The following is a 144,179-nucleotide window of genomic DNA, read 5'->3' on the forward strand; positions in this document are numbered from 1 at the left end:
CTCTCTGAAACTCTCTGAAGCTCTCTGAAACTCTCTGAAGCTCTCTGAAACTCTTTGAAAGTCTCTGACACTCTCTGAAACTCTCTGAAACTCTCTGACTCTCTCTGAAACTCACTGACACTCTCTGACACTCTCTGACACTCCCTGACACTCTCTGAAACTCTCTGACACTCTCTGAAACTTTCTGACACTCTCTGAAACTCTCTGACACTCTCTGAAACTCTCTGAAACTCTCTGACACTCTCTGACACTCTCTGACACTCTCTGAAACTCTCTGAAACTGTCTGACACTCTCTGACAATCTCTGACACTCTCTGAATCTCTCTGAATCACTCTGACACTATGTGACACTCTCTGAAACTCTCTGACACTCTCTGAAACTTTCTGACACTCTCTGAAACTCTCTGAAACTCTGTGACACTCTCTGAAACTCTCTGACACTCTCTGACACTCTCTGAAACTCCCTGAAACTCTCTGACACTCTCTGACGCTCTCTGAAACTCTCTGACAATCTCTGGCACTCTCAGACACTCTCAGACACTCTCTGAAGATCTCTGAAACTCTCTGACACTATCTGACTCTTTCTGAACCTCTCGGACACTCTCTGACACACTCTGCAACTCTATGACACTATGTGACACACTCTGACACACTCTGAATCTCTCTGAAAAGCTCTGACACTCTGTGACACTCTCTGAAACTCTCTGAAAGTCCCTGACACCCTCTGACTCTCTCTGAAACTCTCTGACACTCACTGACATTCTCTGAAACTCTCTGACACTCTCTGAAACTCTCTGAAACTGTCTGACACTCTCTGACAATCTCTGAAACTCTCTGAATCTCTCTGAATCACTCTGACACTCTGTGACACTCTCTGAAACTCTCTGACACTCTCTGAAACTTTCTGACACTCTCTGAAACTCTCTGAAGCTCTCTGAAACTCTCTGAAGCTCTCTGAAACTCTTTGAAAGTCTCTGACACTCTCTGAAACTCTCTGAAACTCTCTGACTCTCTCTGAAACTCTCTGACACTCTCTGACACTCTCTGACACTCCCTGACACTCTCTGAAGCTTTCTGAAACTCTCTGACACTCTGTGACACCCTCTGAAACTCTCTGAAACTCTCGGACACTCTCTGAAACTTTCTGACACTCTCTGAAACTCTCTGAAACTCTTTGTAACTCTCTGACACTCTCAGAAACTCTCAGAAGCTCACTGAAACTCTCTGACACTCTCTGACCCTCTCTGAAACTCTCAGACACTCTCAGACACTCTCTGACACTCTGTGACACTATCTGAGACTCTCTGAAATTCTCTGACACTCTCTGAAATTCTCTGAAACTCTCTGACACTCTCTGACACTCTGTGACACTCTCTGAAACTCTCTGACTCTCTCTGACACTCTCAGACACTCTTTGACACTCTGTGACACTTTCTGAAACTCTCTGACACTATCTGACACTTTCTGAATCTCTCGGACACTCTCTGAATCTCTCTGAAACTCTTTGTAACTCTCTGACACTCTCAGAAACTCTCAGAAGCTCACTGAAACTCTCAGACACTCTCTGGCACTCTCTGACACTCTCTGAAACTCTCTGAAACTCTCTGACACTCTCTGACACTCTCTGAAACTCTCTGACAATCTCTGGCACTCTCAGACACTCTCAGACACTCTCTGAAGATCTCTGAAACTCTCTGACACTATCTGACTCTTTCTGAAACTCTCGGACACTCTCTGACACACTCTGCAACTCTATGACACTATGTGACACTCTCTGACACTCTCTGAATCTCTCTGAAAAGCTCTGACAGTCTGTGAAATTCTCTGAAACTCTCTGAAAGTCCCTGACACTCTCTGACTCTCTGTGAAACTTTCTGACACTCTCTGACACTCTCTGAACATCGCTGAAACTCTCTGAAAATCTCTGACACTCTCTGACACTCTGTGACACTCTCAGATACTCTCTGACTCTCTCAGACACACTCCGACACACTCAGAAACTCTCAGAAACTCTCTGGAACTCTCTGACACTCTCAGAAAGACTCTGAAACACACTGACACTCTCTGAAACTCTGTGGCACTCACTGACACTCTCTGAAATTCTCTGAAAATCTCTGACACTCTCTGAAACTCTGTGACACTCTCTGAAATACTCTGACACTCTCTGACACGCTCCGGCAAACTCAGAAACTGTTAGAAACTCTCAGGCACTCTCTGACACTCTCAGAAATTCTCTGAAACTCTCTGACACTCTCTGAAACAATCTGACACTCTCTGACACTCTCTGACACTCTCTGAAACTCTTTGACACTCTTTGACACTCTCAGACACTGTCTGACTCTCTCTGAAACTCTCTGACACTCTCCGACACTCTCTGACACTCCCTGACACTCTCTGAAGCTTTCTGAAACTCTCTGACACTCTGTGACACCCTCTGAAACTCTCTGAAACTCTCGGACACTCTCTGAAACTTTCTGACACTCTCTGAAACTCTCTGAAACTCTCTGACACTCTCTGAAACTCTCTGACACTCTCAGAAACTCTCAGAAGCTCACTGAAACTCTCTGACACTCTCTGACCCTCTCTGAAACTCTCAGACACTCTCAGACACTCTCTGACACTCTGTGACACTATCTGAGACTCTCTGAAACTCTCTGACACTCTCTGAAATTCTCTGAAACTCTCTGACACTCTCTGACACTCTCTGACACTCTCTGAAACTCTCTGACACTCTCTGACACTCTCAGACACTCTCTGACACTCTGTGACACTTTCTGAAACTCTCTGACACTATCTGACACTTTCTGAATCTCTCGGACACTCTCTGAATCTCTCTGAAACTCTGCGACACTCTGTGACACTCTCTGACACTCTCTGAAGATCTCTGGCACTCTCTGAAAATCTCTGACACTCTCTGAAACTCTGTGACACTCTCTGAAAGACTCTGACACTCTCTGACACTCTCAGACACTCTCTGACACTCTCTGACACTTTCTGAAACTCTCTGACACTATCTGACTCTTTCTGAAACTCTCGGACACTCTCTGACACACTCTGCAACTCTATGACACTCTGTGACACTCTGTGACACTCTCTGAATCTCTCTGAAAAGCTCTGACACTCTGTGACACTCTCTGAAACTCTCTGAAACTCCCTGACACTCTCTGAAGCTCTCTGAAACTTTCTGACAATCTCTGACACTCTCTGAACATCTCTGAAACTCTCTGAAAATCTCTGACACTCTCTGGCATTCTGTGACACTCTCAGATACTCTCTGACTGTCTCCGACACACTCTGACACACTCAGAAAATCTCAGAAACTCTCTGGAAATCTCTGACACTCTCAGAAAGTCTCTGAAAATCTCTGACCTTCTCTGAAACTCTCTGACACTCTCTGACGCTCTCTGACACTCTCTGAAACTCTGTGACACTCTTTGACACTCTCTGACACTCACTGACGCTCTCTGAAACTCTCTGACACTCTCTGAAACTCTCTGAAACTGTCTGACACTCTCTGACAATCTCTGACACTCTCTGAATCTCTCTGAATCACTCTGACACTATGTGACACTCTCTGAAACTCTCTGACACTCTCTGAAACTTTCTGACACTCTCTGAAACTCTCTGAAACTCTGTGACACTCTCTGACACTCCCTGACACTCTCTGAAGCTTTCTGAAACTCTCTGACACTCTGTGACACCCTCTGAAACTCTCTGAAACTCTCGGACACTCTCTGAAACTTTCTGACACTCTCTGAAACTCTCTGAAACTCTTTGTAACTCTCTGACACTCTCAGAAACTCTCAGAAGCTCACTGAAACTCTCTGACACTCTCTGACCCTCTCTGAAACTCTCAGACACTCTCAGACACTCTCTGACACTCTGTGACACTATCTGAGACTCTCTGAAACTCTCTGACACTCTCTGAAATTCTCTGAAACTCTCTGACACTCTCTGACACTCTGTGACACTCTCTGAAACTCTCTGACACTCTCTGACACTCTCAGACACTCTCTGACACTCTGTGACACTTTCTGAAACTCTCTGACACTATCTGAAACTTTCTGAATCTCTCGGACAATCTCTGAATCTCTCTGAAACTCTTTGTAACTCTCTGACACTCTCAGAAACTCTCAGAAGCTCACTGAAACTCTCAGACACTCTCTGGCACTCTCTGACACTCTCTGAAACTCTCTGAAACTCTCTGACACTCTCTGACACTCTCTGAAACTCTCTGACAATCTCTGGCACTCTCAGACACTCTCAGACACTCTCTGAAGATCTCTGAAACTCTCTGACACTATCTGACTCTTTCTGAAACTCTCGGACACTCTCTGACACACTCTGCAACTCTATGACACTATGTGACACTCTCTGACACTCTCTGAATCTCTCTGAAAAGCTCTGACAGTCTGTGAAACTCTCTGAAACTCTCTGAAAGTCCCTGACACTCTCTGACTCTCTGTGAAACTTTCTGACACTCTCTGACACTCTCTGAACATCGCTGAAACTCTCTGAAAATCTCTGACACTCTCTGACACTCTGTGACCCTCTGAGATACTCTCTGACTCTCTCAGACACACTCCGACACACTCAGAAACTCTCAGAAACTCTCTGGAACTCTCTGACACTCTCAGAAAGTCTCTGAAACACACTGACACTCTCTGAAACTCTCTGACACTATCTGACGCTCTCTGACACTCTCTGAAACTCTGTGACACACTTTGACACTCTCTGACACTCACTGACTCTCTCTGAAACTCTCTGACACTCTCTGAAACTCTCTGAAACTCTCTGAAACTCTCTGACACTCTCTGAAACTCTCTGACACTCTCAGACACTCTCTGACACTCTCTGACACTTTCTGAAACTCTCTGACTCTATCTGACACTTTCTGAATCTCTCGGACAATCTCTGAATCTCTCTGAAACTCTCCGACACTCTGTGACACTCTCTGAAACTTTCTTGCACTCTCTGACACTCTCTGAAGATCTCTGAAAATCTCTGAAAATCTCTGACACTCTCTGAAACTCTCTGACACTCACTGACACTCTGTGGCACTCACTGACACTCTCTGAAATTCTCTGAAAATCTCTGACACTCTCTGAAACTCTGTGACACTCTCTGAAATACTCTGACACTCTCTGACACGCTCCGGCAAACTCAGAAACTGTTAGAAACTCTCAGGCACTCTCTGACACTCTCAGAAATTCTCTGAAACTCTCTGACACTCTCAGACACTGTCTGACTCTCTCTGAAACTCTTTGACACTCTTTGACACTCTCAGACACTGTCTGAAACTCTCTGAAACTCTCTGACACTCTCTGACACTCTCTGACACTCCCTGACACTCTCTGAAGCTTTCTGAAACTCTCTGACACTCTGTGACACCCTCTGAAACTCTCTGAAACTCTCGGACACTCTCTGAAACTTTCTGACACTCTCTGAAACTCTCTGAAACTCTTTGTAACTCTCTGACACTCTCAGAAACTCTCAGAAGCTCACTGAAACTCTCTGACACTCTCTGACCCTCTCTGAAACTCTCAGACACTCTCAGACACTCTCTGACACTCTGTGACACTATCTGAGACTCTCTGAAACTCTCTGACACTCTCTGAAATTCTCTGAAACTCTCTGACACTCTCTGACACTCTCTGACACTCTCTGAAACTCTCTGACACTCTCTGACACTCTCAGACACTCTCTGACACTCTGTGACACTTTCTGAAACTCTCTGACACTATCTGACACTTTCTGAATCTCTCGGACACTCTCTGAATCTCTCTGAAACTCTGCGACACTCTGTGACACTCTCTGACACTCTCTGAAGATCTCTGGCACTCTCTGAAAATCTCTGACACTCTCTGAAACTCTGTGACACTCTCTGAAAGACTCTGACACTCTCTGACACTCTCAGACACTCTCTGACACTCTCTGACACTTTCTGAAACTCTCTGACACTATCTGACTCTTTCTGAAACTCTCGGACACTCTCTGACACACTCTGCAACTCTATGACACTCTGTGACACTCTGTGACACTCTCTGAATCTCTCTGAAAAGCTCTGACACTCTGTGACACTCTCTGAAACTCTCTGAAACTCCCTGACACTCTCTGAAGCTCTCTGAAACTTTCTGACAATCTCTGACACTCTCTGAACATCTCTGAAATTCTCTGAAAATCTCTGACACTCTCTGGCATTCTGTGACACTCTCAGATACTCTCTGACTGTCTCCGACACACTCTGACACACTCAGAAAATCTCAGAAACTCTCTGGAAATCTCTGACACTCTCAGAAAGTCTCTGAAAATCTCTGACCTTCTCTGAAACTCTCTGACACTCTCTGACGCTCTCTGACACTCTCTGAAACTCTGTGACACTCTTTGACACTCTCTGACACTCACTGACGCTCTCTGAAACTCTCTGACACTCTCTGAAACTCTCTGAAACTGTCTGACACTCTCTGACAATCTCTGACACTCTCTGAATCTCTCTGAATCACTCTGACACTATGTGACACTCTCTGAAACTCTCTGACACTCTCTGAAACTTTCTGACACTCTCTGAAACTCTCTGAAACTCTGTGACACTCTCTGAAACTCTCTGACACTCTCTGACACTCTCTGAAACTCCCTGAAACTCTCTGACACTCTCTGACGCTCTCTGAAACTCTCTGACAATCTCTGGCACTCTCAGACACTCTCAGACACTCTCTGAAGATCTCTGAAACTCTCTGACACTATCTGACTCTTTCTGAACCTCTCGGACACTCTCTGACACACTCTGCAACTCTATGACACTATGTGACACACTCTGACACACTCTGAATCTCTCTGAAAAGCTCTGACACTCTGTGACACTCTCTGAAACTCTCTGAAAGTCCCTGACACCCTCTGACTCTCTCTGAAACTCTCTGACACTCACTGACATTCTCTGAAACTCTCTGACACTCTCTGAAACTCTCTGAAACTGTCTGACACTCTCTGACAATCTCTGAAACTCTCTGAATCTCTCTGAATCACTCTGACACTCTGTGACACTCTGTGACACTCTCTGAAACTCTCTGACACTCTCTGAAACTTTCTGACACTCTCTGAAACTCTCTGAAGCTCTCTGAAACTCTCTGAAGCTCTCTGAAACTCTTTGAAAGTCTCTGACACTCTCTGAAACTCTCTGAAACTCTCTGACTCTCTCTGAAACTCACTGACACTCTCTGACACTCTCTGACACTCCCTGACACTCTCTGAAACTCTCTGACACTCTCTGAAACTTTCTGACACTCTCTGAAACTCTCTGACACTTTCTGAAACTCTCTGAAACTCTCTGACACTCTCTGACACTCTCTGACACTCTCTGAAACTCTCTGAAACTGTCTGACACTCTCTGACAATCTCTGACACTCTCTGAATCTCTCTGAATCACTCTGACACTATGTGACACTCTCTGAAACTCTCTGACACTCTCTGAAACTTTCTGACACTCTCTGAAACTCTCTGAAACTCTGTGACACTCTCTGAAACTCTCTGACACTCTCTGACACTCTCTGAAACTCCCTGAAACTCTCTGACACTCTCTGACGCTCTCTGAAACTCTCTGACAATCTCTGGCACTCTCAGACACTCTCAGACACTCTCTGAAGATCTCTGAAACTCTCTGACACTATCTGACTCTTTCTGAACCTCTCGGACACTCTCTGACACACTCTGCAACTCTATGACACTATGTGACACACTCTGACACACTCTGAATCTCTCTGAAAAGCTCTGACACTCTGTGACACTCTCTGAAACTCTCTGAAAGTCCCTGACACCCTCTGACTCTCTCTGAAACTCTCTGACACTCACTGACATTCTCTGAAACTCTCTGACACTCTCTGAAACTCTCTGAAACTGTCTGACACTCTCTGACAATCTCTGAAACTCTCTGAATCTCTCTGAATCACTCTGACACTCTGTGACACTCTCTGAAACTCTCTGACACTCTCTGAAACTTTCTGACACTCTCTGAAACTCTCTGAAGCTCTCTGAAACTCTCTGAAGCTCTCTGAAACTCTTTGAAAGTCTCTGACACTCTCTGAAACTCTCTGAAACTCTCTGACTCTCTCTGAAACTCTCTGACACTCTCTGACACTCTCTGACACTCCCTGACACTCTCTGAAGCTTTCTGAAACTCTCTGACACTCTGTGACACCCTCTGAAACTCTCTGAAACTCTCGGACACTCTCTGAAACTTTCTGACACTCTCTGAAACTCTCTGAAACTCTTTGTAACTCTCTGACACTCTCAGAAACTCTCAGAAGCTCACTGAAACTCTCTGACACTCTCTGACCCTCTCTGAAACTCTCAGACACTCTCAGACACTCTCTGACACTCTGTGACACTATCTGAGACTCTCTGAAACTCTCTGACACTCTCTGAAATTCTCTGAAACTCTCTGACACTCTCTGACACTCTGTGACACTCTCTGAAACTCTCTGACTCTCTCTGACACTCTCAGACACTCTTTGACACTCTGTGACACTTTCTGAAACTCTCTGACACTATCTGACACTTTCTGAATCTCTCGGACACTCTCTGAATCTCTCTGAAACTCTTTGTAACTCTCTGACACTCTCAGAAACTCTCAGAAGCTCACTGAAACTCTCAGACACTCTCTGGCACTCTCTGACACTCTCTGAAACTCTCTGAAACTCTCTGACACTCTCTGACACTCTCTGAAACTCTCTGACAATCTCTGGCACTCTCAGACACTCTCAGACACTCTCTGAAGATCTCTGAAACTCTCTGACACTATCTGACTCTTTCTGAAACTCTCGGACACTCTCTGACACACTCTGCAACTCTATGACACTATGTGACACTCTCTGACACTCTCTGAATCTCTCTGAAAAGCTCTGACAGTCTGTGAAATTCTCTGAAACTCTCTGAAAGTCCCTGACACTCTCTGACTCTCTGTGAAACTTTCTGACACTCTCTGACACTCTCTGAACATCGCTGAAACTCTCTGAAAATCTCTGACACTCTCTGACACTCTGTGACCCTCTGAGATACTCTCTGACTCTCTCAGACACACTCCGACACACTCAGAAACTCTCAGAAACTCTCTGGAACTCTCTGACACTCTCAGAAAGACTCTGAAACACACTGAAACTCTCTGAAACTCTGTGGCACTCACTGACACTCTCTGAAATTCTCTGAAAATCTCTGACACTCTCTGAAACTCTGTGACACTCTCTGAAATACTCTGACACTCTCTGACACGCTCCGGCAAACTCAGAAACTGTTAGAAACTCTCAGGCACTCTCTGACACTCTCAGAAATTCTCTGAAACTCTCTGACACTCTCTGAAACAATCTGACACTCTCTGACACTCTCTGACACTCTCTGAAACTCTTTGACACTCTTTGACACTCTCAGACACTGTCTGACTCTCTCTGAAACTCTCTGACACTCTCCGACACTCTCTGACACTCCCTGACACTCTCTGAAGCTTTCTGAAACTCTCTGACACTCTGTGACACCCTCTGAAACTCTCTGAAACTCTCGGACACTCTCTGAAACTTTCTGACACTCTCTGAAACTCTCTGAAACTCTCTGACACTCTCTGAAACTCTCTGACACTCTCAGAAACTCTCAGAAGCTCACTGAAACTCTCTGACACTCTCTGACCCTCTCTGAAACTCTCAGACACTCTCAGACACTCTCTGACACTCTGTGACACTATCTGAGACTCTCTGAAACTCTCTGACACTCTCTGAAATTCTCTGAAACTCTCTGACACTCTCTGACACTCTCTGACACTCTCTGAAACTCTCTGACACTCTCTGACACTCTCAGACACTCTCTGACACTCTGTGACACTTTCTGAAACTCTCTGACACTATCTGACACTTTCTGAATCTCTCGGACACTCTCTGAATCTCTCTGAAACTCTGCGACACTCTGTGACACTCTCTGACACTCTCTGAAGATCTCTGGCACTCTCTGAAAATCTCTGACACTCTCTGAAACTCTGTGACACTCTCTGAAAGACTCTGACACTCTCTGACACTCTCAGACACTCTCTGACACTCTCTGACACTTTCTGAAACTCTCTGACACTATCTGACTCTTTCTGAAACTCTCGGACACTCTCTGACACACTCTGCAACTCTATGACACTCTGTGACACTCTGTGACACTCTCTGAATCTCTCTGAAAAGCTCTGACACTCTGTGACACTCTCTGAAACTCTCTGAAACTCCCTGACACTCTCTGAAGCTCTCTGAAACTTTCTGACAATCTCTGACACTCTCTGAACATCTCTGAAACTCTCTGAAAATCTCTGACACTCTCTGGCATTCTGTGACACTCTCAGATACTCTCTGACTGTCTCCGACACACTCTGACACACTCAGAAAATCTCAGAAACTCTCTGGAAATCTCTGACACTCTCAGAAAGTCTCTGAAAATCTCTGACCTTCTCTGAAACTCTCTGACACTCTCTGACGCTCTCTGACACTCTCTGAAACTCTGTGACACTCTTTGACACTCTCTGACACTCACTGACGCTCTCTGAAACTCTCTGACACTCTCTGAAACTCTCTGAAACTGTCTGACACTCTCTGACAATCTCTGACACTCTCTGAATCTCTCTGAATCACTCTGACACTATGTGACACTCTCTGAAACTCTCTGACACTCTCTGAAACTTTCTGACACTCTCTGAAACTCTCTGAAACTCTGTGACACTCTCTGAAACTCTCTGACACTCTCTGACACTCTCTGAAACTCCCTGAAACTCTCTGACACTCTCTGACGCTCTCTGAAACTCTCTGACAATCTCTGGCACTCTCAGACACTCTCAGACACTCTCTGAAGATCTCTGAAACTCTCTGACACTATCTGACTCTTTCTGAACCTCTCGGACACTCTCTGACACACTCTGCAACTCTATGACACTATGTGACACACTCTGACACACTCTGAATCTCTCTGAAAAGCTCTGACACTCTGTGACACTCTCTGAAACTCTCTGAAAGTCCCTGACACCCTCTGACTCTCTCTGAAACTCTCTGACACTCACTGACATTCTCTGAAACTCTCTGACACTCTCTGAAACTCTCTGAAACTGTCTGACACTCTCTGACAATCTCTGAAACTCTCTGAATCTCTCTGAATCACTCTGACACTCTGTGACACTCTCTGAAACTCTCTGACACTCTCTGCAACTTTCTGACACTCTCTGAAACTCTCTGAAGCTCTCTGAAACTCTCTGAAGCTCTCTGAAACTCTTTGAAAGTCTCTGACACTCTCTGAAACTCTCTGAAACTCTCTGACTCTCTCTGAAACTCTCTGACACTCTCTGACACTCTCTGACACTCCCTGACACTCTCTGAAGCTTTCTGAAACTCTCTGACACTCTGTGACACCCTCTGAAACTCTCTGAAACTCTCGGACACTCTCTGAAACTTTCTGACACTCTCTGAAACTCTCTGAAACTCTTTGTAACTCTCTGACACTCTCAGAAACTCTCAGAAGCTCACTGAAACTCTCTGACACTCTCTGACCCTCTCTGAAGATCTCTGGCACTCTCTGAAAATCTCTGACACTCTCTGAAACTCTGTGACACTCTCTGAAAGACTCTGACACTCTCTGACACTCTCAGACACTCTCTGACACTCTCTGACACTTTCTGAAACTCTCTGACACTATCTGACTCTTTCTGAAACTCTCGGACACTCTCTGACACACTCTGCAACTCTATGACACTCTGTGACACTCTGTGACACTCTCTGAATCTCTCTGAAAAGCTCTGACACTCTGTGACACTCTCTGAAGCTCTCTGAAACTCCCTGACACTCTCTGAAGCTCTCTGAAACTTTCTGACAATCTCTGACACTCTCTGAACATCTCTGAAACTCTCTGAAAATCTCTGACACTCTCTGGCATTCTGTGACACTCTCAGATACTCTCTGACTGTCTCCGACACACTCTGACACACTCAGAAACTCTCAGAAACTCTCTGGAAATCTCTGACTCTCTCAGAAAGTCTCTGAAAATCTCTGACCTTCTCTGAAACTCTCTGACACTCTCTGACGCTCTCTGACACTCTCTGAAACTCTGTGACACTCTTTGACACTCTCTGACACTCACTGACGCTCTCTGAAACTCTCTGACACTCTCTGAAACTCTCTGAAACTGTCTGACACTCTCTGACAATCTCTGACACTCTCTGAATCTCTCTGAATCACTCTGACACTATGTGACACTCTCTGAAACTCTCTGACACTCTCTGAAACTTTCTGACACTCTCTGAAACTCTCTGAAACTCTGTGACACTCTCTGAAACTCTCTGACACTCTCTGACACTCTCTGAAACTCCCTGAAACTCTCTGACACTCTCTGACGCTCTCTGAAACTCTCTGACAATCTCTGGCACTCTCAGACACTCTCAGACACTCTCTGAAGATCTCTGAAACTCTCTGACACTATCTGACTCTTTCTGAACCTCTCGGACACTCTCTGACACACTCTGCAACTCTATGACACTATGTGACACACTCTGACACACTCTGAATCTCTCTGAAAAGCTCTGACACTCTGTGACACTCTCTGAAACTCTCTGAAAGTCCCTGACACCCTCTGACTCTCTCTGAAACTCTCTGACACTCACTGACATTCTCTGAAACTCTCTGACACTCTCTGAAACTCTCTGAAACTGTCTGACACTCTCTGACAATCTCTGAAACTCTCTGAATCTCTCTGAATCACTCTGACACTCTGTGACACTCTCTGAAACTCTCTGACACTCTCTGAAACTTTCTGACACTCTCTGAAACTCTCTGAAGCTCTCTGAAACTCTCTGAAGCTCTCTGAAACTCTTTGAAAGTCTCTGACACTCTCTGAAACTCTCTGAAACTCTCTGACACTCTCTGAAACTTTCTGGCACTCTCTGAAACTCTCTGAAGCTCTCTGAAACTCTTTGAAACTCTCTGACACTCTCTGACACTCTCTGAAACTCTCTGAAACTCTCTGACACTCTCTGACACTCTCTGAAACTCTCTGACAATCTCTGGCACTCTCAGACACTCTACGACACTCTCTGAAGATCTCTGAAACTCTCTGACACTATCTGACTCTTTCTGAAACTCTCGGACACTCTCTGACACACTCTGCAACTCTATGACACTATGTGACACTCTCTCACACTCTCTGAATCTCTCTGAAAAGCTCTGACAGTCTGTGAAACTCTCTGAAACTCTCTGAAAGTCCCTGACACTCTCTGACTCTCTCTGAAACTTTCTGACAATCTCTGACACTCTCTGAACATCGCTGAAACTCTCTGAAAATCTCTGACACTCTCTGACACTCTGTGACACTCTCAGATACTCTCTGACTCTCTCAGACATACTCCGACACACACAGAAACTCTCAGAAACTCTCTGAAACTCTCTGACAATCTCCGAAAGTCTCTGAAACACACTGACACTCTCTGAAACTCTCTGACACTATCTGACGCTCTCTGACACTCTCTGACCCTCTCTGAAACTCTCAGACACTCTCAGACACTGTCTGACACTCTGTGACACTATCTGAGACTCTCTGAAACTCTCTGACACTCTCTGAAATTCTCTGAAACTCTCTGACACTCTCTGACACTCTCTGACACTCTCTGAAACTCTCTGACACTCTCTGACACTCTCAGACACTCTCTGACACTCTGTGACACTTTCTGAAACTCTCTGACACTATCTGACACTTTCTGAATCTCTCGGACACTCTCTGACACTCTCTGAAACTCTGCGACACTCTCTGAAACTTTCTGGCACTCTCTGAATCTCTCTGAAGCTCTCTGAAACTCTTTGAAACTCTCTGACACTCTCTGACACTCTCTGAAACTCTCTGAAACTCTCTGACACTCTCTGACACTCTCTGAAACTCTCTGACAATCTCTGGCACTCTCAGACACTCTACGACACTCTCTGAAGATCTCTGAAACTCTCTGACACTATCTGACTCTTTCTGAAACTCTCGGACACTCTCTGACACACTCTGCAACTCTATGACACTATGTGACACTCTCTCACACTCTCTGAATCTCTCTGAAAAGCTCTGACAGTCTGTGAAACTCTCTGAAACTCTCTGAAAGTCCCTGACACTCTCTGACTCTCTCTGAAACTTTCTGACAATCTCTGACACTCTCTGAACATCGCTGAAACTCTCTGAAAATCTCTGACACTCTCTGACACTCTGTGACACTCTCAGATACTCTCTGACTCTCTCAGACATACTCCGACACACTCAGAAACTCTCAGAAACTCTCTGAAACTCTCTGACAATCTCCGAAAGTCTCTGAAACACACTGACACTGTCTGAAACTCTCTGACACTATCTGACGCTCTCTGACACTCTCTGACCCTCTCTGAAACTCTCAGACACTCTCAGACACTCTCTGACACTCTGTGACACTATCTGAGACTCTCTGAAACTCTCTGACACTCTCTAAAATTCTCTGAAACTCTCTGACACTCTCTGACACTCTCTGACACTCTCTGAAACTCTCTGACACTCTCTGACACTCTCAGACACTCTCTGACACTCTGTGACACTTTCTGAATCTCTCGGACACTCTCTGAATCTCTCTGAAACTCTGCGACACTCTGTGACACTCTCTGACACTCTCTGAAGATCTCTGGCACTCTCTGAAAATCTCTGACACTCTCTGAAACTCTGTGACACTCTCTGAAAGACTCTGACACTCTCTGACACTCTCAGACACTCTCTGACACTCTCTGACACTTTCTGAAACTCTCTGACACTATCTTACTCTTTCTGAAACTCTCGGACACTCTCTGACACACTCTGCAACTCTATGACACTCTGTGACACTCTGTGACACTCTCTGAATCTCTCTGAAAAGCTCTGACACTCTGTGACACTCTCTGCAACTCTCTGAAACTCCCTGACACTCTCTGAAGCTCTCTGAAACTTTCTGACAATCTCTGACACTCTCTGAACATCTCTGAAACTCTCTGAAAATCTCTGACACTCTCTGGCATTCTGTGACACTCTCAGATACTCTCTGACTGTCTCCGACACACTCTGACACACTCAGAAACTCTCAGAAACTCTCTGGAAATCTCTGACACTCTCAGAAAGTCTCTGAAAATCTCTGACCTTCTCTGAAACTCTCTGACACTCTCTGACGCTCTCTGACACTCTCTGAAACTCTGTGACACTTTTTGACACTCTCTGACACTCACTGACGCTCTCTGAAACTCTCTGACACTCTCTGAAACTCTCTGAAACTGTCTGACACTCTCTGACACTGTCTGAAACTCTCTGACACTCTCTGACACTCTCTGAAACTCTCTGACACTCTCTGACACTCTCTGACACTCTCTGAAACTCTCTGAAACTGTCTGACACTCTCTGACAATCTCTGACACTCTCTGAATCTCTCTGAATCACTCTGACACTATGTGACACTCTCTGAAACTCTCTGACACTCTCTGATACTTTCTGACACTCTCTGAAACTCTCTGAAACTCTGTGACACTCTCTGAAACTCTCTGACACTCTCTGACACTTTCTGAAACTCCCTGAACTCTCTGACACTCTCTGACGCTCTCTGAAACTCTCTGACAATCTCTGGCACTCTCAGACACTCTCAGACACTCGCTGAAGATCTCTGAAACTCTCTGACACTATCTGACTCTTTCTGAACCTCTCGGACAATCTCTGACACACTCTGCAACTCTATGACACTATGTGACACACTCTGACACACTCTGAATCTCTCTGAAAAGCTCTGACACTCTGTGACACTCTCTGAAACTCTCTGAAAGTCCCTGACACCCTCTGACTCTCTCTGAAACTCTCTGACACTCACTGACATTCTCTGAAACTCTCTGACACTCTCTGAAACTCTCTGAAACTGTCTGACACTCTCTGACAATCTCTGAAACTCTCTGAATCTCTCTGAATCACTCTGACACTCTGTGACACTCTCTGAAACTCTCTGACACTCTCTGAAACTTTCTGACACTCTCTGAAACTCTCTGAAGCTCTCTGAAACTCTCTGAAGCTCTCTGAAACTCTTTGAAAGTCTCTGACACTCTCTGAAACTCTCTGAAACTCTCTGACACTCTCTGAAACTTTCTGGCATTCGCTGAAACTCTCTGAAGCTCTCTGAAACTCTTTGAAACTCTCTGACACTCTCTGACACTCTCTGAAACTCTCTGAAACTCTCTGACACTCTCTGACACTCTCTGAAACTCTCTGACAATCTCTGGCACTCTCAGACACTCTACGACACTCTCTGAAGATCTCGGAAACTCTCTGACACTATCTGACTCTTTCTGAAACTCTCGGACACTCTCTGACACACTCTGCAACTCTATGACACTATGTGACACTCTCTGACACTCTCTGAATCTCTCTGAAAAGCTCTGACAGTCTGTGAAACTCCCTGAAACTCTCTGAAAGTCCCTGACACTCTCTGACTCTCTCTGAAACTTTCTGACAATCTCTGACACTCTCTGAACATCGCTGAAACTCTCTGAAAATCTCTGACACTCTCTGACACTCTGTGACACTCTCAGATACTCTCTGACTCTCTCAGACATACTCCGACACACTCAGAAACTCTCAGAAACTCTCTGAAACTCTCTGACACTCTCAGAAAGTCTCTGAAACACACTGACACTCTCTGAAACTCTCTGACACTATCTGACGCTCTCTGACACTCTCTGAAACTCTGTGACACACTTTGACACTCTCTGACACTCACTGACTCTCTCTGAAACTCTCCGACACTCTCTGAAACTCTCTGACACTCTCTGACACTCTCTGAAACTCTCGGACAATCTCTGACACTCTCAGACACTCTCTGACACTCTCTGACACTTTCTGAAACTCTCTGACACTATCTGACACTTTCTGAATCTCTCGGACAGTCTCTGAATCTCTCTGAAACTCTCCGACACTCTGTGACACTCTCTGAAACTTTCTTGCACTCTCTGACACTCTCTGAAGATCTCTGAAACTCTCTGACACTCTCTGACACTCTCTGAAACTCTCTGACACTCACTGACACTCTGTGGCACTCACTGACACTCTCTGAAGATCTCTGAAACTCTCTGAAAATCTCTGACACTCTCTGAAACGCTGTGACACTCTCTGAAACACTCTGACACTCTCTGACACTCTCCGGCACACTCAGAAACTGTCAGAAACTCTCAGGCACTCTCTGACACTCTCAGAAATTCTCTGAAACTCTCTGACACTCTATGAAACCCTCTGACACTCTCTGACACTCTCTGAACCTCTTTGACACTCTTTGACACTCTCAGACACTGTCTGACTCTCTCTGAAACTCTCTGACACTCTCTGACACTCTCTGACACTCCCTGACACTCTCTGAAGCTTTCTGAAACTCTCTGACACTCTGTGACACACTTTGACACTCTCTGACACTCACTGACTCTCTCTGGAACTCTCTGACACTCTCTGAAACTCTCTGACACTCTGACACTCTCTGAAACTCTCGGACAATCTCTGACACTCTCAGACACTCTCTGACACTCTCTGACACTTTCTGAAACTCTCTGACACTATCTGACACTTTCTGAATCTCTCGGACACTCTCTGACACTATCTGAGACTCTCTGAAACTCTCTGACACTCTCTGAAATTCTCTGAAACTCTCTGACACTCTCTGACACTCTCTGACACTCTGTGACCCTCTCAGATACTCTCTGACTCTCTCAGACACACTCTGACACACTCAGAAACTCTCAGAAACTCTCTGGAACTCTCTGACACTCTCAGAAAGTCTCTGAAACACACTGACACTCTCTGAAACTCTCTGACACTATCTGACGCTCTCTGACACTCTCTGAAATTCTGTGACACACTTTGACACTCTCTGACACTCTCTGAAACTCTCTGAAACTCTCTGACACTCTCTGAAATTCTCTGAAACTCTCTGACACTCTCTGACACTCTCTGACACTCTCAGACACTCTCTGACACTCTGTGACACTTTCTGAAACTCTCTGACACTATCTGACACTTTCTGAATCTCTCGGACACTCTCTGAATCTCTCTGAAACTCTCCGACACTCTGTGACACTCTCTGAAACTTTCTGGCACCCTCTGACACTCTCTGAAGATCTCTGGCACTCTCTGAAAATCTCTGACAATCTCTGACACTCTGTGACCCTCTCAGATACTCTCTGACTCTCTCAGACACACTCCGACACACTCAGAAACTCTCAGAAACTCTCTGGAACTCTCTGACACTCTCAGAAAGTCTCTGAAAATCTCTGACCTTCTCTGAAACTCTCTGACACTCTCTGACGCTCTCTGACACTCTCTGAAACTCTGTGACACTTTTTGACACTCTCTGACACTCACTGACGCTCTCTGAAACTCTCTGACACTCTCTGAAACTCTCTGAAACTGTCTGACACTCTCTGACACTGTCTGAAACTCTCTGACACTCTCTGACACTCTCTGAAACTCTCTGACACTCTCTGACACTCTCTGACACTCTCTGAAACTCTCTGAAACTGTCTGACACTCTCTGACAATCTCTGACACTCTCTGAATCTCTCTGAATCACTCTGACACTATGTGACACTCTCTGAAACTCTCTGACACTCTCTGAAACTTTCTGACACTCTCTGAAACTCTCTGAAACTCTGTGACACTCTCTGAAACTCTCTGACACTCTCTGACACTTTCTGAAACTCCCTGAACTCTCTGACACTCTCTGACGCTCTCTGAAACTCTCTGACAATCTCTGGCACTCTCAGACACTCTCAGACACTCGCTGAAGATCTCTGAAACTCTCTGACACTATCTGACTCTTTCTGAACCTCTCGGACAATCTCTGACACACTCTGCAACTCTATGACACTATGTGACACACTCTGACACACTCTGAATCTCTCTGAAAAGCTCTGACACTCTGTGACACTCTCTGAAACTCTCTGAAAGTCCCTGACACCCTCTGACTCTCTCAGAAACTCTCTGACACTCACTGACATTCTCTGAAACTCTCTGACACTCTCTGAAACTCTCTGAAACTGTCTGACACTCTCTGACAATCTCTGAAACTCTCTGAATCTCTCTGAATCACTCTGACACTCTGTGACACTCTCTGAAACTCTCTGACACTCTCTGAAACTTTCTGACACTCTCTGAAACTCTCTGAAGCTCTCTGAAACTCTCTGAAGCTCTCTGAAACTCTTTGAAAGTCTCTGACACTCTCTGAAACTCTCTGAAACTCTCTGACACTCTCTGAAACTTTCTGGCATTCGCTGAAACTCTCTGAAGCTCTCTGAAACTCTTTGAAACTCTCTGACACTCTCTGACACTCTCTGAAACTCTCTGAAACTCTCTGACACTCTCTGACACTCTCTGAAACTCTCTGACAATCTCTGGCACTCTCAGACACTCTACGACACTCTCTGAAGATCTCGGAAACTCTCTGACACTATCTGACTCTTTCTGAAACTCTCGGACACTCTCTGACACACTCTGCAACTCTATGACACTATGTGACACTCTCTGACACTCTCTGAATCTCTCTGAAAAGCTCTGACAGTCTGTGAAACTCCCTGAAACTCTCTGAAAGTCCCTGACACTCTCTGACTCTCTCTGAAACTTTCTGACAATCTCTGACACTCTCTGAACATCGCTGAAACTCTCTGAAAATCTCTGACACTCTCTGACACTCTGTGACACTCTCAGATACTCTCTGACTCTCTCAGACATACTCCGACACACTCAGAAACTCTCAGAAACTCTCTGAAACTCTCTGACACTCTCAGAAAGTCTCTGAAACACACTGACACTCTCTGAAACTCTCTGACACTATCTGACGCTCTCTGACACTCTCTGAAACTCTGTGACACACTTTGACACTCTCTGACACTCACTGACTCTCTCTGAAACTCTCCGACACTCTCTGAAACTCTCTGACACTCTCTGACACTCTCTGAAACTCTCGGACAATCTCTGACACTCTCAGACACTCTCTGACACTCTCTGACACTTTCTGAAACTCTCTGACACTATCTGACACTTTCTGAATCTCTCGGACACTCTCTGAATCTCTCTGAAACTCTCCGACACTCTGTGACACTCTCTGAAACTTTCTTGCACTCTCTGACACTCTCTGAAGATCTCTGAAACTCTCTGACACTCTCTGACACTCTCTGAAACTCTCTGACACTCACTGACACTCTGTGGCACTCACTGACACTCTCTGAAGATCTCTGAAACTCTCTGAAAATCTCTGACACTCTCTGAAACGCTGTGACACTCTCTGAAACACTCTGACACTCTCTGACACTCTCCGGCACACTCAGAAACTGTCAGAAACTCTCAGGCACTCTCTGACACTCTCAGAAATTCTCTGAAACTCTCTGACACTCTATGAAACCCTCTGACACTCTCTGACACTCTCTGAACCTCTTTGACACTCTTTGACACTCTCAGACACTGTCTGACTCTCTCTGAAACTCTCTGACACTCTCTGACACTCTCTGACACTCCCTGACACTCTCTGAAGCTTTCTGAAACTCTCTGACACTCTGTGACACACTTTGACACTCTCTGACACTCACTGACTCTCTCTGGAACTCTCTGACACTCTCTGAAACTCTCTGACACTCTGACACTCTCTGAAACTCTCGGACAATCTCTGACACTCTCAGACACTCTCTGACACTCTCTGACACTTTCTGAAACTCTCTGACACTATCTGACACTTTCTGAATCTCTCGGACACTCTCTGACACTATCTGAGACTCTCTGAAACTCTCTGACACTCTCTGAAATTCTCTGAAACTCTCTGACACTCTCTGACACTCTCTGACACTCTGTGACCCTCTCAGATACTCTCTGACTCTCTCAGACACACTCTGACACACTCAGAAACTCTCAGAAACTCTCTGGAACTCTCTGACACTCTCAGAAAGTCTCTGAAACACACTGACACTCTCTGAAACTCTCTGACACTATCTGACGCTCTCTGACACTCTCTGAAATTCTGTGACACACTTTGACACTCTCTGACACTCTCTGAAACTCTCTGAAACTCTCTGACACTCTCTGAAATTCTCTGAAACTCTCTGACACTCTCTGACACTCTCTGACACTCTCAGACACTCTCTGACACTCTGTGACACTTTCTGAAACTCTCTGACACTATCTGACACTTTCTGAATCTCTCGGACACTCTCTGAATCTCTCTGAAACTCTCCGACACTCTGTGACACTCTCTGAAACTTTCTGGCACCCTCTGACACTCTCTGAAGATCTCTGGCACTCTCTGAAAATCTCTGACAATCTCTGACACTCTGTGACCCTCTCAGATACTCTCTGACTCTCTCAGACACACTCCGACACACTCAGAAACTCTCAGAAACTCTCTGGAACTCTCTGACACTCTCAGAAAGTCTCTGAAACACACTGACACTCTCTGAAACTCTCTGACACTATCTGACGCTCTCTGACACTCTCTGAAACTCTGTGACACACTTTGACACTCTCTGACACTCACTGACTCTCTCTGAAACTCTCTGACACTCTCTGAAACTCTCTGAAACTCTCTGACACTCTCTGAAACTCTCTGACACTCTCAGACACTCTCTGACACTCTCTGACACTTTCTGAAACTCTCTGACTCTATCTGACACTTTCTGAATCTCTCGGACACTCTCTGAATCTCTCTGAAACTCTCCGACACTCTGTGACACTCTCTGAAACTTTCTTGCACTCTCTGACACTCTCTGAAGATCTCTGAAACCCTCTGAAAATCTCTGACACTCTCTGAAACTCTCTGACACTCACTGACACTCTGTGGCACTCACTGACACTCTCTGAAATTCTCTGAAAATCTCTGACACTCTCTGAAACTCTGTGACACTCTCTGAAACACTCTGACACTCTTTGACACTCTCCAGCACACTCAGAAACTGTTAGAAACTCTCAGGCACTCTCTGACACTCTCAGAAATTCTCTGAAACTCTCTGACACTCTCTGATACCCTCTGACACTCTCTGACACTCTCTGAAACTCTTTGACACTCTTTGACACCCTCAGACACTGTCTGACTCTGTCTGAAAATCTCTGACACTCTCTGACACTCTCTGACACTCCCTGACACTCTCTGAAGCTTTCTGAAACTCTCTGACACTCTGTGACACCCTCTGAAACTCTCTGAAACTCTCGGACACTCTCTGAAACTTTCTGACACTCTCTGAAACTCTCTGAAACTCTTTGTAACTCTCTGACACTCTCAGAAACTCTCAGAAGCTCACTGAAACTCTCTGACACTCTCTGACGCTCTCTGAAACTCTCAGACACTCTCAGACACTCTCTGACACTCTCTGACACTATCTGAGACTCTCTGAAACTCTCTGACACTCTCTGAAATTCTCTGAAACTCTCTGACACTCTCTGACACTGTCTGAAACTCTTTGACACTCTCTGACACTCTCAGACACTCTCTGACACTCTGTGACACTTTCTGAAACTCTCTGACACTATCTGACACTTTCTGAATCTCTCGGAAACTCTCTGAATCTCTCTGAAACTCTCCGACACTCTGTGACACTCTCTGAAACTTTCTGGCACCCTCTGACACTCTCTGAAGATCTCTGAAACTCTCTGAAAATCTCTGACACTCTCTGAAACTCTCTGACACTCTCTGACACTCTGTGGCACTCACTGACACTCTCTCAAATTCTCTGAAAATCTCTGACACTCTCTGAAACTCTGTGACACTCTCTGAAACACTCTGACACTCTCTGACACTCTCCGGCACACTCCGAAACTGTTAGAAACTCTCAGGCACTCTCTGACACTCTCAGAAATTCTCTGAAACTTTCTGACACTCTCTGAAACCCTCTGACACTCTCTGACACTCTCTGAATCTCTCTGAAACTCTTTGACACTCTTTGACACTCTCAGACACTGTCTGACTCTCTCTGAAACTCTCTGACACTCTCTGACACTCTCTGACACTCCCTGACACTCTCTGAAGCTTTCTGAAACTCTCTGACACTCTGTGACACCCTCTGAAAATCTCTGAAACCCTCGGACACTCTCTGAAACTTTCTGACACTCTCTGAAACTCTCTGAAACTCTTTGTAACTCTCTGACACTCTCAGAAACTCTCAGAAGCTCACTGAAACTCTCTGACCCTCTCTGACACTCTCTGAAACTCTCAGACACTCTCAGACACTCTCTGACAATCTCTGACACTATCTGAGACTCACTGAAACTCTCTGACACTCTCTGAAACTCTCTGAAACTCTCTGACACTCTCTGACACTCTCTGAAACTCTCTGACAATCTCTGACACTCTCAGACACTCTCTGACACTCTGTGACACTTTCTGAAACTCTCTGACACTATCTGACACTTTCTGAATCTCTCGGACACTCTCTGAATCTCTCTGAAACTCTCCGACACTCTGTGACACTCTCTGAAACTTTCTTGCACTCTCTGACACTCTCTGAAGATCTCTGAAAATCTCTGAAAATCTCTGACACTCTCTGAAACTCTCTGACACTCACTGACACTCTGTGGCACTCACTGACACTCTCTGAAATTCTCTGAAAATCTCTGACACTCTCTGAAACTCTGTGACACTCTCTGAAATACTCTGACACTCTCTGACACACTCCGGCACACTCAGAAACTGTTAGAAACTCTCAGGCACTCTCTGACACTCTCAGAAATTCTCTGAAACTCTCTGACACTCTCTGAAACAATCTGACACTCTCTGACACTCTCTGACACTCTCTGAAACTCTTTGACACTCTTTGACACTCTCAGACACTGTCTGACTCTCTCTGAAACTCTCTGACACTCTCTGACACTCTCTGACACTCCCTGACACTCTCTGAAGCTTTCTGAAACTCTCTGACACTCTGTGACACCCTCTGAAACTCTCTGAAACTCTCGGACACTCTCTGAAACTTTCTGACACTCTCTGAAACTCTCTGAAACTCTTTGTAACTCTCTGACACTCTCAGAAACTCTCAGAAGCTCACTGAAACTCTCTGACACTCTCTGACCCTCTCTGAAACTCTCAGACACTCTCAGACACTCTCTGACACTCTGTGACACTATCTGAGACTCTCTGAAACTCTCTGACACTCTCTGAAATTCTCTGAAACTCTCTGACACTCTCTGACACTCTCTGACACTCTCTGAAACTCTCTGACACTCTCTGACACTCTCAGACACTCTCTGACACTCTGTGACACTTTCTGGAACTCTCTGACACTATCTGACACTTTCTGAATCTCTCGGACACTCTCTGAATCTCTCTGAAACTCTGCGACACTCTGTGACACTCTCTGACACTCTCTGAAGATCTCTGGCACTCTCTGAAAATCTCTGACACTCTCTGAAACTCTGTGACACTCTCTGAAAGACTCTGACACTCTCTGACACTCTCAGACACTCTCTGACACTCTCTGACACTTTCTGAAACTCTCTGACACTATCTGACTCTTTCTGAAACTCTCGGACACTCTCTGACACACTCTGCAACTCTATGACACTCTGTGACACTCTTTGACACTCTCTGAATCTCTCTGAAAAGCTCTGACACTCTGTGACACTCTCTGAAACTCTCTGAAACTCCCTGACACTCTCTGAAGCTCTCTGAAACTTTCTGACAATCTCTGACACTCTCTGAACATCTCTGAAACTCTCTGAAAATCTCTGACACTCTCTGGCATTCTGTGACACTCTCAGATACTCTCTGACTGTCTCCGACACACTCTGACACACTCAGGAGCTCTCAGAAACTCTCTGGAAATCTCTGACACTCTCAGAAAGTCTCTGAAAATCTCTGACCTTCTCTGAAACTCTCTGACAATCTCTGACGCTCTCTGACACTCTCTGAAACTCTGTGACACTCTTTGACACTCTCTGACACTCACTGATGCTCTCTGAAACTCTCTGACACTCTCTGACCCTCTCTGAAACTCTCAGACACTCTCAGACACTCTCTGACACTCTGTGACACTATCTGAGACTCTCTGAAACTCTCTGACACTCTCTGAAATTCTCTGAAACTCTCTGACACTCTCTGACACTCTCTGACACTCTCTGAAACTCTCTGACACTCTCTGACACTCTCAGACACTCTCTGACACTCTGTGACACTTTCTGAAACTCTCTGACACTATCTGACACTTTCTGAATCTCTCGGACACTCTCTGAATCTCTCTGAAACTCTGCGACACTCTGTGACACTCTCTGACACTCTCTGAAGATCTCTGGCACTCTCTGAAAATCTCTGACACTCTCTGAAACTCTGTGACACTCTCTGAAAGACTCTGACACTCTCTGACACTCTCAGACACTCTCTGACACTCTCTGACACTTTCTGAAACTCTCTGACACTATCTGACTCTTTCTGAAACTCTCGGACACTCTCTGACACACTCTGCAACTCTATGACACTCTGTGACACTCTGTGACACTCTCTGAATCTCTCTGAAAAGCTCTGACACTCTGTGACACTCTCTGAAACTCTCTGAAACTCCCTGACACTCTCTGAAGCTCTCTGAAACTTTCTGACAATCTCTGACACTCTCTGAACATCTCTGAAACTCTCTGAAAATCTCTGACACTCTCTGGCATTCTGTGACACTCTCAGATACTCTCTGACTGTCTCCGACACACTCTGACACACTCAGAAACTCTCAGAAACTCTCTGGAAATCTCTGACACTCTCAGAAAGTCTCTGAAAATCTCTGACCTTCTCTGAAACTCTCTGACACTCTCTGACGCTCTCTGACACTCTCTGAAACTCTGTGACACTCTTTGACACTCTCTGACACTCACTGACGCTCTCTGAAACTCTCTGACACTCTCTGAAACTCTCTGAAACTGTTTGACAATCTCTGACAATCTCTGACACTCTCTGAATCTCTCTGAATCACTCTGACACTATGTGACACTCCCTGAAACTCTCTGACACTCTCTGAAACTTTCTGACACTCTCTGAAACTCTCTGAAACTCTGTGACACTCTCTGAAACTCTCTGACACTCTCTGACACTCTCTGAAACTCCCTGAAACTCTCTGACACTCTCTGACGCTCTCTGAAACTCTCTGACAATCTTTGGCACTCTCAGACACTCTCAGACACTCTCTGAAGATCTCTGAAACTCTCTGACACTATCTGACTCTTTCTGAACCTCTCGGACACTCTCTGACACACTCTGCAACTCTATGACACTATGTGACACACTCTGACACACTCTGAATCTCTCTGAAAAGCTCTGACACTCTGTGACACTCTCTGAAACTCTCTGAAAGTCCCTGACACCCTCTGACTCTCTCTGAAACTCTCTGACACTCACTGACATTCTCTGAAACTCTCTGACACTCTCTGAAACTCTCTGAAACTGTCTGACACTCTCTGACAATCTCTGAAACTCTCTGAATCTCTCTGAATCACTCTGACACTCTGTGACACTCTCTGAAACTCTCTGACACTCTCTGAAACTTTCTGACACTCTCTGAAACTCTCTGAAGCTCTCTGAAACTCTCTGAAGCTCTCTGACACTCTTTGAAAGTCTCTGACACTCTCTGAAGCTCTCTGAAACTCTCTGACTCTCTCTGAAACTCTCTGACACTCTCTGACACTCTCTGACAATCCCTGACACTCTCTGAAGCTTTCTGAAACTCTCAGACACTCTGTGACACCCTCTGAAACTCTCTGAAACTCTCGGACACTCTCTGAAACTTTCTGACACTCTCTGAAACTCTCTGAAACTCTTTGTAACTCTCTGACACTCTCAGAAACTCTCAGAAGCTCACTGAAACTCTCAGACACTCTCTGACCCTCTCTGAAACTCTCAGACACTCTCAGACACTCTCTGACACTCTGTGACACTATCTGAGACTCTCTGAAACTCTCTGACACTCTCTGAAATTCTCTGAAACTCTCTAACACTCTCTGACACTCTCTGACACTCTCTGAAACTCTCTGACACTCTCTGACACTCTCAGACACTCTCTGACACTCTGTGACACTTTCTGAAACTCTCTGACACTATCTGACACTTTCTGAATCTCTCGGACACTCTCTGAATCTCTCTGAAACTCTGCGACACTCTGTGACACTCTCTGACACTCTCTGAAGATCTCTGGCACTCTCTGAAAATCTCTGACACTCTCTGAAACTCTGTGACACTCTCTGAAAGACTCTGACACTCTCTGACACTCTCTGACACTCTCAGACACTCTCTGACACTCTCTGACACTTTCTGAAACTCTCTGACACTATCTGACTCTTTCTGAAACTCTCGGACACTCTCTGACACACTCTGCAACTCTATGACACTCTGTGACACTCTGTGACACTCTCTGAATCTCTCTGAAAAGCTCTGACACTCTGTGACACTCTCTGAAACTCCCTGACACTCTCTGAAACTCTCTGAAACTTTCTGAAAATCTCTGACACTCTCTGGCATTCTGTGACACTCTCAGATACTCTCTGACTGTCTCCGACACACTCTGACACACTCAGAAACTCTCAGAAACTCTCTGGAAATCTCTGACACTCTCAGAAAGTCTCTGAAAATCTCTGACCTTCTCTGAAACTCTCTGACACTCTCTGACGCTCTCTGACACTCTCTGAAACTCTGTGACACTCTTTGACACTCTCTGACACTCACTGACGCTCTCTGAAACTCTCTGACACTCTCTGAAACTCTCTGAAACTGTCTGACACTCTCTGACAATCTCTGACACTCTCTGAATCTCTCTGAATCACTCTGACACGATGTGACACTCTCTGAAACTCTCTGACACTCTCTGAAACTTTCTGACACTCTCTGAAACTCTCTGAAACTCTGTGACACTCTCTGAAACTCTCTGAAACTGTCTGACACTCTCTGACAATCTCTGACACTCTCTGAATCTCTCTGAATCACTCGGACACTATGTGACACTCTCTGAAACTCTCTGACACTCTCTGAAACTTTCTGACACTCTCTGAAACTCTCTGAAACTCTCTGACACTCTCTGACACTCTCTGAAACTCCCTGAAACTCTCTGACACTCTCTGACGCTCTCTGAAACTCTCTGACAATCTCTGGCACTCTCAGACACTCTCAGACACTCTCTGAAGATCTCCGAAACTCTCTGACACTATCTGACTCTTTCTGAACCTCTCGGACACTCTCTGACACACTCTGCAACTCTATGACACTATGTGACACACTCTGACACGCACTGACGCTCTCTGAAACTCTCGGACACTCTCTGAAACTCTCTGAAACTGTCTGACACTCTCTGACAATCTCTGACACTCTCTGAATCTCTCTGAATCACTCTGACACGATGTGACACTCTCTGAAACTCTCTGACACTCTCTGAAACTTTCTGACACTCTCTGAAACTCTCTGAAACTCTGTGACACTCTCTGAAACTCTCTGAAACTGTCTGACACTCTCTGACAATCTCTGACACTCTCTGAATCTCTCTGAATCACTCGGACACTATGTGACACTCTCTGAAACTCTCTGACACTCTCTGAAACTTTCTGACACTCTCTGAAACTCTCTGAAACTCTCTGACACTCTCTGACACTCTCTGAAACTCCCTGAAACTCTCTGACACTCTCTGACGCTCTCTGAAACTCTCTGACAATCTCTGGCACTCTCAGACACTCTCAGACACTCTCTGAAGATCTCTGAAACTCTCTGACACTATCTGACTCTTTCTGAACCTCTCGGACACTCTCTGACACACTCTGCAACTCTATGACACTATGTGACACACTCTGACATACTCTGAATCTCTCTGAAAAGCTCTGACACTCTGTGACACTCTCTGAAACTCTCTGAAAGTCCCTGACACCCTCTGACTCTCTCTGAAACTCTCTGACACTCACTGACATTCTCTGAAACTCTCTGACACTCTCTGAAACTCTCTGAAACTGTCTGACACTCTCTGACAATCTCTGAAACTCTCTGAATCTCTCTGAATCACTCTGACACTCTGTGACACTCTCTGAAACTCTCTGACACTCTCTGAAACTTTCTGACACTCTCTGAAACTCTCTGAAGCTCTCTGAAACTCTCTGAAACTCTCTGAAGCTCTCTGAAACTCTTTGAAAGTCTCTGACACTCTCTGAAACTCTCTGAAACTCTCTGACACTCTCTGAAACTTTCTGACAATCTCTGACACTCTCTGAACATCTCTGAAACTCTCTGAAAATCTCTGACACTCTCTGGCATTCTGTGACACTCTCAGATACTCTCTGACTGTCTCCGACACACTCTGACACACTCAGAAACTCTCAGAAACTCTCTGGAAATCTCTGACACTCTCAGAAAGTCTCTGAAAATCTCTGACCTTCTCTGAAACTCTCTGACACTCTCTGACGCTCTCTGACACTCTCTGAAACTCTGTGACACTCTTTGACACTCTCTGACACTCACTGACGCTCTCTGAAACTCTCTGACACTCTCTGAAACTCTCTGAAACTGTCTGACACTCTCTGACAATCTCTGACACTCTCTGAATCTCTCTGAATCACTCTGACACGATGTGACACTCTCTGAAACTCTCTGACACTCTCTGAAACTTTCTGACACTCTCTGAAACTCTCTGAAACTCTGTGACACACTCTGAAACTCTCTGAAACTGTCTGACACTCTCTGACAATCTCTGACACTCTCTGAATCTCTCTGAATCACTCGGACACTATGTGACACTCTCTGAAACTCTCTGACACTCTCTGAAACTTTCTGACACTCTCTGAAACTCTCTGAAACTCTGTGACACTCTCTGAAACTCTCTGATACTCTCTGACACTCTCTGAAACTCCCTGAAACTCTCTGACACTCTCTGACGCTCTCTGAAACTCTCTGACAATCTCTGGCACTCTCAGACACTCTCAGACACTCTCTAAAGATCTCTGAAACTCTCTGACACTATCTGACTCTTTCTGAACCTCTCGGACACTCTCTGACACACTCTGCAACTCTATGACACTATGTGACACACTCTGACACACTCTGAATCTCTCTGAAAAGCTCTGACACTCTGTGACACTCTCTGAAACTCTCTGAAAGTCCCTGACACCCTCTGACTCTCTCTGAAACTCTCTGACACTCACTGACATTCTCTGAAACTCTCTGACACTCTATGAAACTCTCTGAAACTGTCTGACACTCTCTGACAATCTCTGAAACTCTCTGAATCTCTCTGAATCACTCTGACACTCTGTGACACTCTCTGAAACTCTCTGACACTCTCTGAAACTTTCTGACACTCTCTGAAACTCTCTGAAGCTCTCTGAAACTCTCTGAAACTCTCTGAAGCTCTCTGAAACTCTTTGAAAGTCTCTGACACTCTCTGAAACTCTCTGAAACTCTCTGACACTCTCTGAAACTTTCTGGCACTCTCTGAAACTCTCTGAAGCTCTCTGAAACTCTTTGAAACTCTCTGACACTCTCTGACACTCTCTGAAACTCTCTGAAACTCTCTGACACTCTCTGACACTCTCTGAAACTCTCTGACAATCTCTGGCACTCTCAGACACTCTACGACACTCTCTGAAGATGTCTGAAACTCTCTGACACTATCTGACTCTTTCTGAAACTCTCGGACACTCTCTGACACACTCTGCAACTCTATGACACTATGTGACACTCTCTGACACTCTCTGAATCTCTCTGAAAAGCTCTGACAGTCTGTGAAACTCTCTGAAACTCTCTGAAAGTCCCTGACACTCTCTGACTCTCTCTGAAACTTTCTGACAATCTCTGACACTCTCTGAACATCGCTGAAACTCTCTGAAAATCTCTGACACTCTCTGACACTCTGTGACACTCTCAGATACTCTCTGACTCTCTCAGACATACTCCGACACACTCAGAAACTCTCAGAATCTCTCTGAAACTCTCTGACACTCTCAGAAAGTCTCTGAAACACACTGACACTCTCTGAAACTCTCTGACACTATCTGACGCTCTCTGACACTCTCTGAAACTCTGTGACACACTTTGACACTCTCTGACACTCACTGACTCTCTCTGAAACTCTCCGACACTCTCTGAAACTCTCTGACACTCTCTGACACTCTCTGAAACTCTCGGACAATCTCTGACACTCTCAGACACTCTCTGACACTCTCTGACACTTTCTGAAACTCTCTGACACTATCTGACACTTTCTGAATCTCTCGGACACTCTCTGAATCTCTCTGAAACTCTCCGACACTCTGTGACACTCTCTGAAACTTTCTTGCACTCTCTGACACTCTCTGAAGATCTCTGAAACTCTCTGACACTCTCTGACACTCTCTGAAACTCTCTGACACTCACTGACACTCTGTGGCACTCACTGACACTCTCTGAAGATCTCTGAAACTCTCTGAAAATCTCTGACACTCTCTGAAACGCTGTGACACTCTCTGAAACACTCTGACACTCTCTGACACTCTCCGGCACACTCAGAAACTGTCAGAAACTCTCAGGCACTCTCTGACACTCTCAGAAATTCTCTGAAACTCTCTGACACTCTATGAAACCCTCTGACACTCTCTGACACTCTCTGACACTCTCTGAAACTCTTTGACACTCTCAGACACTGTCTGACTCTCTCTGAAACTCTCTGACACTCTCTGACACTCTCTGACACTCCCTGACACTCTCTGAAGCTTTCTGAAACTCTCTGACACTCTGTGACACACTTTGACACTCTCTGACACTCACTGACTCTCTCTGAAACTCTCTGACACTCTCTGAAACTCTCTGACACTCTGACACTCTCTGAAACTCTCGGACAATCTCTGACACTCTCAGACACTCTCTGACACTCTCTGACACTTTCTGAAACTCTCTGACACTATCTGACACTTTCTGAATCTCTCGGACACTCTCTGACACTATCTGAGACTCTCTGAAACTCTCTGACACTCTCTGAAATTCTCTGAAACTCTCTGACACTCTCTGACACTCTCTGACACTCTCAGACACTCTCTGACACTCTGTGACACTTTCTGAAACTCTCTGACACTATCTGACACTTTCTGAATCTCCCGGACACTCTCTGAATCTCTCTGAAACTCTCCGACACTCTGTGACACTCTCTGAAACTTTCTGGCACCCTCTGACACTCTCTGAAGATCTCTGGCACTCTCTGAAAATCTCTGACACTCTCTGACACTCTGTGACCCTCTCAGATACTCTCTGACTCTCTCAGACACACTCCGACACACTCAGAAACTCTCAGAAACTCTGTGGAACTCTCTGACACTCTCAGAAAGTCTCTGAAACACACTGACACTCTCTGAAACTCTCTGACACTATCTGACGCTCTCTGACACTCTCTGAAACTCTGTGACACACTTTGACACTCTCTGACACTCACTGACTCTCTCTGAAACTCTCTGACACTCTCTGAAACTCTCTGAAACTCTCTGACACTCTCTGAAACTCTCTGACACTCTCAGACACTCTCTGACACTCTCTGACACTTTCTGAAACTCTCTGACTCTATCTGACACTTGCTGAATCTCTCGGACACTCTCTGAATCTCTCTGAAACTCTCCGACACTCTGTGACACTCTCTGAAACTTTCTTGCACTCTCTGACACTCTCTGAAGATCTCTGAAACTCTCTGAAAATCTCTGACACTCTCTGAAACTCTCTGACACTCACTGACACTCTGTGGCACTCACTGACACTCTCTGAAATTCTCTGAAAATCTCTGACACTCTCTGAAACTCTGTGACACTCTCTGAAACACTCTGACACTCTTTGACACTCTCCGGCACACTCAGAAACTGTTAGAAACTCTCAGGCACTCTCTGACACTCTCAGAAATTCTCTGAAACTCTCTGACACTCTCTGATACCCTCTGACACTCTCTGACACTGTCTGACTCTCTCTGAAACTCTCTGACACTCTCTGACACTCTCTGACACTCCCTGACACTCTCTGAAGCTTTCTGAAACTCTCTGACACTCTGTGACACCCTCTGAAACTCTCTGAAACTCTCGGACACTCTCTGAAACTTTCTGACACTCTCTGAAACTCTCTGAAACTCTTTGTAACTCTCTGACACTCTCAGAAACTCTCAGAAGCTCACTGAAACTCTCTGACACTCTCTGACGCTCTCTGAAACTCTCAGACACTCTCAGACACTCTCTGACACTCTCTGACACTATCTGAGACTCTCTGAAACTCTCTGACACTCTCTGAAATTCTCTGAAACTCTCTGACACTCTCTGACACTGTCTGAAACTCTCTGACACTCTCTGACACTCTCAGACACTCTCTGACACTCTGTGACACTTTCTGAAACTCTCTGACACTATCTGACACTTTCTGAATCTCTCGGAAACTCTCTGAATCTCTCTGAAACTCTCCGATACTCTGTGACACTCTCTGAAACTTTCTGGCACCCTCTGACACTCTCCGAAGATCTCTGAAACTCTCTGAAAATCTCTCACACTCTCTGACACTCTGTGACACTTTCTGAAACTCTCTGACACTATCTGACACTTTCTGAATCTCTCGGAAACTCTCTGAATCTCTCTGAAACTCTCCGACACTCTGTGACACTCTCTGAAACTTTCTTGCACTCTCTGACACTCTCTGAAATATCTGAAAATCTCTGAAAATCTCTGACACTCTCTGAAACTCTCTGACACTCACTGACACTCTGTGGCACTCACTGACACTCTCTGAAATTCTCTGAAAATCTCTGACACTCTCTGAAACTCTGTGACACTCTCTGAAATACTCTGACACTCTCTGACACGCTCCGGCACACTCAGAAACTGTTAGAAACTCTCAGGCACTCTCTGACACTCTCAGAAATTCTCTGAAACTCTCTGACACTCTCTGAAACAATCTGACACTCTCTGACACTCTCTGACACTCTCTGAAACTCTTTGACACTCTTTGACACTCTCAGACACTGTCTGACTCTCTCTGAAACTCTCTGACACTCTCTGACACTCTCTGACACTCCCTGACACTCTCTGAAGCTTTCTGAAACTCTCTGACACTCTGTGACACCCTCTGAAACTCTCTGAAACTCTCGGACACTCTCTGAAATTCTCTGAAACTCTCTGACACTCTCTGACACTCTCTGACACTCTCTGAAACTCTCTGACACTCTCTGACACTCTCAGACACTCTCTGACACTCTGTGACACTTTCTGAAACTCTCTGACACTATCTGACACTTTCTGAATCTCTCGGACACTCTCTGAATCTCTCTGAAACTCTGCGACACTCTGTGACACTCTCTGACACTCTCTGAAGATCTCTGGCACTCTCTGAAAATCTCTGACACTCTCTGAAACTCTGTGACACTCTCTGAAAAACTCTGACACTCTCTGACACTCTCAGACACTCTCTGACACTCTCTGACACTTTCTGAAACTCTCTGACACTATCTGACTCTTTCTGAAACTCTCGGACACTCTCTGACACACTCTGCAACTCTATGACACTCTGTGACACTCTGTGACACTCTCTGAATCTCTCTGAAAAGCTCTGACACTCTGTGACACTCTCTGAAACTCTCTGAAACTCCCTGACACTCTCTGAAGCTCTCTGAAACTTTCTGACAATCTCTGACACTCTCTGAACATCTCTGAAACTCTCTGAAAATCTCTGACACTCTCTGGCATTCTGTGACACTCTCAGATACTCTCTGACTGTCTCCGACACACTCTGACACACTCAGAAACTCTCAGAAACTCTCTGGAAATCTCTGACACTCTCAGAAAGTCTCTGAAAATCTCTGACCTTCTCTGAAACTCTCTGACACTCTCTGACGCTCTCTGACACTCTCTGAAACTCTGTGACACTCTTTGACACTCTCTGACACTCACTGACGCTCTCTGAAACTCTCTGACACTCTCTGAAACTCTCTGAAACTGTCTGACACTCTCTGACAATCTCTGACACTCTCTGAATCTCTCTGAATCACTCTGACACTATGTGACACTCTCTGAAACTCTCTGACACTCTCTGAAACTTTCTGACACTCTCTGAAACTCTCTGAAACTCTGTGACACTCTCTGAAACTCTCTGACACTCTCTGACACTCTCTGAAACTCCCTGAAACTCTCTGACACTCTCTGACGCTCTCTGAAACTCTCTGACAATCTCTGGCACTCTCAGACACTCTCAGACACTCTCTGAAGATCTCTGAAACTCTCTGACACTATCTGACTCTTTCTGAACCTCTCGGACACTCTCTGACACACTCTGCAACTCTATGACACTATGTGACACACTCTGACACACTCTGAATCTCTCTGAAATGCTCTGACACTCTGTGACACTCTCTGAAACTCTCTGAAAGTCCCTGACACCCTCTGACTCTCTCTGAAACTCTCTGACACTCACTGACATTCTCTGAAACTCTCTGACACTCTCTGAAACTCTCTGAAACTGTATGACACTCTCTGACAATCTCTGAAACTCTCTGAATCTCTCTGAATCACTCTGACACTCTGTGACACTCTCTGAAACTCTCTGACACTCTCTGAAACTTTCTGACACTCTCTGAAACTCTCTGAAGCTCTCTGAAACTCTCTGAAGCTCTCTGAAACTCTTTGAAAGTCTCTGACACTCTCTGAAACTCTCTGAAACTCTCTGACACTCTCTGAAACTTTTTGGCACTCTCTGAAACTCTCTGAAGCTCTCTGAAACTCTTTGAAACTCTCTGACACTCTCTGACACTCTCTGAAACTCTCTGAAACTCTCTGACACTCTCTGACACTCTCTGAAACTCTCTGACAATCTCTGGCACTCTCAGACACTCTACGACACTCTCTGAAGATCTCTGAAACTCTCTGACACTATCTGACTCTTTCTGAAACTCTCGGACACTCTCTGACACACTCTGCCACTCTATGACACTATGTGACACTCTCTGACACTCTCTGAATCTCTCTGAAAAGCTCTGACAGTCTGTGAAACTCTCTGAAACTCTCTGAAAGTCCCTGACACTCTCTGACTCTCTCTGAAACTTTCTGACAATCTCTGACACTATCTGAACATCGCTGAAACTCTCTGAAAATCTCTGACACTCTCTGACACACTGTGACACTCTCAGATACTCTCTGACTCTCTCAGACACACTCCGACACACTCAGAAACTCTCAGAAACTCTCTGAAACTCTCTGACACTCTCAGAAAGTCTCTGAAACACACTGACACTCTCTGAAACTCTCTGACACTATCTGACGCTCTCTGACACTCTCTGAAACTCTGTGACACACTTTGACACTCTCTGACACTCACTGACTCTCTCTGAAACTCTGCGACACTCTCTGAAACTCTCTGACACTCTCTGACACTCTCTGAAACTCTCGGACAATCTCTGACACTCTCAGACACTCTCTGACACTCTCTGACACTTTCTGAAACTCTCTGACACTATCTGACACTTTCTGAATCTCTCGGACACTCTCTGAATCTCTCTGAAACTCTCCGACACTCTGTGACACTCTCTGAAACTTTCTTGCACTCTCTGACACTCTCTGAAGATCTCTGAAACTCTCTGACACTCTCTGACACTCTCTGAAACTCTCTGACACTCACTGACACTCTGTGGCACTCACTGACACTCTCTGAAGATCTCTGAAACTCTCTGAAAATCTCTGACACTCTCTGAAACGCTGTGACACTCTCTGAAACACTCTGACACTCTCTGACACTCTCCGGCACACTCAGAAACTGTCAGAAACTCTCAGGCACTCTCTGACACTCTCAGAAATTCTCTGAAACTCTCTGACACTCTATGAAACCCTCTGACACTCTCTGACACTCTCTGGCACTCTCTGAAACTCTTTGACACTCTTTGACACTCTCAGACACTGTCTGACTCTCTCTGAAACTCTCTGACACTCTCTGACACTCCCTGACACTCTCTGAAGCTTTCTGAAACTCTCTGACACTCTGTGACACACTTTGACACTCTCTGACACTCACTGACTCTCTCTGAAACTCTCTGACACTCTCTGAAACTCTCTGACACTCTGACACTCTCTGAAACTCTCGGACAATCTCTGACACTCTCAGACACTCTCTGACACTCTCTGACACTTTCTGAAACTCTCTGACACTATCTGACACTTTCTGAATCTCTCGGACACTCTCTGACACTATCTGAGACTCTCTGAAACTCTCTGACACTCTCTGAAATTCTCTGAAACTCTCTGACACTCTCTGACACTCTCTGACACTCTCAGACACTCTCTGACACTCTGTGACACTTTCTGAAACTCTCTGACACTATCTGACACTTTCTGAATCTCTCGGACACTCTCTGAATCTCTCTGAAACTCTCCGACACTCTGTGACACTCTCTGAATCTTTCTGGCACCCTCTGACACTCTCTGAAGATCTCTGGCACTCTCTGAAAATCTCTGACACTCTCTGAAACTCTGTGACACTCTCTGAAAGACTCTGACTCTCTCTGACACTCTCAGACACTCTCTGACACTCTCTGACACTTTCTGAAACTCTCTGACACTATCTGACTCTTTCTGAAACTCTCGGACTCTCTCTGACATACTCTGCAACTCTATGACACTCTCTGACACTCTCTGACACTCTCTGAATCTCTCTGAAACTCCCTGACACTCTCTGAAGCTCTCTGAAACTTTCTGACAATCTCTGACACTCTCTGAACATCTCTGAAACTCTCTGAAAATCTCTGACACTCTCTGACACTCTGTGACACTCTCAGATACTCTCTGACTCTCTCAGACACACTCCGACACACTCAGAAACTCTCAGAAACTCTCTGGAAATCTCTGACACTCTCAGAAAGTCTCTGAAACTCTCTGACCCTCTCTGAAACTCTCTGACACTCTCTGACGCTCTCTGACACTCTCTGAAACTCTGTGACACTCTTTGACACTCTCTGACACACACTGACTCTCTCTGAAACTCTCTGACACTCTCTGAAACTCTCTGAAACTGTCTGACACTCTCTGACAATCTCTGACACTCTCTGAATCTCTCTGAATCACTCTGACACTATGTGACACTCTCTGAAACTCTCTGACACTCTCTGAAACTTTCTGACACTCTCTGAAACTCTGTGACACTCTCTGAAACTCTCTGACACTCTCTGACACTCTCTGAAACTCCCTGAAACTCTCTGAAAATCTCTGACACTCTCTGAAAATCTCTGACAATCTCTGGCACTCTCAGACACTGTCAGACACTCTCTGAAGATCTCTGAAACTCTCTGACACTATCTGACTCTTTCTGAACCTCTCGGACACTCTCTGACACACTCTGCAACTCTATGACACTATGTGACACGCTCTGACACTGTCTGAATCTCTCTGAAAAGCTCTGACACACTGAGACACTCTCTGAAACTCTCTGAAAGTCCCTGAAACTCTCTGACTCTCTCTGAAACTCTCTGACACTCACTGACTCTCTCTGAAACTCTCTGACACTCTCTGAAACTCTCTGACACTCTCTGACACTCTCTGAAACTCTCTGAAACTCTCTGACACTCTCTGACACTCTCTGAAACTCTCTGACAATCTCTGGCACTCTCAGACACTCTACGACACTCTCTGAAGATCTCTGAAACTCTCTGACACTATCTGACTCTTTCTGAAACTCTCGAACACTCTCTGACACACTCTGCAACTCTCTGACACTCTCTGACACTCTCTGACACTCTCTGAATCTCTCTGAAAAGCTCTGACAGTCTGTGAAACTCTCTGAAACTCTCTGAAAGTCCCTGACACTCTCTGACTCTCTCTGAAACTTTCTGACACTCTCTGACACTCTCTGAACATCGCTGAAACTCTCTGAAAATCTCTGACACTCTCTGACACTCTGTGATACTCTCAGATACTCTCTGACTCTCTCAGACACACTCCGACACACTCAGAAACCCTCAGAAACTCTCTGGAACTCTCTGACACTCTCAGAAAGTCTCTGAAACACACTGACACTCTCTGAAACTTTCTGACACTATCTGATGCTCTCTGACACTCTCTGAAACTCTGTGACACACTTTGACACTCTCTGACACTCACTGACTCTCTCTGATACTCTCTGACACTCTCTGAAACTCTCTGAAACTCTCTGACACTCTCTGACACTCTCTGAAACTCTCTGACAATTTCTGACACTCTCAGACACTCTCTGACACTCTCTGACACTTTCTGAAACTCTCTGACACTATCTGACACTTTCTGAATCTCCCGGACACTCTCTGAATCTCTCTGAAACTCTCCGAGACTCTGTGACACTCTCTGAAACTTTCTGGCGATCTCTGAAACTCTCTGAAAATCTCTGACACTCTCTGAAACTCTCTGACACTCACTGACACTCTGTGGCACTCACTGACACTCTCTGAAGATCTCTGAAACTCTCTGAAAATCTCTGACACTCTCTGAAACTCGGTGACACTCTCTGAAACACTCTGACACTCTCTGAAACTCTCCGGCACACTCAGAAACTGTCAGAAACTCTCAGGCACTCTCTGACACTCTCAGAAATTCTCTGAAACTCTCTGACACTCTCTGAAACCCTCTGACACTCTCTGACACTCTCTGACACTCTCTGAAACTCTTTGACACTCTTTGACACTCTCTGACACTCTCTGACACTCTCTGACACTCCCTGACACTCTCTGAAGCTTTCTGAAACTCTCTGACACTCTCTGAAGCTTTCTGAAACTCTCCGACACTCTGTGACACCCTCTGCAACTCTCTGAAACTCTCGGACGCTCTCTGAAACTTTCGTACACTCTCTGAAACTCTCTGAAACTCTTTGTAACTCTCTGACACTCTCAGAAACTCTCAGAAGCTCACTGAAACTCTCTGACACTCTCTGACCCTCTCTGAAACTCTCAGACACTCTCAGACACTCTCTGACACACTCTGACACTATCTGAGACTCTCTGAAACTCTCTGACACTCTCTGAAATTCTCTGAAACTCTCTGACACTCTCTGACACTCTCTGAAACTCTCTGACACTCTCTGACACTCTCAGACACTCTCTGACACTCTGTGACACTTTCTGAAACTCTCTGACACTATCTGACACTTTCTGAATCTCCCTGACACTCTCTGAAGCTCTCTGAAACTTTCTGACAATCTCTGACACTCTCTGACACTCTCTGAATCTCTCTGAAAAGCTCTGACACTCTGTGACACTCTCTGAAACTCTCTGAAACTCCCTGACACTCTCTGAATCTCTCCGAAACTTTCTGACACTCTCTGACACTCTCTGAACATCTCTGAAACTCTCTGAATATCTCTGACACTCTCTGACACTCTCTGAACATCTCTGAAACTCTCTGAAATTCTCTGACACTCTCTGACACTCTGTGACACTCTCAGATACTCTCTGACTCTCTCAGACACACTCCGACACACTCAGAAACTCTCAGAAACCCTCTGGAACTCTCTGACACTCTCAGAAAGTCTCTGAAACACTCTGACACTCTCTGAAACTGTCTGACACTCTCTGACGCTCTCTGACACTCTCTGAAACTCTGTGACACACTTTGACACTCTCTGACACTCACTGACTCTCTCTGAAACTCTCTGACGCTCTCTGAAACTCTCTGAAACTGTCTGAAAATCTCTGGCAATCTCTGACACTCTCTGAATCTCTCTGAATCACTCTGACACTCTGTGACACTCTCTGAAACTCTCTGACACTCTCTGACACTTTCTGACACTCTCTGAAACTCTCTGAAGCTCTCTGAAACTCTCTGAAAATCTCTGACACTCTCTGACACTCTCTGAAACTCTCTGAAAATCTCTGACACTCTCTGACACTCTCTGAAACTCTCTGACAATGTCTGGCACTCTCAGACACTCTCAGACACTCTGTGAAGATCTCTGAAACTCTCTGACACTATCTGACACTTTCTGAATCTCTCGGACACTCTCTGAATCTCTCTGAAACTCTCCGACACTCTGTGACACTCTCTGAAACTTTCTCGCACTCTCTGACACTCTCTGAAGATCTGTGAAACTCTCTGAAACTCTGTGAAACTCTCTGAAACACTCTGACACTCTCTGACATTCTCAGACACTCTCTGACACTCTCTGACACTTTCTGAAACTCTCGGACACTCTCTGACACACTCTGCAACTCTGTGTCACTCTGTGTCACTCTGTGACACTCTCTGACACTCTCTGACACTCTATGAATCTCGCTGAAACTCTCTGACACTCTGTGACACTCTGTAACTCTCTGAAACTCCCTGACACTCTCTGACACTCTCTGAAACTTTCTGACACTCTCTGATACTCTCTGAATCTCTCTGAAACACTCTGAAAATCACTGACACACTCTGACACTCTGTGACACTCTCAGATACTCTCTGACTCCCGCAGACACACTTCGACACACTCAGAAACTCTCAGAAACTCTCTGGTACTCTCTGGCACTCTCAGAAACTCTCTGAAACTCTTTGACAATCTCTGAAACTCTCTGACACTCTCTGACACTCTCTGACACTCTCTGAAACTCTTTGACACTCTTTGACACTCTCAGACACTGTCTGACTCTCTCTGAAACTCTCTGACACTCTCTGACACTCCCTGACACTCTCTGATACTCTCTGACACTCTCTGAAACTCTTTGACACTCTTTGACAATCTCAGACACTGTCTGACTCTATCTGAAACTCTCTGACACTCTCTGACACTCCCTGACACTGTCTGAAGCTCTCTGACACTCTCTGAAACTCTCTGAAACTCTCAGACACTCTGTGACACCCTCTGAAACTCTCTGAAACTCTCGGACGCTCTCTGAAACTTTCGGACACTCTCTGAAACTCTCTGAAACTCTTTGTAACTCTCTGACACTCTCAGAAACTCTCAGAAGCTCACTGAAACTCTCTGACACTCTCTGACCCTCTCTGAAACTCTCAGACACTCTCAGACACTCTCTGACACACTCTGACACTATCTGAGACTCTCTGAAACTCTCTGACACTCTCTGAAATTCTCTGAAACTCTCTGACACTCTCTGACACTCTCTGAAACTCTCTGGCACTCTCTGACACTCTCAGACACTCTCTGACACTCTGTGACACTTTCTGAAACTCTCTGACACTATCTGACACTTTCTGAATCTCCCTGACACTCTCTGAAGCTCTCTGAAACTTTCTGACAATCTCTGACACTCTCTGACACTCTCTGAATCTCTCTGAAAAGCTCTGACACTCTGTGACACTCTCTGAAACTCTCTGAAACTCCCTGACACTCTCTGAATCTCTCCGAAACTTTCTGACACTCTCTGACACTCTCTGAACATCTCTGAAACTCTCTGAATATCTCTGACACTCTCTGACACTCTCTGAACATCTCTGAAACTCTCTGAAAATCTCTGACACACTCTGACACTCTGTGACACTCTCAGATACTCTCTGACTCTCTCAGACACACTCCGACACACTCAGAAACTCTCAGAAACCCTCTGGAACTCTCTGACACTCTCAGAAAGTCTCTGAAACACTCTGACACTCACTGAAACTGTCTGACACTCTCTGACGCTCTCTGACACTCTCTGAAACTCTGTGACACACTTTGACACTCTCTGACACTCACTGACTCTCTCTGAAACTCTCTGACGCTCTCTGAAACTCTCTGAAACTGTCTGAAAATCTCTGGCAATCTCTGACACTCTCTGAATCTCTCTGAATCACTCTGACACTCTGTGACACTCTCTGAAACTCTCTGACACTCTCTGACACTTTCTGACACTCTCTGAAACTCTCTGAAGCTCTCTGAAACTCTCTGAAAATCTCTGACACTCTCTGACACTCTGAAACTCTCTGAAAATCTCTGACACTCTCTGACACTCTCTGAAACTCTCTGACAATCTCTGGCACTCTCAGACACTCTCAGACACTCTGTGAAGATCTCTGAAACTCTCTGACACTATCTGACACTTTCTGAATCTCTCGGACACTCTCTGAATCTCTCTGAAACTCTCCGACACTCTGTGACACTCTCTGAAACTTTCTCGCACTCTCTGAATCTCGCTGAAACTCTCTGACACTCTGTGACACTCTGTAACTCTCTGAAACTCCCTGACACTCTCTGACACTCTCTGAAACTTTCTGACACTCTCTGACACTCTCTGAATCTCTCTGAAACACTCTGAAAATCACTGACACACTCTGACACTCTGTGACACTCTCAGATACTCTCTGACTCCCGCAGACACACTTCGACACACTCAGAAACTCTCAGAAACTCTCTGGCACTCTCTGACACTCTCAGAAACTCTCTGAAACTCTTTGACAATCTCTGAAACTCTCTGACACTCTCTGACACTCTCTGACACTCTCTGAAACTCTTTGACACTCTTTGACACTCTCAGACACTGTCTGACTCTCTCTGAAACTCTCTGACACTCTCTGACACTCCCTGACACTGTCTGAAGCTCTCTGACACTCTCTGAAACTCTCTGAAACTCTCAGACACTCTCTGACACTCTCTGACACTTTCTGAAACTCTCTGACACTATCTGACACTTTCTGAATCTCTCGAACACTCTCTGAATCTCTCTGAAACTCTCCGACTCTCTGTGACACTCTCTGAAACTTTCTGGCATTCTCTGACACTCTCTGAAGATCTCTGAAACTCTCTGAAACTCTCTGACACTCACTGGCACTCTCTGAAACTCTGTGACACTCTCTGAAACACTCTGACACTCTCTGACACTCTCCGGCACACTCAGAAACTGTCAGAAACTCTCAGGCACTCTCTGACCCTCTCAGAAATTCTCTGAAACTCTCTGACACTCTCTGAAACCCTCTGACACTCTCTGACACGCTCTGACACTCTCTGAAACTCTTTGACACTCCCTGACACTCTCTGAAGCTTTCTGAAACTCTCTGAAACTCTCGGACACTCTCTGAAACTTTCTGACACTCTCTGAAACTCTCTGAAACTCTGTCACTCTCTGACACTCTCAGAAGCTCTCAGAAGCTCTCTGAAACTCTCTGACACTCTCTGACACTCTCTGAAACTCTCAGAGACTCTCAGACACTCTCTGACACTCTCTGACACTATCAGAGACTCTCTGAAACTCTCTGACACTCTCTGAAACTCTCTGAAACTCTCTGACACTCTCTGAAACTCTCTGACACTCTCTGACACTCTCAGACACTCTCTGACACTCTGTGACACTTTCTGAAACTCTCTGACACTATCTGACACTTTCTGAATCTCACGGACAATCTCTGAATCTCTCTGAAACTCTCCGACACTCTGTGACACTCTCTGAAACTTTCTGGCACTCTCTGACACTCTCTGAAGATCTCTGGCACTCCCTGTAAATCTCTGACACTCTCTGAAACTCTGTGACACTCTCTGAAAGACTCTGACACTCTCTCACACTCTCAGACACTCTCTGACACTCTCCGGCACACTCAGAAACTGTCAGAAACTCTCAGGCACTCTCTGACCCTCTCAGAAATTCTCTGAAACTCTCTGACACTCTCTGAAACCCTCTGACACTCTCTGACACTCTCTGACACTCTCTGAAACTCTTCGACACTCCCTGACACTCTCTGAAGCTTTCTGAAACTCTCTGAAAATCTCTGACACTCTCTGACACTCTCTGAAACTCTCTGACAATCTCTGGCACTCTCAGACACTCTCAGACACTCTGTGAAGATCTCTGAAACTCTCTGACACTATCTGACACTTTCTGAATCTCTCGGACACTCTCTGAATCTCTCTGAAACTCTCCGTCACTCTGTGACACTCTCTGAAACTTTCTTGCACTCTCTGACACTCTCTGAAGATCTGTGAAACACTCTGAAAATCTCTGACACTCTCTGAAACTCTGTGAAACTCTCTGAAACACTCTGACACTTTCTGAAACTCTCGGACACTCTCTGACACACTCTGCAACTCTGTGTCACTCTGTGACACTCTCTGACACTCTCTGACACTCTCTGAATCTCGCTGAAACTCTCTGACACTCTGTGACACTCTGTAACTCTCTGAAACTCCCTGACACTCTCTGACACTCTCTGAAACTTTCTGACACTCTCTGACACTCTCTGAATCTCTCTGAAACACTCTGAAAATCACTGACACACTCTGACACTCTGTGACACTCTCAGATAATCTCTGACTCCCGCAGACACACTTCGACACACTCAGAAACTCTCAGAAACTCTCTGGCACTCTCTGACACTCTCAGAAACTCTCTGAAACTCTTTGACAATCTCTGAAACTCTCTGACACTCTCTGACACTCTCTGACACTCTCTGAAACTCTTTGACACTCTTTGACACTCTCAGACACTGTCTGACTCTCTCTGAAACTCTCTGACACTCTCTGACACTCCCTGACACTGTCTGAAGCTCTCTGACACTCTCTGAAACTCTCTGAAACTCTCAGACACTCTCTGACACTCTCTGACACTTTCTGAAACTCTCTGACACTATCTGACACTTTCTGAATCTCTCGAACACTCTCTGAATCTCTCTGAAACTCTCCGACTCTCTGTGACACTCTCTGAAACTTTCTGGCATTCTCTGACACTCTCTGAAGATCTCTGAAACTCTCTGAAACTCTCTGACACTCACTGGCACTCTCTGAAACTCTGTGACACTCTCTGAAACACTCTGACACTCTCTGACACTCTCCGGCACACTCAGAAACTGTCAGAAACTCTCAGGCACTCTCTGACCCTCTCAGAAATTCTCTGAAACTCTCTGACACTCTCTGAAACCCTCTGACACTCTCTGACACGCTCTGACACTCTCTGAAACTCTTTGACACTCCCTGACACTCTCTGAAGCTTTCTGAAACTCTCTGAAACTCTCGGACACTCTCTGAAACTTTCTGACACTCTCTGAAACTCTCTGAAACTCTGTCACTCTCTGACACTCTCAGAAGCTCTCAGAAGCTCTCTGAAACTCTCTGACACTCTCTGACACTCTCTGAAACTCTCAGAGACTCTCAGACACTCTCTGACACTCTCTGACACTATCAGAGACTCTCTGAAACTCTCTGACACTCTCTGAAACTCTCTGAAACTCTCTGACACTCTCTGAAACTCTCTGACACTCTCTGACACTCTCAGACACTCTCTGACACTCTGTGACACTTTCTGAAACTCTCTGACACTATCTGACACTTTCTGAATCTCACGGACAATCTCTGAATCTCTCTGAAACTCTCCGACTCTCTGTGACACTCTCTGAAACTTTCTGGCACTCTCTGACACTCTCTGAAGATCTCTGGCACTCCCTGTAAATCTCTGACACTCTCTGAAACTCTGTGACACTCTCTGAAAGACTCTGACACTCTCTCACACTCTCAGACACTCTCTGACACTCTCCGGCACACTCAGAAACTGTCAGAAACTCTCAGGCACTCTCTGATCCTCTCAGAAATTCTCTGAAACTCTCTGACACTCTCTGAAACCCTCTGACACTCTCTGACACTCTCTGACACTCACTGAAACTCTTCGACACTCCCTGACACTCTCTGAAGCTTTCTGAAACTCTCTGAAACTCTCGGACACTCTCTGAAACTTTCTGACACTCTCTGAAACTCTCTGAAACTCTGTCACTCTCTGACACTCTCAGAAGCTCTCAGAAGCTCTCTGAAACTCTCTGACACTCTCTGACACTCTCTGAAACTCTCAGAGACTCTCAGACACTCTCTGACACTCTCTGACACTATCTGAGACTCTCTGAAACTCTCTGACACTCTCTGAAACTCTCTGAAACTCTCTGACACTCTCTGACACTCTCTGAAACTCTCTGACACTCTCTGACACTCTCAGACACTCTCCGACACTCTGTGACACTTTCTGAAACTCTCTGACACTATCTGACACTTTCTGAATCTCTCGGACAATTTCTGAATCTCTCTGAAACTCTCCGACACTCTGTGACACTCTCTGAAACTTTCTGGCACTCTCTGACACTCTCTGAAGATCTCTGGCACTCCCTGTAAATCTCTGACACTCTCTGAAACTCTGTGACACTCTCTGAAAGACTCTGACAATCTCTCACACTCTCAGACACTCTCTGACACTCTCCGGCACACTCAGAAACTGTCAGAAACTCTCAGGCACTCTCTGACCCTCTCAGAAATTCTCTGAAACTCTCTGACACTCTCTGAAACCCTCTGACACTCTCTGACACTCTCTGACACTCTCTGAAACTCTTTGACACTCCCTGACACTCTCTGAAGCTTTCTGAAACTCTCTGAAACTCTCGGACAATCTCTGAAACTTTCTGACACTCTCTGAAACTCTCAGAGACTCTCAGACACTCTCTGACACTCTCTGACACTATCTGAGACACTCTGAAACTCTCTGACACTCTCTGAAACTCTCTGAAACTCTCTGACACTCTCTGACACTCTCTGAAACTCTCTGACACTCTCTGACACTCTCAGACACTCTCTGACACTCTGTGACACTTTCTGAAACTCTCTGACACTATCTGACACTTTCTGAATCTCTCGGACAATCTCTGAATCTCTCTGAAACTCTCCGACACTCTGTGACACTCTCCGAAACGTTCTGGCACTCTCTGAGACTCTCTGAAGATCTCTGGCACTCTCTGTAAATCTCTGACACTCTCTGAAACTCTGTGACACTCTCTGAAAGACTCTGACACTCTCTCACACTCTCAGACACTCTCTGACACTCTCTGACACTTTCTGAAACTCTCTGACAATATCTGACTCTTTCTGAAACTCTCGGACACTCTCTGACACACTCTGCAGCTCTATGACATTCTGTGACACTCTCTGACACTCTCTGAATCTCTCTGAAAAGCTCTGACACTCTGTGACACTCTCTGAAACTATCTGAAACTCCCTGACACTCTCTGACTCTCTCTGACACTCTCTGACACTCTCAGACACTCTCTGACACTCTCTGACACTTTCTGAAAATCTCTGACACTGTCTGACACTTTCTGAATCTCTCAGACACTCTCTGAATCTCTCTGAAACTCTCCGACACTCTGTGACACTCTCTGAAACTTTCTGGCACTCTCTGACATTCTCTGAAGATCTCTGGCACTCTCTGAAAATCTCTGACACTCTCTGAAACTCTGTGACAATCTCTGAAAGACTCTGACACTCTCTGACACTCTCTGACACTCTCAGACACTCTCTGACACTCTCTGACACATTCTGAAACTCTCTGACACTATCTGACTCTTTCTGAAACTCTCGGACACTCTCTGAATCTCTCTGAAATGCTCTGACACTCTGTGACACTCTCTGAAAATCTCTGAAACTCCCTGACACTCTCTGACTCTCTCTGAAACTTTCTGACACTCTCTGACACTCTCAGAATGTCTCTGAAACACTCTGACATTCTCTGAAACTCTCTGACACTCTCTGACGCTCTCTGACACTCTCTGAAACTCTGTCACACTCTTTGACACTCGCTGACACTCACTGACTCTCTCTGGAACTCTCTGACACTCTCTGAATCTCTCTGAAACTGTCTGAAACTCTCTGACAATCTCTGACACTCTCTGAATCTCTCTGAATCACTCTGACACTCTGTGACACTCTCTGAAACTCTCTGACACTCTCTGAAACTTTCTGACACTCTCTGAAACTCTCTGAAGCTCTCTGAAACTCTCTGAAACTCTCGGACACTCTCTGACACTCTCTGAAACTCTCTGAAACTCTCTGCAACTCTCTGACACTCTCAGAAACTGTCAGAAGCTCTCTGAAACTCTCTGACACTCTCTGACACTCTCTGAAACTCTCAGACACTCTCTGACACTCACTGACATTATCTGCGACTCTCTGAAAATCTCTGACAGTCTCTGACACTCTCTGAAACTCTCTGACACTCTCTGGCACTCTCAGACACTCTCTGACGCTCTGCGACACTTTCTGAAACTCTCTGACACTATCTGACACTTTCTGAATCTCTCGTACACTCTCTGAATCTCTCTGACACTCTGTGACACTCTCTGAAACTTTCTGGCACTCTCCGACACTCTCTGAAGATCTCTGACACTCTCTGAAACTCTGTGACACTCTCTGAAACACTCCGACACTCTCTGACACTCTCAGACACTCTCTGACACTCTCTGACACTTTCTGAAACTCTCTGACACTATCTGACTCTTTCTGAAACTCTCGGACACTCTCTGACACTCTCAGAAAGTCTCTGAAACACTCTGACATTCTCTGAAACTCTCTGACACTCTCTGACGCTCTCTGACACTCTCTGAAACTCTGTCACACTCTTTGACAGTCGCTGACACTCACTGACTCTCTCTGGAACTCTCTGACACTCTCTGAATCTCTCTGAAACTGTCTGAAACTCTCTGACAATCTCTGACACTCTCTGAATCTCTCTGAATCACTCTGACACTCTGTGACACTCTCTGAAACTCTCTGACACTCTCTGAAACTTTCTGACACTCTCTGAAACTCTCTGAAGCTCTCTGAAACTCTCTGAAACTCTCGGACACTCTCTGACACTCTCTGAAACTCTCTGAAACTCTCTGCAACTCTCTGACACTCTCAGAAACTCTCAGAAGCTCTCTGAAACTCTCTGACACTCTCTGACACTCTCAGACACTCTCTGACACTCACTGACATTATCTGCGACTCTCTGAAAATCTCTGACAGTCTCTGACACTCTCTGAAACTCTCTGACACTCTCTGGCACTCTCAGACACTCTCTGACGCTCTGCGACACTTTCTGAAACTCTCTGACACTATCTGACACTTTCTGAATCTCTCGTACACTCTCTGAATCTCTCTGACACTCTGTGACACTCTCTGAAACTTTCTGGCACTCTCCGACACTCTCTGAAGATCTCTGACACTCTCTGAAACTCTGTGACACTCTCTGAAACACTCCGACACTCTCTGACACTCTCAGACACTCTCTGACACTCTCTGACACTTTCTGAAACTCTCTGACACTATCTGACTCTTTCTGAAACTCTCGGACACTCTCTGACACTCTCAGAAAGTCTCTGAAACCCTCTGACATTCTCTGAAACTCTCTGACACTCTCTGAAACTCTCTGACACTCTCTGAAACTCTGTCACACTCTTTGACACTCGCTGACACTCACTGACTCTCTCTGAAACTCTCTGACACTCTCTGAATCTCTCTGAAACTGTCTGAAACTCTCTGACAATCTCTGACACTCTCTGAATCTCTCTGAATCACTCTGACACTCTGTGACACTCTCTGAAACTCTCTGACACTCTCTGAAACTTTCTGACACTCTCTGAAACACTCTGAAGCTCTCAGAAACTCTCTGAAACTCTCGGACACTCTCTGACACTCTCTGAAACTCTCTGAAACTCTCTGCAACTCTCTGACACTCTCAGAAACTCTCAGAAGCTCTCTGAAACTCTCTGACACTCTCTGACACTCTCTGAAACTCTCAGACACTCTCTGACACTCACTGACATTATCTGCGACTCGCTGAAAATCTCTGACAGTCTCTGACACTCTCTGAAACTCTCTGACACTCTCTGGCACTCTCAGACACTCTCTGACGCTCTGCGACACTTTCTGAAACTCTCTGACACTATCTGACACTTTCTGAATCTCTCGTACACTCTCTGAATCTCTCTGACACTCTGTGACACTCTCTGAAACTTTCTGGCACTCTCCGACACTCTCTGAAGATCTCTGACACTCTCTGAAACTCTGTGACACTCTCTGAAACACTCCGACACTCTCTGACACTCTCAGACACTCTCTGACACTCGCTGAGACTTTCTGAAACTCTCTGACACTATCTGACTCTTTCTGAAACTCTCGGACACTCTCTGACACACTCTGCAACTCTGTGACACTCTGTGACACTCTCTGACACTCTCTGAATCTCTCTGAAACGCTCTGACACTCTGTGACACTCTCTGAATCTCTCTGAAACTCCCTGACACTCTCTGACTCTCTCTGAAAATTTCTGACAATCTCTGACACTCTCTGAACATCTCTGAAACTCTCTGAAAATCTCTGACACTCTCTGACACTCCGTGGCACTCTCAGATACTCTCTTACTCTCTCAGACACACTCCGACACACTCAGAAACTCTCAGAAACTCTCTGGAACTCTCTGACACTCTCAGAAAGTCTCTGAAACTCTCTGACACACTCTGAAAATCTCTGACACTCTCTGACACTCTCTGAAACTCTGTGACACTCTTTGACACTCTCAGACACTGTCTGACTCTCTCTGAAACTCTCTGAAACTCTCTGAAATTGTCTGACACTCTGTGACAATCTCTGACACTCTCTGAATCTCTCTGAAGCACTACGACACTCTGTGACACTCTCTGAAACTCTCTGACACTCTCTGAAAATTTCTGACACTCTCTGAAACTCTCTGACTCTCTCAGAAACACTCAGAAACTCTCTGAGACTCTCTGAAACTCTCTGACACTCTCTGACACTCTCTGAAACTCTCTGAAACTCTCTGACACTCTCTGACACTTTCTGAATCTCTCGGACACACTCTGAAACTCTCTGACACTCTCTGAAACTGTCTGACACTCTCTGAAACTATCTGACACTCTCTGAAACTCTCAGAAACACTCAGGAACTCTCTGAAACACTCTGACACTCTCTGACACTCTCTGAATCTCTCTGAAGCACTCTGACACTCTGTGACACTCTCTGAAACTCTCTGACACTCTCTGAAACTCTCAGAAACACTCAGGAACTCTCTGAAACTCTCTGACACTCTCTGACACTCTGCGACACTCTCTGAAATTCTCTGACAATCTCTGACACTCTCTGACAAACTCAGAAAGTCTCAGAAACTCTCTGACAGACTCTGAAACTCTCAGACACTCTCTGAAATTCGCTGACAATCTCTGACACTCTCTGAGAAACTCACAAACTCTCAGAAACGCTCGGACACTCTCTGATACTCTCTGACACTCTCTGACAATCACTGACATTCTCTGAAGCTTTCTGAAACACTCTGACACTCTGTGACACCCTCTGAGACTCTCTGAAACTCTCTGACAATCGCTTAAACTTTCTGACACTCTCTGAAACTCTCTGAAACTCTCTGAAACTCTCTGCAACTCTCTGACACTCTCAGAAACTCTCAGAAGCTCTCTGACACTCTCTGAAACTCTCAGACACTCTCTGACACTCACTGACACTATCTGCGACTCTCTGAAAATCTCTGACACTCTCTGAAACGCTCTGATACTCTCTGACACTCTCTGACACTCTCTGAAACTCTCTGACACTCTCTGACACTCTCAGACACTCTCTGACGCATGTGACACTTTCTGAAACTCTCTGACACTATCTGAATCTCTTGGACACTCTCTGAATCTCTCTGAAACTCTCCGACACTCTGTGACACTCTCTGAAACTTTCTGGCACTCTCTGACACTCTCTGAAGATCTCTGACACTCTCTGAAACTCTGTGACACTCTCTGAAACACTCCGACACTCACTGACACTCTCAGACACTCTCTGACACTCTCTGACACTTTCTGAAACTCTCTGACACTATCTGACTCTTTCTGAAACTCTCGGACACTCTCTTGCACACTCTGCAACTCTGTGACAAACTCTGACACTCTCTGAATCTCTCTGAAACGCTCTGACACTCTGTGACACTCTCTGAATCTCTCTGAAACTCCCTGACACTCTCTGACTCCCTCTGAAACTTTCTGACAATCTCTGACACTCTCTGAACATCTCTGAAACTCTCTGAAAATCTCTGACACTCTCTTACACGCTCTGAAACCCTCTGACACTCTCTGACACTCTCTGACACTCTCTGAAACTCTTTGACACTCCCTGTCACTCTCTGAAGCTTTCTGAAACTCTCTGAAACTCTCGGACACTCTCTGAAACTTTCTGACACTCTCTGAAACCCTCTGAAACTCTGTCACTCTCTGACACTCTCAGAAGCTCTCAGAAGCTCTCTGAAACTCTCTGACACTCTCTGACACTCTCTGAAACTCTCAGAGACTCTCAGACACTCTCTGACACTCTCTGACTCTATCAGAGACTCTCTGAAACTCTCTGACACTCTCTGAAACTCTCTGAAACTCTCTGACACTCTCTGACACTCTCTGAAACTCTCTGACACTCTCTGACACTCTCAGACACTCTCTGACACTCTGTGACACTTTCTGAAAGTCTCCGACACTATCTGACACTTTCTGAATCTCTCGGACAATCTCTGAATCTCTCTGAAACTCTCCGACACTCTGTGACACTCTCTGAAACTTTCTGGCACTCTCTGACACTCTCTGAAGATCTCTGGCACTCCCTGTAAACCTCTGACACTCTCTGAAACTCTGTGACACTCTCTGAAAGACTCTGACACTCTCTCACACTCTCAGACACTCTCTGACACTCTCCGGCACACTCAGAAACTGTCAGAAACTCTCAGGCACTCTCTGACCCTCTCAGAAATTCTCTGAAACTCTCTGACACTCTCTGAAACCCTCTGACACTCTCTGACACTCTCTGAAACTCTTTGACACTCCCTGACACTCTCGGAAGCTTTCTGAAACTCTCTGAAACTCTCGGACACTCTCTGAAACTTTCTGACACTCTCTGAAACCCTCTGAAACTCTGTCACTCTCTGACACTCTCAGAAGCTCTCAGAAGCTCTCTGAAACTCTCTGACACTCTCTGACACTCTCTGAAACTCTCAGAGACTCTCAGACACTCTCTGACACTCTCTGACACTATCTGAGACTCTCTGAAACTCTCTGACACTCTCTGAAACTCTCTGAAACTCTCTGACACTCTCTGACACTCTCTGAAACTCTCTGACACTCTCTGACACTCTCAGACACTCTCTGACACTCTGTGACACTTTCTGAAACTCTCTGACACTATCTGACACTTTCTGAATCTCTCGGACAATCTCTGAATCTCTCTGAAACTCTCCGACACTCTGTGACACTCTCTGAAACTTTCTGGCACTCTCTGACACTCTCTGAAAATCTCTGGCACTCTCTGTAAATCTCTGACACTCTCTGAAACTCTGTGACACTCTCTGAAAGACTCTGACACTCTCTCACACTCTCAGACACTCTCTGACACTCTCTGACACTTTCTGAAACTCTCTGACAATATCTGACTCTTTCTGAAACTCTCGGACACTCTCTGACACACTCTGCAACTCTATGACATTCTGTGACACTCTCTGACACTCTCTGAATCTCTCTGAAAAGCTCTGACACTCTGTGATACTCTCTGAAACTATCTGAAACTCCCTGACACTCTCTGACTCTCTCTGACACTCTCTGACACTCTCAGACACTCTCTGACACTCTCTGACACTTTCTGAAAATCTCTGACACTGTCTGACAATTTCTGAATCTCTCAGACACTCTCTGAATCTCTCTGAAACTCTCCGAAACTCTGTGACACTCTCTGAAACTTTCTGGCACTCTCTGACATTCTCTGAAGATCTCTGGCACTCTCTGAAAATCTCTGACACACTCTGCAACTCTGTGTCACTCTGTGACACTCTCTGAATCTCTCTGAAAAGCTCTGACACTCTGTGACACTCTCTGAAACTCTCTGAAACTCCCTGACACTCTCTGACTCTCTCTGAAACTTTCTGACACTCTCTGACACTCTCAGAAAGTCTCTGAAACACTCTGACATTCTCTGAAACTCTCTGACACTCTCTGACGCTCTCTGACACTCTCTGAAACTCTGTCACACTCTTTGACACTCGCTGACACTCACTGACTCTCTCTGAAACTCTCTGACACTCTCTGAATCTCTCTGAAACTGTCTGAAACTCTCTGACAATCTCTGACACTCTCTGAATCTCTCTGAATCACTCTGACACTCTGTGACACTCTCTGAAACTCTCTGACACTCTCTGAAACTTTCTGACACTCTCTGAAACTCTCTGAAGCTCTCTGAAACTCTCTGAAACTCTCGGACACTCTCTGACACGCTCTGAAACTCTCTGAAACTCTCTGCAACTCTCTGACACTCTCTGACACTCTCTGAAACTCCCTGACACTCTCTGACTCTCTCTGAAACTTTCTGACAATCTCTGACACTCTCTGAACATCTCTGAAACTCTCTGAAAATCTCTGACACTCTCTGACACACTGTGACACTCTCAGATACTCTCTGACTCTCTCAGACACACTCCGACACACTCAGAAACTCTCTGGAACTCTCTGACACTCTCAGAAAGTCTCTGAAACTCTCTGACACACTCTGAAACTCTCTGACACTCTCTGACACTCTCTGACACTCTCTGAAACTCTGTGAAACTCTTTGATACACACTGACACTCTCTGACATTCTCAGACACTCTCTGACACTCTCTGACACTTTCTGAAACTCTCTGACAGCATCTGACACTTTCTGAAACTCTCGGACACTCTCTGACACACTCTGACACTCTCTGACACTCTCTGAATCTCTCTGAAACTCTCTGACACTCTGTGACACTCTGTAACTCTCTGAAACTCCCTGACACTCTCTGACACTCTCTGAAATTTTCTGACACTCTCTGACACTCTCTGAACATCTCTGAAACTCTCTGAAAATCTCTGACACTCTCTGACACTCTGTGACACTCTCAGATACTCTCTGAATCCCGCGGACACACTTCGACACACTCAGAAACTCTCAGAAACTCTCTGACATTCTCTGACACTCTCTGAAACTCTTTGACACTCTTTGACACTCTCAGACACTGTCTGACTCTCTCTGAAACTCTCTGACACTCTCTGACACTCCCTGACACTCTCTGAAACTCTCTGACACTGTCTGACTCTATCTGAAACTCTCTGACACTCTCTGACACTCACTGACACTGTCTGAAGCTCTCTGACACTCTCTGAAACTCTCTGAAACTCTCTGACACTCTCTGACACTCTCTGAAACTCTCTGACAATCTCTGACACTCTCAGACACTCTCTGACACTCTCTGAATCTCTCTGAAACTGTCTGAAACTCTCTGACAATCTCTGACACTCTCTGAATCTCTCTGAATCACTCTGACACTCTGTGACACTCTCTGAAACTCTCTGACACTCTCTGAAACTTTCTGACACTCTCTGAAACTCTCTGAAGCTCTCTGAAACTCTCTGAAACTCTCGGACACTCTCTGACACTCTCTGAAACTCTCTGAAACTCTCTGCAACTCTCTGACACTCTCAGAAACTCTCAGAAGCTCTCTCAAACTCTCTGACACTCTCTGAAACTCTCAGACACTCTCTGACACTCACTGACATTATCTGCGACTCTCTGAAAATCTCTGACAGTCTCTGACACTCTCTGAAACTCTCTGACACTCTCTGACACTCTCAGACACTCTCTGACGCTCTGCGACACTTTCTGAAACTCTCTGACACTATCTGACACTTTCTGAATCTCTCGTACACTCTCTGAATCTCTCTGACACTCTGTGACACTCTCTGAAACTTTCTGGCACTCTCCGACACTCTCTGAAGATCTCTGACACTCTCTGAAACTCTGTGACACTCTCTGAAACACTCCAACACTCTCTGACACTCTCAGACACTCTCTGACACTTTCTGAAACTCTCTGACACTATCTGACTCTTTCTGAAACTCTCGGACACTCTCTGACACACTCTGCAACTCTGTGACACTCTCTGACACTCTCTATCACTCTCTGACACTCTCTGACACTCTGTGACACTCTCTGAATCTCTCTGAAACTCCCTGACACTCTCTGACTCTCTCTGAAAATTTCTGACAATCTCTGACACTCTCTGAACATCTCTGAAACTCTCTGAAAATCTCTGACACTCTCTGACACTCTGTGGCACTCTCAGATACTCTCTGACTCTCTCAGACACACTCCGACGCACTCAGAAACTCTCAGAAACTCTCTGGAACTCTCTGACACTCTCAGAAAGTCTCTGAAACTCTCTGACACACTCTGAAACTCTCTGACACTCTCTGAAACTCTGTGACACTCTTTGACACTCTCAGACACTGTCTGACTCTCTCTGAAACTCTCTGACACTCACTGAAACTCTCTGAAATTGTCTGACACTCTGTGACAATCTCTGACACTCTCTGAATCTCTCTGAAGCACTACGACACTCTGTGACACTCTCTGAAACTCTCTGACACTCTCTGAAACTTTCTGACACTCTCTGAAACTCTCTGACTCTCTCAGGAACACTCAGAAACTCTCTGAGACTCTCTGAAACTCTCTGACACTCTCTGACACTCTCTGAAACTCTCTGAAACTCTCTGACACTCTCTGACACTTTCTGAATCTCTCGGACACACTCTGAAACTCTCTGACACTCTCTGAAACTGTCTGACACTCTCTGAAACTATCTGACACTCTCTGAAACTCTCAGAAACACTCAGGAACTCTCTGAAACACTCTGTCACTCTCTGACACTCTCTGAATCTCTCTGAAGCACTCTGACACTCTGTGACACTCTCTGAAACTCTCTGACACTCTCTGAAACTATCTGACACTCTCTGAAACTCTCAGAAACACTCAGGAACTCTCTGAAACTCTCTGACACTCTCTGACACTCTGCGACACTCTCTGAAATTCTCTGACAATCTCTGACACTCTCTGACAAACTCAGAAAGTCTCAGAAACTCTCTGACAGACTCTGAAACTCTCAGACACTCTCTGAAATTCGCTGACAATCTCTGACACTCTCTGAGAAACTCACAAACTCTCAGAAACGCTCGGAGACTCTCTGATACTCTCTGACACTCTCTGACAATCACTGACATTCTCTGAAGCTTTCTGAAACTCTCTGACACTCTGTGACACCCTCTGAGACTCTCTGAAACTCTCTGACAATCTCTTAAACTTTCTGACACTCTCTGAAACTCTCTGAAACTCTCTGAAACTCTCTGCAACTCTCTGACACTCTCAGAAACTCTCAGAAGCTCTCTGACACTCTCTGAAACTCTCAGACACTCTCTGACACTCACTGACACTATCTGCGACTCTCCGAAAATCTCTGACACTCTCTGAAACGCTCTGATACTCTCTGACACTCTGACATTCTCTGAAACTCTCTGACACTCTCTGACACTCTCAGACACTCTCTGACGCTCTGTGACACTTTCTGGAACTCTCTGACACTATCTGAATCTCTTGGACACTCTCTGAATCTCTCTGAAACTCTCCGACACTCTGTGACACTCTCTGAAACTTTCTGGCACTCTCTGACACTCTCTGAAGATCTCTGACACTCTCTGAAACTCTGTGACACTCTCTGAAACACTCCGACACTCACTGACACTCTCAGACACTCTCTGACACTCTCTGACACTTTCTGAAACTCTCTGACACTATCTGACTCTTTCTGAAACTCTCGGACACTCTCTTACACACTCTGCAACTCTGTGACACTCTGTGACAATCTCTGACACTCTCTGAATCTCTGTGAAACGCTCTGACACTCTGTGACACTCTCTGAATCTCTCTGAAACTCCCTGACACTCTCTGACTCTCTCTGAAACTTTCTGACAATCTCTGACACTCTCTGAACATCTCTGAAACTCTCTGAAAATCTCTGACAATCTCTGACACACTGTGACACTCTCAGATACTCTCTGACTCTCTCAGACACACTCCGACACACTCAGAAACTCTCTGGAACTCTCTGACACTCTCAGAAAGTCTCTGAAACTCTCTGACACACTCTGAAACTCTCTGACACTCTCTGACACTCTCTGAAACTCTGTGAAACTCTCTGATACACACTGACACTCTCTGACATTCTCAGACACTCTCTGAAACTCTCTGACACTTTCTGAAACTCTCTGACAGCATCTGACACTTTCTGAAACTCTCGGACACTCTCTGACACACTCTGACACTCTCTGACACTCTCTGAATCTCTCTGAAACTCTCTGACACTCTGTGACACTCTGTAACTCTCTGAAACTCCCTGACACTCTCTGACACTCTCTGAAATTTTCTGACACTCTCTGACACTCTCTGAACATCTCTGAAACTCTCTGAAAATCTCTGACACTCTCTGACACTCTGTGACACTCTCAGATACTCTCTGAATACCGCGGACACACTTCGACACACTCAGAAACTCTCAGAAACTCTCTGACATTCTCTGACACTCTCTGAAACTCTTTGACACTCTTTGACACTCTCAGACACTGTCTGACTCTCTCTGAAACTCTCTGACACTCTCTGACACTCCCTGACACTCTCTGAAACTCTCTGACACTGTCTGACTCTATCTGAAACTCTCTGACACTCTCTGACACTCACTGACACTGTCTGAAGCTCTCTGACACTCTCTGAAACTCTCTGAAACTCTCTGACACTCTCTGACACTCTCTGAAACTCTCTGACAATCTCTGACACTCTCAGACACTCTCTGACACTCTCTGAATCTCTCTGAAACTGTCTGAAACTCTCTGACAATCTCTGACACTCTCTGAATCTCTCTGAATCACTCTGACACTCTGTGACACTCTCTGAAACTCTCTGACACTCTCTGAAACTTTCTGACACTCTCTGAAACTCTCTGAAGCTCTCTGAAACTCTCTGAAACTCTCGGACACTCTCTGACACTCTCTGAAACTCTCTGAAACTCTCTGCAACTCTCTGACACTCTCAGAAACTCTCAGAAGCTCTCTCAAACTCTCTGACACTCACTGAAACTCTCAGACACTCTCTGACACTCACTGACATTATCTGCAACTCTCTGAAAATCTCTGACAGTCTCTGACACTCTCTGAAACTCTCTGACACTCTCTGACACTCTCAGACACTCTCTGACGCTCTGCGACACTTTCTGAAACTCTCTGACACTATCTGACACTTTCTGAATCTCTCGTACACTCTCTGAATCTCTCTGACACTCTGTGACACTCTCTGAAACTTTCTGGCACTCTCCGACACTCTCTGAAGATCTCTGACACTCTCGGAAACTCTGTGACACTCTCTGAAACACTCCGACACTCTCTGACACTCTCAGACACTCTCTGACACTCTCTGACACTTTCTGAAACTCTCTGACACTATCTGACTCTTTCTGAAACTCTCGGACACTCTCTGACACACTCTGCAACTCTGTGACACTCTGTGACACTCTCTGACACTCTCTGAATCTCTCTGAAACGCTCTGACACTCTGTGACACTCTCTGAATCTCTCTGAAACTCCCTGACACTCTCTGACTCTCTCTGAAAATTTCTGACAATTTCTGACACTCTCTGAACATCTCTGAAACTCTCTGAAAATCTCTGACACTCTCTGACACTCTGTGGCACTCTCAGATACTCTCTGACTCTCTCAGACACACTCCGACACACTCAGAAACTCTCAGAAACTCTCTGGAACTCTCTGACACTCTCAGAAAGTCTCAGAAACTCTCTTACAGACTCTGAAACTCTCAGACACTCTCTGAAATTCGCTGACAATCTCTGACATATTCTGAGAAACTCACAAACTCTCAGAAACGCTCGGACACTCTCTGATACTCTCTGACACTCTCTGACAATCACTGACATTCTCTGAAGCTTTCTGAAACTCTCTGACACTCTGTGACACCCTCTGAGACTCTCTGAAACTCTCTGACAATCTCTTAAACTTTCTGACACTCTCTGAAACTCTCTGAAACTCTCTGAAACTCTCTGCAACTCTCTGACACTCTCAGAAACTCTCAGAAGCTCTCTGACACTCTCTGAAACTCTCAGACACTCTCTGACACTCACTGACACTATCTGCGACTCTCTGAAAATCTCTGACACTCTCTGAAACGCTCTGATACTCTCTGACACTCTCTGACATTCTCTGAAACTCTCTGACACTCTCTGACACTCTCAGACACTCTCTGACGCTCTGTGACACTTTCTGAAACTCTCTGACACTATCTGAATCTCTTGGACACTCTCTGAATCTCTCTGAAACTCTCCGACACTCTGTGACACTCTCTGAAACTTTCTGGCACTCTCTGACACTCTCTGAAGATCTCTGACACTCTCTGAAACTCTGTGACACTCTCTGAAACACTCCGACACTCACTGACACTCTCAGACACTCTCTGACACTCTCTGACACTTTCTGAAACTCTCTGACACTATCTGACTCTTTCTGAAACTCTCGGACACTCTCTTACACACTCTGCAACTCTGTGACACTCTGTGACAATCTCTGACACTCTCTGAATCTCTGTGAAACGCTCTGACACTCTGTGACACTCTCTGAATCTCTCTGAAACTCCCTGACACTCTCTGACTCTCTCTGAAACTTTCTGACAATCTCTGACACTCTCTGAACATCTCTGAAACTCTCTGAAAATCTCTGACAATCTCTGACACACTGTGACACTCTCAGATACTCTCTGACTCTCTCAGACACACTCCGACACACTCAGAAACTCTCTGGAACTCTCTGACACTCTCAGAAAGTCTCTGAAACTCTCTGACACACTCTGAAACTCTCTGACACTCTCTGACACTCTCTGAAACTCTGTGAAACTCTCTGATACACACTGACACTCTCTGACATTCTCAGACACTCTCTGAAACTCTCTGACACTTTCTGAAACTCTCTGACAGCATCTGCCACTTTCTGAAACTCTCGGACACTCTCTGACACACTCTGACACTCTCTGACACTCTCTGAATCTCTCTGAAACTCTCTGACACTCTGTGACACTCTGTAACTCTCTGAAACTCCCTGACACTCTCTGACACTCTCTGAAATTTTCTGACACTCTCTGACACTCTCTGAACATCTCTGAAACTCTCTGAAAATCTCTGACACTCTCTGACACTCTGTGACACTCTCAGATACTCTCTGAATACCGCGGACACACTTCGACACACTCAGAAACTCTCAGAAACTCTCTGACATTCTCTGACACTCTCTGAAACTCTTTGACACTCTTTGACACTCTCAGACACTGTCTGACTCTCTCTGAAACGCTCTGACACTCTCTGACACTCCCTGACACTCTCTGAAACTCTCTGACACTGTCTGACTCTATCTGAAACTCTCTGACACTCTCTGACACTCACAGACACTGTCTGAAGCTCTCTGACACTCTCTGAAACTCTCTGAAACTCTCTGACACTCTCTGACACTCTCTGAAACTCTCTGACAATCTCTGACACTCTCAGACACTCTCTGACACTCTCTGAATCTCTCTGAAACTGTCTGAAACTCTCTGACAATCTCTGACACTCTCTGAATCTCTCTGAATCACTCTGACACTCTGTGACACTCTCTGAAACTCTCTGACACTCTCTGAAACTTTCTGACACTCTCTGAAACTCTCTGAAGCTCTCTGAAACTCTCTGAAACTCTCGGACACTCTCTGACACTCTCTGAAACTCTCTGAAACTCTCTGCAACTCTCTGACACTCTCAGAAACTCTCAGAACCTCTCTCAAACTCTCTGACACTCTCTGAAACTCTCAGACACTCTCTGACACTCACTGACATTATCTGCGACTCTCTGAAAATCTCTGACAGTCTCTGACACTCTCTGAAACTCTCTGACACTCTCTGACACTCTCAGACACTCTCTGACGCTCTGCGACACTTTCTGAAACTCTCTGACACTATCTGACACTTTCTGAATCTCTCGTACACTCTCTGAATCTCTCTGACACTCTGTGACACTCTCTGAAACTTTCTGGCACTCTCCGACACTCTCTGAAGATCTCTGACACTCTCGGAAACTCTGTGACACTCTCTGAAACACTCCGACACTCTCTGACACTCTCAGACACTCTCTGACACTCTCTGACACTTTCTGAAACTCTCTGACACTATCTGACTCTTTCTGAAACTCTCGGACACTCTCTGACACACTCTGCAACTCTGTGACACTCTGTGACACTCTCTGACACTCTCTGAATCTCTCTGAAACGCTCTGACACTCTGTGACACTCTCTGAATCTCTCTGAAACTCCCTGACACTCTCTGACTCTCTCTGAAAATTTCTGACAATTTCTGACACTCTCTGAACATCTCTGAAACTCTCTGAAAATCTCTGACACTCTCTGACACTCTGTGGCACTCTCAGATACTCTCTGACTCTCTCAGACACACTCCGACACACTCAGAAACTCTCAGAAACTCTCTGGAACTCTCTGACACTCTCAGAAAGTCTCTGAAACTCTCTGACACACTCTGAAACTCTCTGACACTCTCTGACACTCTCTGACACTCTCTGAAACTCTGTGACACTCTTTGACACTCTCAGACACTGTCTGACTCTCTCTGAAACTCTCTGACACTCACTGAAACTCTCTGAAATTGTCTGACACTCTGTGACAATCTCTGACACTCTCTGAATCTCTCTGAAGCACTACGACACTCTCTGACACTCTCTGAAACTCTCTGACACTCTCTGAAACTTTCTGACACTCTCTGAAACTCTCTGACTCTCTCAGAAACACTCAGAAACTCTCTGAGACTCTCTGAAACTCTCTGACACTCTCTGACACTCTCTGAAACTCTCTGAAACTCTCTGACACTCTCTGACACTTTCTGAATCTCTCGGACACACTCTGAAACTGTCTGACACTCTCTGAAACTATCTGACACTCTCTGAAACTCTCAGAAACACTCAGGAACTCTCTGAAACACTCTGACACTCTCTGAAACTCTCTGAATCTCTCTGAAGCACTCTGACACTCTGTGACACTCTCTGAAACTCTCTGACACTCTCTGAAACTATCTGACACTCTCTGAAACTCTCAGAAACACTCAGGAACTCTCTGAAACTCTCTGACGCTCTCTGACACTCTGCGACACTCTCTGAAATTCTCTGACAATCTCTGACACTCTCTGACAAACTCAGAAAGTCTCAGAAACTCTCTGACAGACTCTGAAACTCTCAGACACTCTCTGAAATTCGCTGACAATCTCTGACACTCTCTGAGAAACTCACAAACTCTCAGAAACGCTCGGACACTCTCTGATACTCTCTGACACTCTCTGACAATCACTGACATTCTCTGAAGCTTTCTGAAACTCTCTGACACTCTGTGACACCCTCTGAGACTCTCTGAAACTCTCTGACAATCTCTTAAACTTTCTGACACTCTCTGAAACTCTCTGAAACTCTCTGAAACTCTCTGCAACTCTCTGACACTCTCAGAAACTCTCAGAAGCTCTCTGACACTCTCTGAAACTCTCAGACACTCTCTGACACTCACTGACACTATCTGCGACTCTCTGAAAATCTCTGACACTCTCTGAAACGCTCTGATACTCTCTGACACTCTCTGACACTCTCTGAAACTCTCTGACACTCTCTGACACTCTCAGACACTCTCTGACGCTCTGTGACACTTTCTGAAACTCTCTGACACTATCTGAATCTCTTGGACACTCTCTGAATCTCTCTGAAACTCTCCGACACTCTGTGACACTCTCTGAAACTTTCTGGCACTCTCTGACACTCTCTGAAGATCTCTGACACTCTCTGAAACTCTGTGACACTCTCTGAAACACTCCGACACTCACTGACACTCTCAGACACTCTCTGACACTCTCTGACACTTTCTGAAACTCTCTGACACTATCTGACTCTTTCTGAAACTCTCGGACACTCTCTTGCACACTCTGCAACTCTGTGACAAACTCTGACACTCTCTGAATCTCTCTGAAACGCTCTGACACTCTGTGACACTCTCTGAATCTCTCTGAAACTCCCTGACACTCTCTGACTCTCTCTGAAACTTTCTGAGAATCTCTGACACTCTCTGAACATCTCTGAAACTCTCTGAAAATCTCTGACACTCTCTGACACTCTCTGAAACCCTCTGACACTCTCTGACACTCTCTGACACTCTCTGAAACTCTTTGACTCTCCCTGACACTCTCTGAAGCTTTCTGAAACTCTCTGAAACTCTCGGACACTCTCTGAAACTTTCTGACACTCTCTGAAACCCTCTGAAACTCTGTCACTCTCTGACACTCTCAGAAGCTCTCAGAAGCTCTCTGAAACTCTCTGACACTCTCTGACACTCTCTGAAACTCTCAGAGACTCTCAGACACACTCTGACACTCTCTGACACTATCAGAGACTCTTTGAAACTCTCTGACACTCTCTGAAACTCTCTGAAACTCTCTGACACTCTCTGACACTCTCTGAAACTCACTGACACTCTCTGACACTCTCAGACACTCTCTGACACTCTGTGACACTTTCTGAAACTCTCTGACACTATCTGACACTTTCTGAATCTCTCGGAGAATCTCTGAATCTCTCTGAAACTCTCCGACACTCTGTGACACTCTCTGAAACTTTCTGGCACTCTCTGACACTCTCTGAAGATCTCTGGCACTCCCTGTAAATCTCTGACACTCTCTGAAACTCTGTGACACTCTCTGAAAGACTCTGACACTCTCTCACACTCTCAGACACTCTCTGACACTCTCCGGCACACTCAGAAACTGTCAGAAACTCTCAGGCACTCTCTGACCCTCTCAGAAATTCTCTGAAACTCTCTGACACTCTCTGAAACCCTCTGACACTCTCTGACACTCTCTGAAACTCTTTGACACTCCCTGACACTCTCGGAAGCTTTCTGAAACTCTCTGAAACTCTCGGACACTCTCTGAAACTTTCTGACACTCTCTGACACTCTCTGAAACTCTGTCACTCTCTGACACTCTCAGAAGCTCTCGGAAGCTCTCTGAAACTCTCTGACACTCTCTGACACTCTCTGAAACTCTCAGAGACTCTCAGACACTCTCTGACACTCTCTGACACTATCTGAGACTCTCTGAAACTCTCTGACACTCTCTGAAACTCTCTGAAACTCTCTGACACTCTCTGACACTCTCTGAAACTCTCTGACACTCTCTGACACTCTCAGACACTCTCTGACGCTCTGTGACACTTTCTGAAACTCTCTGACACTATCTGACACTTTCTGAATCTCTCGGAGAATCTCTGAATCTCTCTGAAACTCTCCGACACTCTGTGACACTCTCTGAAACTTTCTGGCACTCTCTGACACTCTCTGAAGATCTCTGGCACTCTCTGTAAATCTCTGACACTCTCTGAAACTCTGTGACACTCTCTGAAAGACTCTGACACTCTCTCACACTCTCAGACACTCTCTGACACTCTCTGACACTTTCTGAAACTCTCTGACAATATCTGACTCTTTCTGAAACTCTCGGACACTCTCTGACACACTCTGCAACTCTATGACATTCTGTGACACTCTCTGACACTCTCTGAATCTCTCTGAAAAGCTCTGACACTCTGTGACACTCTCTGAAACTATCTGAAACTCCCTGACACTCTCTGACTCTCTCTGACACTCTCTGACACTCTCAGACACTCTCTGACACTCTCTGACACTTTCTGAAAATCTCTGACACTGTCTGACACTTTCTGAATCTCTCAGACACTCTCTGAATCTCTCTGAAACTCTCCGACACTCTGTGACACTCTCTGAAACTTTCTGGCACTCTCTGACATTCTCTGAAGATCTCTGGCACTCTCTGAAAATCTCTGACACTCTCTGAAACTCTGTGACAATCTCTGAAAGACTCTGACACTCTCTGACACTTTCTGAAACTCTCTGACACTATCTGACTCTTTCTGAAACTCTCGGACACTCTCTGACACACTCTGCAACTCTGTGTCACTCTGTGACACTCTCTGAATCTCTCTGAAAAGCTCTGACACTCTGTGATACTATCTGAAACTCTCTGAAACTCCCTGACACTCTCTGACTCTCTCTGAAACTTTCTGACACTCTCTGACACTCTCAGAAAGTCTCTGAAATACTCTGACATTCTCTGAAACTCTCTGACACTCTCTGACGCTCTCTGACACTCTCTGAAACTCTGTCACACTCTTTGACACTCGCTGACACTCACTGACTCTCTCTGAAACTCTCTGACACTCTCTGAATCTCTCTGAAACTGTCTGAAACTCTCTGACAATCTCTGACACTCTCTGAATCTTTCTGAATCACTCTGACACTCTGTGACACTCTCTGAAACTCTCTGACACTCTCTGAAACTTTCTGACACTCTCTGAAACTCTCTGAAGCTCTCTGAAACTCTCTGAAACTCTCGGACACTCTCTGACACTCTCTGAAACTCTCTGAAACTCTCTGCAACTCTCTGACACTCTCAGAAACTCTCAGAAGCTCTCTGAAACTCTCTGACACTCTCTGACAGTCTCTGAAACTCTCAGACACTCTCTGACACTCACTGACATTATCTGCGACTCGCTGAAAATCTCTGACAGTCTCTGACACTCTCTGAAACTCTCTGACACTCTCTGACACTCTCAGACACTCTCTGACGCTCTGCGACACTTTCTGAAACTCTCTGACACTATCTGACACTTTCTGAATCTCTCGTACTCTCTCTGAATCTCTCTGACACTCTGTGACACTCTCTGAAACTTTCTGGCACTCTCCGACACTCTCTGAAGATCTCTGACACTCTCGGAAACTCTGTGACACTCTCTGAAACACTCCGACACTCTCTGACACTCTCAGACACTCTCTGACACTCTCTGACACTTTCTGAAACTCTCTGACACTATCTGACTCTTTCTGAAACTCTCGGACACTCTCTGACACACTCTGCAACTCTGTGACACTCTGTGACACTCTCTGACACTCTCTGAATCTCTCTGAAACGCTCTGACACTCTGTGACACTCTCTGAATCTCTCTGATACTCCCTGACACTCTCTGACTCTCTCTGAAAATTTCTGACAATCTCTGACACTCTCTGAACATCTCTGAAACTCTCTGAAAATCTCTGACACTCTCTGACACTCTGTGGCACTCTCATATACTCTCTGACTCTCTCAGACACACTCCGACACACTCAGAAACTCTCAGAAACTCTCTGGAACTCTCTGACACTCTCAGAAAGTCTCTGAAACTCTCTGACACACTCTGAAACTCTCTGACACTCTCTGAAACTCTGTGACACTCTTTGACACTCTCAGACACTGTCTGACTCTCTCTGAAACTCTCTGACACTCACTGAAACTCTCTGAAATTGTCTGACACTCTGTGACAATCTCTGACACTCTCTGAATCTCTCTGAAGCACTACGACACTCTGTGACACTCTCTGAAACTCTCTGACACTCTCTGAAACTTTCTGACACTCTCTGAAACTCTCTGACTCTCTCAGGAACACTCAGAAACTCTCTGAGACTCTCTGAAACTCTCTGACACTCTCTGACACTCTCTGAAACTCTCTGAAACTCTCTGACACTCTCTGACACTTTCTGAATCTCTCGGACACACTCTGAAACTCTCTGACACTCTCTGAAACTGTCTGACACTCTCTGAAACTATCTGACACTCTCTGAAACTCTCAGAAACACTCAGGAACTCTCTGAAACACTCTGACACTCTCTGACACTCTCTGAATCTCTCTGAAGCACTCTGACACTCTGTGACACTCTCTGAAACTCTCTGACACTCTCTGAAACTATCTGACACTCTCTGAAACTCTCAGAAACACTCAGGAACTCTCTGAAACTCTCTGACACTCTCTGACACTCTGCGACACTCTCTGAAATTCTCTGACAATCTCTGACACTCTCTGACAAACTCAGAAAGTCTCAGAAACTCTCTGACAGACTCTGGAACTCTCAGACACTCTCTGAAATTCGCTGACAATCTCTGACACTCTCTGAGAAACTCACAAACTCTCAGAAACGCTCGGACACTCTCTGATACTCTCTGACACTCTCTGACAATCACTGACATTCTCTGAAGCTTTCTGAAACTCTCTGACACTCTGTGACACCCTCTGAGACTCTCTGAAACTCTCTGACAATCTCTTAAACTTTCTGACACTCTCTGAAACTCTCTGAAACTCTCTGAAACTCTCTGCAACTCTCTGACACTCTCAGAAACTCTCAGAAGCTCTCTGACACTCTCTGAAACTCTCAGACACTCTCTGACACTCACTGACACTATCTGCGACTCTCTGAAAATCTCTGACACTCTCTGAAACGCTCTGATACTCTCTGACACTCTCTGACACTCTCTGAAACTCTCTGACACTCTCTGACACTCTCAGACACTCTCTGACGCTCTGTGACACTTTCTGAAACTCTCTGACACTATCTGAATCTCTTGGACACTCTCTGAATCTCTCTGAAACTCTCCGACACTCTGTGACACTCTCTGAAACTTTCTGGCACTCTCTGACACTCTCTGAAGATCTCTGACACTCTCTGAAACTCTGTGACACTCTCTGAAACACTCCGACACTCACTGACACTCTCAGACACTCTCTGACACTCTCTGACACTTTCTGAAACTCTCTGACACTATCTGACTCTTTCTGAAACTCTCGGACACTCTCTTACACACTCTGCAACTCTGTGACACTCTGTGACAAACTCTGACACTCTCTGAATCTCTCTGAAACGCTCTGACACTCTGTGACACTCTCTTAATCTCTCTGAAACTCCCTGACTTTCTCTGACTCTCTCTGAAACTTTCTGACAATCTCTGACACTCTCTGAACATCTCTGAAACTCTCTGAAAATCTCTGACACTCTCTGACACACTGTGACACTCTCAGATACTCTCTGACTCTCTCAGACACACTCCGACACACTCAGAAACTCTCTGGAACTCTCTGACACTCTCAGAAAGTCTCTGAAACTCTCTGACACACTCTGAAACTCTCTGACACTCTCTGACACTCTCTGACACTCTCTGAAACTCTGTGAAACTCTCTGATACACACTGACACTCTCTGACATTCTCAGACACTCTCTGACACTTTCTGAAACTCTCTGACAGCATCTGACACTTTCTGAAACTCACGGACACTCTCTGACACACTCTGACACTCTCTGACACTCTCTGAATCTCTCTGAAACTCTCTGACACTCTGTGACACTCTGTAACTCTCTGAAACTCCCTGACACTCTCTGACACTCTCTGAAATTTTCTGACACTCTCTGACACTCTCTAAACATCTCTGAAACTCTCTGAAAATCTCTGACACTCTCTGACACTCTGTGACACTCTCAGATACTCTCTGAATCCCGCTGACACACTTCGACACACTCAGAAACTCTCAGAAACTCTCTGGCACTCTCTGACACTCTCAGAAACTCTCTGAAACTCTTTGCCACTCTCTGAAACTCTCTGACATTCTCTGACACTCTCTGAAACTCTTTGACACTCTTTGACACTCTCAGACACTGTCTGACTCTCTCTGAAACTCTCTGACACTCTCTGACACTCCCTGACACTCTCTGAAACTCTCTGACACTGTCTGACTCTATCTGAAACTCTCTGACACTCTCTGACACTCACTGACACTGTCTGAAGCTCTCTGACACTCTCTGAAACTCTCTGAAACTCTCTGACACTCTCTGACACTCTCTGACACTCTCTGAAACTCTCTGACAATCTCTGACACTCTCAGACACTCTCTGACACTCTCTGAAACATTCTGAAACTCTCTGACGCTATCTGACACTTTCTGAATCTCTCGGACACTCTCTGAATCTCTCTGAAACTCTCCGACACTCTGTGACACTCTCTGAAGATCTCTGAAACTCTCCGAAATTCTCTGACACTCTCTGAATCTCTCTGACACTCACTGACACTCTGTGGCACTCACTGACACTCTCTGAAGATCTCTGAAACACTCTGAAAATCTCTGACACTCTCTGAAACTCTGTGACACTCTCTGAAACACTCTGACACTCTCTGACACTGTCCGGAACACTCAGAAACTGTCAGAAACTCTCAGGCACTCTCTGACACTCTCAGAAATTCTCTGAAACTCTCTGACACTCTCAGAAATTCTCTGAAACCCTCTGACACTCTCTGACACTCTCTGAAACTCTTTGACACTCTTTGACACTCTCAGACACTGTCTGACTCTCTCTGAACTCTCTGAATCTCTCTGACACTCTCTGACACTCCCTGACACTCTCTGAAGCTTTCTGAAACTCTCTGACACTCTGTGACACCCTCTGAAACTCTCTGAAACTCTCGGACACTCTCTGAAACTTTCGGACACTCTCTGAAACTCTCTGAAACTCTTTGTAACTCTCTGACACTCTCAGAAACTCTCAGAAGCTCTCTGAAACTCTCTGACACTCTCTGACACTCTCTGAAACTTTCAGACACTCTCTGACACTGTCTGACACTATCTGAGACTCTCTGAAACTCTCTGACACTCTCTGAAACTCTCTGACACTCTCTGATACTCTCTGACACTCTCTGAAACTCTCTGACACTCTCTGACACTCTCAGACACTCTCTGACACTCTGTGACACTTTCTGAAACTCTCTGACACTCTCTGAAACTTTCTGACACTCTCTGAACATCTCTGAAACTCTCTGAAAATCTCTGACACTCTCTGATACTCTGTGACGCTCTCAGACACTCTCTGACTCCCGCAGACACACTTCGACACACTCAGAAACTCTCAGAATCTCTCTGGCACTCTCTGACATTCTCAGAAACTCTCTGAAACTCTTTTACACTCTCTGAAACCCTCTGACAATCTCTGACACTCTCTGACACTCTCTGAAACTCTTTGACACTCTCTGACACTCCCTGACACTCTCTGAAACTCTCTGACTCTCTCTGAAACTCTCTGAATCTCTTTGACACTCTTTGACAATCTCAGACACTGTCTGACTCTATCTGAAACTCTCTGACACTCTCTGACACTCTCTGACACTCCCTGAAACTCTCTGACAATCTCTGACACTCTGTGACACTTTCTGAATCTCTCGGACACTCTGAATCTCTCTGAAACTCTCTGACACTCTGTGACACTGTCTGAAACGTTCTGGCACTCTCTGACACTCTCTGAATATCTCTGGCACTCTCTGACACTCTCAGACACTCTCTGCCACTCTCTGGCACTTTCTGAAACTCTCTGACACTATCTGACTCTTTCTGAAACTCTCGGAAACTCTCTGACACACTCTGCAACTCTATGACACTCTGTGACACTCTCTGAATCTCTCTGAAAAGCTCTGACACTCTGTGACACTCTCTGAAACTCTCTGAAACTCCCTGACACTCTCTGCCTCTCTCTGAAACTTTCTGACACTCTCTGACACTCTCAAAACATCTCTGAAACTCTCCGAAAATCTCTGACACTCTCTGACACTCTCTGACACTCTGTGACACTCTCAGATAGTCTCTGACTCTCTCAGACACACTCCGACACACTCAGAAACGCTCAGAAACTCTCGGGAACTCTCTGACACTCTCAGAAAGTCTCTGAAACTCTCTGACACTCTCTGAAACTCTCTGACACTCTCTGACGCTCCCTGACACTCTCTGAAACTCTGTGACACTCTTTGTTACTCTCTGACACTCACTGACTCTCTCTGAAACTCTCTGACACTCTCTGAAACTCTCTGAAACTGTCTGACACTATCTGACAATCACTGACACTCTCTGAATCTCTCAATCACTCTGACACACTGTGACACTCTCTGAAACTCTCTGACACACTCTGAAACTTTCTGACACTCTCTGAAACTCTCTGAAGCTCTCTGAAACTCTCTGACACTCTCCGACACTCTCTGAAACTCTCTGGCACTCTCTGACACTCTCTGAAACTCTCTGACAATCTCTGGCACTCTCAGACACTCTCAGACACTCTCTGAAGATCTCTGCAACTCTCAGACACTATCTGACACTCTCTGAAACTATTTGACACTCTCTGAAACTCTCAGAAACACTCAGGAACTCTCTGAAACACTCTGACACTCTCTGACACTCTCTGAAACTCTATGAAGCACTCTGACACTCTGTGACACTCTCTGAAACTTTCTCGCACTCTCTGACACTCTCTGAAGATCTCTGAAACTCTCTGAAAATCTCTGACACTGTCTGAAACTCTGTGAAACTCTCTGATACACTCTGACACTCTCTGACATTCTCAGACACTCTCTAACACTCTCTGACACTTTCTGAAACTCTCTGACAGTATCTGACACTTTCTGGATCTCTCGGACACTCTCTGACACACTCTGCAACTCTGTGACACTCTGTGACACTCTCTGACACTCTCTGAATTTTTCTGAATCTCTCTGACACTCTGTGACACTCTGTAACTCTCTGAAACTCCCTGACACTCTCTGACACTCTCTGACATTTTCTGAAACTCTCTGACACTCTCTGAAACTCTCTGAAAATCTCTGACACTCTCTGACACTCTGTGACCCTCTCAGATACTCTCTGAATCCCGCGGACACACTTCGACACACTCAGAAACTCTCAGAAACTCTCTGGCACTCTCTGACACTCTCTGAAACTCTCTGAAACTCTTTGCCACTCTCTGAAACTCTCTGACACTCTCTGACACTCTGTGACACTCTCAGATAGTCTCTGACTCTCTCAGACACACTCCGACACACTCAGAAACGCTCAGAAACTCTCTGGAACTCTCTGACACTCTCAGAAAGTCTCTGAAACTCTCTGACACTCTCTGAAACTCTCTGACACTCTCTGACGCTCCCTGACACTCTCTGAAACTCTGTGACACTCTTTGTTACTCTCTGACACTCACTGACTCTCTCTGAAACTCTCTCACACTCTCTGAAACTCTCTGAAACTGTCTGACACTCTCTGACAATCACTGACACTCTCTGAATCTCTCAATCACTCTGACACTCTGTGGCACTCTCTGAAACTCTCTGACACACTCTGAAACTTTCTGACACTCTCTGAAACTCTCTGAAGCTCTCTGAAACTCTCTGACACTCTCCGACACTCTCTGAAACTCTCTGGCACTCTCTGACACTCTCTGAAACTCTCTGACAATCTCTGGCACTCTCAGACACTCTCAGACACTCTCAGACACTCTCTGAAGATCTCTGCAACTCTCAGACACTATCTGACACTTTCTGAATATCTCGGAAACTCTCTGAATCTCTCTGAAACTCTCCGACACTCTGTGACACTCTCTGAAACTTTCTCGCACTCTCTGACACTCTCTGAAGATCTCTGAAACTCTCTGAAAATCTCTGACACTCTCTGAAACTCTGTGAAACTCTCTGATACACTCTGACGCTCTCTGACATACTCTGACACTCTCTAACACTCTCTGACTCTTTCTGAAACTCTCTGACAGTATCTGACACTTTCTGAAACTCACGGACACTCTCTGACACACTCTGCAACTCTGTGACACTCTGTGACACTCTGTGACACTCTCTGACACTCTCTGAATTTTTCTGAAACTCTCTGACACTCTGTGACATTCTGTAACTCTCTGAAACTCCCTGACACTCTCTGACACTCTCTGAAATTTTCTGAAACTCTCTGACACTCTCTGAAACTCTCTGAAAATCTCTGTCACTCTCTGACACTCTGTGACCCTCTCAGATACTCTCTGAATCCCGCGGACACACTTCGACACACTCAGAAACTCTCAGAAACTCTCTGGCACTCTCTGACACTCTCAGAAACTCTCTGAAACTCTTTGCCACTCTCTGAAACTCTCTGACAGTCTCTGACACTCTCTGAAACTCTTTGACACTCCTTGACACTCTCAGACACTGTCTGACTCTCTCTGAAACTCTCTGACACTCTCTGACACACCCTGACACTCTCTGAAACTCTCTGACACTGTCTGACTCTATCTGAAACTCTCTGATACTCTCTGACACTCCCTGACACTGTCTGAAGCTCTCTGACACTCTCTGAAACTCTCTGAAACTCTCTGACACTCTCTGAAACTCTCTGACAATCTCTGAAACTCTCAGACACTCTCTGACATTCTCTGAAACATTCTGAAACTCTCTGAAACCCTCTGACACTCTCTGAATCTCTCGGACACTCTCTGAAACTCTCTGAAACTCTCCGACACTCTGTGACACTCTCTGAAACTTTCTGGCACTCTCTGACACTCTCTGAAGATCTCTGAAACACTCTGAAAATCTCTGACACTCTCTGAAACTCTGTGACACTCTCTGAAACACTCTGACACTCTCTGACACTCTCCGGCACACTCAGAATCTGTCAGAAACTCTCAGGCACTCTCTGACACTCTCAGAAATTCTCTGAAACTCTCTGACGCTCTCTGAAACCCTCTGACACTCTCTGACACTCTCTGACACTCTCTGAAACACTTTGACACTCTTTGACACTCTCAGACACTGTCTGACTCTCTCTGAAACTCTCTGAAACTCTCTGAAACTCTCGGACACTCTCTGAAACTTTCTGACACTCTCTGAAACTCTCTGAAACTCTTTGTAACTCTCTGACACTCTCAGAAACTCTCAGAAGCTCTCTGAAACTCTCTGACACTCTCTGACACTCTCTGAAACTCTCAGACACTCTCAGACACTCTCTGACACTGTCTGACACTATCTGAGACTCTCTGAAACTCTCTGACACTCTCTGAAACTCTCTGACACTCTCTGACACTCTCTGACACTCTCTGAAACTCTCTGACACTCTCTGACACTCTCAGACACTCTCTGACACTCTGTGACACTTTCTGAAACTCTCTGACACTATCTGACACTTTCTGAATCTCTCGGACACTCTCTGAATCTCTCTGAAATTCTCCGACACTCTGTGACACTCTCTGAAACTTTCTGGCACTCTCTGACACTCTCTGAAGATCTCTGGCACTCTCTGAAAATCTCTGACACTCTCTGAAACTCTGTGACACTCTCTGACACTCACTGACACTGTCTGAAGCTCTCTGACACTCTCTGAAACTCTCTGAAACTCTCTGACACTCTCTGACACTCTCTGACACTCTCTGAAACTCTCTGACAATCTCTGACACTCTCAGACACTCTCTGACACTCTCTGAAACATTCTGAAACTCTCTGAAGCTATCTGACACTTTCTGAATCTCTCGGACACTCTCTGAATCTCTCTGAAACTCTCCGACACTCTGTGACACTCTCTGAAGATCTCTGAAACTCTCCGAAATTCTCTGACACTCTCTGAATCTCTCTGACACTCACTGACACTCTGTGGCACTCACTGACACTCTCTGAAGATCTCTGAAACACTCTGAAAATCTCTGACACTCTCTGAAACTGTGACACTCTCTGAAACACTCTGACACTCTCTGACACTGTCCAGAACACTCAGAAACTGTCAGAAACTCTCAGGCACTCTCTGACACTCTCAGAAATTCTCTGAAACTCTCTGACACTCTCAGAAATTCTCTGAAACCCTCTGACACTCTCTGACACTCTCTGAAACTCTTTGACACTCTTTGACACTCTCAGACACTGTCTGACTCTCTCTGAACTCTCTGAATCTCTCTGACACTCTCTGACACTCCCTGACACTCTCTGAAGCTTTCTGAAACTCTCTGACACTCTGTGACACCCTCTGAAACTCTCTGAAACTCTCGGACACTCTCTGAAACTTTCGGACACTCTCTGAAACTCTCTGAAACTCTTTGTAACTCTCTGACACTCTCAGAAACTCTCAGAAGCTCTCTGAAACTCTCTGACACTCTCTGACACTCTCTGAAACTTTCAGACACTCTCTGACACTGTCTGACACTATCTGAGACTCTCTGAAACTCTCTGACACTCTCTGAAACTCTCTGACACTCTCTGATACTCTCTGACACTCTCTGAAACTCTCTGACACTCTCTGACACTCTCAGACACTCTCTGACACTCTGTGACACTTTCTGAAACTCTCTGACACTCTCTGAAACTTTCTGACACTCTCTGAACATCTCTGAAACTCTCTGAAAATCTCTGACACTCTCTGATACTCTGTGACGCTCTCAGACACTCTCTGACTCCCGCAGACACACTTCGACACACTCAGAAACTCTCAGAATCTCTCTGGCACTCTCTGACATTCTCAGAAACTCTCTGAAACTCTTTTACACTCTCTGAAACCCTCTGACAATCTCTGACACTCTCTGACACTCTCTGAAACTCTTTGACACTCTCTGACACTCCCTGACACTCTCTGAAACTCTCTGACTCTCTCTGAAACTCTCTGAATCTCTTTGACACTCTTTGACAATCTCAGACACTGTCTGACTCTATCTGAAACTCTCTGACACTCTCTGACACTCTCTGACACTCCCTGAAACTCTCTGACAATCTCTGACACTCTGTGACACTTTCCGAAACTCTCTGACACTATCTGACACTTTCTGAATCTCTCGGACACTCTGAATCTCTCTGAAACTCTCTGACACTCTGTGACACTCTCTGAAACGTTCTGGCACTCTCTGACACTCTCTGAATATCTCTGGCACTCTCTGACACTCTCAGACACTCTCTGCCACTCTCTGGCACTTTCTGAAACTCTCTGACACTATCTGACTCTTTCTGAAACTCTCGGAAACTCTCTGACACACTCTGCAACTCTATGACACTCTGTGACACTCTCTGAATCTCTCTGAAAAGCTCTGACACTCTGTGACACTCTCTGAAACTCTCTGAAACTCCCTGACACTCTCTGCCTCTCTCTGAAACTTTCTGACACTCTCTGACACTCTCAAAACTTCTCTGAAACTCTCCGAAAATCTCTGACACTCTCTGACACTCTCTGACACTCTGTGACACTCTCAGATAGTCTCTGACTCTCTCAGACACACTCCGACACACTCAGAAACGCTCAGAAACTCTCGGGAACTCTCTGACACTCTCAGAAAGTCTCTGAAACTCTCTGACACTCTCTGAAACTCTCTGACACTCTCTGACGCTCCCTGACACTCTCTGAAACTCTGTGACACTCTTTGTTACTCTCTGACACTCACTGACTCTCTCTGAAACTCTCTGACACTCTCTGAAACTCTCTGAAACTGTCTGACACTATCTGACAATCACTGACACTCTCTGAATCTCTCAATCACTCTGACACACTGTGACACTCTCTGAAACTCTCTGACACACTCTGAAACTTTCTGACACTCTCTGAAACTCTCTGAAGCTCTCTGAAACTCTCTGACACTCTCCGACACTCTCTGAAACTCTCTGGCACTCTCTGACACTCTCTGAAACTCTCTGACAATCTCTGGCACTCTCAGACACTCTCAGACACTCTCTGAAGATCTCTGCAACTCTCAGACACTATCTGACACTCTCTGAAACTATCTGACACTCTCTGAAACTCTCAGAAACACTCAGGAACTCTCTGAAACACTCTGACACTCTCTGACACTCTCTGAAACTCTATGAAGCACTCTGACACTCTGTGACACTCTCTGAAACTTTCTCGCACTCTCTGACACTCTCTGAAGATCTCTGAAACTCTCTGAAAATCTCTGACACTGTCTGAAACTCTGTGAAACTCTCTGATACACTCTGACACTCTCTGACATTCTCAGACACTCTCTAACACTCTCTGACACTTTCTGAAACTCTCTGACAGTATCTGACACTTTCTGGGACTCTCGGACACTCTCTGACACACTCTGCAACTCTGTGACACTCTGTGACACTCTCTGACACTCTCTGAATTTTTCTGAATCTCTCTGACACACTGTGACACTCTGTAACTCTCTGAAACTCCCTGACACTCTCTGACACTCTCTGACATTTTCTGAAACTCTCTGACACTCTCTGAAACTCTCTGAAAATCTCTGACACTCTCTGACACTCTGTGACCCTCTCAGATACTCTCTGAATCCCGCGGACACACTTCGACACACTCAGAAACTCTCAGAAACTCTCTGGCACTCTCTGACACTCTCAGAAACTCTCTGAAACTCTTTGCCACTCTCTGAAACTCTCTGACACTCTCTGACACTCTGTGACACTCTCAGATAGTCTCTGACTCTCTCAGACACACTCCGACACACTCAGAAACGCTCAGAAACTCTCTGGAACTCTCTGACACTCTCAGAAAGTCTCTGAAACTCTCTGACACTCTCTGAAACTCTCTGACACTCTCTGACGCTCCCTGACACTCTCTGAAACTCTGTGACACTCTTTGTTACTCTCTGACACTCACTGACTCTCTCTGAAACTCTCTCACACTCTCTGAAACTCTCTGAAACTGTCTGACACTCTCTGACAATCACTGACACTCTCTGAATCTCTCAATCACTCTGACACTCTGTGGCACTCTCTGAAACTCTCTGACACACTCTGAAACTTTCTGACACTCTCTGAAACTCTCTGAAGCTCTCTGAAACTCTCTGACACTCTCCGACACTCTCTGAAACTCTCTGGCACTCTCTGACACTCTCTGAAACTCTCTGACAATCTCTGGCACTCTCAGACACTCTCAGACACTCTCAGACACTCTCTGAAGATCTCTGCAACTCTCAGACACTATCTGACACTTTCTGAATATCTCGGAAACTCTCTGAATCTCTCTGAAACTCTCCGACACTCTGTGACACTCTCTGAAACTTTCTCGCACTCTCTGACACTCTCTGAAGATCTCTGAAACTCTCTGAAAATCTCTGACACTCTCTGAAACTCTGTGAAACTCTCTGATACACTCTGACACTCTCTGACATACTCAGACACTCTCTAACACTCTCTGACTCTTTCTGAAACTCTCTGACAGTATCTGACACTTTCTGAAACTCTCGGACACTCTCTGACACACTCTGCAACTCTGTGACACTCTGTGACACTCTGTGACACTCTCTGACACTCTCTGAATTTTTCTGAAACTCTCTGACACTCTGTGACATTCTGTAACTATCTGAAACTCCCTGACACTCTCTGACACTCTCTGAAATTTTCTGAAACTCTCTGACACTCTCTGAAACTCTCTGAAAATCTCTGTCACTCTCTGACACTCTGTGACCCTCTCAGATACTCTCTGAATCCCGCGGACACACTTCGACACACTCAGAAACTCTCAGAAACTCTCTGGCACTCTCTGACACTCTCAGAAACTCTCTGAAACTCTTTGCCACTCTCTGAAACTCTCTGACAGTCTCTGACACTCTCTGAAACTCTTTGACACTCCTTGACACTCTCAGACACTGTCTGACTCTCTCTGAAACTCTCTGACACTCTCTGACACACCCTGACACTCTCTGAAACTCTCTGACACTGTCTGACTCTATCTGAAACTCTCTGATACTCTCTGACACTCCCTGACACTGTCTGAAGCTCTCTGACACTCTCTGAAACTCTCTGAAACTCTCTGAAACTCTCTGACACTCTCTGAAACTCTCTGACAATCTCTGAAACTCTCAGACACTCTCTGACATTCTCTGAAACATTCTGAAACTCTCTGAAACCCTCTGACACTCTCTGAATCTCTCGGACACTCTCTGAAACTCTCTGAAACTCTCCGACACTCTGTGACACTCTCTGAAACTTTCTGGCACTCTCTGACACTCTCTGAAGATCTCTGAAACACTCTGAAAATCTCTGACACTCTCTGAAACTCTGTGACACTCTCTGAAACACTCTGACACTCTCTGACACTCTCCGGCACACTCAGAATCTGTCAGAAACTCTCAGGCACTCTCTGACACTCTCAGAAATTCTCTGAAACTCTCTGACGCTCTCTGAAACCCTCTGACACTCTCTGACACTCTCTGACACTCTCTGAAACACTTTGACACTCTTTGACACTCTCAGACACTGTCTGACTCTCTCTGAAACTCTCTGAAACTCTCTGAAACTCTCGGACACTCTCTGAAACTTTCTGACACTCTCTGAAACTCTCTGAAACTCTTTGTAACTCTCTGACACTCTCAGAAACTCTCAGAAGCTCTCTGAAACTCTCTGACACTCTCTGACACTCTCTGAAACTCTCAGACACTCTCAGACACTCTCTGACACTGTCTGACACTATCTGAGACTCTCTGAAACTCTCTGACACTCTCTGAAACTCTCTGACACTCTCTGACACTCTCTGACACTCTCTGAAACTCTCTGACACTCTCTGACACTCTCAGACACTCTCTGACACTCTGTGACACTTTCTGAAACTCTCTGACACTATCTGACACTTTCTGAATCTCTCGGACACTCTCTGAATCTCTCTGAAATTCTCCGACACTCTGTGACACTCTCTGAAACTTTCTGGCACTCTCTGACACTCTCTGAAGATCTCTGGCACTCTCTGAAAATCTCTGACACTCTCTGAAACTCTGTGACACTCTCTGAAAGACTCTGACACTCTCTCACACTCTCAGACACTCTCTGACACTCTCTGACACTTTCTGAAACTCTCTGACACTATCTGACTCTTTCTGAAACTCTCGGACACTCTCTGACACACTCTGTAACTCTATGACACTATGTGACACTCTGTGACACTCTCTGAATCTCTCTGAAAAGCTCTGACACTCTGTGACACTCTCTGAAAGTCCCTGACACTCACTGACTCTCTCTGAAACTTTCTGACACTCTCTGACACTCTCTGAACATCTCTGAATCTCTCTGAATTTCTCTGACACTCTCTGACTCTCTGTGACACTCTCAGATACTCTCTGACTCTCTCAGACACACTCCGACACACTCAGAAACTCTCAGAAACTCTCTGGAACTCTCTGACACTCTCAGAAAGTCTCTGAAACACTCTGACACTCTCTGAAACTCTCTGACACAATCTGACGCTCTCTGACACTCTCTGAAACTCGGTGACACACTTTGACACTCTCTGACACTCACTGACTCTCTCTGAAAGTCTCTGACACTCTCTGAAACTCTCTGAAACTGTCTGAAACTCTCTGACAATCTCTGACACTCTCTGAATCTCTCTGAATCACCCTGACACTCTGTGACACTCTCTGAAACTCTCTGACACTCTCTGAAACTTTCTGACACACTCTGAAACTCTCTGAAGCTCTCTGAAACTCTCTCAAACTCTCTGACACTCTCTGACACTCTCTGAAGCTCTCTGAAACTCTCTGACACTCTCTGACACTCTCTGAAACTCTCTGACAATCTCTGGCACTGTCAGACACTCTCAGACACTCTCTGAAGATCTCTGAAACTCTCTGACACTATTTGACACTTTCTGAATCTCTCGGACTCTCTCTGAATCTCTCTGAAACTCTCCGACACTCTGTCAAACTCTCTGAAACTTTCTCGCACTCTCTGACACTCTCTGAAGATCTCTGAAACTCTCTGAAAATCTCTGACACTCTCTGAAACTCTGTGAAACTCTCTGATACACTCTGACACTCTCTGACACTTTCTGAAACTCTCTGACTGTATCTGACACTTTCTGAAACTCTCAGACACTCTCTGACACACTCTGCAACTCTGTGTCACTCTGTGACACTCTCTTACACTCTCTGAATCTCTCTGAAACTCTCTGAGACTCCCTGACACTCTCTGACACTCTCTGAAACTTTCTGACACTCTCTGACACTCTCTGAACATCTCTGAAACTCTCTGAAAATCTCTGACACTCTCTGACACTCTGTGACACTCTCAGATACTCTCTGACTCCCGCAGACACACTTCGACAAACTCAGAAACACTCAGAAACTCTCTGGCTCTCTCTGACTTTCTCAGTAACTCTCTGAAACTCTTTGACACTCTCTGAAACTCTCTGAAACTCTCTGACACTCTCTGACACTCTCTGAAACTCTTTGACATTCTTTGACACTCTGTGACACTGTCTGACTCTCTCTGAAACTCTCTGACACTCTCTGACACTCCCTGACACTCTCTGAAACTCTCTGACACTCTCTGAAACTCTTTGACAGTCTTTGACAATCTCTGACACTGTCTGACTCTATCTGAAACTCTCTGACACCCTCTGACACTCTCTGACACTGTCTGAAGCTCTCTGACACTCTCTGAAACTCTCTGAAACTCTCTGAAACTCTCTGACACTCTCTGACACTCTCTGAAATTTTCTGGCACTCTCTGACACTCTCTGAAGATCTCTGAAACTCTCTGAAAATCTCTGACACTCTCTGAAACTCACTGACACTCACTGACACTCTGTGGCACTTACTGACACTCTCTGAAGATCTCTGAAACTCTCTGAAAATCTCTGACACTCTCTGAAACTCACTGACACTCACTGACACTCTGTGACACTCTCTGAAACACTCTGACAATCTCTGAAACTCTCGGGCACACTCAGAAACTGTCAGAAACTCTCAGGCTCTCTCTGACACCCTCAGAAATTCTCTGAAACTCTCTGACACTCTCTGAAACCCTCTGACACTCTCTGACACTCTCTGACACTCTCTGAAACTCTTTGACACTCTTTGAGACTCTCAGACACTGTCTGACTCTCTCTGAAACTCTCTGAAACTCTCTGACACTCTCTGACACTCCCTGACACTCTCTGAAGCTTTCTGAAACTCTCTGACACTCTGTGACACTCTCTGAAACTCTCTGAAACTCTCGGACAATCTCTGAAACTTTCTGACACTCTCTGAAACTCTCTGAAACTCTTTGTAACTCTCTGACACACTCCGAAACACTCAGAAGCTCACTGAAACTCTCTGACTCCCTCTGAAACTCTCAGACACTCTCAGACACTCTCTGACACTCTCTGAGACTATCTGCGTCTCTCTGAAACTCTCTGACACTCTCTGAAATTCTCTGAAACTCTATGACACTTTCTGAAACTCTCTGACACCAGCTGACACTTTCTGAATCTCTCGGACACTCTCTGAATCTCTCTGAAACTCTCCGACACTCTGTGACACTCTCTGAAACTTTCTGGCTCTCCCTGACACTCTCTGAAGATCTCTGGCACTCTCTGAAAATCTCTGACACTCTCTGAAACTCTGTGACACTCTCTGAAAGACGCTGACACTCTCTTACACTCTCAGACACTCTCTGACACTCTCTGACACTTTCTGAAACTCTCTGACACTATCTGAAACTTTCTGAATCTCTCGGACACTCTCTGACACACTCTGCAAATCTATGACACTCGGTGACACTCTCTGACACTCTCTGAATCTCTCTGAAAAGCTCTGACACTCTGTGACACTCTCTGAAACTCTCTGAAAGTCCCTGACACTCTCTGACTCTCTCTGAAACATTCTGACACTCTCTGAACATCTCTGAAACTCTCTGAAGATCTCTGACACTCTCTGACACTCTGTGACACTCTCAGATACTCTCTGACTCTCTCAGACACACTCCGACACACTCAGAAACTCTCAGAAACCCTATGGAACTCTCTGACACTCTCAGAAAGTCTCTGAAACACTCTGACACTCTCTGAAACTCTCTGACACTCTCTGACGCTCTCTGACACTCTCTGAAACTCTGTGACACACGTTGACACTCTCTGACACTCACTGACTCTCTCTGAAACTATCTGACATTCTCTGAAACTCTCTGAAACTGTCTGACAATCTCTGGCAATCTCTGACACTCTCTGAATCTCTCTGAATCACTCTGACACTCTGTGGCACTCTTTGAAACTCTCTGACACTCTCTGAAACTTTCTGGCACTCTCTTAAACTCTCTGAAGCTCTCTGAAACTCTCTGAAACTCTCTGACACTCTCTGACATTCTCTGAAACTCTCTGACACTCTCTGACACTCTCTGACACTCTCTGAAACTCTTTGACACTCTTGGACACTCTCACACACTGTCTGACTCTCTCTGAAACTCTCTGACACTCCCTGACACTCTCTGAAACTCTCTGACTCTCTCTGACACTCTCTGACACTCTCTGACACTCTGTGAAACTCTCTGAAACTCTCTGACACTCTCTGACACTCTATGAAACTCTCTGACAATCTCTGACAGTCTGTGACACTTTCTGAAACTCTCTGTCACTATCTGACACTTTCTGAATCTCTCGGACACTCTCTGAATCTCTCTGAAACTCTCTGACACTCTGTGACACTCTCTGAAACGTTCTGGCACTCTCTGACACTCTCTGAATATCTCTGGCAATCTCTGAAACTCTCGGACACTCTCTGACACACTCTGCAACTCTATGACACTCTGTGACACTCTCTGAATCTCTCTGAAAAGCTCTGACACTCTGTGACACTCTCTGAAACTCTCTGAAACTCCCTGACACTCTCTGACTCTCTCTGACACTCTCTGACACTCTCTGACACTCTGTGACACTCTCAGATACTCTCTGACTCTCTCAGACACACTCCGACACACTCAGAAACGCTCAGAAACTCTCTGGAACTCTCTGACACTCTCAGAAAGTCTCTGAAACTCTGTGACACTCTCTGAAACTCACTGATACTCTCTGACGCTCCCTGACACTCTCTGAAACTCTGTGACACTCTTTGTTACTCTCTGACACTCACTGACTCTCTCTGAAACTCTCTGACACTCTCTGAAACTCTCTGAAACTGTCTGACACTCTCTGACAATCACTGACACTCTCTGAATCTCTCAATCACTCTGACACTCTGTGACACTCTCTGAAACTCTCTGACACACTCTGAAACTTTCTGACACTCTCTGAAACTCTCTGAAGCTCTCTGAAACTCTCTGACACTCTCCGACACTCTCTGAAACTCTCTGACACTCTCTGACACTCTCTGAAACTCTCTGACAATCTCTGGCACTCTCAGACACTCTCAGACACTCTCTGAAGATCTCTGTAACTCTCAGACACTATCTGACACTTTCTGAATATCTCGGAAACTCTCTGAATCTCTCTGAAACTCTCCGACACTCTGTGACACTCTCTGAAACTTTCTCGCATCTCTGACACTCTCTGAAGATCTCTGAAACTCTCCGACACTCTGTGACACTCTCTGAAACTTTCTCGCACTCTCTGACACTCTCTGAAGATCTCTGAAACTCTCTGAAAATCTCTGACACTCTCTGAAACTCTGTGAAACTCTCTGATACACTCTTACACTCTCTGACATTCTCAGACACTCTCTGACACTCTCTGACACTTTCTGAAGCTCTCTGACAGTATCTGACACTTTCTGAAACTCTGTGAAACTCTCTGATACACTCTGACACTCTCTGACATTCTCAGACACTCTCTGACACTCTCTGACACTTTCTGAAACTCTCTGACAGTATCTGACACTTTCTGAAACTCTCGGACATTCTCTGACACACTCTGCAACTCTGTGTCACTCTGTGACACTCTCTGACACTCTCTGACACTCTCTGAATCTCTCTGAATCTCCCTGACACTCTCTGACACTCTCTGAAATTTCCTGACACTCTCTGACACTCTCTGAACATCTGTGAAACTCTCTGAAAATCTCTGACACTCTCTGACACTCTGTGACACTCTCAGATACTCTCTGAATCCCGCGGACACACTTCGACACACTCAGAAACTCTCAGAAACTCTCTGGCACTCTCTGGCACTCTCAGAAACTCTCTGAAACACTTTGCCACTCTCTGAAACTCTCTGAGAGTCTCTGACACTCTCTGAAACTCTTTGATACTCTTTGACACTCTCAGACACTGTCTGACTCTCTCTGAAACTCTCTGACACTCTCTGACACTCTCTGACACTCTCTGAAACTCTCTGACACTGTCTGACTCTATCTGAAACTCTCTAACACTCTCTGACACTCCCTGACACTGTCTGAAGCTCTCTGACACTCTCTGACACTCTCTGAAACTCTCTGAAACTCTCAGACACTCTCTGACACTCTCTGAAACATTCTGAAACTCTCTGACGCTATCTGACACTTTCTGAATCTCTCGGACACTCTCTGATTCTCTCTGAAACTCTCCGACACTCTGTGACACTCTCTGAAACTTTCTGGCACTCTCTGACACTCTCTGAAGATCTCTGAAACTCTCTGACACTCTCTGACACTCCCTGACACTCTCTGAAGCTTTCTGAAACTCTCTGACACTCTGTGACACCCTCTGAAACTCTCTGAAACTCTCGGACACTCTCTGAAACTTTCTGACACTCTCTGAAACTCTCTGAAACTCTTTGTAACTCTCTGACACTCTCAGAAACTCTCAGAAGCTCTCTGAAACTCTCTGACACTCTCTGACACTCTCTGAAACTCTCAGACACTCTCAGACACTCTCTGACACTGTCTGACACTATCTGAGACTCTCTGAAACTCTCTGACAATCTCTGAAACTCTCTGACACTCTCTGACACTCTCTGACACTCTCTGAAACTCTCTGACACTCTCTGACACTCTCAGACACTCTCTGACACTCTGTGACACTTTCTGAAACTCTCTGACACTATCTGACACTTTCTGAATCTCTCGGACACTCTCTGAATCTCTCTGAAACTCTCTGACAGTCTCTGACACTCTCTGAAACTCTTTGACACTCCTTGACACTCTCAGACACTGTCTGACTCTCTCTGAAACTCTCTGACACTCTCTGACACACCCTGACACTCTCTGAAACTCTCTGACACTGTCTGACTCTATCTGAAACTCTCTGATACTCTCTGACACTCCCTGACACTGTCTGAAGCTCTCTGACACTCTCTGAAACTCTCTGAAACTCTCTGAAACTCTCTGACACTCTCTGAAACTCTCTGACAATCTCTGAAACTCTCAGACACTCTCTGACATTCTCTGAAACATTCTGAAACTCTCTGAAACCCTCTGACACTCTCTGAATCTCTCGGACACTCTCTGAAACTCTCTGAAACTCTCCGACACTCTGTGACACTCTCTGAAACTTTCTGGCACTCTCTGACACTCTCTGAAGATCTCTGAAACACTCTGAAAATCTCTGACACTCTCTGAAACTCTGTGACACTCTCTGAAACACTCTGACACTCTCTGACACTCTCCGGCACACTCAGAATCTGTCAGAAACTCTCAGGCACTCTCTGACACTCTCAGAAATTCTCTGAAACTCTCTGACGCTCTCTGAAACCCTCTGACACTCTCTGACACTCTCTGACACTCTCTGAAACACTTTGACACTCTTTGACACTCTCAGACACTGTCTGACTCTCTCTGAAACTCTCTGAAACTCTCTGAAACTCTCGGACACTCTCTGAAACTTTCTGACACTCTCTGAAACTCTCTGAAACTCTTTGTAACTCTCTGACACTCTCAGAAACTCTCAGAAGCTCTCTGAAACTCTCTGACACTCTCTGACACTCTCTGAAACTCTCAGACACTCTCAGACACTCTCTGACACTGTCTGACACTATCTGAGACTCTCTGAAACTCTCTGACACTCTCTGAAACTCTCTGACACTCTCTGACACTCTCTGACACTCTCTGAAACTCTCTGACACTCTCTGACACTCTCAGACACTCTCTGACACTCTGTGACACTTTCTGAAACTCTCTGACACTATCTGACACTTTCTGAATCTCTCGGACACTCTCTGAATCTCTCTGAAATTCTCCGACACTCTGTGACACTCTCTGAAACTTTCTGGCACTCTCTGACACTCTCTGAAGATCTCTGGCACTCTCTGAAAATCTCTGACACTCTCTGAAACTCTGTGACACTCTCTGAAAGACTCTGACACTCTCTCACACTCTCAGACACTCTCTGACACTCTCTGACACTTTCTGAAACTCTCTGACACTATCTGACTCTTTCTGAAACTCTCGGACACTCTCTGACACACTCTGTAACTCTATGACACTATGTGACACTCTGTGACACTCTCTGAATCTCTCTGAAAAGCTCTGACACTCTGTGACACTCTCTGAAAGTCCCTGACACTCACTGACTCTCTCTGAAACTTTCTGACACTCTCTGACACTCTCTGAACATCTCTGAATCTCTCTGAATTTCTCTGACACTCTCTGACTCTCTGTGACACTCTCAGATACTCTCTGACTCTCTCAGACACACTCCGACACACTCAGAAACTCTCAGAAACTCTCTGGAACTCTCTGACACTCTCAGAAAGTCTCTGAAACACTCTGACACTCTCTGAAACTCTCTGACACAATCTGACGCTCTCTGACACTCTCTGAAACTCGGTGACACACTTTGACAATCTCTGACACTCACTGACTCTCTCTGAAAGTCTCTGACACTCTCTGAAACTCTCTGAAACTGTCTGAAACTCTCTGACAATCTCTGACACTCTCTGAATCTCTCTGAATCACCCTGACACTCTGTGACACTCTCTGAAACTCTCTGACACTCTCTGAAACTTTCTGACACACTCTGAAACTCTCTGAAGCTCTCTGAAACTCTCTCAAACTCTCTGACACTCTCTGACACTCTCTGAAGCTCTCTGAAACTCTCTGACACTCTCTGACACTCTCTGACACTCTCTGAAACTCTCTGACACTCTCTGACACTCTCAGACACTCTCTGACACTCTGTGACACTTTCTGAAACTCTCTGACACTATCTGACACTTTCTGAATCTCTCGGACACTCTCTGAATCTCTCTGAAATTCTCCGACACTCTGTGACACTCTCTGAAACTTTCTGGCACTCTCTGACACTCTCTGAAGATCTCTGGCACTCTCTGAAAATCTCTGACACTCTCTGAAACTCTGTGACACTCTCTGAAAGACTCTGACACTCTCTCACACTCTCAGACACTCTCTGACACTCTCTGACACTTTCTGAAACTCTCTGACACTATCTGACTCTTTCTGAAACTCTCGGACACTCTCTGACACACTCTGTAACTCTATGACACTATGTGACACTCTGTGACACTCTCTGAATCTCTCTGAAAAGCTCTGACACTCTGTGACACTCTCTGAAAGTCCCTGACACTCACTGACTCTCTCTGAAACTTTCTGACACTCTCTGACACTCTCTGAACATCTCTGAATCTCTCTGAATTTCTCTGACACTCTCTGACTCTCTGTGACACTCTCAGATACTCTCTGACTCTCTCAGACACACTCCGACACACTCAGAAACTCTCAGAAACTCTCTGGAACTCTCTGACACTCTCAGAAAGTCTCTGAAACACTCTGACACTCTCTGAAACTCTCTGACACAATCTGACGCTCTCTGACACTCTCTGAAACTCGGTGACACACTTTGACAATCTCTGACACTCACTGACTCTCTCTGAAAGTCTCTGACACTCTCTGAAACTCTCTGAAACTGTCTGAAACTCTCTGACAATCTCTGACACTCTCTGAATCTCTCTGAATCACCCTGACACTCTGTGACACTCTCTGAAACTCTCTGACACTCTCTGAAACTTTCTGACACACTCTGAAACTCTCTGAAGCTCTCTGAAACTCTCTCAAACTCTCTGACACTCTCTGACACTCTCTGAAGCTCTCTGAAACTCTCTGACACTCTCTGACACTCTCTGAAACTCTCTGACAATCTCTGGCACTGTCAGACACTCTCAGACACTCTCTGAAGATCTCTGAAACTCTCTGACACTATTTGACACTTTCTGAATCTCTCGGACTCTCTCTGAATCTCTCTGAAACTCTCCGACACTCTGTCAAACTCTCTGAAACTTTCTCGCACTCTCTGACACTCTCTGAAGATCTCTGAAACTCTCTGAAAATCTCTGACACTCTCTGAAACTCTGTGAAACTCTCTGATACACTCTGACACTCTCTGACACTTTCTGAAACTCTCTGACTGTATCTGACACTTTCTGAAACTCTCAGACACTCTCTGACACACTCTGCAACTCTGTGTCACTCTGTGACACTCTCTTACACTCTCTGAATCTCTCTGAAACTCTCTGAGACTCCCTGACACTCTCTGACACTCTCTGAAACTTTCTGACACTCTCTGACACTCTCTGAACATCTCTGAAACTCTCTGAAAATCTCTGACACTCTCTGACACTCTGTGACACTCTCAGATACTCTCTGACTCCCGCAGACACACTTCGACAAACTCAGAAACACTCAGAAACTCTCTGGCTCTCTCTGACTTTCTCAGTAACTCTCTGAAACTCTTTGACACTCTCTGAAACTCTCTGAAACTCTCTGACACTCTCTGACACTCTCTGAAACTCTTTGACATTCTTTGACACTCTGTGACACTGTCTGACTCTCTCTGAAACTCTCTGACACTCTCTGACACTCCCTGACACTCTCTGAAACTCTCTGACACTCTCTGAAACTCTTTGACAGTCTTTGACAATCTCTGACACTGTCTGACTCTATCTGAAACTCTCTGACACCCTCTGACACTCTCTGACACTGTCTGAAGCTCTCTGACACTCTCTGAAACTCTCTGAAACTCTCTGAAACTCTCTGACACTCTCTGACACTCTCTGAAATTTTCTGGCACTCTCTGACACTCTCTGAAGATCTCTGAAACTCTCTGAAAATCTCTGACACTCTCTGAAACTCACTGACACTCACTGACACTCTGTGGCACTTACTGACACTCTCTGAAGATCTCTGAAACTCTCTGAAAATCTCTGACACTCTCTGAAACTCACTGACACTCACTGACACTCTGTGACACTCTCTGAAACACTCTGACAATCTCTGAAACTCTCGGGCACACTCAGAAACTGTCAGAAACTCTCAGGCTCTCTCTGACACCCTCAGAAATTCTCTGAAACTCTCTGACACTCTCTGAAACCCTCTGACACTCTCTGACACTCTCTGACACTCTCTGAAACTCTTTGACACTCTTTGAGACTCTCAGACACTGTCTGACTCTCTCTGAAACTCTCTGAAACTCTCTGACACTCTCTGACACTCCCTGACACTCTCTGAAGCTTTCTGAAACTCTCTGACACTCTGTGACACTCTCTGAAACTCTCTGAAACTCTCGGACAATCTCTGAAACTTTCTGACACTCTCTGAAACTCTCTGAAACTCTTTGTAACTCTCTGACACACTCCGAAACACTCAGAAGCTCACTGAAACTCTCTGACTCCCTCTGAAACTCTCAGACACTCTCAGACACTCTCTGACACTCTCTGAGACTATCTGCGTCTCTCTGAAACTCTCTGACACTCTCTGAAATTCTCTGAAACTCTATGACACTTTCTGAAACTCTCTGACACCAGCTGACACTTTCTGAATCTCTCGGACACTCTCTGAATCTCTCTGAAACTCTCCGACACTCTGTGACACTCTCTGAAACTTTCTGGCTCTCCCTGACACTCTCTGAAGATCTCTGGCACTCTCTGAAAATCTCTGACACTCTCTGAAACTCTGTGACACTCTCTGAAAGACGCTGACACTCTCTTACACTCTCAGACACTCTCTGACACTCTCTGACACTTTCTGAAACTCTCTGACACTATCTGAAACTTTCTGAATCTCTCGGACACTCTCTGACACACTCTGCAAATCTATGACACTCGGTGACACTCTCTGACACTCTCTGAATCTCTCTGAAAAGCTCTGACACTCTGTGACACTCTCTGAAACTCTCTGAAAGTCCCTGACACTCTCTGACTCTCTCTGAAACATTCTGACACTCTCTGAACATCTCTGAAACTCTCTGAAGATCTCTGACACTCTCTGACACTCTGTGACACTCTCAGATACTCTCTGACTCTCTCAGACACACTCCGACACACTCAGAAACTCTCAGAAACCCTATGGAACTCTCTGACACTCTCAGAAAGTCTCTGAAACACTCTGACACTCTCTGAAACTCTCTGACACTCTCTGACGCTCTCTGACACTCTCTGAAACTCTGTGACACACGTTGACACTCTCTGACACTCACTGACTCTCTCTGAAACTATCTGACATTCTCTGAAACTCTCTGAAACTGTCTGACAATCTCTGGCAATCTCTGACACTCTCTGAATCTCTCTGAATCACTCTGACACTCTGTGGCACTCTTTGAAACTCTCTGACACTCTCTGAAACTTTCTGGCACTCTCTTAAACTCTCTGAAGCTCTCTGAAACTCTCTGAAACTCTCTGACACTCTCTGACATTCTCTGAAACTCTCTGACACTCTCTGACACTCTCTGACACTCTCTGAAACTCTTTGACACTCTTGGACACTCTCACACACTGTCTGACTCTCTCTGAAACTCTCTGACACTCCCTGACACTCTCTGAAACTCTCTGACTCTCTCTGACACTCTCTGACACTCTCTGACACTCTGTGAAACTCTCTGAAACTCTCTGACACTCTCTGACACTCTATGAAACTCTCTGACAATCTCTGACAGTCTGTGACACTTTCTGAAACTCTCTGTCACTATCTGACACTTTCTGAATCTCTCGGACACTCTCTGAATCTCTCTGAAACTCTCTGACACTCTGTGACACTCTCTGAAACGTTCTGGCACTCTCTGACACTCTCTGAATATCTCTGGCAATCTCTGAAACTCTCGGACACTCTCTGACACACTCTGCAACTCTATGACACTCTGTGACACTCTCTGAATCTCTCTGAAAAGCTCTGACACTCTGTGACACTCTCTGAAACTCTCTGAAACTCCCTGACACTCTCTGACTCTCTCTGACACTCTCTGACACTCTCTGACACTCTGTGACACTCTCAGATACTCTCTGACTCTCTCAGACACACTCCGACACACTCAGAAACGCTCAGAAACTCTCTGGAACTCTCTGACACTCTCAGAAAGTCTCTGAAACTCTGTGACACTCTCTGAAACTCACTGATACTCTCTGACGCTCCCTGACACTCTCTGAAACTCTGTGACACTCTTTGTTACTCTCTGACACTCACTGACTCTCTCTGAAACTCTCTGACACTCTCTGAAACTCTCTGAAACTGTCTGACACTCTCTGACAATCACTGACACTCTCTGAATCTCTCAATCACTCTGACACTCTGTGACACTCTCTGAAACTCTCTGACACACTCTGAAACTTTCTGACACTCTCTGAAACTCTCTGAAGCTCTCTGAAACTCTCTGACACTCTCCGACACTCTCTGAAACTCTCTGACACTCTCTGACACTCTCTGAAACTCTCTGACAATCTCTGGCACTCTCAGACACTCTCAGACACTCTCTGAAGATCTCTGTAACTCTCAGACACTATCTGACACTTTCTGAATATCTCGGAAACTCTCTGAATCTCTCTGAAACTCTCCGACACTCTGTGACACTCTCTGAAACTTTCTCGCATCTCTGACACTCTCTGAAGATCTCTGAAACTCTCCGACACTCTGTGACACTCTCTGAAACTTTCTCGCACTCTCTGACACTCTCTGAAGATCTCTGAAACTCTCTGAAAATCTCTGACACTCTCTGAAACTCTGTGAAACTCTCTGATACACTCTTACACTCTCTGACATTCTCAGACACTCTCTGACACTCTCTGACACTTTCTGAAGCTCTCTGACAGTATCTGACACTTTCTGAAACTCTGTGAAACTCTCTGATACACTCTGACACTCTCTGACATTCTCAGACACTCTCTGACACTCTCTGACACTTTCTGAAACTCTCTGACAGTATCTGACACTTTCTGAAACTCTCGGACATTCTCTGACACACTCTGCAACTCTGTGTCACTCTGTGACACTCTCTGACACTCTCTGACACTCTCTGAATCTCTCTGAATCTCCCTGACACTCTCTGACACTCTCTGAAATTTCCTGACACTCTCTGACACTCTCTGAACATCTGTGAAACTCTCTGAAAATCTCTGACACTCTCTGACACTCTGTGACACTCTCAGATACTCTCTGAATCCCGCGGACACACTTCGACACACTCAGAAACTCTCAGAAACTCTCTGGCACTCTCTGGCACTCTCAGAAACTCTCTGAAACACTTTGCCACTCTCTGAAACTCTCTGAGAGTCTCTGACACTCTCTGAAACTCTTTGATACTCTTTGACACTCTCAGACACTGTCTGACTCTCTCTGAAACTCTCTGACACTCTCTGACACTCTCTGACACTCTCTGAAACTCTCTGACACTGTCTGACTCTATCTGAAACTCTCTAACACTCTCTGACACTCCCTGACACTGTCTGAAGCTCTCTGACACTCTCTGACACTCTCTGAAACTCTCTGAAACTCTCAGACACTCTCTGACACTCTCTGAAACATTCTGAAACTCTCTGACGCTATCTGACACTTTCTGAATCTCTCGGACACTCTCTGATTCTCTCTGAAACTCTCCGACACTCTGTGACACTCTCTGAAACTTTCTGGCACTCTCTGACACTCTCTGAAGATCTCTGAAACTCTCTGACACTCTCTGACACTCCCTGACACTCTCTGAAGCTTTCTGAAACTCTCTGACACTCTGTGACACCCTCTGAAACTCTCTGAAACTCTCGGACACTCTCTGAAACTTTCTGACACTCTCTGAAACTCTCTGAAACTCTTTGTAACTCTCTGACACTCTCAGAAACTCTCAGAAGCTCTCTGAAACTCTCTGACACTCTCTGACACTCTCTGAAACTCTCAGACACTCTCAGACACTCTCTGACACTGTCTGACACTATCTGAGACTCTCTGAAACTCTCTGACAATCTCTGAAACTCTCTGACACTCTCTGACACTCTCTGACACTCTCTGAAACTCTCTGACACTCTCTGACACTCTCAGACACTCTCTGACACTCTGTGACACTTTCTGAAACTCTCTGACACTATCTGACACTTTCTGAATCTCTCGGACACTCTCTGAATCTCTCTGAAACTCTCCGACACTCTGTGACACTCTCTGAAACTTTCTGGCACTCTCTGACACTCTCTGAAAATCTCTGACACTCTCTGAAACTCTGTGACACTCTCTGAAAGACTCTGAAACTCTCGGACACTCTCTGACACACTCTGCAGCTCTATGACTCTATGTGACACTCTGTGACACTCTCTGAATCTCTCTGAAAAGCTCTGACACTCTGTGACACTCTCTGAAACTCTCTGAAAGTCCCTGACACTCTCTGACTCTCTCTGAAACTTTTCTGACACTCTCTGACACTCTCTGAACATCTCTGAATCTCTCTGAAAATCTCTGACACTCTCTGAAACTCTGTGACACTCTCAGATACTCTCTGACTCTCTCAGACACACTCCGACTCACTCAGAAACTCTCAGAAACTCTCTGGAACTCTCTGACACTCTCAGAATGTCTCTGAAACACTCTGACACTCTCTGAAACTCTCTGACACTATCTGACGCTCTCTGACACTCTCTGAAACTCTGTGACACACTTTGACACTCTCTGACACTCACTGACTCTCTCTGAAAGTCTCTGACACTCTCTGAAACTCTCTGAAACTGTCTGAAACTCTCTGACAATCTCTGACACTCTCTGAATCTCTCTGAATCACCCTGACACTCTGTGACACTCTCCGAAACTCTCTGACACTCTCTGAAACTTTCTGACAGACTCTGAAACTCTCTGAAGCTCTGTGAAACTCTCTCAAACTCTCTGAAACTCTCTGACACTCTCTGAAACTCTCTGAAACTCTCTGACACTCTCTGACACTCTCTGAATCTCTCTGAAACTCTCTGACAATCTCTGGCACTCTCAGACACTCTCAGGCACTCTCTGAAGATCTCTGAAACTCTCTGACACTATCTGACACTTTCTGAATCTCTCGGACACTCTCTGAATCTCTCTGAAACTCTCCGACACTCTGTCAAACTCTCTGAAACTTTCTCGCACTCTCTGACACTCTCTGAAGATCTCTGAAAATCTCTGACACTCTCTGAAACTCTGTGAAACTCTCTGAAACACTCTGACACTCTCTGACATTCTGAGACACGCTCTGACACTCTCTGACACTTTCTGAAACTCTCTGACTTTATCTGACACTTTCTGAAACTCTCGGACACTCTCTGACACACTCTGCAACTCTGTGTCACTCTGTGACACTCTCTGACTCTCTCTGAAACTTTCTGACACTCTCTGACACTCTCTGAACATCTCTGAAACTCTCTGAAAATCTCTGACACTCTCTGACACTCTGTGACACTCTCAGATACTCTCTGACTCCCGCAGACACACTTCGACACACTCAGAAACACTCAGAAAGTCTCTGGCTCTCTCTGACTTTCTCAGTAACTCTCGGAAACTCTTTGACACTCTCTGAAACTCTCTGAAACTCTCTGACACTCTCTGACACTCTCTGAAACTCTTTGACACTCTTTGACACTCTGTGACACTGTCTGACTCTCTCTGAAACTCTCTGACACTCTCTGACACTCCCTGACACTCTCTGAAACTCTCTGACACTCTCTGAAACTCTTTGACAGTCTTTGACAATCTCAGACACTGTCTGACTCTATCTGAAACTCTCTGACACTCTCTGACACTGTCTGAAGCTCACTGACAGTCTCTGACACTCTCTGAAACTCTCTGAAACTCTCTGACACTCTCTGACACTCTCTGAAACTCTCTGACAATCTCTGACACTCTCAGACACTCTCTGACACTCTCTGACACTTTCTGAAACTCTCTGACACTATCTGACACTTTCTGAATCTCTCGGACACTCTCTGAATCTCTCTGAAACTCTCCGGCTCTCTGTGACACTCTCTGAAACTTTCTGGCACTCTCTGACACTCTCTGAAGATCTCTGAAACTCTCTGAAAATCTCTGACACTCTCTGAAACTCTCTGACACTCACTGATACTTTGTGGCACTTACTGACAATCTCTGAAGATCTCTGAAACTCTCTGAAAATCTCTGACACCCTCTGAAACTCTGCGACACTCTCTGAAACTCTCTGACAATCTCTGAAACTCTCGGGCACACTCAGAAACTGTCAGAAACTCTGAGGCTCTCTCTGACACTCTCAGAAATTCTCTGAAACTCTCTGACACTCTCTGAAACTCTCTGGCACTCTCAGACACTCTCAGACACTCTCTAAAGATCTCTGAAACTCTCTGACACTATCTGACTCTTTCTGAAACTCTCGGACACTCTCTGACACATTCTGCAACTCTATGACACTATGTGACACTCTCTGACACTCTCGGAATCTCTCTGAAATTCTCTGAAACTCTCTGACACTCTCTGACACTCTCTGAAACTCTCTGACACTCTCTGACACTCTCAGACACTCTCTGACACTCTGTGACACTTTCTGAAACTCTCTGACACTATCTGACACTTTCTGAATCTCTCGGACACTCTCTGAAACTCTCCGAAACTCTGTGACACTCTCTGAAACTTTCTGGCACTCTCTGACACTCTCTGAAGATCTCTGGCACTCTCTGACAATCTCTGACACTCTCTGAAACTCTGTGACACTCTCTGAAAGAGTCTGACACTTCCTGTCACTCTCAGACACTCTCTGACACTCTCTGACACTTTCTGAAACTCTCTGACACTATCTGACTCTTTCTGAAACTCTCGGACACTCTCTGACACACTCTGCAATTCTATGACACTCTCTGACAGTCTCTGACACTCTCCGAATCTCTCTGAAAAGCTCTGACGCTCTGTGACACTCTCTGAAACTCTCTGAAAGTCCCTGACACTCTCTGAAACTTTCTGACACTCTCTGACACTCTCTGAACATCTCTGAATCTCTCTGAAAATCTCTGACACTCTCTGACCCTCTGTGACACTCTCAGATACTCTCTGACTCTCTCAGACACACTCCGACACACTCAGAATCTCTCAGAAACTCTCTGGAACTCTCTGACACTCTCAGAAAGTCTCTGAAACAATCTGACACTCTCTGAAACTCTCTGACACAATCTGACGCTCTCTGACACTCTCTGAAACTCTGTGACACACTTTGACACTCTCTGACACTCACTGACTCTCTCTGAAATTCTCTGACACTCACTGAAACTGTCTGAAACTGTCTGAAACTCTCTGACAATCTCTGACACTCTCTGAATCTCTCTGAATCACCCTGACACTCTGTGACACTCTCTGAAACTCTCTGACACTCTCTGAAACATTCTGACACACTCTGAAACTCTCTGAAGCTCTCTGAAACTCTCTGAAACTCTCTGACACTCTCTGACACTCTCTTAAACTCTCTGAAACTCTCTGACACTCTCTGACACTCTCTGAAACTCTCTGACAATCTCTGGCACTCTCAGACACTCTCTGAAGATCTCTGAAACTCACTGACACTCTCTGACACTTTCTGAATCTCTCGGACACGCTCTGAATCTCTCTGAAACTCTCCGACACTCTGTCAAACTCTCTGAAACTTTCTCGGACTCTCTGACACTCTCTGAAGATCTCTGAAACACTCTGAAAATCTCTGACACTCTCTGAAACTCTGTGAAACTCTCTGAAACACTCTGACACTCTCTGACATTCTCAGACACTATCTGACACTCTCTGACACTTTCTGAAACTCTCTGACAGTATCTGACACTTTCTGAAACTCTCGGACACTCTCTGACACACTCTGCAACTCTGTGTCACTCTGTGACACTCTCAGTCACTGTCTGACTCTCTCTGAAACTCTCTGAAACTCTCTGACACTCTGTGACACTCCCTGACACTCTCTGAAGATTTCTGAAACTCTCTGACACTCTGTGACACTCTCTGAAACTCTCGGACAATCTCTGAAACTTTCTGACACTCTCTGAAACTCTCTGAAACTCTTTGTAACTCCCTGACACTCTCCGAAACTCTCAGAAGCTCACTGAAACTCTCTGACACTCTCTGAAACTCTCAGACACTCTCAGACAGTCTCTGACACTCTCTGACACTATCTGAGACTCTCTGAAACTCTCTGACACTCTCTGAAATTCTCTGAAACTCTCTGACACTTTCTGAAACTCTCTGACACTATCTGACACTTTCTGAATCTCTCGGACACTCTCTGAATCTCTCTGAAACTCTCCGACACTCTGTGACACTCTCTGAAACTTTCTGGCACTCTCTGACACTCTCTGAAGATCTCTGGCACTCTCTGAAAATCTCTGACACTCTCTGAAACTCTGTGACCCTCTCTGAAGGACTCTGACACTCTCTTACACTCTCAGACACTCTCTGACACTCTCTGACACTTTCTGAAACTCTCTGACACTATCTGACTCTTTCTGAAACTCTCGGACACTCTCTGACACACTCTGCAACTCTATGACACTCGGTGACACTCTCTGACACTCACTGATACTTTGTGGCACTTACTGACACTCTCTGAAGATCTCTGAAACTCTCTGAAAATCTCTGACACCCTCTGAAACTCTGCGACACTCTCTGAAACTCTCTGACAATCTCTGAAACTCTCGGGCACACTCAGAAACTGTCAGAAACTCTGAGGCTCTCTCTGACACTCTCAGAAATTCTCTGAAACTCTCTGACACTCTCTGAAACTCTCTGGCACTCTCAGACACTCTCAGACACTCTCTAAAGATCTCTGAAACTCTCTGACACTATCTGACTCTTTCTGAAACTCTCGGACACTCTCTGACACACTCTGCAACTCTATGACACTATGTGACACTCTCTGACACTCTCGGAATCTCTCTGAAATTCTCTGAAACTCTCTGACACTCTCTGACACTCTCTGACACTCTCAGACACTCTCTGACACTCTGTGACACTTTCTGAAACTCTCTGACACTATCTGACACTTTCTGAATCTCTCGGACACTCTCTGAAACTCTCTGAAAATCTCTGACACTCTCTGACACTCTGTGACACTCTCAGATACTCTCTGACTCCCGCAGACACACTTCGACACACTCAGAAACACTCAGAAAGTCTCTGGCTCTCTCTGACTTTCTCAGTAACTCTCGGAAACTCTTTGACACTCTCTGAAACTCTCTGAAACTCTCTGACACTCTCTGACACTCTCTGAAACTCTTTGACACTCTTTGACACTCTGTGACACTGTCTGACTCTCTCTGAAACTCTCTGACACTCTCTGACACTCCCTGACACTCTCTGAAACTCTCTGACACTCTCTGAAACTCTTTGACAGTCTTTGACAATCTCAGACACTGTCTGACTCTATCTGAAACTCTCTGACACTCTCTGACACTGTCTGAAGCTCACTGACAGTCTCTGACACTCTCTGAAACTCTCTGAAACTCTCTGACACTCTCTGACACTCTCTGAAACTCTCTGACAATCTCTGACACTCTCAGACACTCTCTGACACTCTCTGACACTTTCTGAAACTCTCTGACACTATCTGACACTTTCTGAATCTCTCGGACACTCTCTGAATCTCTCTGAAACTCTCCGGCTCTCTGTGACACTCTCTGAAACTTTCTGGCACTCTCTGACACTCTCTGAAGATCTCTGAAACTCTCTGAAAATCTCTGACACTCTCTGAAACTCTCTGACACTCACTGATACTTTGTGGCACTTACTGACAATCTCTGAAGATCTCTGAAACTCTCTGAAAATCTCTGACACCCTCTGAAACTCTGCGACACTCTCTGAAACTCTCTGACAATCTCTGAAACTCTCGGGCACACTCAGAAACTGTCAGAAACTCTGAGGCTCTCTCTGACACTCTCAGAAATTCTCTGAAACTCTCTGACACTCTCTGAAACTCTCTGGCACTCTCAGACACTCTCAGACACTCTCTAAAGATCTCTGAAACTCTCTGACACTCTCTGACACTCTCTGAAACTCTCTGACACTCTCTGACACTCTCTGAAACTCTCTGACAATCTCTGACACTCTCAGACACTCTCTGACACTCTCTGACACTTTCTGAAACTCTCTGACACTGTCTGACACTTTTTGAATCTCTCGGACACTCTCTGAATCTCTCTGAAACTCTCCGGCACTCTGTGACACTCTCTGAAACTTTCTGGCACTCTCTGACACTCTCTGAAGATCTCTGAAACTCTCTGGAAATCTCTGACACTCTCTGAAACTCTCTGACACTCACTGACACTCTGTGGCACTCACTGACACTCTCTGACAATCTCTGACACTCATAGACACTCTCTGACACTCTCTGACACTTTCTGAAACTCTCTGACACTATCTGACACTTTCTGAATCTCTCGGACACTCTCTGAATCTCTCTGAAACTCTCCGGCACTCTGTGACACTCTCTGAAACTCTCTGACACTCTCTGAAACTCTGTGACACTCTCTGAAACACTCTGACAATCTCTGACACTCTCGGGCACTCTCAGACACTCTCTGACACTCTCTGACACTTTCTGAAACTCTCTGACACTATCTGACACTTTCTGAATCTCTCGGACACTCTCTGAATCTCTCTGAAACTCTCCGGCACTCTCTGACACTCTCTGAAACTCTCTGACACTCTCTGAAACTCTGTGACACTCTCTGAAACACTCTGACAATCTCTGACACTCTCGGGCACACTCAGAAACTCTCAGGCTCTCTCTGACACTCTCAGAAATTCTCTGAAACTCTCTGACACTCTCTGAAACCCTCTGACACTCTCTGATACTCTCTGACACTCTCTGAAACTCTTTGACACTCTTTGACACTCTCAGTCACTGTCTGACTCTCTCTGAAACTCTCTGAAACTCTCTGACACTCTGTGACACTCCCTGACACTCTCTGAAGCTTTCTGAAACTCTCTGACACTCTGTGACACTCTCTGAAACTCTCTGACAATCTCTGGCACTCTCAGACACTCTCTGAAGATCTCTGAAACTCACTGACACTCTCTGACACTTTCTGAATCTCTCGGACACGCTCTGAATCTCTCTGAAACTCTCCGACACTCTGTCAAACTCTCTGAAACTTTCTCGGACTCTCTGACACTCTCTGAAGATCTCTGAAACACTCTGAAAATCTCTGACACTCTCTGAAACTCTGTGAAACTCTCTGAAACACTCTGACACTCTCTGACATTCTCAGACACTATCTGACACTCTCTGACACTTTCTGAAACTCTCTGACAGTATCTGACACTTTCTGAAACTCTCGGACACTCTCTGACACACTCTGCAACTCTGTGTCACTCTGTGACACTCTCAGTCACTGTCTGACTCTCTCTGAAACTCTCTGAAACTCTCTGACACTCTGTGACACTCCCTGACACTCTCTGAAGATTTCTGAAACTCTCTGACACTCTGTGACACTCTCTGAAACTCTCGGACAATCTCTGAAACTTTCTGACACTCTCTGAAACTCTCTGAAACTCTTTGTAACTCCCTGACACTCTCCGAAACTCTCAGAAGCTCACTGAAACTCTCTGACACTCTCTGAAACTCTCAGACACTCTCAGACAGTCTCTGACACTCTCTGACACTATCTGAGACTCTCTGAAACTCTCTGACACTCTCTGAAATTCTCTGAAACTCTCTGACACTTTCTGAAACTCTCTGACACTATCTGACACTTTCTGAATCTCTCGGACACTCTCTGAATCTCTCTGAAACTCTCCGACACTCTGTGACACTCTCTGAAACTTTCTGGCACTCTCTGACACTCTCTGAAGATCTCTGGCACTCTCTGAAAATCTCTGACACTCTCTGAAACTCTGTGACCCTCTCTGAAGGACTCTGACACTCTCTTACACTCTCAGACACTCTCTGACACTCTCTGACACTTTCTGAAACTCTCTGACACTATCTGACTCTTTCTGAAACTCTCGGACACTCTCTGACACACTCTGCAACTCTATGACACTCGGTGACACTCTCTGACACTCACTGATACTTTGTGGCACTTACTGACACTCTCTGAAGATCTCTGAAACTCTCTGAAAATCTCTGACACCCTCTGAAACTCTGCGACACTCTCTGAAACTCTCTGACAATCTCTGAAACTCTCGGGCACACTCAGAAACTGTCAGAAACTCTGAGGCTCTCTCTGACACTCTCAGAAATTCTCTGAAACTCTCTGACACTCTCTGAAACTCTCTGGCACTCTCAGACACTCTCAGACACTCTCTAAAGATCTCTGAAACTCTCTGACACTATCTGACTCTTTCTGAAACTCTCGGACACTCTCTGACACACTCTGCAACTCTATGACACTATGTGACACTCTCTGACACTCTCGGAATCTCTCTGAAATTCTCTGAAACTCTCTGACACTCTCTGACACTCTCTGACACTCTCAGACACTCTCTGACACTCTGTGACACTTTCTGAAACTCTCTGACACTATCTGACACTTTCTGAATCTCTCGGACACTCTCTGAAACTCTCTGAAAATCTCTGACACTCTCTGACACTCTGTGACACTCTCAGATACTCTCTGACTCCCGCAGACACACTTCGACACACTCAGAAACACTCAGAAAGTCTCTGGCTCTCTCTGACTTTCTCAGTAACTCTCGGAAACTCTTTGACACTCTCTGAAACTCTCTGAAACTCTCTGACACTCTCTGACACTCTCTGAAACTCTTTGACACTCTTTGACACTCTGTGACACTGTCTGACTCTCTCTGAAACTCTCTGACACTCTCTGACACTCCCTGACACTCTCTGAAACTCTCTGACACTCTCTGAAACTCTTTGACAGTCTTTGACAATCTCAGACACTGTCTGACTCTATCTGAAACTCTCTGACACTCTCTGACACTGTCTGAAGCTCACTGACAGTCTCTGACACTCTCTGAAACTCTCTGAAACTCTCTGACACTCTCTGACACTCTCTGAAACTCTCTGACAATCTCTGACACTCTCAGACACTCTCTGACACTCTCTGACACTTTCTGAAACTCTCTGACACTATCTGACACTTTCTGAATCTCTCGGACACTCTCTGAATCTCTCTGAAACTCTCCGGCTCTCTGTGACACTCTCTGAAACTTTCTGGCACTCTCTGACACTCTCTGAAGATCTCTGAAACTCTCTGAAAATCTCTGACACTCTCTGAAACTCTCTGACACTCACTGATACTTTGTGGCACTTACTGACAATCTCTGAAGATCTCTGAAACTCTCTGAAAATCTCTGACACCCTCTGAAACTCTGCGACACTCTCTGAAACTCTCTGACAATCTCTGAAACTCTCGGGCACACTCAGAAACTGTCAGAAACTCTGAGGCTCTCTCTGACACTCTCAGAAATTCTCTGAAACTCTCTGACACTCTCTGAAACTCTCTGGCACTCTCAGACACTCTCAGACACTCTCTAAAGATCTCTGAAACTCTCTGACACTCTCTGACACTCTCTGAAACTCTCTGACACTCTCTGACACTCTCTGAAACTCTCTGACAATCTCTGACACTCTCAGACACTCTCTGACACTCTCTGACACTTTCTGAAACTCTCTGACACTGTCTGACACTTTTTGAATCTCTCGGACACTCTCTGAATCTCTCTGAAACTCTCCGGCACTCTGTGACACTCTCTGAAACTTTCTGGCACTCTCTGACACTCTCTGAAGATCTCTGAAACTCTCTGGAAATCTCTGACACTCTCTGAAACTCTCTGACACTCACTGACACTCTGTGGCACTCACTGACACTCTCTGACAATCTCTGACACTCATAGACACTCTCTGACACTCTCTGACACTTTCTGAAACTCTCTGACACTATCTGACACTTTCTGAATCTCTCGGACACTCTCTGAATCTCTCTGAAACTCTCCGGCACTCTGTGACACTCTCTGAAACTCTCTGACACTCTCTGAAACTCTGTGACACTCTCTGAAACACTCTGACAATCTCTGACACTCTCGGGCACTCTCAGACACTCTCTGACACTCTCTGACACTTTCTGAAACTCTCTGACACTATCTGACACTTTCTGAATCTCTCGGACACTCTCTGAATCTCTCTGAAACTCTCCGGCACTCTCTGACACTCTCTGAAACTCTCTGACACTCTCTGAAACTCTGTGACACTCTCTGAAACACTCTGACAATCTCTGACACTCTCGGGCACACTCAGAAACTCTCAGGCTCTCTCTGACACTCTCAGAAATTCTCTGAAACTCTCTGACACTCTCTGAAACCCTCTGACACTCTCTGATACTCTCTGACACTCTCTGAAACTCTTTGACACTCTTTGACACTCTCAGTCACTGTCTGACTCTCTCTGAAACTCTCTGAAACTCTCTGACACTCTGTGACACTCCCTGACACTCTCTGAAGCTTTCTGAAACTCTCTGACACTCTGTGACACTCTCTGAAACTCTCGGACAATCTCTGAAACTTTCTGACACTCTCTGAAACTCTCTGAAACTCTTTGTAACTCCCTGACACTCTCCGAAACTCTCAGAAGCTCACTGAAACTCTGTGACACTCTCTGAAACTCTCAGACACTCTCAGACAGTCTCTGACACTCTCTGACACTATCTGAGACTCTCTGAAACTCTCTGACACTCTCTGAAATTCTCTGAAACTCTCTGACACTTTCTGAAACTCTCTGACATTATCTGACACTTTCTGAATCTCTCGGACACTCTCTGAATCTCTCTGAAACTCTCCGACACTCTGTGACACTCTCTGAAACTTTCTGGCACTCTCTGACACTCTCTGAAGATCTCTGGCACTCTCTGAAAATCTCTGACACTCTCTGAAACTCTGTGACCCTCTCTGAAGGACTCTGACACTCTCTTACACTCTCAGACACTCTCTGACACTCTCTGACACTTTCTGAAACTCTCTGACACTATCTGACTCTTTCTGAAACTCTCGGACACTCTCTGAAGATCTCTGAAACTCTCTGGAAATCTCTGACACTCTCTGAAACTCTCTGACACTCACTGACACTCTGTGGCACTCACTGACACTCTCTGACAATCTCTGACACTCATAGACACTCTCTGACACTCTCTGACACTTTCTGAAACTCTCTGACACTATCTGACACTTTCTGAATCTCTCGGACACTCTCTGAATCTCTCTGAAACTCTCCGGCACTCTGTGACACTCTCTGAAACTCTCTGACACTCTCTGAAACTCTGTGACACTCTCTGAAACACTCTGACAATCTCTGACACTCTCGGGCACTCTCAGACACTCTCTGACACTCTCTGACACTTTCTGAAACTCTCTGACACTATCTGACACTTTCTGAATCTCTCGGACACTCTCTGAATCTCTCTGAAACTCTCCGGCACTCTCTGACACTCTCTGAAACTCTCTGACACTCTCTGAAACTCTGTGACACTCTCTGAAACACTCTGACAATCTCTGACACTCTCGGGCACACTCAGAAACTCTCAGGCTCTCTCTGACACTCTCAGAAATTCTCTGAAACTCTCTGACACTCTCTGAAACCCTCTGACACTCTCTGATACTCTCTGACACTCTCTGAAACTCTTTGACACTCTTTGACACTCTCAGTCACTGTCTGACTCTCTCTGAAACTCTCTGAAACTCTCTGACACTCTGTGACACTCCCTGACACTCTCTGAAGCTTTCTGAAACTCTCTGACACTCTGTGACACTCTCTGAAACTCTCGGACAATCTCTGAAACTTTCTGACACTCTCTGAAACTCTCTGAAACTCTTTGTAACTCCCTGACACTCTCCGAAACTCTCAGAAGCTCACTGAAACTCTGTGACACTCTCTGAAACTCTCAGACACTCTCAGACAGTCTCTGACACTCTCTGACACTATCTGAGACTCTCTGAAACTCTCTGACACTCTCTGAAATTCTCTGAAACTCTCTGACACTTTCTGAAACTCTCTGACATTATCTGACACTTTCTGAATCTCTCGGACACTCTCTGAATCTCTCTGAAACTCTCCGACACTCTGTGACACTCTCTGAAACTTTCTGGCACTCTCTGACACTCTCTGAAGATCTCTGGCACTCTCTGAAAATCTCTGACACTCTCTGAAACTCTGTGACCCTCTCTGAAGGACTCTGACACTCTCTTACACTCTCAGACACTCTCTGACACTCTCTGACACTTTCTGAAACTCTCTGACACTATCTGACTCTTTCTGAAACTCTCGGACACTCTCTGACACACTCTGCAACTCTATGACACTCGGTGACACTCTCTGACACTCTCTGAATCTCTCTGAAAAGCTCTGACACTCTTTGACACTCTCTGAAACTCTCTGAAAGTCCCTGACACTCTCTGACTCTCTCTGAAACATTCTGACACTCTCTGAACATCTCTGAAACTCTCTGAAAATCTCTGACACTCTCTGACACTCTGTGACACTCTCAGATACTCTCTGACTCTCTCAGACACAATCCGACACACTCAGAAACTCTCAGAAACCCTATGGATCTCTGTGACACTCTCAGAAAGTCTCTGAAACACTCTGACACTCTCTGAAACTCTCTGACACTCTCTGACGCTCTCTGACACTCTCTGAAACTCTGTGACACACTTTGACACTCTCTGACACTCACTGACTCTCTATGAAACTCTCTGACATTCTCTGAAACTCTCTGAAACTGTCTGACAATCTCTGAAACTCTCTGACACTCTCTGAAACTCTCTGACACTCTCTGAAACTTTCTGACACTCTCTGAAACTCTCTGAAGCTCTCTGACACTCTCTGAAACTCTCTGAAACTCTCTGACACTCTCTGAAACTCTCTGACAGTCTCTGGCACTCTCAGACACTCTCAGACACTCTCTGAAGATCTCTGAAACTCTCTGACACTATCTGACACTTTCTGAATCTCTCGGACACTCTCAGAATCTCTCTGAAACTCTCCGACACTCTGTCACACTCTCTGAAACTTTCTCGCACTCTCTGACACTCTCTGAAGATCTCTGAGACTCTCTGACATTCTCAGACACTCTCTGACACTCTCTGACACTTTCTGAAACTCTCTGACACTATCTGACACTTTCTTAAAATCTCGGACGCTCTCTGACACACTCTGCAACTCTGTGTCACTCTGTGACACTCTCTGACACTTTCTGACACTCTCTGAATCTCTCTGAAACTATCTGACACTCTGTGACACTCTGTAACTCTCTGAAACTCCCTGACACTCTCTGACACTGTCTGAAACTTTCTGACACTCTGTGACACTCTCTGAACATCTCTGAAACCATCTGAAAATCTCTGACACTCTCTGAAACTCTGTGACACTCTCAGATACTCTCTGACTCACGCAGACACACTTCGACACACTCAGAAACTCTCAGAAACTCTTTGACACTCTGAAACTCTCTGACACTCTCTGACACTCTCTGACACTCTCTGAAACCCTTTGACACTCTTTGACACTCTCAGACACTGTCTGACTCTCTCTGAAACTCTCTGACACTCTCTGACACTCCCTGACACTCCCTGACACTCTCTGAAACTCTCTGACACTCTCTGAAACTCTTTGACGCTCTTTGACAATCTCAGAAACTGACTGACTCTATCTGAAACTCTCTGACACTCTCTGACACTCCCTGACACTGTCTGAAGCTCTCAAACACTCTCTGACACTCTCTGAAACTCTCTGAAACTCTCTGACACTCTCTGACAATCTCTGAAACTCTCTGACAATCTCTGACACTCTCAGACACTCTCTGACACTCTCTGACACTTTCTGAAACTCTCTGACACTATCTGACACTTTCTGAATCTCGCGGACACTCTCTGAATCTCTCTGAAACTCTCCGACACTCTGTGACACTCTCTGAAACTTTCTGGCACTCTCTGACACTCTCTGAAGATCTCTGAAACACTCTGAAAATCACTGACACTCTCTGAAACTCTCTGACACTCACTGACACTCTGTGGCACTCACTGACACTCTCTGAAGATCTCTGAAACTCTCTGAAAATCTCTGACACTCTCTGAAACTCTGTGACACTCTCTGAAACACTCTGACACTCTCTGACATTCTCCGGTACTCTCAGAAACTGTCAGAAACTCTCAGGCACTCTCTGACACTCACAGAAATTCTCTGAAACTCTCTGACACTCTCTGAAACCCTCTGACACTCTCTGACACTCTCTGAAACTTCTTGACACTCTTTGACACTCTCAGACATTGTCTGACTCTCTCTGAAACTCTCTGAAACTCTCTGACACTCTCTGACACTCCCTGACACTCTCTGAAACTTTCTGAAACTCTCTGACACTCTGTGAGACCCTCTGAAACTCTCTGAACCTCTCGGACACTCTCTGAAACTTTCTGACACTCTCTGAAACTCTTTGTAACTCTCTGACACTCTCAGAAAATCTCAGAAGCTCACTGAAACTCTCTGACACTCTCTGACACTCTCTGAATCTCTGTGACACACTTTGACACTCTCTGACACTCACTGACTCTCTCTGAAACTCTCTGACAATCTCTGACACTCTCTGAATCTCTCTGAATCACCCTGACACTCTGTGACACTCTCTGAAACTCTCTGACACTCTCTGAAACTTTCTGACACACTCTGAAACTCTCTGAAGCTCTCTGAAACTCTCTGAAACTCTCTGACACTCTCTGACACTCTCTGAAACTCTCTGAAACTCTCTGACACTCTCTGACACTCTCTGAAACTCTCTGACAATCTCTGGCACTCTCAGACACTCTCAGACACTCTCTGAAGATCTCTGAAACTCTCTGACACTCTCTGACACTTTCTGAATCTCTCGGACACGCTCTGAATCTCTCTGAAACTCTCCGACACTCTGTCAAACTCTCTGAAACTTTCTCGCACTCTCTGACACTCTCTGAAGATCTCTGAAACACTGTGAAAATCTCTGACACTCTCTGAAACTCTGTGAAACTCTCTGAAACACTTTGACACTCTCTGACATTCTCACACACTCTCTGACACTCTCTGACACTTTCTGAAACTCTCTGACACTCCCTGACACTCTCTGAATCTTTCTGACACTCTCTGACACTCTCTGAACATCTCTGAAACTCTCTGAAAATCTCTGACACTCTCTGACACTCTGTGACACTCTCAGATAATCTCTGACTCCCGTAGACACACTTCGACACACTCAGAAACTCTCAGAAACTCTCTGGCTCTCTCTGACTTTCTCAGTAACTCTCTGAAACTCTTTGACACTCTCTGAAACTCTCTGAAACTCTCTGACACTCTCTGACACTCTCTGAAACTCTTTGACACTCTTTGACACTCTGTGACACTGTCTGACTCCCTCTGAAACTCTCTGACACTCTCTGACACTCCCTGACACTCTCTGAAACTCTCTGACACTCTCTGAAACTCTTTGACAGTCTTTGACAATCTCAGACACTGTCTGACTCTATCTGAAACTCTCTGACACTCTCTGACACTCTCTGACACTCTCTGACACTGTCTGAAGCTCTCTGACACTCTCTGACACTCTCTGACACTCTCTGACACTCTCTGACACTCTCTGAAACTCTCTGACAATCTCTGACACTCTCAGACACTCTCTGACACTCTCTGACACTTTCTGAAACTCTCTGACACTATCTGACACTCTCTGAATCCCTCTGAAACTCTCCGGCACTCTGTGACACTCTCTGAAACTTTCTGGCACTCTCTGACACTCTCTGAAGATCTCTGAAACTCTCTGGAAATCTCTGACACTCTCTGAAACTCTCTGACACTCACTGACACTCTGTGGCACTCACTGACACTCTCTGACAATCTCTGACACTCTCAGACACTCTCTGACACTCTCTGACAATTTCTGAAACTCTCTGACACTATCTGACACTTTCTGAATCTCTCGGACACTCTCTGAATCTCTCTGAAACTCTCCGGCACTCTGTGACACTCTCTGATACTTTCTGGCACTCTCTGACACTCTCTGAAACTCTCTGACACTCTCTGAAACTCTGTGACACTCTCTGAAACACTCTGACAATCTCTGACACTCTTGGGCACACTCAGAAACTCTCAGGCTCTCTCTGACACTCTCAGAAATTCTCTGAAACTCTCTGACACTCTCTGAAACCCTCTGACACTCTCTGACACTCTCTGACACTCTCTGAAGCTTTCTGAAACTCTCTGACACTCTGTGACACTCTCTGAAACTCTCGGACAATCTCTGAAACTTTCTGACACTCTCTGAAACTCTCTGAAACTCTTTGCAACTCCCTGACACTCTCCGAAACTCTCAGAAGCTCACTGAAACTCTCTGACACTCTCTGAAACTCTCAGACACTCTCAGACACTCTCTGACACTCTCTGACACTATCTGAGACTCTCTGAAACTCTCTGACACTCTCTGAAATTCTCTGAAACTCTCTGACACTTTCTGAAACTCTCTGACACTATCTGACACTTTCTGAATCTCTCGGACACTCTCTGAATCTCTCTGAAACTCTCCGACACTCTCTGACACTCTCTGAAACTTTCTGGCACTCTCTGACACTCTCTGAAGATCTCTGGCACTCTCTGAAAATCTCTGACAATCTCTGAAATTCTGTGACCCTCTCTGAAGGACTCTGACACTCTATTACACTCTCAGACACTCTCTGACACTCTCTGACACTTTCTGAAACTCTCTGACATTATCTGACTCTTTCTGAAACTCTCGGACACTCTCTGACACACTCTGCAACTCTATGACACTCTCTGAAACTCTCTGACACTCTCTGAATCTCTCTGAAAAGCTCTGACACTCTGTGACACTCTCTGAAACTCTCTGAAAGTCCCTGACACTCTCTGACTCTCTCTGAAACATTCTGACACTCTCTGAACATCTCTGAAACTCTCTGAAAATCTCTGAAACTCTCTGACACTCTGTGACACTCTCAGATACTCTCTGACTCTCTCAGACACACTCTGACACACTCAGAAACTCTCAGAAACCCTATGGATCTCTGTGACACTCTCAGAAAGTCTCTGAAACACTCTGACACTCTCTGAAACTCTCTGACACTCTCTGACGCTCTCTGACACTCTCTGAAACTCTGTGACACACTTTGACACTCTCTGACACTCACTGACTCTCTATGAAACTCTCTGACATTCTCTGAAACTCTCTGAAACTCTCTGACAATCTCAGAAAATCTCAGAAACTCTCTGAAACTCTCTGACACTCTCTGAAACTCTCTGACACTCTGTGACAATCTCTGAAACTCTCTGACACTCTCTGACAATCGATGACTCTCTCTGAATCTCGCAGACACTCTCTGATACTCTCTGACAATCACTGACACTATCTGACACAGTCTGACAATCTCTGAAACGCTCTGACACTCACAGACACTCTGTGGCACTCACTGACACTCTCTGAAGATCTCTGACACTCTCTGAAAATCTCTGACACTCTCTGAAACTCTGTGACACTCTCTGAAACACTCTGACACTCTCTGACACTCTCCGGCACACTCAGAAAATGTCAGAAACTCTCAGGCACTCTCTGAATCTCTCTGAAACTCTCTGACACTGTGTGACACTCTGTAACTCTCTGAAACGCCCTGACACTGTCTGACACTCTCTGAAACTTTCTGACACTCTGTGACACTCTCTGAACATCTCTGAAACTCTCTGAAAATCTCTGATACTCTCTGACACACTGTGACACTCTCAGATACTCTCTGACTCCCGCAGACACACTTCGACACACTCAGAAACTCTCAGAAACTCTCTGGCACTCTCTGACACTCTCAGAAACCCTTTGACACTCTTTGACACTCTCAGACACTGTCTGACTCTCTCTGAAACTCTCTGACACTCTCTGACACTCCCTGACACTCTCTGAAACTCTCTGACACTCTCTGACACTCTCTGACATTCTCTGACACTCTCTGAAACTCTCTGACACTCTCTGAAACTCTCTGACACTCTCTGAATCTCTCTGAAACTTTCTGACACTCTCGGACAATCTCTGAAAATCTCTGAAACTCTCTGAAAATCTCCGACACACTGAGAAACTTTCAGAAACTCTCTGAAAATCTCTGACACTCTCTGACACTCTCTGACACTCTCTGACACTCTGTGACACTCTCTGAAATTCTCTGACAATCTCTGACACACTCTTACAAACTCAGAAACTCTCAGAAACTCTCTGACACTCTCAGACACTCTCTGAAACTCTCTGACTCTCTCTGAAAATCTCAGAAACTCTCAGAAGGTCTCTCACACTCTCTGACACTCTGTGACACTCTCTGAAAATCTCTGACGCTCTCGGAAACTCTCTTACAAACTCTGAAACTCTCAGAAACTCTCTGACACTCTCTGAAACTCTCTGACACACTCTGACTCTCTCTGAAACTCTCTGACACTGTGACACTCTCTGAAACTCTCTGACATTCTCTGACACTCTCTGACACTCCCTGACACTCTCTGAATCTCTCTGAAACTCTCTGACACACACTGACAATCTCTGAACCTCTCTGAAACCATCTGACAATCTCTGACGCGCTCTGAAACACTCTGACACTCTCTGACACTCTGTGACACTCTCTGAAACTCTATGACACTCTCCGACACACTCAGAATCTGTCAGAAACTCTCAGGCACTCTCTGACACTCTCAGAAAGTCTCTGAAACTCTCTGTAACTCTCTGAAACTCTCTGAAACCCTTTGACACTCTTTGACTCTCTCAGACACTGTCTGACTCTCTCTGAAACTCTCTACTCTCTCTGACACTCTCTGACACTCTCTGAAGCTCTCTGATACTCTCTGACACTCTCTGAAGCTCTCTGATACTCTCTGAAAGGCTCTGACACTCTCTGAAACTCTCAGAAACTCTCTGAAAGTCTCTGACACTCTCTGACACTCTCTGACAAACTCAGAAACTCTCTGACATTCTCTGAAACTCTCTGACACTCTCTGAAACTCTCAGACACTCTCTGACATTCTCTGACACTCTCTGAAACACTCTGACACTCTCTGAAACTCTCTGATACTCTCTGACAATCTCTGACACGCTCTGAAACTCTCTGACACTCTCTGACACTCTCAGCCACTCTCTGACACTCTCTGACACTTTCTGAATCTCTCTGACACTATCTGACACTTTCTGAAACTTTCTGACACTCTCCGACACTCTCTGATAATCTCTGACACTCTCGGACAATCTCTGACACTCTCTGACAAACTCACAAACTCTCAGAAACTCTCTGACTCTTTCTGACACTCTCTGAAACACTTTGACACCCTTTGGCACTCTCAGTAAGTGTTTGACTCTCTCTGAAACTCTCTGACACTCTCTGAAACTGACTGAAACTCTCTGACACTCTCTGACACTCCCTGAAGCTCCCTGAAACTCTATGACACCCCGTGACATTCTCTGAAACTCTCTGACAGGCTCTGACACTCTCTGAAACTCTCTGAAGCTCTCTGAAACTCTCTGAAAGGCTCTGACACTCTCTGAAACTCTCTGAAGCTCTCTGAAACTCTCTGAAACTCTCAGAAACACTCAGAAACTCTCTGAAAGTCTCTGACACTCTCTGACAAACTCAGAAACTCTCTGAAACTCTCTGATACTCTCTGAAACTCTCTGACACTCTCTGAAACTCTCAGACACTCTCTGACATTCTCTGACACTCTCTGAAACTCTCTGAAACTCTCTGATACTCTCTGACAATCTCTGACACGCTCTGAAACTCTCTGACACTCTCTGAAACTCTCAGACACTCTCTGAAACTCTCTGACACTTTCTGAATCTCTCTGACACTATCTGATACTTTCTGAAACTTTCTCACACTCTCTGATACTCTCTGACACTCTCGGACAATCTCTGACACTCTCTGACAAAATCACAAACTCTCAGAAACTCTCTGACTCTCTCTGACTCTCTCAGTAACTCTCAGAAACCCACTGGCACTCTCTGACACTCTCAGAAAATCTCTGAAACTCTCTGACACTCTCTGAAACTCTTTGACACTCACTGAAACTCTCTGAAACTCTCTGACACTCTCTGACACTCTCTGAATCTCTCAGACACACTCTGACACTCTCTGACACTCTCTGGAAATCTCTGACACTCTCTGACACTCTCAGATACTCTCTGACTCCCGCAGACACACTTCGACACACTCAGAAACTCTCAGAAACTCTCTGGCACTCTCAGACACTGTCTGACTCTCTCTGAAACTCTCTGACACTCTCTGACACTCCCTGACACTCTCTGAAGCTCTCTGACACTCTCTGACACTCTCTGACACTCTCTGACACTCTCTGACACTCTCTGACACTCTCAGATACTCTCTGACTCCCGCAGACACACTTCGACACACTCAGAAACTCTCAGAAACTCTCTGGCACTCTCAGACACTGTCTGACTCTCTCTGAAACTCTCTGACACTCTCTGACACTCCCTGACACTCTCTGAAGCTCTCTGACACTCTCTGACACTCTCTGAAACTCTTTGACACTCTTTGACAATCTCAGACACTGTCTGACTCTATCTGAAACTCTCTGACACTCTCTGACACTGCCTGACACTGTCTGAAACTCTCTGACACTCTGTGACACTCTCTGAAAATCTGTGACATTCTCTGAGTCTCTCCGATACACTCAGAAACTGTCAGAAACTCTCAGGCACTCTCTGAAACTATCAGAATGTCTCTGAAACTCTCTGACACTCTCTGAAACTCTCTGACAGTCTCAGACACTTTCTGACTCTCTCTGAAACTCTCTACTATCTCTGACACTCTCTGACACTCTCTGAAGCTCTCTGATACTCTCTGACATTCCGTGACACTCTCTGAATTTCTCTAAAGGTCTATGATACTCTCTGACACTCTCTTGAAACTTTCCGACACTCTCTGAAACACTCTGAAACACTCTGAAGCTCTCTGAAACTCTCTGAAACTCTCTGACAATCTCAGAAAATCTCAGAAAATCTCTGAAACTCTCTGAAAATCTCAGAAACTCTCTGACACTCTGTGACACTCTCTGAAACCCTCTGACACTCTCTGAAACTTTCTGACGCTCTCTGAAACTCTCTGAAGCTCTCTGAAACTCTCTGAAACTCTCTGACACTCTCTGACACTCTCTGAAACTCTCTGAAACTCTCTGAAACTCTCTGACACTCTCTGAAACTCTCTGACAATCTCTGGCACTCTCAGACACTCTCAGACACTCTCTGAAGATCTCTGAAAATCTCTGACACTATCTGACACTTTCTGAATCTCTCGGACAATCTCTGAATCTCTCTGAAACTCTCTGACACTCTGGGACACTCTCTGAAACTTTCTCGCACTCTCTGACACTCTCTGAAGATCTCTGAAACTCTCTGAAAATCTCTGACACTCCCTGAAACTCTGTGAAACACTCTGAAACACTCTGACACTCTCTGACATTCTCAGACACTCTCTGACACTCTCTGACACTTTCTGAAACTCTCTGACAGTATCTGACACTTTCGGAAACTCTCGGACACTCTCTGACACACTCTGCAACTCTGTGTCACTCTGTGACACTCTCTGACACTCCCTGAATCTCTCTGAAACTCTCTGACACTCTGTGACACTCTGTAACTCTCTGAAACTCCCTGACACTCTCTGAAACTCTCTGAACATCTCTGAAACTCTCTGAAAATCTCTGACACTCTCTGACACTCTGTGACACTCTCAGATACTCTCTGACTCCCGCAGACACACTTCGACACACTCAGAAACTCTCAGAAACACTCTGGCACTCTCTGACACTCTCAGAACCTCTCTGAAACTCTTTGACACTCTCTGAAACTCTCTGACACTCTCAGACACTTTCTGACTCTCTCTGAAACTCTCTACTATCTCCGACACTCTCTGACACTCTCTGAAGCTCTCTGATACTCTCTGACATTCCGTGACACTCTCTGAATTTCTCTAAAAGTCTATGACACTCTCTGACACTCTCTAGAAACTTTCCGACACTCTCTGAAACACTCTGAAGCTCTCTGAAACTCTCTGAAACTCTCTGACAATCTCAGAAAATCTCAGAAACTCTCTGAAACTCTCTGAAACTCTCTGACACTCTGTGACAATCTCTGAAACTCTCTGACACTCGATGACTCTCTCTGAATCTCGCAGACACTCTCTGATACTCTCTGACAATCACTGACACTATCTGACACAGTCTGACAATCTCTGAAACGCTCTGACACTCACTGACACTCTGTGGCACTCACTGACACTCTCTGAAGATCTCTGAAACTCTCTGAAAATCTCTGACACTTTCTGAAACTCTGTGACACTCTCTGAAACACTCTGAAACTCTCTGACACTCGATGACTCTCTCTGAATCTCGCAGACACTATCTGATACTCTCTGACAATCACTGACACTATCTGACACAGTCTGACAATCTCTGAAACGCTCTGACACTCACTGACACTCTGTGGCACTCACTGACACTCTCTGAAGATCTCTGAAACTCTCTGAAAATCTCTGACACTCTCTGAAACTCTGTGACACTCTCTGAAACACTCTGACACTCTCTGACACTCTCCGGCACACTCAGAAGCTGTCAGAAACTCTCAGGCACTCTCTGAATCTCTCTGAAACTCTCTGACTCTGTGTGACACTCTGTAACTCTCTGAAACTCCCTGACACTCTCTGACACTCTCTGAAACTTTCTGACACTCTGTGACACTCTCTGAACATCTCTGAAACTCTCTGAAAATCTCTGACACTCTCTGACACTCTGTGACACTCTCAGATACTCTCTGACCCCCGCAGACACACTTCGACACACTCAGAAACTCTCAGAAACTCTCTGACACTCTCAGATACTGTCTGACACTCGCTGAAACTCTCTGACACATTCTGAAACTCTCTGACAGTCTCTGACTCTCCCTGACACTCTCTGAATCTCTCTGAAACTTTCTGACCCTCTCGGGCAATCTCTGAAAATCTCTGAAACTCTCTGAAAATCTCCGACACTCTCAGAAACGTTCAGAAACTCTCTGAAACACTTTGACACTCTCTGACACTCTCTGACACTCTGTGACACTCTCTGAAATTCTCTGTCAATCTCTGACACACTCTTACAAACTCAGAAACTCTCAGAAACTCTCTGACACTCTCTGACACTCTCAGACACTCTCTGAAACTCTCTGACACTCTCTGAAAATCTCAGAAACTCTCAGAAGGTCTCTGACACTCTCTGACACTCTGTGACACTCTCTGAAAATCTCTGACACTCTCGGACACTCTCTTACAAACTCCGAAACTCTCAGAAACTCTCTGACACTCTCTGAAACTCTCTGACACTCTCTGACTCTCTCTGAAACTCTCTGACACTGTCACACTCTCTGAAACTCTCTGACATTCTCTGACACTCGCTGACACTCCCTGACACTCTCTGAATCTCTCTGAAACTCTCTGACACACTCTGACATTCTCTGAAACTCTCTGAAACCATCTGACAATCTCTGACGCGCTCTGAAACTCTCTGACACTCTCTGACACTCTGTGACACTCTCTGAAACTCTATGACACTCTCCGACACACTCAGAATCTGTCAGAAACTCTCAGGCACTCTCTGACACTCTCAGAAAGTCTCTGAAACTCTCTGTAACTCTCTGTCACTCTCTGAAACCCTTTGACACTCTTTGACTCTCTCGGACACTGTCTGACTCTCTCTGAAACTCTCTACTCTCTCTGACACTCTCTGACACTCTCTGAAGCTCTCTGATACTCTCTGACACTCTGTGACACTCTCTGAAACTCTCTGAAAGGCTCTGACACTCTCTGAAACTCTCAGAAACTCTCTGAAAGTCTCTGACACTCTCTGACCCTCTCTGACAAACTCAGAAACTCTCTGACATTCTCTGAAACTCTCTGACACTCTCTGAAACTCTCAGACACTCTCTGACATTCTCTGACACTCTCTGAAACACTCTGACACTCTCTGAAACTCTCTGATACTCTCTGACAATCTCTGACATGCTCTGAAACTCTCGGACACTCTCAGAATCTCTCTGAAACTCTCCGACACTCTGTCACACTCTCTGAAACTTTCTCGCACTCTCTGACACTCTCTGAAGATCTCTGAGACTCTCTGACATTCTCAGACACTCTCTGACACTCTCTGACACTTTCTGAAACTCTCTGACACTTTCTGACACTTTCTGAAACTCTCGGACACTCTCTGGCACACTCTGCAACTCTGTGTCACTCTGTGACACTCTCTGACATTTTCTGACACTCTCTGAATCTCTCTGAAACTCTCTGACACTCTGTGACACTCTGTAACTCTCTGAAACTCCCTGACAATCTCTGACACTCTCTGAAACTTTCTGACACTCTGTGACACTCTCTGAACATCTCTGAAACTCTCTGAAAATCTCTGACACTCTCTGACACGCTCTGAAACTTCCTGACAATCTCTGACAATCTCTGACACTCTCTGACACTCTCTGAAGCTCTCTGACACTCCCGCAGACACACTTCGACACACTCAGAAACTCTCAGAAACTCTTTGACACTCTCTGAAACTCTCTGACACTCTCTGACACTCTCTGAAACCCTTTGACACTCTTTGACACTCTCAGACACTGTCTGACTCACTCTGAAACTCTCTGACACTCCCTGACACTCCCTGACACTCTCTGAAACTCTCTCACACTCTCTGACACTCTCTGAAACTCTTTGACATTCTTTGACAATCTCAGAAACTGTCTGACTCTATCTGAAACTCTCTGACACTCTCTGACACTCCCTGACACTGTCTGAAGCTCTCTGACACTCTCTGAAACTCTCTGAAACTCTCTGACACTCTCTGACAATCTCAGAAACTCTCTGACAATCTCTGGCACTCTCAGACACTCTCTGACACTCTCTGACACTTTCTGAAAGTCTCTGACACTATCTGACACTTTCTGAATCTCGCGGACACTCTCTGAATCTCTCTGAAACTCTCCGACACTCTGTGACACTCTCTGAAACTTTCTGGCACTCTCTGACACTCTCTGAAGATCTCTGAAACTCTCTGAAAATCACTAACACTCTCTGAAACTCTGTGACACTCACTGAAACACTCTGACACTCTCTGACACTCTCCGGTACACTCAGAAACTGTCAGAAACTCTCAGGCACTCTCTGACACTCACAGAAATTCTCTGAAACTCTCTGACACTCTCTGAAACCCTCTGACACTCTCTGACACTCTCTGACACTCTCTGAAACTTTTTGACACTCTTTGACACTCTCAGACATTGTCTGACTCTCTCTGAATCTCTCTGAAACTCTCTGACACTCTCTGACACTCCCTGACACTCTCTGAAACTTTCTGAATCTCTCTGACACTCTGTGACACCCTCTGAAACTCTCTGAAACTCTCGGACACTCTCTGAAACTTTCTGACACTCTCTGAAACTCTTTGTAACTCTCTGACACTCTCAGAAACTCTCAGAAGCTCACTGAAACTCTCTGACACTCTCTGACAATCTCTGAAACTCTCAGGCACTCTCAGACACTCTCTGACACTCTCTGACACTATCTGAGACTCTCTGAAACTCTCTGACACTCTCTGAAATTCTCTGAAACTCTCTGACACTCTCTGACACTCTGAATCTCTCTGACACTCTCTGACACTCTCAGACACTCTCTGACACTCTCTGACACTTTCTGAAATTCTCTGACACTATCTGACACTTTCTGAATCTCTCGGACACTCTCTGAATCTCTCTGAAACTCTCCGACACTCTGTGACACTCTCTGAAACTTTCTGGCACTCTCTGACACACTCTGAAGATCTCTGGCACTCTCTGAAAATCTCTGACACTCTCTGAAACTCTGTGACACTCTCTGAAAGACTCTGAAACTCTCTGACACTCTCAGACACTCTCTGACACTCTCTGACACTTTCTGAAACTCTCTGACACTCTCTGACACTCTCTGAAACTTTTTGACACTCTTTGACACTGTCAGACATTGTCTGACTCTCTCTGAAACTCTCTGAAACTCTCTGACACTCTCTGACACTCCCTGACACTCTCTGAAGCTTTCTGAAACTCTCTGACACTCTGTGACACCCTCTGAAACTCTCTGAAACTCTCTGAAACTTTCTGACACTCTCTGAAACTCTTTGTAACTCTCTGACACTCTCAGAAACTCGCAGAAGCTCACTGATGCTCTCTGACACTCTCTGACAATCTCTGAAACTCTCAGGCACTCTCAGACACTCTCTGACACTCTCTGACACTATCTGAGACTCTCTGAAACTCTCTGACACTCTCTGATATTCTCTGAAACTCTCTGACACTCTCTGACACTCTGAATCTCTCTGACACTCTCTGACACTCTCAGACACTCTCTGACACTCTCTGACACTTTCTGAAATTCTCTGACACTATCTGACACTTTCTGAATCTCTCGGACACTCTCTGAATCTCTCTGAAACTCTCCGACACTCTGTGACACTCTCTGAAACTTTCTGGCACTCTCTGACACACTCTGAAGATCTCTGGCACTCTCTGAAACTCTGTGACACTCTCTGAAAGACTCTGAAACTCTCTGACACTCTCTGACACTCTCTGACACTCTCTGACACTTTCTGAAACTCTCTGACACTATCTGACTCTTTCTGAAACTCTCGGACACTCTCTGACACACTCTGCAACTCTATGACACTCTGTGACACTCTCTGACACTCTCTGAATCTCTCTGAAATGCTCTGACACTCTGTGACACTCTCTGAAACTCTCTGAAACTCCCTGACAATCTCTGACTCTCTCTGAAACTCTCTGAAAATCTCTGACACTCTCTGACACTCTGTGACACTCTCAGATACTCTCTGACTCTCTCAGACACACTCCGACACACTCAGAAACTCTCAGAAACTCTCTGGAACTCTCTGACACTCTCAGAAAGTCTCTGAAACTCTCTGACTCTCTCTGAAACTCCCTGACACTCTCTGACGCTCTCTGACACTCTCTGAAACTCTGTGACACTCTTTGACACTCTCTGACACTCACTGACTCTCTCTGAAACTCTCTGACACTCTCTGAAAATCTCTGAAACTGTCTGAAACTCTCTGACAATCTCTGACACTCTCTGAATCTCTCTGAATCACTCTGACACTCTGTGACACACTCTGAAACTCTCTGAAACTCTCTGACAATCTCTGGCACTCTCTGAAACTCTCTGACAATCTCTGAAGTTCTCTGAAACTCTCTGACACTATCTGACTCTTTCTGAAACTCTCGGACACTCTCTGACACACTCTGCAACTCTATGACACTATGTGACACTCTCTGACACTCTCTGAATCTGTCTGAAAAGCTCTGACACTCTGTGAAACTCTCTGAAACTCTCTGACAGTCACTGACACTCTCTGACTCTCTCTGAAACTTTCTGACACTCTCTGACACTCTCTGAACATCTCTGAATCTCTCTGAAAATCTCTGAGACTCTCTGACACTCTGTGACACTCTCAGAATCTCTCAGAAACTCTCTGGAACTCTCTGACACTCTCAGAAAGTCTCTGAAACACTCTGACACTCTCTGAAACTCTCTGACACTATCTGACGCTCTCTGACACTCTCTGAAACTCTGTGACACACTTTGACACTCTCTGACACTCTCCGAAACTCTCTGAAACTCTCTGACACTCTCTGACACTCTCTGAAACTCTCTGACAATCTCTGACACTCTCAGACACTCTCTGACACTCTCTGACTCTTTCTGAAACTCTCTGACACTATCTGACACTTTCTGAATCTCTCGGACACTCTCTGAATCTCTCTGAAACTCTCAGACACTCTGTGACACTCTCTGAAACTTTCTGGCACTCTCTGACACTCTCTGAAGATCTCTGGCACTCTCTGAAAATCTCTGACACTCTCTGAAACTCTCTGACACTCCCTGACACTCTATGGCACTCACTGACACTCTTTGAAGATCTCTGAAAATCTCTGAAAATCTCTGACACTCTCTGAAACTCTCTGACACTCCCTGACACTCTATGGCACTCACTGACACTCTCTGAAGATCTCTGAAACTCTCTGAAAATCTCTGACACTCTCTAAAAATCTGTGACACTCTCTGAAACACTCTGTGACACTCTCTGACACTCTCCGGCACACTCAGAAACTGTCAGAAACTCTCAGGCCCTCTCTGACACTCTCAGAAATTCTCTGAAACTCTCTGACACTCTCTGAAACCCTCTGACACTCTCTTACACTCTCTGAAACTCTTTGACACTCTTTGACACTCTCAGACACTGTCTGACTCTCTCTGAAACTCTCTGAAACTCTCTGACACTCCCTGACACTCTCTGAAGCTTTCTGAAACTCTGTGACACTCTGTGACACCCTCTGAAACTCTCTGAAACTCTCGGACACTCTCTGAAACTTTCTGACACTCTCTGAAACTCTCTGAAACTCTTTATAACTCTCTGACACTCTCAGAAACTCTCAGAAGCTCACTGAAACTCTCTGACACTCTCTGACACTCTCTGAAACTCTCAGACACACTCAGACACTCGCTGGCACTCTCTGACACTATCTGAGACTCTCTGAAACTCTCTGACACTCTCTGAAATTCTCTGAAACTCTCTGACACTCTCTGACACTCTCTGAAACTCTCTGACTCTCTCTGACACTCTCAGACACTCTCTGACACTCTGTGACACTTTCTGAAACTCTCTGACACTATCTGACACTTTCTGAAGCTTTCTGAAACTCTCTGACACTCTGTGACACCCTCTGAAACTCTCTGAAACTCTCGGACACTCTCTGAAACTTTCTGACACTCTCTGAAACTCTCTGAAACTCTTTATAACTCTCTGACACTCTCAGAAACTCTCAGAAGCTCAGTGAAACTCTCTGACACTCTCTGACACTCTCTGAAACTCTCAGACACACTCAGACACTCGCTGGCACTCTCTGACACTATCTGAGACTCTCTGAAACTCTCGGACACTCTCTGAAACTCTCCGACACTCTGTGACACTCTCTGAAACTTTCTGGCACTCTCTGACACTCTCTGAAGATCTCTGGCACTCTCTGAAAATCTCTGACACTCTCTGAAACTCTGTGACACTCTCTGAAAGAGTCTGACACTCTCTGACACTCTCAGACACTCTCTGACACTCTCTGACACTTTCTGAAACTCTCTGACACTATCTGACTCTTTCTGAAACTCTCGGACACTCTCTGACACACTCTGCAAATCTATGACACTCTGTGACAGTCTCTGACACTCTCTGAATCTCTCTGAAAAGCTCTGACACTCTGTGACACTCTCTGAAACTCTCTGAAACTCCCTGACACTCTCTGACTCTCTCTGAAACTTTCTGACACTCTCTGACACTCTCTGAACATCTCTGAAACTCTCTGAAAATCTCTGACACTCTCTGACACTCTGTGACACTCTCAGATACTCTCTGAATCTCTCAGACACACTCCGACTCACTCAGAAACTCTCAGAAACTCTCCGGAACTCTCTGACACTCTCAGAAAGTCTCTGAAACTCTCTGACACTCTCTGAAAATCTCTGACACTCTCTGACGCTCTCTGACACTCTCTGAAACTCTGTGACACTCTTTGACACTCTCTGACACTCACTGACTCTCTCTGAAACTCTCTGACACTCTCTGAAACTCTCTGAAACTGTCTGACACTCTCTGACAATCTCTGACACTCTCTGAATCTCTCTGAATCACTCTGACACTCTGTGACACTCTCTGAAAATTTCTGACACTCTCTGAAAATCTCTGAAGCTCTCTGAAACTCTCTGAAACTCTCTGACACTCTCTGACACTCTCTGAAACTCTCTGAAACTCTCTGACACTCTCTGAAACTCTCTGACAATCTCTGGCACTCTCAGACACTCTCAGACACTCTCTGAAGATCTCTGAAACTCTCTGACACTATCTGACACTTTCTGAATCTCTCGGACAATCTCTGAATCTCTCTGAAACTCTCCGACACGCTGGGACACTCTCTGAAACTTTCTCGCACTCTCTGACACTCTCTGAAGATCTCTGAAACTCTCTGAAAATCTCTGACTCTCTCTGAAACTCTGTGAAACTCTCTGAAACACTCTGACACTCTCTGACATTCTCAGACACTCTCTGACACTTTCTGAAACTCTCTGACAGTATCTGACACATTCGGAAACTCTCGGACACTCTCTGACACACTCTGCAACTCTGTGTCACTGTGTGACACTCTGTGACACTCTCTGAATCTCTCTGAAACTCTCTGACACTCTGTGACACTCTGTAACTCTCTGAAACTCCCTGACACTCTCTGAAACTCTCTGAACATCTCTGAAACTCTCTGAAAATCTCTGACACTCTCTGACACTCTGTGACACTCTCAGATACTCTCTGTCTCCCGCAGACACACTTCGACACACTCAGAAACTCTCAGAAACTCTCTGGCACTCTCTGACACTCTCTGACACCCTCTGAAACACTTTGACACTCTTTGACACTCTCAGACACTGTCTGACTCTCTCTGAAACTCTCTGACACTCTCTGACACTCCCTGACACGCTCTGAAGCTCTCTGACACTCTCTGACACTCTCTTAAACTCTTTGACACTTTTTGACAATCTCAGACACTGTCTGACTCTATCTGAAACTCTCTGACACTCTCTGACACTCCCTGACACTGTCTGAAGCTCTCTGACACTCTCTGACACTCTCTGAAACTCTCTGACACTCTCTGACACTCTGTGACACTCTCTGAAAATCTGTGACATTCTCTGAGTCTCTCCGATACACTCAGAAACTGTCAGAAACTCTCAGGCACTCCCTGACACTATCAGAATTTCTCTGAAACTCTCTGACACTCTCTGAAACTCTCTGACACTCTCGGACACTTTCTGACTCTCTCTGAAACTCTCTACTATCTCTGACACTCTCTGACACTCTCTGAAGCTCTCTGATACTCTCTGACATTCCGTGACACTCTCTGAATTTCTCTAAAAGTCTATGACACTCTCTGACACTCTCTTGAAACTTTCCGACACTCTCTGAAACACTCTGAAACACTCTGAAGCTCTCTGAAACTCTCTGAAACTCTCTGACAATCTCAGAAAATCTCAGAAACTCTCTGAAACTCTCTGAAACTCTCTGAAACTCTCTGACACTCTGTGACAATCTCTGAAACTCTCTGACACTCTCTGACACTCGATGACTCTCTCTGAATCTCGCAGACACTCTCTGATACTCTGTGACAATCACTGACACTATCTGACACAGTCTGACAATCTCTGAAACGATCTGACACTCACTGACACTCTGTGGCACTCACTGACACTCTCTGAAGATCTCTGAAACACTCTGAAAATCTCTGACACTCTCTGAAACTCTGTGACACTCTCTGAAACACTCTGACACTCTCTGACACTCTCCGGCACACTCAGAAAATGTCAGAAACTCTCAGGCACTCTCTGAATCTCTCTGAAACTCTCTGACACTGTGTGACACCCTGTAACTCTCTGAAACTCCCTGACACTCTCTGACACTCTCTGAAACTTTCTGACACTCTGTGACACTCTCTGAACATCTCTGAAACTCTCTGAAAATCTCTGACACTCTCTGACACTCTGTGACACTCTCAGATAATCTCTGACTCCCGCAGACACACTTCGACACACTCAGAAACTCTCTGGCACTCTCTGACACTCTCAGAATCTCTCTGAAACTCTTTGACACTCTCTGAAACTCTCTGACACTCTCTGACACTCTCTGAAACCCTTTGACAATCTTTGACACTCTCAGACACTGTCTGACTCTCTCTGAAACTCTCTGACACTCTCTGACACTCCCTGACACTCTCTGAAACTCTCTGACACTCTCTGACACTCTCTGACATTCTCTGACACTCTCTGAAACTCTCTGACACTCTCTGAAACTCTCTGAAACTCTCTGACAATCTCTGACACGCTCTGAAACTCGCTGACACTCTCTGACACTCTCTGACACTCTCTGACAACTTCTGAATCTCTCTGAATCTTTCTGACACTATCTGACACTTTCTGAAACTTTCTGACACTCTCTGACACTCTCTGACACTCTCTGGATCTCGTTGATACTCTCTGGCACTCTCGGACACTCTCTGAAACTCGTTGAAACTCTCTGACACTCTCGGACACTCTCACATATTGTCTGACACTCGCTGAAACTCTCTGACACATTCTGAAACTCTCTGACACTCTCTGACTCTCCCTGACACTCTCTGAATCTCTCTGAAACTTTCTGACACTCTCGGACAATCTCTGAAAATCTCTGAAACTCTCTGAAAATCTCCGACACTCTCGGAAACTTTCAGAAACTCTCTGAAACTCTCTGACACTCTCTGACACTCTCTGACACTCTCTGACACTCTGTGACACTCTCTGAAATTCTCTGACAATCTCTGACACACTCTTACAAACTCAGAAACTCTCAGAAACTCTCTGACACTCTCTGACACTCTCAGACACTCTCTGAAACTCTCTGACACTCTCTGAAAATCTCAGAAACTCTCAGAAGGTCTCTGACACTCTCTGACACACTGTGACACTCTCTGAAAATCTCTGACACTCTCGGACACTCTCTTACAAACTCCGAAACTCTCAGAAACTCTCTGACACTCTCTGAAACTCTCTGAAACTCTCTGACACTGTGACACTCTCTGAAACTCTCTGACATTCTCTGACACTCTCTGACACTCCCTGACACTCTCTGAATCTCTCTGAAACTCTCTGACACACTCTGACATTCTCTGAAACTCTCTGTAACGATCTGACAATCTCTGACGCGCTCTGAAACACTCTGACACTCTCTGACACTCTGTGACACTCTCTGAAACTCTATGACACTCTCCGACACACTCAGAATCTGTCAGAAACTCTCAGGCACTCTCTGACACTCTCAGAAAGTCTCTGAAACTCTCTGTAACTCTCTGACACTCTCTGAAACCCTTTGACACTCTTTGATTCGCTCAGACACTGTCTGACTCTCTCTGAAACACGCTACTCTCTCTGAAACTCTCTGACACTCTCTGAAGCTCTCTGATACTCTCTGACACTCTGTGACACTCTCTGAAACTCTCTGAAAGGCTCTGACACTCTCTGAAACTCTCAGAAACTCTCTGAAAGTCTCTGACACTCTCTGACACTCTCTGACAAACTCAGAAACTCTCTGACATTCTCTGAAACTCTCTGAAACTCTCAGACACTCTCTGACACTCTCTGACACTCTCTGAAACACTCTGACTCTCTCTGAAACTCTCTGATACTCTCTGACAATCTCTGACACGCTCTGAAACTCTCTGACACTCTCTGACACTCTCAGCCACTCTCTGACACTCTCTGACACTTTCTGAATCTCTCTGACACTATCTGACACTTTCTGAAACTTTCTGACACTCTCCGACACTCTCTGATACTCTCTGACACTCTCGGACAATCACTGACACTCTCTGACAAACTCACAAACTCTCAGAAACTCTCTGACTCTTTCTGACACTCTCTGAAACACTTTGACACCCTTTGACACTCTCAGACAGTGTCTGACTCTCTCTGAAACTCTCTGACACTCTCTGAAACTGACTGAAACTCTCTGACACTCTCTGACACTCTCTGACACTCTCTGAAGCTCTCTGAAACTCTATGACACCCCGTGACATTCTCTGAAACTCTCTGACAGGCTCTGAAACTCTCTGAAACTCTCTGAAGCTCTCTGAAACACTCTGAAAGGCTCTGACACTCTCTGAAACTCTCTGAAGCTCTCTGAAACTCTCTGAAACTCTCAGAAACAATCAGAAACTCTCTGAAAGTCTCTGACACTCTCTGACAAACTCAGAAACTCTCTGAAACTCTCTGACACTCTCTGAAACTCTCTGACGCTCTCTGAAACTCTCAGACACTCTCTGACATTCTCTGACACTCTCTGAAACTCTCTGAAACTCTCAGACACTCTCTGACATTCTCTGACACTCTCTGAAACACTCTGACACTCTCTGAAACTCTCAGCCACTCTCTGACACTCTCTGACACTTTCTGAATCTCTCTGACACTATCTGACACTTTCTGAAACTTTCTGACACTCACCGACACTCTCTGATACTCTCTGACACTCTCGGACAATCACTGACACTCTCTGACAAACTCACAAACTCTCAGAAACTCTCTGACTCTTTCTGACACTCTCTGAAACACTTTGACACCCTTTGACACTCTCAGACAGTGTCTGACTCTCTCTGAAACTCTCTGACACTCTCTGAAACTGACTGAAACTCTCTGACACTCTCTGACACTCTCTGACACTCTCTGAAGCTCTCTGAAACTCTATGACACCCCGTGACATTCTCTGAAACTCTCTGACAGGCTCTGAAACTCTCTGAAACTCTCTGAAGCTCTCTGAAACACTCTGAAAGGCTCTGACACTCTCTGAAACTCTCTGAAGCTCTCTGAAACTCTCTGAAACTCTCAGAAACAATCAGAAACTCTCTGAAAGTCTCTGACACTCTCTGACAAACTCAGAAACTCTCTGAAACTCTCTGACACTCTCTGAAACTCTCTGACGCTCTCTGAAACTCTCAGACACTCTCTGACATTCTCTGACACTCTCTGAAACTCTCTGAAACTCTCTGATACTCTCTGACAATCTCTGACACGCTCAGAAACTCTCTGACACTCTCTGAAACTCTCCGACACTCTCTGAAACTCTCTGACACTTTCTGAATCTCTCTGACACTATCTGATACTTTCTGAAACTTTCTGACTCTCTATGACACTCTCTGATACTCTCTGACACTCTCGGACAATCTCTGACACTCTCTGACAAAATCACAAACTCTCAGAAACTCTCTGACTCTCTCTGACACTCTCAGAAACTCTCAGAAACTCTCAGAAACCCACTGGCACTCTCTGACACTCTCAGAAAATCTCTGAAACTCTCTGACACTCTCTGACACTCTCTGAAACTCTCTGACACTCTCTGAAACTCTTTGACACTCACTGAAACTCTCTGAAACTCTCTGACACTCTCTGACACTCTCTGAATCTCTCAGACACACTCTGACACTCTCTGACAATCTCTGAAAATCTCTGACACTCCCTGACACTCTCTGAAGCTCTCTGACACTCTCTGACACTCTCTGACACTCTGTGACACTCTCAGATACTCTCTGACTCACGCAGACACACTTCGAAACACTCAGAAACTCTCAGAATCTCTCTGGCACTCTCTGACACTCTCAGAACCTCTCTGAAACTCTTTGACACTCTCTGAAACTCTCTGACACTCTCTGATGCTCTCTGAAACTCTTTGACACTCTTTGACAATCTCAGACACTGTCTGACTCTATCTGAAACTCTCTGACACTCTCTGACACTCCCTGACACTGTCAGAAGCTCTCTGACACTCTCTGACACTCTCTGAAACTCTCTGACACTCTCTGACACTCTCTGAAACTCTTTGACCCTCTTTGACAATCTCAGACACTGTCTGACTCTATCTGAAACTCTCTGACACTCTCTGACACTCCCTGACACTGTCTGAAGCTCTCTGACACTCTCTGACACTCTCTGAAACTCTCTGAAACTCTCTGACACTCTGTGACACTCTCTGAAAATCTGTGACATTCTCTGAGTCTCTCCGATACACTCAGAAACTGTCAGAAACTCTCAGGCACTCTCTGACACTATCAGAATATCTCTGAAACTCTCTGACACTCTCTGAAACTCTCTGACACTCTCAGACACTTTCTGACTCTCTCTGAAACTCTCTACTATCTCAGACACTCTCTGACACTCTCTGAAGCTCTCTGATACTCTCTGACATTCCGTGACACTCTCTGAATTTCTCTAAAAGTCTATGACACTCTCTGACACACTCTTGAAACTTTCCGACACTCTCTGAAACACTCTGAAACACTCTGAAGCTCTCTGAAACTCTCTGAAGCTCTCTGACACTCTGTGACAATCTCTGAAACTCTCTGACACTCTCTGACACTCGATGACTCTCTCTGAATCTCGCAGACACTCTCTGATACTCTCTGACAATCACTGACACTATCTGACACAGTCTGACAATCTCTGAAACGCTCTGACACTCACTGACACTCTGTGGCACTCACTGACACTCTCTGAAGATCTCTGAAACTCTCTGAAAATCTCTGACACTCTCTGAAACTCTGTGACACTCTCTGAAACACTCTGACACTCTCTGACACTCTCCGGCACACTCAGAAACTGTCAGAAACTCTCAGGCACTCTCAGAATCTCTCTGAAACTCTCTGACACTGTGTGACACTCTGTAACTCTCTGAAACTCCCTGACACTCTCTGAAACTTTCTGACACTCTGTGACACTCTCTGAACATCTCTGAAACTCTCTGAAAATCTCTGACACTCTCTGACACTCTGTGACACTCTCAGATACTCTCTGACTCCCGCAGACACACTTCGACAGACTCAGAAACTCTCAGAAACTCTCTGGCACTCTCTGACACTCTCAGAAACTCTCTGAAACTCTTTGACACTCTCTGAAACTCTCTGACACTCTCTGACACTCTCTGACACTCTCTGAAAACCTTTGACACTCTTTGACACTCTCAGACACTGTCTGACTCTCTCTGAAACACTCTGACTCTCTCTGACACTCTGTGACACTCTCTGACACTCTCTGAAACTCTCTGACACTCTCTGAAACTCTCTGATACACTCTGACAATCTCTGACACGCTCTGAAACTCGCTGACACTCTCTGACACTCTCTGACACTCTCTGACAACTTCTGAATCTCTCTGAATCTTTCTGACACTATCTGACACTTTCTGAAACTTTCTGACACTCTCTGACACTCTCTGACACTCTCTGACACTCTCTGGATCTCTCTGATACTCTCTGACACTCTCGGACAATCTCTGACACTCTTTGAAACTCTCTGACACTCTCTGACACTCTCAGATACTGCCTGACACTCGCTGAAACTCTCTGACACTTTCTGAAACTCTCTGACACTCTCTGACTCTCCCTGACACTCTCTGAATCTCTCTGAAACTTTCTGACACTCTCGGACAATCTCTGAAAATCTCTGAAACTCTCTGAAAATCTCTGACACTCTCGGAAACTTTCAGAAACTCTCTGAAACTCTCTGACACTCTCTGACACTCTCTGACACTCTGTGACACTCTCTGAAATTCTCTGACAATCTCTGACACACTCTTACAAACTCAGAAACTCTCAGAAACTCTCTGACACTCTCTGACACTCTCAGACACTCTCTGAAACTCTCTGACACTCTCTGAAAATCTCAGAAACTCTCAGAAGGTCTCTGACACTCTCTGACACACTGTGACACTCTCTGAAAATCTCTGACACTCTCGGACACTCTCTTACAAACTCCGAAACTCTCAGAAACTCTCTGACACTCTCTGAAACTCTCTGACACTCTCTGACTCTCTCTGAAACTCTCTGACACTGTGACACTCTCTGAAACTCTCTGACATTCTCTGACACTCTCTGACACTCCCTGACACTCTCTGAATCTCTCTGAAACTCTCTGACACACTCTGACATTCTCTGAAACTCTCTGAAACGATCTGACAATCTCTGACGCGCTCTGAAACACTCTGAAACTCTCTGACACTCTGTGACACTCTCTGAAACTCTATGACACTCTCCGACACACTCAGAATCTGTCAGAAACTCTCAGGCACTCTCTGACACTCTCAGAAAGTCTCTGAAACTCTCTGTAACTCTCTGACACTCTCTGAAACCCTTTGACACTCTTTGACTTGCTCAGACACTGTCTGACTCTCTCTGAAACTCTCTACTCTCTCTGACACTCTCTGACACTCTCTGAAGCTCTCTGATACTCTCTGACACTCTGTGACACTCTCTGAAACTCTCTGAAAGGCTCTGACACTCTCTGAAACTCTCAGAAACTCTCTGAAAGTCTCTGACACTCTCTGACACTCTCTGACAAACTCAGAAACTCTCTGACATTCTCTGAAACTCTCTGAAACTCTCAGACACTCTCTGACATTCTCTGAAACTCTCTGAAACTCTCTGACACTCTCTGAAAATCTCAGAAGGTCTCTGACACTCTCTGACACACTGTGACACTCTCTGAAAATCTCTGACACTCTCGGACACTCTCTTACGAACTCCGAAACTCTCAGAAACTCTCTGACACTCTCTGAAACTCTCAGACACTGTGACACTCTCTGAAACTCTCTGGCATTCTCTGACACTCTCTGACACTCCCTGACACTCTCTGAATCTCTCTGAAACTCTCTGACACACTCTGACATTCTCTGAAACTCTCTGAATCGATCTGACAATCTCTGACGCGCTCTGAAACACTCTGACACTCTCTGACACTCTGTGACACTCTCTGAAACTCTATGACACTCTCCGACACACTCAGAATCTGTCATAAACTCTCAGGCACTCTCTGACACTCTCAGAAAGTCTCTGAAACTCTCTGTAACTCTCTGACACTCTCTGAAACCCTTTGACACTCTTTGACTCGCTCAGACACTGTCTGACTCTCTCTGAAACTCTCTACTCTCTCTGACACTCTCTGACACTCTCTGAAGCTCTCTGATACTCTCTGACACTCTGTGACACTCTCTGAAACTCTCTGAAAGGCTCTGACACTCTCTGAAACTCTCAGAAACTCTCTGAAAGTCTCTGACACTCTCTGACACTCTCTGACAAACTCAGGAACTCTCTGACATTCTCTGAAACTCTCTGAAACTCTCAGACACTCTCTGACATTCTCTGAAACTCTCTGAAACTCTCTGACACTCTCTGAAAATCTCAGAAACTCTCAGAAGGTCTCTGACACTCTCTGACACACTGTGGCACTCTCTGAAAATCTCTGACACTCTCGGACACTCTCTTACGAACTCCGAAACTCTCAGAAACTCTCTGACTCTCTCTGAAACTCTCAGACACTGTGACACTCTCTGAAACTCTCTGGCATTCTCTGACACTCTCTGACACTCCCTGACACTCTCTGAATCTCTCTGAAACTCTCTGACACACTCTGACATTCTCTGAAACTCTCTGAATCGATCTGACAATCTCTGACGCGCTCTGAAACTCTCTGACACTCTCTGACACTCTGTGACACTCTCTGAAACTCTATGACACTCTCCGACACACTCAGAATCTGTCATAAACTCTCAGGCACTCTCTGACACTCTCAGAAAGTCTCTGAAACTCTCTGTAACTCTCTGACACTCTCTGAAACCCTTTGACACTCTTTGACTCGCTCAGACACTGTCTGACTCTCTCTGAAACTCTCTACTCTCTCTGACACTCTCTGACACTCTCTGAAGCTCTCTGATACTCTCTGACACTCTGTGACACTCTCTGAAACTCTCTGAAAGGCTCTGACACTCTCTGAAACTCTCAGAAACTCTCTGAAAGTCTCTGACACTCTCTGACACTCTCTGACAAACTCAGAAACTCTCTGACATTCTCTGAAACTCTCTGAAACTCTCAGACACTCTCTGACATTCTCTGACACTCTCTGAAACACTCTGACACTCTCTGAAACTCTCAGCCACTCTCTGACACTCTCTGACACTTTCTGAATCTCTCTGACACTATCTGACACTTTCTGAAACTTTCTGACACTCACCGACACTCTCTGATACTCTCTGACACTCTCGGACAATCACTGACACTCTCTGACAAACTCACAAACTCTCAGAAACTCTCTGACTCTTTCTGACACTCTCTGAAACACTTTGACACCCTTTGACACTCTCAGACAGTGTCTGACTCTCTCTGAAACTCTCTGACACTCTCTGAAACTGACTGAAACTCTCTGACACTCTCTGACACTCTCTGACACTCTCTGAAGCTCTCTGAAACTCTATGACACCCCGTGACATTCTCTGAAACTCTCTGACAGGCTCTGAAACTCTCTGAAACTCTCTGAAGCTCTCTGAAACACTCTGAAAGGCTCTGACACTCTCTGAAACTCTCTGAAGCTCTCTGAAACTCTCTGAAACTCTCAGAAACAATCAGAAACTCTCTGAAAGTCTCTGACACTCTCTGACAAACTCAGAAATTCTCTGAAACTCTCTGACACTCTCTGAAACTCTCTGACGCTCTCTGAAACTCTCAGACACTCTCTGACATTCTCTGACACTCTCTGAAACTCTCTGAAACTCTCTGATACTCTCTGACAATCTCTGACACGCTCTGAAACTCTCTGACACTCTCTGAAACTCTCAGACACTCTCTGAAACTCTCTGACACTTTCTGAATCTCTCTGACACTATCTGATACTTTCTGAAACTTTCTGACTCTCTCTGACACTCTCTGATACTCTCTGACACTCTCGGAAAATCTCTGACACTCTCTGACAAAATCACAAACTCTCAGAAACTCTCTGACTCTCTCTGACTCTCTCAGAAACTCTCAGAAACTCTCAGAAACCCACTGGCACTCTCTGACACTCTCAGAAAGTCTCTGAAACTCTCTGACACTCTCTGAAACTCTCTGACACTCTCTGAAACTCTTTGACACTCACTGAAACTCTCTGAAACTCTCTGACACTCTCTGACACTCTCTGAATCTCTCAGACACACTCTGACACTCTCTGACACTCTCTGAAAATCTCTGACACTCCCTGACACTCTCTGAAGCTCTCTGACACTCTCTGACACTCTCTGACACTCTGTGACACTCTCAGATACTCTCTGACTCCCGCAGACACACTTCGAAGCAGTCAGAAACTCTCAGAATCTCTCTGGCACTCTCTGACACTCTCAGAACCTCTCTGAAACTCTTTGACACTCTCTGAAACTCTCTGACACTCTCTGACACTCTCTGACACCCTCTGAAACACTTTGACACTCTTTGACACTCTCAGACACTGTCTGACTCTCTCTGAAACTCTCTGACACTCTCTGACACTCCCTGACACTCTCTGAAGCTCTCTGACACTCTCTGACACTCTCTGAAACTCTTTGACACTCTTTGACAATCTCAGACACTGTCTGACTCTATCTGAAACTCTCTGACACTCTCTGACACTCCCTGACACTGTCTGAAGCTCTCTGACACTCTCTGACACTCTCTGAAACTCTCTGACACTCTGTGACACTCTCTGAAAATCTGTGACATTCTCTGAGTCTCTCCGATACACTCAGAAACTGTCAGAAACTCTCAGGCACTCTCTGACACTATCAGAATATCTCTGAAACTCTCTGACACTCTCTGAAACTCTCTGACACTCTCAGACACTTTCTGACTCTCTCTGAAACTCTCTACTATCTCAGACACTCTCTGACACTCTCTGAAGCTCTCTGATACTCTCTGACATTCCGTGACACTCTCTGAATTTCTCTAAAAGTCTATGACACACTCTGACACTCTCTTGAAACTTTCCGACACTCTCTGAAACACTCTGAAGCTCTCTGAAACTCTCTGAAACTCTCTGAAACTCTCTGACACTCTGTGACAATCTCTGAAACTCTCTGAGACGCTCTGACACTCGATGACTCTCTCTGAATCTCGCAGACACTCTCTGATACTCTCTGACAATCACTGACACTATCTGACACAGTCTGACAATCTCTGAAACGCTCTGACACTCACTGACACTCTCTGAAGATCTCTGAAACTCTCTGAAAATCTCTGACACTCTCTGAAACTCTGTGACACTCTCTGAAACACTCTGACACTCTCTGACACTCTCCGGCACACTCAGAAACTGTCAAAAACTCTCAGGCACTCTCTGAATCTCTCTGAAACTCTCTGACACTGTGTGACACTCTGTAACTCTCTGAAACTCCCTGACACTCTCTGAAACTTTCTGACACTCTGTGACACTCTCTGAACATCTCTGAAACTCTCTGACACTCTCTGAAACACACTGAAGCTCTCTGAAACTCTCTGAAACTCTCTGACAATCTCAGGAACTCTCTGAAACTCTCTGACACTTTCTGACACTCTCTGACACTCTGTCACACTCTCTCAAGCTCTCTGACACTCTCTGAAACTCTCTGACACTCTCTGACACTCGCTGCACTCTCTGCCTCCGCTGACACTCTCTGATACTCTTTGACACTCACTGACACTATCTGACACTCTCTGAAACTCTCTGACACTCACTGACACTCTGTGACACTCTCTGAAACTCTCTAACACTCTCTGACACTCTCTGAAAATCTCTGAAACTCTCTGACACACTCAGAAAATCTCAGTGCCCTCTGACAGTCTCTGAAACTCTCTGACATTCTCTGACACTCTGTGAATATCTCTGAAAGTCTCTGAAACTCCCTGACATTCTGTCAAACTCTGTGACACTCTCTGAAAATCTCTGACACTCTCTGACACACTCAGAAAATCTCAGAGCCCTCTGACACTCTCTGAAACTCTCTAACACGCTCTGACACTCTCTGAAAATCTCTGACACTCTCTGACACACTCAGAAAATCTCAGAGCCCTCTGACAGTCTCTGAAACTCTCTGACATTCTCCGACACTCTGTGAATATCTCTGAAACTCTCTGAAACTCCCTGACACTCTCTCAAACTCTGTGACACTCTCTGACACTCTCTGACACTCTCCGACACACTCAGTAACTCTCAGAAAACTCTCTGGCACTCTCTGACACTCTCAGAAAGTCTCTGAGACTCTCTGACACTCTCTGAAACTCTCGGAAACTCTCTGACACTCTCTGACGCTCTCTGAAACACTTTGACACTCTTTGACACTATCAGACACTGTCTGAAACTCTCTGAAACTCTCTGACACTCTCTGAAACTGTCTGAAATTATCTGACACTCTCTGACACTCTCTGAAGCTCTCTGAAACTCTCTGACACACTGTGACACTCTCTGAAACTCTATGACACTCTCTGACACACTCAGAATCTGTCAGAAACTCTCAGGCACTCTCTGCACTCTCAGAAAGTCTCTGAAACTCTCTGTAACTCTCTGACACTCTCTGAAACCCTTTGACACTCTTTGACTCTCTCAGACACTGTCTGACTCTCTCTGAAACTCTCTACTCTCTTTGACACTCTCTGACACTCTCTGAAGCTCTCTGATACTCTCTGACACTCTGTGACACTCTCTGAAACTCTCTGAAAGGCTCTGACACTCTCTGGCACTCCGAAACTTTCCGACACTCTCTGAAACACACTGAAGCTCTCTGAAACTCTCTGAAACTCTCTGACACTCTCAGAAACTCTCAGAAACTCTCTGAAACTCTCTGACACTCTCTAACAATCTCTGACACTATCGGACACTCTCCGACACACTCAGAAACTCTCTGGCACTCTCTTACACTCTCAGAAAGTCTTTGAGACTCTCTGACATTCTCTGAAACTCTCTGAAACTCTCTGACACTCTCTGACACTCTCTGAAACACTTTGACACTCTTTGACACTCTCAGACACTGTCTGACTCTCTCTGAAACTCTCTGACACTCTCTGAAACTGACTGAAACTCTCTGACACACTCTGACACTCTCTGAAACTCTCTGAAACTCTCTGACGCCCTGTGACACTCTCTGAAACTCTCTGACAGGCTCTGACGATCTCTGAAACTGTCTGCAGCTCTCTGAAAGTCTCTGAAGCTCTCTGAAACTCTCAGAAACTCTCAGAAACTCTCTGAAAGTCTCTGACACTCCGTGGCACTCTGTGACACTCTCTGAAAATCTCTGACACTCTCTGACCAGCTGAGAAACTCTCAGAAACTCTCTGACACTCTCTGAAACTCTCTGACACTCTCTGACATTCTCTGACACTCTCTGAAACACTCTGACACTCTCTGAAACTCTCTGACACTCTCTGAAACTGACTGAAACTCTCTGACACACTCTGACACTCTCTGAAACTCTCTGACGCCCTGTGACACTCTCTGAAACTCTCTGACAGGCTCTGACGATCTCTGAAACTGTCTGCAGCTCTCTGAAAGTCTCTGAAGCTCTCTGAAACTCTCAGAAACTCTCAGAAACTCTCTGAAAGTCTCTGACACTCCGTGGCACTCTGTGACACTCTCTGAAAATCTCTGACACTCTCTGACCAGCTGAGAAACTCTCAGAAACTCTCTGACACTCTCTGAAACTCTCTGACACTCTCTGACATTCTCTGACACTCTCTGAAACACTCTGACACTCTCTGAAACTCTCTGATACTCTCTGACACTCTCTGAAACTCTCTGATACTCTCTGACAATCTCTGACACGCTCTGAAACTCGCTGACACTCTCTGACACTCTCTGACACTCTCTGACAATTTCTGAATCTCTCTGAATCTCTCTGACACTATCGGAAACTTTCTGACACTCTCTGACACTCTCTGGCTCTCTCTGATACTCTCTGACACTCTTGGACACTCTCTGACACTCTCTGAAACTCTCTGACACTCTCTGACACTCTCAGATACTGTCTGACACTCGCTGAAACTCTCTGACACTCTCTGAAACTCTCTGACACTCTCTGACTCTCCCTCACACTCTCTGAATCTCTCTGAATCTTTCTGACACTCTCGGACGATCTCTGAAAATCTCTGAAACTCTCTGAAAATCTCCGACACTCTCAGAAACTTTCAGATACTCTCTGAAACTCTCTGACACTCTCTGACACGCTGTGACACTCTCTGAAATTCTCTGACAATCTCTGACACACTCTTACAAACTCAGAAACTCTCAGAAACTCTCTGACACTCTCTGACACTCTCAGACACTCTCTGAAACTCTCTGGCACTCTCTGAAAATCTCAGAAACTCTCAGAAGGTCTCTGACACTCTCTGACACTCTGTGACACTCTCTGAAAATCTCTGACACTCTCGGAAGCTCTCTGACAAACTCAGAAACTCTCAGAAACTCTCTGACACTCTCTGAAACTCTCTGACACTCTCTGACTCTCTCTGAAACTCTCTGACACTGTGACACTCTCTGAAACTCTCTGACATTCTCTGACACTCTCTGACACTCTCTGACACTCCCTGACACTCTCTGAAACTCTCTGACACACTCTGACATTCTCTGAAACTCTCTGAAACCATCTGACAACCTCTGACGCGCTCTGAAACTCTCTGACACTCTCTGACACTCTGTGACACTCTCTGAAACTCTATGACACTCTCCGACACACTCAGAATCTGTCAGAAACTCTCAGGCACTCTCTGACACTCTCAGAAAGTCTCTGAAACTCTCTGACACTCTCTGAAACCCTTTGACACTCTTTGACTCTCTCAGACACTGTCTGACTCTCTCTGAAACTCTCTACTCTGTCTGACACTCTCTGAAGCTCTCTGATACTCTCTGACACTCTGTGACACTCTCTGAAACTCTCTGAAAGGCTCTGACACTCTCTGGCACTCCGAAACTTTCCAACACTCTCTGAAACACACTGAAGCTCTCTGAAACTCTCTGAAACTCTCTGACACTTTCAGAAACTCTCAGAAACTCTCTGAAACTCTCAGACACTCTCTGAAACTCTCTGACACTCACTGACACTCTGTGACACTCTCTGAAACTCTCTGACAGTCTCTGACACTCTCTGAAACTCTCTAACACTCTCTGACACTATCTGACACTCTCTGAAAATCTCGGACACTCTCTGACACTCTGCGACACACTGTGTATCTCTCTGACACTGTCTGACACTTTCTGACACTGACACTCTTTGGCACTCTCTGAAACTCTCTGACAGTCTCTGACACTCTCTGAAACTCTCTGACACTCTCTGACTCTCGCTGACACTCTCTGATACTCTCTGACACTCGCTGATACTCTCCGACTCTCGCTGACACTCTCTGATACTCTCTGACACTCACTGGCACTATCTGACACTCTCTGAAACTCTCTGACATTCACTGACACTCTGTGACAATCTCTGAAACTCTCCGACACTCTCTGGCACTCTCTGAATTCTCTCTGACACTCTCTGACACACTCAGAAAATCTCAGAGCCCTCTGACAGTCTCTGAAACGCTCTGAAGCTCTCTGAAACTCTCTGAAACTCTCTGACACTTTCAGAAACTCTCAGAAACTCTCTGAAACTCTCTGACATTCTCTGAAACTCTCTGAAACTCTCTGACACTCTCTGAAACACTTTGACACTCTTTGACACTCTCAGACACTGTCTGACTCTCTCTGAAACTCTCTGACACTCTCTGAAACTGACTGAAACTCTCTGAAACTCTCTGAAACTCTCTGAAACCCTCTGGCACTCTCTGAAATTCTCTGACAATCTCTGACACACTCTTACAAACTCAGAAACTCTCAGAAACTCTCTGACACTCTCTGACACTCTCAGACACTCTCTGAAACTCTCTGGCACTCTCTGAAAATCTCAGAAACTCTCAGAAGGTCTCTGACACTCTCTGACACTCTGTGACACTCTCTGAAAATCTCTGACACTCTCGGAAGCTCTCTGACAAACTCAGAAACTCTCAGAAACTCTCTGACACTCTCTGAAACTCTCTGACACTCTCTGACTCTCTCTGAAACTCTCTGACACTGTGACACTCTCTGAAACTCTCTGACATTCTCTGACACTCTCTGACACTCCCTGACACTCTCTGAAACTCTCTGACACACTCTGACATTCTCTGAAACTCTCTGAAACCATCTGACAACCTCTGACGCGCTCTGAAACTCTCTGACACTCTCTGACACTCTGTGACACTCTCTGAAACTCTATGACACTCTCCGACACACTCAGAATCTGTCAGAAACTCTCAGGCACTCTCTGACACTCTCAGAAAGTCTCTGAAACTCTCTGACACTCTCTGAAACCCTTTGACACTCTTTGACTCTCTCAGACACTGTCTGACTCTCTCTGAAACTCTCTACTCTGTCTGACACTCTCTGAAGCTCTCTGATACTCTCTGACACTCTGTGACACTCTCTGAAACTCTCTGAAAGGCTCTGACACTCTCTGGCACTCCGAAACTTTCCAACACTCTCTGAAACACACTGAAGCTCTCTGAAACTCTCTGAAACTCTCTGACACTTTCAGAAACTCTCAGAAACTCTCTGAAACTCTCAGACACTCTCTGAAACTCTCTGACACTCACTGACACATCTGTGACACTCTCTGAAACTCTCTGACAGTCTCTGACACTCTCTGAAACTCTCTAACACTCTCTGACACTATCTGACACTCTCTGAAAATCTCGGACACTCTCTGACACTCTGCGACACACTGTGTATCTCTCTGACACTGTCTGACACTTTCTGACACTGACACTCTTTGGCACTCTCTGAAACTCTCTGACAGTCTCTGACACTCTCTGAAACTCTCTGACACTCTCTGACTCTCGCTGACACTCTCTGATACTCTCTGACACTCGCTGATACTCTCCGACTCTCGCTGACACTCTCTGATACTCTCTGACACTCACTGGCACTATCTGACACTCTCTGAAACTCTCTGACATTCACTGACACTCTGTGACAATCTCTGAAACTCTCCGACACTCTCTGGCACTCTCTGAATTCTCTCTGACACTCTCTGACACACTCAGAAAATCTCAGAGCCCTCTGACAGTCTCTGAAACGCTCTGAAGCTCTCTGAAACTCTCTGAAACTCTCTGACACTTTCAGAAACTCTCAGAAACTCTCTGAAACTCTCTGACATTCTCTGAAACTCTCTGAAACTCTCTGACACTCTCTGAAACACTTTGACACTCTTTGACACTCTCAGACACTGTCTGACTCTCTCTGAAACTCTCTGACACTCTCTGAAACTGACTGAAACTCTCTGAAACTCTCTGAAACTCTCTGAAACCCTCTGGCACCCTCTGAAACTCTCTGACTCGCTCTGACACTTTCTGAAACTCCCTGACACTCTCTGACACTCTCTGACACTTTCTGGCACTCTCTGACACTCTCTGACACTCTCTGAAAATCTCTGAAACTCTCTGACACTCTCTGAAACTCTCTGAAACCCTCTGGCACCCTCTGAAACTCTCTGACTCGCTCTGACACTTTCTGACACTCTCTGACACTCTCTGAAGCTCTCTCAAACTGTCTGACACCCTGTGACACTCTCTGAAACTCTCTGACAGGCTCTGACACTCTCTGAAACATTCTGAAACTCTCTGAAACTCTCTGAAACTCTCTGAAAGTCTCTGACACTCTCTGACACTCTGTGACACTCTCTGAAAATCTCTGACACTCTCTGACACTCTCTGACAAACTCAGAAACTGTCAGAAACTCTCTGACACTCTCTGAAACTCTCTGACAATCTCTGACACGCTCTGAAACTCTCTGACACTCTCTGACAGTCTCAGACACTCTCTGACACTCTCTGACACTTTCTGAAACTCTTTGACACTATCTGACACTTTCATAAACTTCCTATCACTCTCTGACAATCTCTGACACTCTCTGACACTCTCTGATACTCTCTGACACTCTCAGACAATCTCTGACACTCTCTGACAAACTCACAAACTCTCAGAAACTCTATGACTCTCTCAGACACTCTCAGACACTCTCTGGCACTCTCTGAAACACTCTGACACTCTCTGAAACGCACTGAAGCTCTCTGAAACTCTCTGAAACTCTCTGACAATCTCAGGAACTCTCTGAAACTCTCTGACACTTTCTGACACTCTCTGACACTCTGTCACACTCTCTCAAGCTCTCTGACACTCTCTGAAACTCTCTGACACTCTCTGACACTCGCTGCACTCTCTGCCTCCGCTGACACTCTCTGATACTCTCTGACACTCACTGACACTATCTGACACTCTCTGAAACTCTCTGACACTCACTGACACTCTGTGACACTCTCTGAAACTCTCTAACACTCTCTGACACTCTCTGAAAATCTCTGAAACTCTCTGACACACTCAGAAAATCTCAGTGCCCTCTGACAGTCTCTGAAACTCTCTGACATTCTCTGACACTCTGTGAATATCTCTGAAAGTCTCTGAAACTCCCTGACATTCTGTCAAACTCTGTGACACTCTCTGAAAATCTCTGA

This window comes from Heterodontus francisci, unplaced genomic scaffold (assembly GCF_036365525.1).
Source record: "Heterodontus francisci isolate sHetFra1 unplaced genomic scaffold, sHetFra1.hap1 HAP1_SCAFFOLD_93, whole genome shotgun sequence".
Classification (NCBI taxonomy): domain Eukaryota; kingdom Metazoa; phylum Chordata; class Chondrichthyes; order Heterodontiformes; family Heterodontidae; genus Heterodontus; species Heterodontus francisci.